This window comes from Adiantum capillus-veneris, chromosome 5 (assembly GCF_014529385.1).
Source record: "Adiantum capillus-veneris isolate H3 chromosome 5, ASM1452938v2, whole genome shotgun sequence".
Taxonomy (NCBI): domain Eukaryota; kingdom Viridiplantae; phylum Streptophyta; class Polypodiopsida; order Polypodiales; family Pteridaceae; genus Adiantum; species Adiantum capillus-veneris.
In genome coordinates this window covers 170,184,520-170,328,698 of record NC_140935.1, presented here as the reverse complement: position 1 = coordinate 170,328,698, position 144,179 = coordinate 170,184,520, and the positions used below count along the sequence as shown (strand labels likewise).

At 42.4% G+C, this 144,179-nt stretch overlaps 1 protein-coding gene across 2 annotated transcripts; it reads right to left on the bottom strand.

Moving 5' to 3' along the window:
- Nucleotides 1–46,570: 46,570 nt before the first annotated feature.
- On the bottom strand, nucleotides 46,571–103,149 carry LOC147458543 (glycerol kinase). 2 transcript variants are annotated; one of them, XM_086513196.1, is made up of 4 exons: nucleotides 102,942–103,144; nucleotides 57,321–58,027; nucleotides 57,017–57,220; nucleotides 46,571–46,917 (listed from the first exon to the last, which is right to left on the bottom strand). In XM_086513196.1, the coding sequence occupies exons 1-4, from the start codon at nucleotides 103,102–103,104 to the stop codon at nucleotides 46,882–46,884; spliced, it is 1,110 nt and encodes a 369-aa protein (XP_086369322.1). In that variant the 5' UTR covers nucleotides 103,105–103,144; the 3' UTR covers nucleotides 46,571–46,881. The 2 variants fall into 2 exon arrangements, with proteins under 2 accessions (XP_086369322.1, XP_086369323.1); XM_086513197.1 differs by lacking the exon at nucleotides 57,017–57,220 and having other exon boundaries at nucleotides 102,942–103,149.
- Nucleotides 103,150–144,179: the final 41,030 nt, after the last annotated feature.

Here is a 144,179-nt window from a genome sequence, read left to right as displayed (position 1 = left end):
ATTCAGGTAAACCAATGAAGATATTGAAGGGCCCAAGAATGAAGAATATTCAGAGAAACATGGGTTTATTTAGGGAGATTAGGAAAGCTTAGAAATGTATTGAGCTGTGTGTCCCTAAACTTCCTTTTCAAAGAGCAGTGAGACAAATCTGTGAGGAAGCATGTGCTAGTACAATGAGGTGGAAGGCAGTTGCCCTGCTGTGTCTTCAAGAAGCAGCAAAAGATTTTCTTTTGGAGTATTTTAATGATATTACTATTGTTGCTGCTCATGCTCACCGTTTGACGATAATGGACAAGGACAGTGAGACTCTTAAGAGAGTGCGCTGGAGATACGATAAGCTCCTTATCCCTAATGAGTTTATTGATCCCAAAATGAAAGATATACTGCTAATACCACCAGGCCGCCGAGGTGAAGGGGTTAAGATTCATGAGGTTACTCATGAGGTGAACACAAGAGCCAGAGCTGAGCAAGAAGAAAGACGACACTCTAAAGCAGAGAAGTTAAAGAGTATACAGTCTGCTGCAGTTGATGATGAGGCCCAGAGGAGAACTTATGGGCAAGTTACCATAGAGCTAAATGAAAGAAACAATGATGTATTACACTCCATGACAGAGGGAGTGTTAGCAAGCATTCCCCTTGCTGATGGTTGTAGGAAATTAGCACTGGACTGTGTTGATATTGGAATATTGAAAGATCCAAATGCACAAATTAGCGACTCTCTTGTTCATGTATGCCTAAAGTAAGTGCTCATCTCTACCTTTAAGATCTTTCTTTGTTGGTACTTGGCCTTCAATTAAATCCTTGTTTGTGATTGTAGCTTAATAAAGAGCCAACTCCCTCAAGAAACGCAAAATGAAATTTATATTTTAGATCCACAAATGTCTGTGCCACTCCGAATAAAGAACACCCCACATGGCACATTGGAGAGATGGTTTATACACTGTCCAATGCTCCAGGTGACAACACTGGCGTTGCCATATGAATCAGCAAATCATTGGAGCCTTGTATGTATAGAATTGGACAAACAAGTGGTATGGACTATCAACTCCATACAAGCAACACATTCAGAGATAAGAGTGTAAGTGTTGATAAAACACTTAGTGTTTATTTGGGGAATGGTTGATGACGTGAATATTGTTAATAATAAATAACCTTCACTGTTTACAGATGTATAAAAAGATTACTCCATGTCTATGGAAAACTCTGGGAAATCATGAACTGTACAAGTCCACCTTTAAATCTGTCAAAGTGCCTAATCAGACAGATCCAAATTCCTACAGTTGGAGACGTCTTCTCCATGCAGATTATATACTCCAGAGTTTTTTTGCTCTTCATCCATTTATGTCAAAGGTATTTCCTTGTAATGGTATGGTCCAACATTAGTGCTATTATTAATTAAAGTATTGACCACAAGTTAACCTTATTTTGCAGAATGCTCTGGAAAATTATACATTAGAATATTTACAAAATCATGATTCAACATCTACTATCTCTTTCAACCCCAAAAATTTTAGATGCAGAGGACAGTTTTGTCGACGAACATATTATAACTTTAACAACAATGACCGTTGAAGAGGTAGTCAGGCCAGTTTCCAACACCTTAAACCAAATTCCTCAAATTGACCCCATATTAGAGGAAAGACACCGGTAAACTTTGCAGTTGGAGCGGCTGAATCCAAAGTTGGGGTTGAGCAATGTGTAGTAGACCAAGCCCCTGAAAATACAGATGTAAAATGCTCTTCGGAGACGAAGAATGCAACAAAGGTTCTAGGCGAAGCAGAGGAGAATAAGGGAGTGCTAGGGAAGGAGGCCAATATTGCAAATCAAGGCTAGGAACAGACCACAAAACAGGTTAACCATTCAGCCATGGAAACACAAGAGTCATGTACTGCACAAGCACAAGAGGTGGATACCCTTGGCAATACACAAGGAAACATCGACACTCAACAACAAAATGTCAACATTAGAAATGACCAGTATGGACTCTTGCTTCAAGTAGATATGGTTGTTCTGGTAATATCCATTGTACTTAAATAATAAATGCTTTTTTGTTTCTAACTACTTATCTGTATGCACACAATGATTGCAGAGAGTGATTATCTTGGATCTCAATGGATTGCTACTCCTATGACAGCCGTACAGTGTACATACAGAGTTCTCCGATTTACGTAGTTTTCGCTTGGGAAATGTCAGAGAATTAATTCGACCAGGCACAAAGGAATTTTTGAATTTTTTGATTCCAAGGTTTAGGATGGCTATCTGGTCTTTAATGCAGGCCCATAACCTGAATCCCCTTGTTTCCATAGTTTGTAATTTGGCGATCGGCTTTTTATTTTGTGTATAGTCAAAGAAATTGTAATACCATTGCGGGACATTTCCACCCAACTAAACCTAATGTACCACTTTTCTACAAGCCCTTTGAGCAGATCAATGTACCTTATGATGCTTTCAACACTTTGTTGATTGATGACATACCACATAAGGGTTTACTTAATCCATCCGGCACTACTATATCCCCACCTTCATTTGAAGGGCATCTTCATGATTTTTACCTAGAGGACATTTTGGTCCCATATTTGCAAGCAATGTACTTAAGCCCATTGAGCACACCGGAATTTGTACTTACAAATGTACTTAGTAATTCATTGATTATACCTTAAATAAATAATGTCTATCTATCTATGTGTTTCGAATACTCAGAGAGAGAGAGAGAGAGAGAGAGAGAGAGAGAGAGAGAGCCTTGAGCAAACACTTGATATTAAGATTAAACTAGTCAAAAATGTTACATTTCATTGAAGCCATTCAGGGATGATTACATGGGAACAATTTGAATACGGCCAGAGAGATCTCCACAAAAAAAATGCTTCTCCCTTCGTTGCATTACTCTTCGTCCATTCAACAAGAAAGAAAAGTTTAAGGAGTCAATGTCGGAAGTCTCCTCCACTATGTCATGTCAAAGTTGCAAAAGATTGCATTGCTGCCTTATTGTTATTACTGTCATAAGATTTAGGTCTTTGTCCACCACTTCCATGTCTATGACAGCATTGTTTGCCAAACTTGCTGCCTCTTGATCCATAGGCACATAGCAACCTTCAACAATGTGAGAACGCTTGTACCAAAAGGAGATTATTAGTGTCTATGTCGCAAGCATATACTTGACAATGAAAGTGTCAAGAGAAATCTTGCAACATATGCCATCTGTTTCTTTCACATACCACTTCGATCAAGAAGCTTATCACACAAGAGGGAATCAAATGATTTGCAGAGCAGCATTGTTTTAGCAACATGTACTTTGCAGGTATGAAATAACTCAACAAAGAGACCAATAGGACAAAAAATTGCAAGTTTCACCAATTTAGTGGGTATAGACTTTCAAAGAAACCTCTGAACATCCCTATAGAGCCTGCTCCCCAATGCCTCACTCATTGTTGTCTCGGGAATGGGCCAATCCACAAAGTTCCAGTTGGTTGGTAGTGAAACCTTCACCAACACTCCTCTCTAATTCCGTTGATTGAGTTGATATAAATGTTCATAGAAGAAAATACCCTTGTCTGCCACGCTTTTGCTAGTTCTGCCAGCATGCAAGACTCCAATATGAGCATGGGTCACATAGATGAGACCTATAATGCACTCCAGTGGCTCCCATTCCTCAAATGCCGAAGGATAAACATCTGTGAATGTAATAGAATAGAAATAAATACAAACATTTGTATAACCTAATTATATACCTATGATAAAAGAAGAAAAAAAAAGATTCTCATTTGAAATTAAGATAGCATCTATAGAGGAGTGGTAAATAATTAATTTACAGTTGCACCGTGGATTATGCACCATGGATTATGCACCATGGAGACATCGCCGCCATTAGCAATCACATCGGAGTGAGTGAAAACATGTTGAACAAAGACTTCTATCTCACAGTCTTCTTACCGACCTCGACTTTGAAATCCAGAACTCTTGCTTTCCATGCAAAACGAAATATGTTTGTTGCTTTCGATCTTTTTCTCCTTCTTGGCTGCATAAGAACCCAAGAACCTTTGCTTATCCTCTGCTCTTGCCACCTATTATCTGTAGTGAGAGACTTTGAGATTGTGATAGTGCTTATGCTACTACATGGTCTTCTTGGCACACTAATGGTGAGGCTGGTTGGGGATAGTGTAGAGCAACCTCTAGAACTTCTTGGGCGGGTAGAAGACAAAGCCATAGGTAAAATGGAGGGAGAATGAGGTTTGAAAGCCTTTCATAAAGGTAGTGGATATCTTTTAATGAAGGGAGAGAGCTAGCTATCAATCAGTAGTCATGTGTCATGAACTTGACGCTACTAGCAGTGGGCCCTACTTTGTGAAAGCAGGAAGTTACCTTACGAAAATGGGACAAAACTCAATATTTTAAAATGTTTTCTTTCATTTTTGTGTTGCTTTCCATGTATTTCTATGTTACGTAAGGTTGTTGCTCATTAGCTGCGCCTTCTTTTCTCTCTTCAATAAGGGCTTCTTTTCTCTCTCTTCAATAAGGCCCTCCAAATGACCTCCAAAATTTCCTAATGTCACAACTGGGCTTGTTACTATTCCGCTAAACTTTGGAACATACTTTGGAGCATGTTTTGAATGCAACAACTTTGGACACTTCGCCAAGGATTGCCCCTTGAAGTCTAATGGTACTGCAGCTCCGCCAGCATAGGCCCCTAGTGAAATGGAAACCCTGATGGAAGGGCTGGAGAAGCAAGGAGGCAGTAACGAAGGGGCAAATGGAGGGAAGGATAAAGAAGGTATGGTATGTGAAAAAATGGATATAAAAATGCAAGAAAAAATTGTGGAGGAATCGATTCCCATACAACGAATTTCTGAAGGTGCATGCAATAATAATATGATCATTACTCCCGCTGCTGCCCCGGAATTTATGACAGTGACAACGGTGACTGCTATTCAAGTCCCTTGTTTGAAAAGAGCCAAAAGAGTGAAGGTAGTGGCAAGAGACTCCAAAGTGCTTCAAGTCGTGAGAACAGTTGAAGTGAAAGGATCTAATCCATCCTCCACCCATTGAAAGGGGGGGTTTCACTGTCCCATTGCACAATCCATTTGCAGCACTGCAAGAAAAGGAAGCCCCTGACTTGGAACCCCCGGATTCTCCTGAGACCACGGAAAGGGGGGGTGGGGGGATGATTCCGATGTTGAAGAATTTGTTCCTCTGTCCCAATGAACCCCTCATTAATGATGGATTCTCTCACTATTCAATCTTGGAACGTAAAGGGGTTGAAAACCCGTAAGAACAGTACCCTATCCTAGGAGGAAATAAAAAAGGAGAAGGCAATCAACTGTTGGGCCATCCAAGAACACTACTTAGATGCCCATAGCAAGAGAAAGTAGGTGCTAGGAAAGAAACTAGTATTCTATGGAGAAGGAAGTAACGATTTCAGTGGCGTCCTCAACATTGCGGACAGAGAATTGGAGCCGAAGTTGGTTCTAAACCACCCATCCGACAGAATCCTGGGGATTATAATCAAATTGGAAGGGCATCCCTTCACCATTGTGAATGCGTACGGCTCTTGCAATGCAAAAGATAGAGCTAAACTATGGATGCATCTTAGAGATACTCCTATTGAAGGTGTGTGGTTGTTGGTTGGTGACTTCAATATGGTAGAAAAGAGCAGGGATAGAACAGGATCCTCCAGTATGATGGCTAGCTCGGAAAGGTCTAAATGGAAAAGTTTGTGAAGAAGTGGGTGATGATTGACTTATGGTAAGTCGGCCCATGGAAAAGCACGCCTAGTTTCACCTACACAAGCCTCGAGTATGCCCGCACTACCTCCAGGCTGGACAGATGCTATTGCTCACACCAAGCTGACTCGATACCGTCGTTGATGGAGATGAAGGTACTCCCAACGAAAAGCCTTTTGGATGACATCCTTTTCACATACATTTTAAGAAGAATAAAGGGGAGAAGCAGACCCCAAGAGGTGGGAAAAAACTGATAGTAACAGGGGCACACCTATTCAAAGACCCTCTTTTCAGGAATCTAACCAAGAAAGTATTGGGTAAGCTCAAAAAAGATGTCAAACTCAACAAACACAATGCGTGGGACCTCTTTTCTTGGAGCATCCAGAAAGCAATCAAAACCTCGGGCCCCCGAATCAAGAAGGTTAGGGAGGTACACCTTCTGCATCTTACAGTGGAGGTACAATTGCTTACCTCCAAAAAATCCAATGGGCTTGCTACTAAGGATGAGCACAAACGATTGCTCGAAGCCAAATCTAACCTTGCTAATGAGTAGTTAGAAGATATTAGAAAGGCAAGGCTTCTCTCCAGGGAGACTTTCCTTCAACCTGAAGCCTCTAATCAAGCTCAATTTTTTAGGGCCTTAAAAATAAAGAAGAGTCGAGTCCACATCCGCTCGCTCTATGATGAGAAAGGGACAACAATTCATAACGAGGATGAGATGGCTGGTCTGATGTTGAACTATCTTAGTCAAATCATTGGATGGCCAAAGATCCAATCCCAAGAAGTGGACGAAGCCAGAGGGACCTTACTTCAGAGTGTCAAGAAGAAGATTCCCCACTCAGAAGCTAATAGCTTGGAAAGGGCATTTTTTGAAGAAGAATGTTCACTAGCATTGCAAGCCCTTGGCAAGGAAAAGTCCCCTGGTTGGGATGGGATGATGGTGGAATTCTATAGAGAATCTTGGGATGATCTCAAGGTCCCAATCACAAGGTTGGCCAATAAGACCGTTGTTGAAGGGTCATTGGAGATAAGTGTAAAGAGAGGGCTTATCAAACCCATCCCAAGAAAGATCTGTTATTATCAGCTAGAACATTGGTGCCCTCTAATGATGATGTTGGTGGCCTATAAAATTATTGCTAAAGTAGTAGCCCTTAGACTAGCCCCCTTACTAACCAAGATCATATTCCCCCATCATCATGTTGAACTTAGGGTTGCAGAGAAACGCACACAGCTTGGAGAAGACGAAGGAAGCTACACAATAGAGAGTGTGTTACTTAGTGTGCAATGGAAAGATAGATAGCCCTAGAGTGATGGGCGTATATACAATGCACGGGGAAAAAACCTCCTAAAGAGGGAAAAAATGCCCCAGCGATCCTAGTGTGTTCACACACATCACTACCACATGTATATGGTAACGAATTCCCCCTGGAGTGATGCGGTGAACAAGAGCTAGCACATGAGTAAAGGGAAGTGCCATGCCTTGAGAAACATGATCAGTCCACAAAGGGGAGTAAGCCCAAAGCTTTGCGGAAAGCTTCAAGCTTCTCATGAGACAATGCCTTTGTGAAAAGATTTGCAAGGTTGTCCTGTGTTGGCACATAAGCCAAGCTGATCTCTCCTGCTGAGAGCCTCTCCCTGACATAGCGGTAATGCACCTCAATGTGCTTTGTGCAAGCATGAAAAACTAGGTTCCTTACAACTACCAATGCGCTCTGACTGTCAGTGTAGATAGTGTTGGTAGTGTCTTGTCCAACACCCAAATCAGCCATAAGGCATATGAGCCATACACACTCAACCGTAGCTTTGAAGACTACCCTATACTCAGCCTCACAACTTGAAGTGGCCATAGTAGGTTGCTTCTTGCTCAACCATGATATACATGAACTACCAAGCATGAAAAAAAAACCACTTGTGGAAACTCGCGTGTCAAAACAACCAGCCCAATCTGAGTCCGAAAAATCATGTAAGTCTGGCGGTAATGATCCCCCCTTGGGATAAAACAAGCCAAGATGTAGAGTGCCACTAAGGTAGCGGAAAATCCTCTTAACAGCCTCCCAATGCTTAGACCCTTGGCTATGCATAAATCTACTGACCTATGAGACTGCAAACTGAATATCTGGCCTCCTCTTGCATACATAAATGAGGCAGCCAACAACATTTTGATAAAGAGTGACATCAGCAAGATCGCCAACATCATGTAGACTCAACTTCAAACCTGTTTCCATGGAGTGGCAATAGGTTTGCAATCCTCAAGTCCAAACTTACATAGCAATATCTCTATGTAACTTTTGTGACACAAGGCAATACCACCATCACACTGCTTAAATTGTATACCCAAGTAATGATGCAACAGCCCCAAATCTTTCATCTTGAAAGTAGAATTCAAATCAGCCTTAATTCAACAGTATGTCTCTCATTTGGTCCAGTGATTAGAAAATCATCGACATAAAGAACCACAATGAGAAGTACATCACCCTCACGCTTTACATACAATGTGCTTTCTGTTGGACTATTACAAAAGCCTCGTTTGACCAAATGAGTGTCAGATTTCTCATACCAAGCACGAGGAGATTGCTTCAACCCATACATAGCCTTCTTACATTTGCACACTTTGTCCTCTTGTCCTTTTATGACAAAACCGTAAGGCTGCGTTACATAAACTTCCTCAAATATGTCACCATTCAAGAAAGAAGTAACAATGTCTGATTGATGTACATCCCAACCAAAATGAGCTGCCAATGCACATAGAAAACGCACAGTAGTCATACAACAAGTGGGAGCAAAAGTCTCTTCATAATCTATGCCTTTTTGTTGTGCATAACCCTTTGCAACAAGTCGAGCCTTATGGAGACCAATCTCACCATCCGGCTTGCGTTTCAATTTGTAAACCCACTTCATACCAATGGCCTTTTTGCCAGGAGGCAAATCACATAAAGCCCATGTGTCATTTTCTATAAGTGCATCCTATTCTGATTGCATGGTAGCCATCCAATTTCTTGAATTCTGTGCTTCATCAAAGGACAGAGGCTCCTCAACATCATGTAAGCTAGACACAGCCAAAGCATAACAATCTGATGCATAAGATGCATGGCGAGAGCCTGAACAAGTACGACTAGACAAAGGTGCATCCAATTTACTGTCACACAAAGTGTGCACCAACAAAAACTGGCATACCTCTAGCCTGCTCATTTTCAGCCCTTTCCTCATCAAGTACATCATGTACATCTCCATCAGTTAGGCTGATTTGTAACATTTTCAGAAACCCCCATAGGCTGTATATTTTCCTCATTGGAACTTACATTTGTTTTTCACCCACTGAAAAGAGGCAACAAAGTGTCATAAATGTCATGTGAGCTTACATTACTGTCTCTAGTACATGACAGCAAGGGCTGAACAGAATCTTCACAAACACTACATCCCGTGAAACCAGAATACGTTTTGTTTGCGGATGATACAACCTGTAACCTTTGCTTTCAGCACTATAACCAACAAAAATACATTTGACAGCCGTATCATCCAATTTTCTACGTTGTGTTTGTGGCACCAAAGCATATGCCAAACAGCCAACAACATGCATGTGCTCAATAGAAGGTTTTCTATCATGCCATGCTTCATATGGAGTAGACTGCAAAGCTTTCATAGGACACCTGTTTAGTACATAAGTGACACACATGATGGCCTCAAGACAAAAAGAATGCGGCAAAGCTTGACTTTTGACCATACATCGTGCCATTTTCGTAAGACCTGTTTTTCCTCTCAGCAACACCATTTTTCTGAGGTGTATAAGGCACTGTACATTGGTGTTTTATCCCACGACTAGCCAGAAATGCATTGAGTTCATGAGACATATACTCCCCCCCTCGATCGGAACGGAGGGTGCCCATAGTACATTTCGAGACATTTTCAACCATAGCCAGAAATTTTTTGAAGCACATAAAAACTTTGGACTTCACTTTAAGCGGAAATACCCATGCATGCCTAGAGTAATTATCAATGAAAGTCATGAAGTTAAGGTAATTGCCCAAGGACGGAGTTTGCATGGGCCCACAAACATCACTATGCACAAGCTGCAACCTGCATGTGGCCCGAGCTGAACCATCCTTTGGAAACTTAGAACGCTGCATCTTACCCAAAATACAGCCTTCACAAACATGTTTGACAGGTGCTTCAAGAGGCGGCAAAGAAGCAACCACATCATATTTCTGCAAACGCAGCAAACTGGTAATATTCAGATACCCAAAACATGCGTGCCAAAGTTTTACATCTGAAATAGCCCTTGAATTTGCAACAACATTTGCAAAATTTTATCCACGCTTGTCATACGAAGTGAACTTATACATCCCACGGCACAAAAGGCCAGATGCAACAATTTCATCACCAAAACTGAGATCATGAACTATACATCTGTCATCCACAAATTTTACTACAAGTCCAAGTCTAGCAAGTGCAGATACAGAAAAAGATTCTTCTTGATCCCATGTACATAAAGTGCATCAACAAGTGTGAAAGAACTGCCATTAGCAGCAATAAGCACAATCTTTCCAACTCCTTGAACCGAATAAGAGGCATTGTTGGCACAAGTGACTAAATTCCCATGAGGGACAGACTCGAGAGAGGTGAACAATTCACGATGTGAGGTAATGTGCTTTGTAGCACCATTGTCAAAATACCATACATGTGAATCTGCAACAACTGACAAGCATGCATCATGGACAGCAGGATTGTAAGTACACTCTGCGCTAAAAGCCCATTCTGCATCAACATCAACATTACAATCTCATTTTACAGAAGACTCAACAATGGCTGCATTTGTAGTGGAACTAGCATTTGCAGTGGAACCACCCTCTTTCTTCTTAGCCTCTTTGGCCTTCAACTTAGGACACTGCTTGATCAAGTGATCATTATCTTTACAATAATGGCAACGCATCTTCTCGCCCTTATCACCAGAATTTCCAGAAGAAGTGTTGCCAGCAAAAGCCTTAGGCAAAAAAAGTTTTGCCACTCGTAGCAGAACCATAAGAAGTGGTTGCATTGTTGTTTCCACTCTTTCTTTGAGAAGCAATAAAAGCATGTTCAACTGCACACTGTCTAATCTTGTTTTTTCTGGAAATCTTGCAATAGCAATGTGCATAATGCATCAAACTTGATAACTTCTTGATTTCCTTGGGTCATAAGTCTCCAAGTACTAGCAAAAGTCTGGTAAGAATGTGGTAAGGCATCAAGAACAGTTTGCATAAAGGAACTGTCTGAAATGACTTCACCTGCAAAAACAAGTTGCTCATTGATATCCTTGACACCAGCAAGAAAAGTGGCCATGTCATCTTCCTCATGCATAATCTTCGACTCTAGCTTTTTACGCGCAAAGCAATTTTAGCCTCATTGCGGCTTGCATAAAAACTTGCTAGAATATCCCAAGCATATTTTGCAGATTTTCCTAAACGGATGTGAGGAACAATGGTGCACTTCACAGACAACGCAATCAGTGCATGAGCCTATGCATTCTTTACATCCCAACGAGCTTGTTCTACCGTAAGCAAAACAACTCTAATAGCAGCAATCCTTGCAGCAAGACCTGCAACATCCTCAACATCGCCTAGATCCTCAGAACCAGGATGTACATCAATGCCCTGCACAATATTCCAGACGCCCTTTGACACAAGAACGTGCTGCATCATACAAGCCCACATAGGTAATTGTCCCCATCCAACCTGTCCTCAGTAGCAAACATCTTGAAGACATCTGTGTTGTTGTCAGCCATGGTAAATGTTGCACCTGATGTGAAAATTGCCCGAAAATAGGAGAAACGGAGCGGGAACAACACGTGCTATATAGCGCAAACCGTAGAAGACTGTAAGGGACCCTGTTATGCAGAAATCGGCACTGATAGAAATTTTGCACAAAATGACGAATTGCCTATGCAGACCTGCCTATAGGCGAAATGGAACCCGAATCATATTTGTCGACCTGCGAACACTCGCCAAACCTCACTGTAATCCAAGAAAGTGAGCAGGTGTGTGTTGGAGCAGCTGGCGACTAAACTCGGGAGGACGTAACCTGCTCTGATACCAATTGTTGGAATTAGGGTTGCAGAGAAACGCACATAACTTGGAGAAGATGAAGGAAGCTCAAGGCACACAATAGAGAGTGTGTTACTTAGTGTGCAATGGAAAGATAGATAGCCCTAGAGTGATGGGCGTATATACAATGCACAAGGGAAAAAACCTCCTAAAGAGAGAAAAAATGCCCCGGCGGTCCTAGTGTGTTCACACACATCACTACCACATGGATATGGTAACACAACATGGGTTCATCAAAGGAAGATCTATTTACGATAACATCTTAGCAACAATGGTGGGCATCAAATATGCAATTGTCACAAAGCAAGAGTGCATTCTACTGTAGTTGGACTTGGATAACGCTTATGACAGAATAACATGGACATATATAGAAGCCGTCATGGAAGCTCTAGGCTTTGGGCCTCACTTATGTCGTCTGGTACGTAAACTGGGGGCTGGAAGCCAGTCAAAGCTCCTATTCAGCGATAGAATTGTGGGCTCTTTTGAGGTCAAAAGGTCTATTAAGCAGGGATGCCCTCTGCCCCCCCTGCTTTTTGCCATAGGATCACATCCTTTAATCACGACACTCGAAGCTAGTGTGGAACGAGGGGAGTTGCAAGGCGTGGCTTTACCAGGAAATAGTCAACTCCTAGCAAAACTATTTTCATACGATTCTCTCCTCTTCTTGAAGGCGTGCCCCCAGGTCATTAGGAAAGCTGTGGAGATTGTACAAATATTCTCAGTAGCTTTGGGGTCCCAGTGTAATATAGAGAAGTCAAGGCTGATCTCCCTATCAAAAAATGACTCATTTGACCCTGACTGGTCGTGGGAGATTGTCACAAAAGGGAATATTTTCAGGCATCCGGGAGCCCCCTTGGGGGTGGACGTAACTCACAAGCAAAGATTTGAGTGGGTGCTTGAAAAAATCAAAACAAAAATGAGTAGGTGGGAGTATGCTCTTCTCCCATTTCCAAGTCGGATAAAAGTGATAAATGCCTTTATGATTCCTTATATTGCCTTCACTAGCCCGCTTCTCAAGATGGCTAAGTGTCACTGGAACGGGTTCTTAAAACCAATAAAAAGGTTTTTATGGAAAAACAACACAAAATCCTCCACCCCATGGCAATGGGCCCGTTGGGAATCAGCTGCTCCGTCGGTGAATCAAGGAGGCCTCGGAATTCTCAACCCTATGGCCCATGCAGAAGCTTGTTGCGCCAAATTTTGTTGTTTCCTTGGCTAAACAGGATCAAGTTTGGGCTATCATGATCAGAGATATGATAGAAGCAGCTAAACTTGGCTCGAAAGGTGGAAAGTGGAGAGGGATGGAGGTTCATGACAAGCTATTAGCCCCGACGTGGTCTACCCTAAGACTGGGGGGGCAGCTTAGGAGAATTGGTAAGAAAATGCAATAGAGCAGTAGGAGTCTTAAAGTGGGGGGAAGAAACCAGATACTTCAAGAACTCTATTTTGCATTGGTCCCCCTGGCTTTTCAAAGTTGTAGATCGCCACAAATTTCCTATTGGATAGAGATAGCCAAGAATAATAAGGGTCTGGATTGACTTGGGCACTTCTGGGACAGTGACAACAAGAGTTGGAAAACCATTGACCTTCTGGTTACCCAGTACCAACTTAATATCTTGGAGGTCTTGCTTGTCCACAAAGTGATGAAAGAGCTTGACAATATAGTGATGCCAATCTGTGATTCGGAGTTTGACTGGAATGCCTTGAAATGGCCCGGAAGCAATCTCTTATGGAAACACCATCCTAAAGGCATTTATCATACAATGATAAATGATGCATAAGAATAAATGGTCTAGCCCCCTTAACACTAGGTTGGTAATGGGACACTTTTATGTCCTGGGACACCTTTATGTCCTGTTAAGTGACCATTTCCTTGAATTATGTCAAGAGTTTCAAAATGAATTTTGAGGTGCTATCTATCTAGAAAGTTATCTCATGAGCTGAAAAAAACTCGACATTTTTTTGGAATATCAATTCCATCTTTAGCCCTGTCCTTGCACAACATTTCACAACCTAATCTGTCTGAAAAAACGGGTCCCGTTTTTGGCTTTTTTTCAACTTTTTGCAACTATACCACTCTAGAATTCATGTTTGTGAGGTCTATAATGCTAGAGAACTATCTTTAGTAGTCCTCAACATGTCCTAATGCTTCTAGGGAGAAATAAATGTTAAAGTTGTAAGTTATGATGAAATTACAAAAATTGTCAAATCCTGTTTTTTAGCCAATTTTAGCTCTTCTATGATTTTTTTGGTGGCTTTCATGATATCCAAATGCAGTTTTGATTTTCTATGTCGCATATTGTAACATAAAGCTAATATTCCTTGAGTTTTGGGGCATCTAATACCCTATTTTGCATAGTATACAACGATGGTTGATTTTTTCAATTATAGAAGAAAACTAAACATTTTAGTATATCAAGTATAGCTTTTTCAATATTGTTAGTTTCTTGTGACAACTACATGCATTTTGTAGGTAGTAACCATATCTAGTCATAAGGATCAAATTTGGCTAGATATTGAATAGTTTCTATGGGATTCTACAACTCATAATGTTGAACCCAGTTTTCTCATGTTTGTTGTATTTAGCACTTCATCTTTGTCCCCAAGATTCCCCTTGGTAAGAGATGTATTATTCTTTTGACATGCTCCATGGCTCCTTATGAACCTAAAGGACAATAGGGAACTAAGAAAACATGCATATATTATTTGTATTGAGAGTGGCTATAGAAACTTTGATGATAGGTTTGCAGAATGGTAAAAATTCAACTTTTTTGTACCTATTTCTTTTGGCAAAACAAAAAATAGTGAGTGAGAGCAATCATATGTTTTGATCACCAACCCATTGAAGTTAACTAGGGAATTTGTCTCAAGTCCTACAAAATCCCTAATCTTATTTTTATGCAATAAAACATAAGAAATGACTGTTTTGATGAAAATGTACTGGTCCATCAACTTTGGAGGCTTGGTGTGACCAAAAGATGAGAAATTTTACAAGTTTCTTATTTTTTACATGTGTAGTAGGCCTTGAAATATAACCTCATGAAAGGATTTTACAAAATGAGTGGATCTACTATGGTTTTGGAGGTTTTTTTCAAAACCCTGAAAGGACACTTTTATGTCCTGGTAGGTTACCAACCTAGTGTTAACAAGATATGGAAAAAACAATGGCCGGAGGAAAGGTGGGAGAAAGTAATGGAGAACATCTGGAAGCCAAAGGTTCCGCAACACATGAAGGTATTTTTATGGAAGGTAATTTGGGGTGCTCTACCAACGGGGGTGAAGATTCAGGAGAAAGGGATTGGGTCAGATCAATGCTTGGGGTGCAGGGTGGCTAGTGAAGATCTGGCCCACGTATTCATGGAATGCCCAATATCAAAGGCCTCACAGGGAAAATATGCAAGTGGGTCCAAAGAACATGGAAAATTGGTTTTTTCAAGACTGATCTATTCCTTGGAGGTAAGAATCCAGGTAGTCTTGCCCTCCTCATCAGCACTCAAATCGTCATGTACTTCTTCTTACATAATGTATGACAAACAAGGAACCGCCGTGTGTTTGAAGAAGGTTTTGAGGTGGCAAGCTTCACAAAAATTATACAAGAAAGCAAAGTGCTAATATGGACGCTCCGACGAAAGCAACACTTGGAGGATTGGTCTAGGACTACTTGTGCCTTGTTGTCAGCAGATGGAATGCCTAGGACGGGGGAAAATCTTGGCCATCCGTAATTAAAAGATCTTAGAAGAACATGATAATGGACCTTGTGTATCAAGGATGAGAGGGCAGGTTGGTAGGGAGGGCTGTCCTGATAGCCAATGTAATTATGGTCCCAGGATGATGTCATGGCTCAACACGAGCATGACAAGACCTTGTAATTTTTTGGGTTGATCAATAAGGACACTGCTATGCTCATGCTAGTATAGAATGAACTTATCTCAATTGTTGGTTTGAGCCAATAGAAAATAAACATCAAATCTTTAAAAAGTCCCATCATGCTTATTCACAAGATAAGGAAATGGTCATGGGATGGCTATCAATTATTACTCAACCTATTTATATTTTATTTAATAGAAATCTTTCAAGATTCCCTCTTCCTCGCCTGATCACTTTCTCCTGCAAGGTGTTCACATGCCCTTCGTCACACTCAGGCACAGAAGAAGACCACCTCAGGGCTCTGCCTTGAGTGCATCTCCTTCACCTATAAGGTGATCCCACCCCCCTTGTCATGCTCAGACACAAAAGAACACCACCTCAACATTGCACCCTCCCTTGCTTTCCATGTGCATCCCCTCCACTTGCAAGGTTCTCCCACCCCCTCATGATCTGCCTAGTTCATCCCCTTCTTCTTCCTTGGTTTGCCCACGCGAGATGTAGAGAACCCTTAGTGCATCCCCTTTACATGCAGGGTGCTCCCATTCCCCTCATCATGCAAAGATCCCCTCTAGGCCTCTGCCCTACCCTCTTCACTAAACTACCACCTACCCCCTGGCGTTGTACGTCCTCTGGCTCCACAAACTTCCCACCTCCCCTGCGAGATAGATTTAGACCCCACTTACATTGGCAGATGTCCCCACTCGCTTGAGAGAGAGAGAGAGAGAGAGAGAGAGAGAGAGAGAGAGAGAGAGAGAGAGAGAGAGAGAGAGAGAGAGAGAGAGAGAGATTGTATGCAGCCTCTATACCCTGACCAAGGCATTGCCCTTTTCCTATGCTTTTTCTTTTGCTTGTGAGACAAAGAGAGTGAAATATCTTTGGCTTTCTTTCTCCGTGCTTGTTCTTCCTTTCTTAGATTCTCACTACATCAATAAATGATATGGGTCCACCTATTCCAGTCTCGGTCTACATTACATAAACCCATTAATTTGTTTCTTAGATTCGCAATGAATCTTCTAATCATAAAGCAAAACTATTGGTTGTCACCCATCATCCTGTCCCTGTAGAGCCCCCCTGTTAGGCCAAGGGTCTAGAGGTTAGGGACCACCTTGAATCGAGCTTCGGGGTTTGCTTGTATAATGGTAAGTGGCTGGAAGGAGAGACAAGTTCAAGACACCCTAGTCTCATATTGGTATCAGAGTCGTGGTCTATTCTTAGCAGGGGTGTGGTCTATTCTTAGACAAGATTGCATGAGCTGAGACGTGTTGGAGAAGGCGAACTTTTTTCTCTCGGTAGAGTAGGTGGGCACCGTCGCTTGTGGGGGGGGGGGAGGGTCAACTTTCGAGCTACACCAAAATGGTTATTCTCTCTCTTGTTACGTGCACAAGGCTCCGGGGAGGAAATCTCATTTTTGCATTGATTGCAGATGAGCACCATAGCTCTCTCTCTCTCTCTCTCTCTCTCTCTCTCTCTCTCTCTCTCTCTCTCTCTCTCTCTCTCTCTCTCTCTCTCTCTCTCACACACACACACACACACACACACACAATCCCTACGGCACCTGTTGTCGAGGCCATCATTCATTTTTTGGGATATTTGCTTCACGTGTGGCCGGACGTTTTGGGATAAAGGCCCATTTTTAACCCTAACATCCAAGGTAGGGTGCATGCCCTACCCCCGAGCATGCCCCCATACATGGGTGGTGAAGAGATTTTTTGAGATTTCCAAAGCCTCAGAGAATTTTAGAGGTGCAAAGATTGTCGTTCTCGGCCAACAGGGTTTTATTGCATAATCGATTAAATATTTGGATTTTTTTGGAACTTTTTAAAGGTCTTCTCAATCTTTGGAAATAGTTCTAGTCACAAGATCCTTTGGGTGGATCTTCTTCAAATGTATGGCAAGGAAGTGGTTTGTGATGACTCTTTGCAGTCGTAATTGACTTCAAAAGCAAAGTGAACAAGTTGTTTGAAGTTTTTGTTGGGCAAAAGGCGAACTTCAAAATTCATAATCAACATCGACAGCCTATTTTTCTTTGACAATTTTGATTTAGCAAGGCTAGTCAATTTCTTTTGGAGTTGCTCATTGGCAGTTACTCTTTGGTTTCGCCAAACGTATTTTGCTACAAGGTACTCATTTTTTCTTGCTAGCACAACATGCTACGCCATGGATTTGGATGTTGACATGCAATATACTTTTGATGTTGAGAACCTTGTCCCAGTTTTGCATGTTGCTGCCTTACAGTCGGCCACTCGCAGGGAGGGTGTTCGCACTGCATCTGGGCCAGATGCTAGCATCAAATTGCTTGAAATCCATATGAAACTGCAAACACATATGACTGTTTCAAAGTCTAATTTTTCACATTTGAATGCAAATGTCACTAAGATGTCTGATATGCTTGTGTCTGGTCTCAAGGAGCAAGGCTCCAATCTGGAGGGATTTCACCTTCTCTCTTAAAAGGAGGTGGATGACTTGTTAAAGAATACCAAGCCATCAATTTTTTGAGAAGAGGAAAAGGAGCACAACAAAGATATTGTGAATATATTTTTGAGTAAATGGGATGGTTTTCATGATCTTAGACACACTCCAGATGCAGTCAAGGCACTGCAAACAAACCGAACACTAGAAGGTAAGGCCTATAAATGGTGCATGTCACTCAAGGAGAAGGGAAACATACCATAGACATGGAAAGCCTTCAAGGATGCGTACAAAAAGGAATTTATGTCCACAAATGAAGTGGACAAAAATTGGTCTGCATCGGACCTCCTTGGGGCAAGTGCTCTATGTGTCATGACACATAAGACATTGTTAGAGTATATCTCACACTATTCTGATGTGATTCTCAAGTTGAAAGGTCTAGAAACCTTTTAACAAGTGTGTGGGTTCATTCGTGGGTTAACACTAGAGGTTAAGAAGCACATGAAAACTCAAGACCCCAAGATGCTTGAGAAAGTTATTGTGCAGGCGCATATACATGAAGATCTAGATGAAAAAGCTTTGCAGAACACACACATGCCTGACGCTACGCATGCAAATGCACGAGCACCTCATGGGCATAATAAGAGAAAATTAATGTAGCTGCATCTGATGCATCCAAGAAGCCCAAGTGGCTTAGGGGTCATTTGTCTAGTAAAGAGTTTAAGAAAGCAAAGAAAGAAAATCTATGTTTTAATTGTTTAGGGAGTGGACACGGCAAAAGAATTGTCCCAAGGGAAAATTTGCTACCCAAGGTAAAGAGAAAGTGGTGCACATGGTGCAGTTGCTACCTCTTGAGTCCTCTTTTCACTTTTCCAATGTGAAAGTAACACACACGGAAGCGGTGCATGAGTGCTATATCATGGCCTCAATGTGGCAGGCGACCTTTGGTCCACACGAGCTGGTGTGCATGCATGGATTTATCCAAGGTCACAAGGTGAGTATCTTGGGACGATTTGTACGATTTCATAAATTATAAGTTAGTGAAACGGCTCAATTTTCCCTATACTCCTAGTTCCCATCGCTATAATGTAGCTATGATTAACGGCCATGATGCCGAGGTGTGGGATACACAAGTAAAGGATGTTCCACTAGAGATTCAAGAATAATCCACTTTCGATGGCCAATTTTTGGTGTTGGTCATTGTTGGCATTGGCGTTTGAGCAAAGGGGGGGCATCTCATGTGGATAGTAGAAAGCCTAGAAATCTTACACTTGCTCCTGTATACCCAAAAAACAAAAACTTCACAATGTGAACCCCAAGTCGCACCAAAAAAAAGGCCTTTGTTGCCCTTGTAAGCCGTTTTGCACTTCCTTAAGACAGTCAAAACAAAAATCCTCTCATGCCTCTCTCTAAGCTCGAACTCCCAAGGCAAGGCCACTCTGCAGCGTTTTGAAATGCTCAAAGTAAGCAAGGGAGGAACCTGCAAAAGGAGGGAAAAAAAGGGAAGGCATTTTAAAATGCTGTTGGCAAGGTGCTACATGAAGCTCCATAGAGATTGCCTATTTGGCGAGGGGAGGAGTACACTATCATCGATAATGGCATTTCAAAACATCGTCACAAGAGACCAACATTATCACTAGCCCTCCAAGGTAGAATTGCACAACACAAAGAGGTGCCGACTACAAGGCTGTAAAAATGCTAGCGTTTTAGAACATGATTTGCAGGGGCCTTTCTCGAAGCAAGCAAGGAGCGACACCTTCTTCTCAGCACGTGCAGGACTCCTCCAAGGCTCTGATACCATGTCAAAGTTGATGATGCAAAACTGATGAGAGAGAGAGAGAGAGAGAGAGAGAGAGAGAGAGAGATGACCCAACCAACTAGGCAATGAATTAGTGATTACACAATGGGGGCTAAGTGTGCTTATATACTCACCTTAGCAAATCTCCCTGCCCAGAGTTTGACAAATAAGTAAAATCAATACCTAAAGCCAAAATAAATCTTGGGATCACTTTAGGCTATCAGGTGGAGATGCCATAACTTTAACAAGTGAGGCATCCATTTCATTTATTGCCAATTCTCTAAATGGTGTTATGATGCATAGCTTTTTTTTTTGAAGATAACAAAAACATGTGCCAATGTGTAATGATCCAATGGAAATCATTATGTGATGCATGTCAAATCGTGTACATACAAAGTGAGGATCTTCAACATAGATTTTAAGGAATGGAATTAAATGATTGGAATTCACATTAGGTTTTCTACTCAAGGAATCTACTACTACATTAGCTTCCCTATCCATATTGAATCACAGGGTGAAATTTCCAAATAGAAGCGGTCCATTTAATATGGCAATCTAAGATGCTAGATTGGGTCAATAAATGTTTAATGGCTTGTTTATTTGTTTTGATTAGCAATTTAGATCCCAAAAGGTTGTGTTTCCAAATGTTAGGGGTGTACTATAGCCAATGATTCTTTGTCATATGCACCATATTTTATTTAAGGGTTTTAATTTTTAACTTTTGAAGGCAATGGGGTGGTCATTTTGCATGAGAATGGCTCCTATGCCTATACTATTAGTGTCAATGGCCCACCAATGGCAACCACAAAGAATGTTGTGAAATTTTTTTAAATTGAAGGACATAGGCGGGGGTCAAAAGATATTTAAGCGTGTCAAAAGACTTCTATTCTTCAATGCCGGATTGGAAGGGTTCTTGCTTGTGAAGCAAGGTGGTCATAGGTGAAGCAATGTGGAAAATTCTTTTCACAACTTTGTCATAGAAGCTTATCAATCCTAGGAAGGACTTAATATCATGCAAAGACTTAGCGATAGGCCAATTCTGAATGGTCTCAACCTTTTTGTGGTCATCACATACATCCGTCTTAAGAACTATATGGCCTAAGTACTCAATTTCCATTTGAGAAAAACTACTCGTCAGGGTTTGCATACAATCAATTTTCACTAAGTAACATAAAGACAACATGCAAATGATCTTTGTGCTCTTGATCATTTTCACTAAAAACTAAAATGTCGTCAACGAATACAAACACAAAGTCTTGGTAATCCAGAAAGATTTTGTTTATAATTTGTGTAAATATTGTGGGTGCAATGGTGATGCCAAAAGGGGTAGGACAATGAATCTGTGGTTGCCAGATTGTGTACAAAAAGTGCCCTTGAAGATGCATTTATGTGCATGTGAATTTGGTGGTAGCCCAAATTTAGGTCAATTTTACTAAACACTTTTGCACTTCTTGATGTATCAAGAAGGTCATCGACATGGGGTGTAGGGTATCGGTTTTGGATGTTCACTTTGTTTAAGGCTCTATAGTCGATATACGTACAAAATGGTTTTTTTTTTTTGCACTGAAAGTATAGTCTGTCTGGAATCTTTTGTGACACCATACTTGATTTTGATTTGCTAGTGGGGTAGAGTTGGGGTGTGTTCCGGTTGCATGTTGTGGGCTAAAATCCTAGAACTATGTTGTGGTGGATTATTGGTGTGGTTTCCACATGGAAAAGGGGGTGGAAGTGATTCTATGTAATTGTTTGTACGAGGGGTAGGAGGATACATGTTAACTTTTTAACATTTTGGTTGCCCCAACAAGGTGCTACTGAAAGGGGAGGCAATTATTGTGCGGTGGTTATGTGCTACATAGCTCTCAAACAATATAATTGGTATCGTTCCTCGTACATTAAAGCAATCTTGAGTGAATTGAGCATGGATTGTATTTCGTTGGGTACTCCTTCTTCATACTTGCGCTAAAGAGAATCTACTAGAACCTCTTCAGCAATGCAAAAGAGTAGTAGGCATTTCCAAAAGCGGTCGTGTAGTGAGAGATGTTGTCTCTCTACATATATGAGAATTTTTTCTAAGCACAAAAAATTATAGGCTAAATTGAGTGGGAAAAAAGGAGTCATTGAGCTATTGTTGAAAGCTTTCTTAGGTTGTAGGTTGTTCTACAATTTTTTGTAGTACACTCCACCTGAGTGAAACCTGGCAAAATAAATGATGAGTAGCACATTTAACTTTATCCTCTTCATTGAATGATTCCTTGACAAAATAACCATTAAATTGTAAGCCATGATAGTGTCAATTTTTAAATTTTGCAACAATCAAACTTAAAAAAAGTTAAGAATTTAATTATCTTGTGCTCTTTAAAATTTTGTTCCACCTTGAAAGTGGCCTTCACATTTTTTATGACACAATCGTCTTTGATGTCATTTTCATGGGCCCTTCTGTTATTGTATTTGACCAAGCATCATTGTGTTCTTGTAAATTTTGTTGCAACAGGAAAACCTGTTGCTCCAAGGTCAGCCTAGGTAGCAAAGCATCATGTCCCGTATCCAAAGGGATGTTGATATTCGGTTCTATGTCAAAAGGAGAAAAATTTGTAACTTTGTTTAGTTCTTGCAAATTGTGTTCTAGACTCGAGGGTTTGTGGCATAGGAATTCAACAAAACACTAGCCGCATCATCAAATTGAGTAGAATAATTGATATGCCCACTTCCACTTATTGTTGATTTCTTGATATTGAATGGTTGAGGCAACACTTTTGGTGTACAACACACAAAGTGACATGGTCATTAAAGGTGAACTAGTCCGCAATTGATAGAGTGTTGATTGTGCACTCCATAGATAGCCGACCTCATATGAGTCTATGAGCACACAGTTAATTGCTATGTCAAAGGAAATAGAAAAAGCATGGGAGAGTATGCTATGAGCCAGTGAATATGAAAGCAAGTGCAAGGGAGATGCAGTTGGTGCAAAGGCAAGAGCCATTTTGCAAGAGCAAAGATGATTTTGCATAGGAGAATTGTGAGTAAACGGGCAATACAAGGATTGCTATCATGTTGTAACTGAAATGAGCAAATATTTTGCATGTAACAATCAAAATCACTCTCTACTAATACAATTTCTTTATCAATGACATTATCATATTTTGCTACAACACAACATATAAAAAATGCCAATAATGAATTAGTAAATGAAAAATCGATGCAAAATAGTTGAGCATTACATGTGAAGAAATGAGCTTATATGAGATTGTTTAAGAAGATGCAATGGATGTTTTACATATGGCTTTCTTCCAAGACGCTTTCTACACACGTCCTTTTTATAAGGGTGAAAGACAAATGTTGGAAACCAAAAAAGAGAAGACCAACTCCTTCACCTCAGCTAACAGAAAACCATGATCATTTGATTGTCAGAGAGAGAGAGAGAGAGAGAGAGAGAGAGAGAGAGAGAGAGAGAGGAACATTTCCATTGGCAATTGCCTTCAACCAATTCTTAGCAGTAAGGAAGAACAAATCTTGTCCACTCTTTGGTATTTTAATTGACTTGAGTGTCTTATATATGGATTCAAGTAGCAATGTCTCTTCCATGGAATGTTGAAGACCTCAAGGGTTGAATGGTTGATAAATTTTCTCAAAATATCCAAGCAGGAAGCAACATCAAGAATATTGCCTTTCACCAATGCTAATTGGTCACACTTGTTCTTTGCACACAATTTTCTCTTTCTCTAAAAATGATATTCCTTGACTGCATCAGTAGCTCGGGGAGGTCACTTTACAAATTACAATTATGTGACTATCACGTACATACATACTGGAAGGATTGATATTAAACTACCTCGATACCTACCAAGATTCCGTGCTGCCATATCCTTAGGAGATTGTTGTCATATCCTCCTAAAAGAAAGACGGGAGACGGTGGATTCAAACTCATCACCATCATGCACAAAGCCCTCTGATGATATGATGTAACCAACAAAGCAGCTATGTCGAGGTGCTCAAACAGGGCAATTCATGCATTAAAAAAATATGGCAAGCGGTCCTCCTTCTGCTTTGTCCACAACACTGAAATGCGCATCCCATGCCATGCTCGTCTCCCTACGGCCCTGCGGGTCTATCCGCCGCCTTGCTCGCACGCCCTCCTATTTGATTGCCACACTGCCATCTGCGTGTTCTTCGCGCATTGCCAGGCTGCTACGCCACTTGCAACCAGTATTTTCTGAGATTCGGCTTATTAAGCCTTTTTCCAAAATGGGTACGACATACTCACATTTTCACATACAAAAGGGTACTGTAAAATGAAATTGGGAAAAAAAATTACAGATTAAATAGGAAAAGGGTGTATTTTATTTATCAAAAAATCATAGTTAAGGAGTTTAAACAATAGTCCTTGAACACACTTGATATACACAATTTATAAGTAGTGATCCCCTCAAGATCAGTAGCAGCCTGCTGATATCTATCCTAATTGATCTCCCATACTCGATGAGGCATTGTATCCAAAGAAAGATAATGTGACATTGGATAGACCTTTACTCCAATGTGTAAAGCACTTTGAGCAAGACCAATTGAAGCTGTGTGTGTGTGTGTGTGTGTGTGTGTGTGTGTGTGTGTGTGTGTGTGTGTGTGTGTGTGTGTGTGTGTGTGTGTGTGTGTGTGTGTGTGTGAGAGAGAGAGAGAGAGAGAGAGAGAGAGAGAGAGATTCCTTGACTGCATCAGTAGCAGTTTGCTGACATCTATTCATATTGCTCTCACATACTTTGTGAGGCATTGTATCCAAAGGAAGATAATGTGACATTGGATAGATCTTTACTCTAATGTGCAAAGCATCTCAAGCAAGACCAACTGAAGCTTAGATAGATAGATAGAGAGAGAGAGAGAGAGAGAGAGAGAGAGAGAGGTATGAGGAGGGAAATGGCTTAACTTAGCCTTGGGCTAGTTAGAAATTCAAAATGGCCAGTAGAGTATAGGCACAAGGTAAATGAATACAAACTTTGAAATGACAAAGTTGGACTATTTTACATTTAACACACCGTAATCGGCTGGCCAAAGGTATTTACATTGTGCACATATTTAATCCAAAGATGAATATCAAAATTTTGAGGGTATAACAAAAAGTTGAAATTTTATAGTGGAATTATAATTGATTTTAAACCCTGTGTCCGGGACATGGTTTTCGAGCCACCTATTCATGCATCCACCTAGGCATCATTCTTCTATTCCCTCTTCATTTTTCTAATGGACCACCCTGATTAAATTCTCTAATGCACCATTCTAGAAAAGTTAATGCAATGAATGTACTAAAGTCTTCATCCACAAAAGAGATCTTGCAATCTCTACATAATCTTGTTTTTTTGTTGAAAAAGTACTCTCCCAAAATAATATCAAGATAAATAAAATCTGCACCCATCCACGTGGTCACTTAATAGGATTTAGAGATGAACATGTTTAAATGAAGTTACAAATTTTTTAACTAGAAACTATGCTCTCTAACAAATGATTTTAGCATAGCTGCCCTAAATTTAGAATCATTTAATAAAGAGGTGTAATGTCTATAAGTTTTGCAGAGAAATGGTTTATAGTTAATGGTGGTATTGCACTCTACCCACATTCCTTCCCTACATTAATTATCTTTGCTCATCTAAATTTGTGCTATCCCTATAGCAGTGTGAGTGAGTGATTTCCCTCTACTCAAACTTCAAACCATGAAGAAGGCATAGTTATCTATGTAGCCCCATGTCATCAGAATGATTGATGCTTGTGCTAGATTTGTTTAGAGGGTGGGTGATAACAATGTAAGTCGGGAGGTGACGGATTAGGGGAGGCAAACTTGTTGTGAGTGCGTATCATTTGCAAAAACCTTGCACCACCGTCTTGCAAGTTTCTTGCAGTCCAAGCAGTTGTTACTAGAGAATGTGCCATAAGAATTCCCATTCCATCAACTATTTATGATTGATAGCTTATTGGAAATGGCATACAAGTTGGTACATTCATAATCTTACGTGTTTGTATCTAAGAGTGAGATGTACAAAAACTCAAAAGATAGCTTCAAGATTCCAAACATGCACAACACAAATTTTTCTTCAATGCAACCAAAAAAAGGTGCAAAGGAAGCTATGAAATTGGATAGTACCAAAGATGACAATGGAACTAGAAAAGGTGCAAAGGAGATCGTAAAACTGGGATGTACCATTGGCAATAATGACACAAGGAAAATAAGGAATACTATACCTTGGATACATGAAAGTCTTGCAAGAAATGTTAAAGAGGCTTCTAGCTTTGTGTGAGGCCCAAAGCAGGTTATATACCTCAAGAATACATTGTTAATGTGTGTTTTGAATTGCCACCACCCTTTGCAAAACTTTAAAAAATGGATAGGATGATTAGATGGTCACTTATTAACAAGAGCAGCTCAAGAAAGCATGACAATAGACTTCAATATGCACCTAAGCTATTGCTTGGGTCATTTGCAATACTATTGTGAAACATGTCCTTATCATTTGATTGATAAAAGATTTAATGACTTTGCCTTTCATGGTCATTTAGATCAATAGGTCAACAAAGGTTATCCGGTAACAAACAACAGCTCAATTATCACTTGGCACTATTGTTAAAAAGTGACAACATGCTTTGCTACATGTGATTTCAAGATCTACTATGTTCTTCCAAAGGAGGTCAATATGACAAGCTTAGTTATTCATGTTTGTGAGCATTCTCACAATGTGTAACCAGGAACATCAGAAGCCACCATTGAGAAAGAAGGTCAAAAAGCTAGTCAATATAGGTTTGAAAATTGACAAAGACGGTCCTAGAAAATTTCAAATGCTAGTGGCTCATCAGATGCTATTTGACTGTCGAGTATTAGAGGATGATAGGGTGACTAGGAAATAGAGCTACATAATTTTTTGGAGAAGATGATGCCGTTGGTACAAAACAAGGGGTATGTAACTCACATGACTTTTTTGTTCTTAAAGATGACAAGTCTCCATAACAATCAAAATTTATTGAGAATATCATTACATTTATGAATGTAGGTTTCAAAACATTGTATCAAGGGAAAAGGCCAAGCAAGGAGCCAATATTGACTGATATTTTGTAATTACAAAAACATTTGCATGTTCCCTATTTTCCACGATATTTTTAGGACAAGGTAGTGTGACAAATAAATGCTACTTATTTAAGATGTCCACAAAGGCTCCTACTTCTAGAGTGGATTTGATAAATTTATGAGAGAGACCAGTCAAGGTGATTTGTGTCAAACTAAACGCACCGAGTGAGGGGTGGTCAAGCATTTCTTGCTCGGTCTATGATCCGAGGTTTGTTTTTTTGTCATAACTTACCCTTAAGAAAACCTACTCTAATATTTTCCTTTCTATGTAGTTTGAGAGCCCTGCAATCATAGATATATGCAAAACAAAGGAAGAAGATGCAGAAACACAAATTCTCCTCTGGAAAAACTTCAATGCTATTGTAATCGCAATTGGATATGATCCTCCCAACTTTGCAAGATTTTTGGTTGATGAGTCTGAGGCAAATTGGATAGCCATTTGGATTGTCGACAATGGTGGTTTGGATAATGTCATAGAAGGTTGTGAGCGCTCATGTTTGTTCCATTGACAAAAAAGTCTCCAAAAGTACACCAAGAATTTTGTGCCATCATGTAAGAAAAGGGAGAATATTCATATATGTCCGGAATGGCAATGCAATGCTACTAATGAGCTTACTTTTGCCCTTGCTACCTCCATCAAAAAGTGGTGGACCCTAAACAATAGAAATCATCAAGGGGTTCAACAGGTGGTTTAGATGGTGGGAGGAACAAATTTCACATTGAAGAAGCGTGTGTAGAAATGTAAGCACATATCTACCTTTAATTTTAACGATTGTATAATGTTTGGCTTGAAATCTGTGTATATGTTTTATCTTCAGAGATCTTTGTGCTATTAGGAAAATACCTCTCCTTGGGAGAAAGCTCAAATACCAACCACAAACCTCTCAGAGAGTAGTCATTCTAGCTAGATGACTGGGAAGGAGAAGGAGGAAGATATCTCCATATGATGCTTCTATCACATATGGGTTCAATTCCTACATCCAATGTGCTAAAAGGTTGGGATTTATGATGGGTCAATTTAGCTTTTTGGCCATTGTACGTTTCATCTGTAATGGAAATGGACTATGAACTTTGAGAGTAGCGGAATTAGGAAAGTAGGTGAAGCATTTTTAAGAGATTGCTTTGTGAGCATAGCGGGTGAACTTAATTGATGGTAGCAACATAAACATGGTACTTAGTTAACTTGCCATGAACAATACTTTTGCAAGAGAGAGAGAGAGAGTTTAGAGAACATGACAATAGTTGAGGACCGGATTCATATGGAGCCGGTCCCCCCTCCAATAGGCATTTGTATTATAGTTTCTCCCATCAAGAGAGACTTGGTACAATACAATCTTTGTGTTCCTTGTGACCTTGGTGATGCAATGAAGGTGGAAAGCTTCATGCATCACAAACATAACATAACATAAACTTGAAGAAAGCATTAACTATCCCAAGCCTCAGTCCCAAGGCCTCAAACACCTTCAAAGGTGGAGAGAGCTAGCGGGGAATGAAGATAGGGAAGAGGAAGAAGAAACATTCCATAGAAGAAAGAAGTAGTTCCTCACATATCATTACTCTTCTTGCTAGCATACATAATAGCATAGTAATGGAGATGGAGAAGATGGCAAGCTTAAGCATTGAAGCATGACTCTTGGTTGGATTTGCATTCCATAGCCAAGAGTGTTGGTGTAGGCTTTCACTCTCACAAGCTTGGAGAAGGAGGTGGTGTTCCTCAACTTTCACCAAGTGAGAATAGTCTTGCCAATGAGTGTGTGTGATGGTGTATACCCCCCTAGCTTGCTTTGGGTGAAATTTGTTCATATTGCAAGCTCATTGGACCCCTCTCCCCTTAGCCAATCACATGCCACATGCAGTCAAGCATATGGGTATTGTTTTGACAAGTGTCCTCCTTACCCCTTAGAGAGAGAGAGCTTGAAAATATCTAGATATTTGTTAGGTGGAAGTGAAATCTCATTGGACCCCTCTTTATCCCAACCAATAGCATTCAAGCTCCCATGTGGTTAAGCTTAGTGAGAGTCTGACATGTGTCCCATGTGCTCTTTTAGAATTTCCCTAACTTTGAGATTTTTATGCATAGGAAGTTTCTCAAGCAACTTCCTCATTAAGTGAGTAGGTTCTCTTTTTGACTCAAGAATCTTACCCCCCATGCATAGGAAGCTTCTGAAGCAACTTCCTCATTAAATGTGACAAGTACCTCAAGTACCTTAGTCATCAAGCATGACAAGCACCTTAGGTGGGGTTCCCACCTCAAGCACAGCCTTAGCTTTCTTAAGATTAGGTCGGGTTCCCACATCAAGCATAGCCCTAGCTTGCTTAAGTTTAGGTCGAGTTCCCACCTCAAGCACAACCCTATCTTGCTTAATGTTCCCACCTCAAGCACAACCCTAGCTTGCTTAAGGTTCCCACCTCAAGCACAGCCCTAGCTTGCTTAAGTTTAGGTCGAGTTTCCACCTCAAGCTCAGCCCTAGCTTACTTAAGGTCAAAGGACTTTTAACACTAACCATTGGAGGTCTTTAATGAAGCTAACCCTAAGGTCTTTTAAGCTTCATTAGTTAACCTTGCTCTTTGACAGACCATCTCTCATTTGGGCCCCTTTACCATTGGCCCCGTGTTGAGATAGATCCGTAAGCACGTCTATATTCTAACCCTTGTTCCCGTTTATTATCCCATATTAAGTGATCAATTTAATATGACAAAATCATTTGGGTTGGTTAGATATTAGATATTTGATGGCATTACCTCTCTCTTGAAATCATAGTCGTCCTCGACTATGAGGTAAAAGAGATAAAGTCATAGTCATTAGTCAATTTTTCTTAGCCGGTAGAGGATCCCTTTTTACCCTACGACATCATTCCAAGATGGATGGCTAATCCATTTGGTGCTTGGGAGACATAGCTGCCGCAAGCATGTCTGCTCTTTAGTCCATTTCCTCCTCCCAAGTAGAGTGACAAATTCTACATGGTGTTTGAGAGACGTCGTCATCCCAAACATGATTCTTAGTATGCATACTACTTAAATTTGTGCACAATAAAGAGAGAACTAGTCTTATAAGACAAAAACATTAATCATTTCAAAGAAACATGTACATTTGGTTACTCTAAGGTAGCATTGTAAGCATTGACAAGGTTCATACTATCCTTAAGCTGGATTCCTTGCATCCATCTAGCATCTTCAAAAGGATAATTTTTGAACTTAATAAGATACCGTCGGATAATCTTACCATGTCGTAGTACCTTGTCTTCATGTCGAAGGATAGCTTCGGGTTGTAGTACCTCTTCTTGATCTTCGATTTCGGGAGTGTCTTCAATAATTGGTTCATTTGGAGGCTCTCCTTTGTAGGGCTTGAGTAGGCTCACATGAAAAGCATTGTGTATGAGCCAATGGCTAGGTAACTTGAGTTGATAAGTTACCTCATTGATTGGCTTCAAAATTTGAAAAGGACCATAGTATCTTTTTGCTAGTTTAGCATAATACTTTTGATGGCCCGTAGGTTTTTTTCCCGTCATTTGCCTCAATAGAGCCTTAGGAAACTTAAGTAAGACCCAATCATTTTCTTTGAACATTAAGGCCCTTCTATGCTTGTCAGCAGCAGCTTTTTGCATTAGTTGGGAGATGGATATAGCCTCCTTAATCTTTTGAAAAGATGTTTGGAGGTCACGGCTATACTCATCGACAGCGAAGATCTTCCCATGTACTTTAAGTAGCAAGGGACTTTTAGGTCTTCCTTCTATGATTTCAAAAGGTGCTTTTCTCGTAGAAGTATGGATAGTATTATTATACGCATACTCTACAAGAGGTAAGTACTTTTCCCATTGTGAGCGTTGATCTACTTCTGTAACATAGGTCTTTAGTAGATCAAGAATTGTAAGATTGGCTATCTCACTTTGGCCATCCGTTTGTGGGTGATAGGCCGAAGAGAAATTCAATCTTGTACCTAGATTTTCGAAGAGACCTTTCCAAAAATTACTTGTCATTCTAGGATCTCTATCTGACACGATGGAGGTTGGCAAGCCATGGTGTTTGAAAATTTGTGATATAAAGAGAGTTGCCATTTGGTGTGCCTTAATAGTCTTCTTGACAGGGATAAAGTGTGCTTGCTTGCTAAACCTGTCGACTATTGTCCATATTCCCGTATTCCCATGGATAGATTTTGGTAATCCAAACATAAAATCCATGGATATACTCTCTCATGGTGAATTAGGAATTGGCAATGGCTGGAGTAATCCAGGTTGCTTCCCTCTATCATACTTGGTCTTTTGGCATACTACACATTTTGAAACATACTCTTGTATGTCCACTTTCATGGTAAGCCAATAAAAGTACGTCTCTACTCCTCGAAGAGTAGGTTGAATGCCTCTATGGCCCGCATAGGGAGGGGCATGGGATTCATACATGACTTTCTCACGAAGGGAGTGGGTAACACATAGCCTATTGCCATGGAGAAGATAACCATCCTGCAAGGTGAATGGTTCCTCTTTCTTCCCCAAAGCAAGGGCTAACATTATATCTTTAAATTCAGGGTCAGTAGCATACTCATCTATCATAGAAGATAGATCATTGTGAGTTGCTATTGACACAGCATTAACTTTTGGTCGTCGCGAAAGTGCTTCAGCCACTTGATTGTGCTTACCAGCAATGTGAGCAATGTGGAAATTAAATTGTGAAAGAAAATTTGCCCACCTCATTTGTTTGTCGGAAAGCTTTGTTTGCGTCATGAAGTACTTGAGACTTTGATGGTCTGTTCGTAAGATGAATGGAGTCCCCAATAGATAGTGCTTCCATGTGTCTAGGGCATGTAGAACAGCTAACAGCTCTTTCTCATAAATGCCTAAGACCCGTTCATCCGTGTTGAGCCTTCGGCTCTCATATGCTATGGCATGCCCTTCTTGAAGCAAGACTGCTCCAAGGCAATCACCACAAGCATCACATTGGACCTCAAATGGCTTTGAGAGATCCGGAAGCATGAGGATTGGTTGGGAGATAAGCTTCTCTTTGAGCTTGTCAAAAGCACTTTGCTCCTTAGAAGTCTATGAATACTTAACATTTTTCTTTGTTAAGTCATGTAATGGTCTTGCTATTTGAGAGAATTTTGCTATGAAGCGTCTATAGTATGCACACATACCAATAAAGCTTCTTAGCTCATGTAGATTCCTTGGATTAGGCCATGCTTTTATTACCTCCAACTTTGATGGATCCATACGGATACCATCTCAAGAAATAATGTGACCTAAGTATTGAATCTCTTGAAGGAAAAATTCGCTTTTCTTTTGATTGAGAAAAATCTTATTCTCCCTTAATGCTTGAAAAATCACTTGGAGATGTTGCTTGTGTTCCTCCAAGGAATTGGAGTAGATGATGATATCATCAAAGAACACTCCAGTGAATTTGCGGTAGGGTCTAAAAATTTTCTCCATTAATCGATTGAATGTAGCTGGTGCATTAGTCAAGCCAAAAGGCATGACTAGATATTCATAAAGGCCAAACATTGTTCGAAACGCAGTCTTTAGGATATCTTCATTCACTATCCTTATTTGATGGTAGCCACTTTTAAGGTCAATCCTACTAAAGTAGGTAGAGCCTTGTAGCTTATCAAACAGATCTTCTACCCGGGGCACGGGAAATCTGTTTTTGATAGTGATATGGTTTAGTGCGCGATAATCCACACACATGCGGTATGTACCATCTTTCTTTTGCACTAAGAGGATTGGAGAGCAAAAGGGAGAGGAGCTAGGCCTCACCATTCCTTTGTCTACCAATTCTTGTACTTGCCTCATGATCTCCTCCTGTTGAGCTTGTGAAACTCGATAGGGAGGTTTGTTAGGCGGTGAGCTTCCTGATAGGAGCTCAATTCGATGGTCATCATCCCCTCGTTTTGGAGGTAAGTCCATAGGGATAGCATCAATGAACACATCTTGGAATCCTTTTAGAAAGTTAGACAAGTCTAACTCTTCTTGATTCCTACCATTCACCTTTGATGAAACATTAGGACCTTTTTGGGATTCTTTGACAAAAATCATGTACACAGAACTTGAGCTTTTCATTGATTTATCAAGGGCGAGAGGATTTACAAGTGGTATAGTACGACCAGACTCATTAGCATCTATATACATATTCTTTCCCCTGTAGGTGAAGTAGATTCTCCTTTCAGGGAACTTCATGTTGGCAGCCATGCGGTTGAACCAAGGTATCCCTAGGATAACATCCTCATGTTGGAGAGGAGAGATGAAGAAGTCTTCTTTGTTGACATAGCTTTGGACATGAAGCCTCAACTTCCCAATCAAGGGAGTAACGGAGGCTTGTTGTCCCTTGAAAGCGGCATCGGCCGTTACAGCATCTCCCATCTCAAAAGCTTGAATGCCCAACTTGGTGGCCAACTCCATTGATATGAAGTTGAGACCAGAACCAGGGTCAAACAGGATGAAAGCATCATGCTCCCTTACCTTTCCCCAAGCATAGGAGAGAGGTGATCCTTTGCAATGAGTATCCTCTTTTGAAGCTTCGATAGTGGAAGCTCTAGGAGTCTCATTGCGAGCATTTCTTTTGGGGCAAGAACGATAGCCATGTCCTTGCTCCCCACACTTAAAAAATTTGTGATCCTTGCGAAAAGTTTCAAGCTCTTCAGGAGAGAGTTTATTTTTACCTTTGTAAACTCCTTTCTCCTTGGACCGATTGTTGTTGTTGTTGTTGGAATGGCCGTGGGAAAAATTTTGGGCATTCACTTTTCCCTTTGCATCACTTTTGTCTTTATTTTCCATGGGTTTGACATTACGTCTAACCCCTTGTTGGAAATTGATGCGTGAAGCAACCATGGTATGGTGGATTACTTCGTTGATAGAGTCAGGCCGTTGAGAGTTGACATACTCGGCCATCTCCTCAGGTAATCCTGCACAGAATTGTTGTTTTTGCTCAGCAAATTCTATCTTTTGAAAGACAGTAGCCTTGAGATGTAAATCCCAAAACTTGTCCACATATTTGTGGATAGACTCATGAGAGAGAAGCCTTAAACTCCGCCATTCGGTGAGCACTTTGTCCTTTGCATCACTTGCAAGGAATTGCTTCATGATGGAAACTCGTAGAGTTTTCCATGTCTTTGGTGCTTCGCCATTGCCTCGAAGATTAGCCCACCATTGACGAGCCGATTTTTGGAAGTGCATAGCTACATGGCGTAGCTTGGAGGACTCCGTGAAGCCCTCGTCTCCAAAGGCCGCATCAAATTGTTGGATGAAGGCTAATACTTTGTCGGTAGCACCAAAGGTTCCATCATAGGTGAGAAAAGAGATACTCTTTCCTCCCTCTTTGAACTTCTTGAGCTTTTGTGACCTTCGCCATGCAGGGTAAGATTTGCGATGTCCTCCCCTCTTATATTCTCTAGGAGAAAAGCCATAGCTTTCATCGGTATAGGAGGAAGGTGAAGAAGAAGGAGAAGAGGGTGACCTCTTTCTTGCCCTTTTCTTCCTTGGTTTCCTCTCTTCCCTTTTGGAGTGACGAGGAGAAGGACTATGGGTTAACCGTTTCCTCTTAGGAGGAGTTGGCGATCGTTTAGTCTTCCTTCTTCGTGGAGCCACATCTTCGGAGGAATTTAGGGATTCATTGCTTTCTTGATCTTTGGATTCCTCCTCTCGTATGGGAGAGAGTCTTCTTTTGAGGGTCTCTTCAAGAGGCCTCGTAAGCTCTCTCTCCTCTTGGAGAGGAAAGGAAATCCCATAAGCACGAAGTTGTTGAGTAACTTCGGCTTGCAAAGTGGGGTTGCCGATAGCTTGTTGCAACCTAGTGACAAGATAATTAACAAACATGGGAGCATCATCATTGGCACCTTCATGTGCAAAATCAAACTTATCAATGTTCATTCTCCTCTCTTGATTATTGTCAGCCATGCTAGTTATACTTACGTGTTTACTTAGTGTATGCTTTGGCAATTCAAAACCTTAGTTGCTACTCCTCTTAGCCTTTGAAAATAGGCACTTAAGTATCTACACCCACGGCTCGAATTGGTTAATTATAGAGAGTAGTGGAGTGAGTTTAACATAGCGAAGTTGTCGAGGGATAGCTCCTTTCGGACTTCTTATGGCTCAATAATGGTAAAGCCATAGGCAAGTCTAAATAGACTCCATTATTAAGTCCAAAGCTCCCGAGGTGTGCACCATATCCGACATAGTGGGCTCAACAAAACCGATAATAGATCCCAGTCCCACTTACCCTAATATAATTAACAAAATCAACCATTAATAGGCTACTTAAGGACCTCTCTTCTTAAGCAAGAAAAGAGAAACCAAATGCTCTGATACCAATGTAATGGAAATGGCCTATGAACTTTGAGAGTAGCGGAATTAGGAAAGTAGGTGAAGCACTTTTAAGAGATTGCTTTGTGAGCATAGCGGGTGAACTTAATTGATGGTAGCAACATAAACATGGTACTTAGTTAACTTGGCATGAACAATACTTTTGCAAGAGAGAGAGAGTTTAGAGAACATGACAACAGTTGAGGACCGGATTCATATGGAGCCGGTCCCACCTCCAATAGGCATTTGTATTATAGTTTCTCCCATCAAGAGAGACTTGGTACAATACAATCTTTGTGTTCCTTGTGACCTTGGTGATGCAATGAAGGTGGAAAGCTTCATGCATCACAAACATAACATAACATAAACTTGAAGAAAGCATTAACTATCCCAAGCCTCAGTCCCAAGGCCTCAAACACCTTCAAAGGTGGAGAGAGCTAGCGGGGAATGAGGATAGGGAAGAGGAAGAAGAAACATTCCATAGAAGAAAGAAGTAGTTCCTCACATATCATTACTCTTCTTGCTAGCATACATAATAGCATAGTAATGGAGATGGAGAAGATGGCAAGCTTAAGCATTGAAGCATGACTCTTGGTTGGATTTGCATTCCATAGCCAAGAGTGTTGGTGTAGGCTTTCACTCTCACAAGCTTGGAGAAGGAGGTGGTGTTCCTCAACTTTCACCAAGTGAGAATAGTCTTGCCAATGAGTGTGTGTGATGGTGTATACCCCCCTAGCACCCCCCTAGCTTGCTTTGGGCGAAATTTGTTCATATTGCAAGCTCATTGGACCCCTCTCCCCTTAGCCAATCACATGCCACATGTAGTCAAGCATATGGGTATTGTTTTGACAAGTGTCCTCCTTACCCCTTAGAGAGAGAGAGCTTGAAAATATCTAGATATTTGTTAGGTGGAAGTGAAATCTCATTGGACCCCTCTTTATCCCAACCAATAGCATTCAAGCTCCCATGTGGTTAGGCTTAGTGAGAGTCTGACATGTGTCCCATGTGCTCTTTTAGAATTTCCCTAACTTTGAGATTTTTATGCATAGGAAGTTTCTCAAGCAACTTCCTCATTAAGTGAGTAGGTTCTCTTTTTGACTCAAGAATCTTACCCCCCATGTATAGAAAGCTTCTGAAGCAACTTCCTCATTAAATGTGACAAGTACCTCAAGTACCTTAGTCATCAAGCATGACAAGCACCTTAGGTGGGGTTCCCACCTCAAGCACAGCCTTAGCTTTCTTAAGATTAGGTCGGGTTCCCACATCAAGCATAGCCCTAGCTTGCTTAAGTTTAGGTCGAGTTCCCACCTCAAGCACAGCCCTATCTTGCTTAAGGTTCCCACCTCAAGCACAACCCTAGCTTGCTTAAGGTTCCCACCTCAAGCACAGCCCTAGCTTGCTTAAGTTTAGGTCGAGTTCCCACCTCAAGCTCAACCCTAGCTTGCTTAAGGTCAAAGGACTTTTAACACTAACCATTGGAGGTCTTTAATGAAGCTAACCCTAAGGTCTTTTAAGCTTCATTAGTTAACCTTGCTCTTTGACAGACCATCTCTCATTTGAGCCCCTTTACCATTGGCCCCGTGTTGAGATAGATCCGTAAGCACGTCTATATTCTAACCCTTGTTCCCGTTTATTATCCCATATTAAGTGATCAATTTAATATGAGAAAATCATTTGGGTTGGTTAGATATTAGATATTTGATGACATCATCCGTGATGGAAATCTTTTTAGGACCATATATAATGTATTTCTAAAATCAATTATATTTAATGTTAATCAGCTTAATTTGACATACTTTTTCCTTAATTTGACATCCTATTGACTGCCCTTTTATGATTCATAGAACTGTTGGGTGATAAGTCCTTCATACACACCATTAAACATCACTCCAAACTCACATAGCCATGCACACAATTGATACATATGCTATATGTCCACTTAGTCTTCTCTCTATATGTAGGTAGGTTTTGGGAATTGCATGCAATACATAGCCAAGAAAAATATGGGGTATGTGAAACTTACCTCTCTCTCTCTCTCTCTCTCTCTACATACATACATACATACACGTATGTGTATATCTCTCTCACATTTTTATAGAAGCATTTGATCTAAATCAAAAGTGAACTCAATTCAGAGAGTACTTTGAAAGAGTAGGCTCCCTGCATGAGATAAACTTCAAAAAAACTCAAATAAGTGAGTGAGATTTAGAAATTCTTGAAACACAGACTCAAGGCCTTCAAAAATCCCTAAAAGGGTGAGAAAGGCTTAAAAAATTTCGGAATAAAAATCTTGCAAAAAATAACCCCAAGCCTGTGTGAGGAAGAAATCTTTTTTTTCTCCAAAAAGTTGTTGTCTACTACTCTAGGAAGTACATAATTTCAAAAAAGTAATTACATTGGTGCATTTGAAGCATACAAAAACCTTAGGTTATACTCCTAAATTTGTGTGAATAGAAGTCGAAACAAGATATAAATAAAAGCAACATTTTTCACACCCCTTATGTACATTGTGATAGGGTACCATGCAAATACTGCATTGCAATGGGTGTAGCAAATTTATGGCAAATCCTCACTCAAGAAGCATTGGTAGGAACTAAAAGATGAGGTGTGATATTTCAACGGTACAAACAAGTTTTGCATATGCTTTCGGAGACAAAGATACATGTGTAGTTAGCTACATATATGCATATTATCAAGGGACTATAGATAATAGAAGGTCTACGCCAAGCTATGTCTTTACAGTCACTATTGGTGCAGTTTTATGGCAATCTTGTTTGCAAGATGGTACAGCTCATTCTAACATAGAAGTTGAGCATGTTTGTGCATGTTATGCCAGCAAGGAAGCTACAAGGATTACCCATCTTGTGAATGATTTGGTCGTTAATGCAAATATTCTATGTGAGGTATCACGTCATTTGTGAGGTGCTAGCTTGCGAGCACATTGAGTATGTCATGATTCATACATATGCTTGCCTTGTAGATCTTCTTACAACCAAGTTTTCACATTGTTAAGTGTTTATGGGCATTTAACGAGACTATGTATACCTTGTATATATGCCCATAGCTTGTTTAAAGACAAATTGGCCTTTAAATAAGAGGTTGTCGAGTATGAAGGCCAAGTGCCTGAGTAGAAGTTGAGCATGTTTGTGCATGTTATGCCAGCAAGGAAGCTACAAGGATTACCCATCTTGTGAATGATTTGGTCGTTAATGCAAATATTCTATGTGAGGTATCACGTCATTTGTGAGGTGCTAGCTTGCGAGCACATTGAGTATGTCATGATTCACACATATGCTTGCCTTGTAGATCTTCTTACAACCAAGTTTTCACATTGTTAAGTGTTTATGGGCATTTAACGAGACTATGTATACCTTGTATATATGCCCATAGCTTGTTTAAAGACAAATTGGCCTTTAAATAAGAGGTTGTCGAGTATGAAGGCCAAGTGCCTGAGTAGACACAGATGCCTATCCAATAATGATTAACCGACTAACTGATTATCTTGTGAAGAATCAACAAAGGAGTGTAACTGATTGGTATCACTCCACCATCCCTTGTGTGCTCTCACTCACTCCATCTCTCATTTTTTATCCTTTTGATCTAGTAACTTGAACTATAGTATTAGGAGGATATGCCCATCAAGTGATGCCAAAGGAAACTCTTGACTACTTTCAATGTATGCAACATGAGAGCATCTCCTTAGATAGAATCTCTTTCATCAATATGCTCAAGCCATATAGTTGGTCACATCTAGTGATCTAGTGGATAGTGGATAAGGGCCAAATGGTTTTTAGTGAAAAAGGACTAAGGCATTGCACTAGACAAAGAACACTATACTTGCAAGGTTGGTCTTTTAGATATACAAGGCTATTGACAAAGTTGTGACTGTTGAAATGATGATTCCATCATTTGGTCATTCTCTTATTGAACATGCACTTGTACTTCCACTCCAAGCCATGATCATTCTATATTAGATGTTGGCGTAAAGGCGTTGCGCCTTTTGCCCAGGGTTGGGCGTCCGATGTTCAACCGTCCGTCCACATGTGTACATACCCTTATTCGTTCTATATGAAAAATAAGAAGCTCCTCACTCACATTTCCAGAGGTTGCTCCACCCACACCGTCTTGTGCTCCTCCCCTTCCCCGCATGCACCGCATCGCGCACATACACATCCGCGCACACGTGCACTCACAAGCGATATCAGAGCTACGATAACAAACCGCGCGTACTACTGCTCTCTGATGACCAACTTGGAAGCGACGGAGCTCGCAGGCTATGGCAGAGCTCGGAGCTTGTACTTGAGCTCGGTGGTTGCATAAGAGGAGATCTCAGATCTCGGCGATCTCAGCTATCCGATGCGCACAGCCCCTCTCGGGCGTTGGGAATCTAGAGAGCTTCAAGGCATCTCTATAGAAAGCAGAGCTTGAAACATGAGCTTAGGGAATCGGGCCAGCAAATCGAGCTTGGAAAGGCTTGAGCAAGTTGGGCCCTTCAACAAAATCGAAGCAAAGCAGTAGCACCTGCAGCAAGGGAATCGGCAGCGATAAAAACTTGCCATAGCAGATCAAGAGGCAGCAGAGGAGTTTGAATTGGGTGTTAACACACACACTCAAATTCTCTCTCTCTGTTGGCGTCGCCTGAGAGATCAGTGGGCAATTCAAGAGCACCAAGGCTTGAAGGCATTGAGCAGTGGCCAATTCGGGAGCACCACTATGGTGGTTGAAGCCTGAGCATCGCGAACAGCAGTGCAGCAGCGCATAGCCAGCTGCAATCGGGCAAGTAAAGAGTCTCTGGCATCAGCAAGGAATCGGCAGATATCGTTAGACAACAGAACTGCCATTTTGATAGTTTGCAGAAGAAAAATATTTTTTTTAAAAGAACCTTGACTTACACACATTGTGTGTGTTCAAGGGACCGATCTCACAGGGTTCCCGACTACTTACTACCGACCCCCCGCCTTTCTCACACGCCGGCTCACGCACATGCCCGAGAACGAGAGAGAGCAAGCCAGTGAGAGAAAATTGTGAGAGACAGAGAGTTGTGAGGGAGAGAGCTTGAGAGAGAGCGAGTGAGTGGAGAGAGAGCGAGAGCAGGGATTTGCGATTTTCGACGGCTGTGACTTCGATGATTAAGCCCGGGCATCACCCGACATCGGCCCAATTTTTCTCGCATTCTCCTTGGCATCGGAGTGCTCACCCTCTGGCCGCGAGAGGCAGTTCGACAACGGCGCATCGGTTTCGACATTGATTTTGACGATTTTCTCGGCATTTTTCTCTACGGCTTCGAGCATCGGCTATTAGCATCAGTTTTTTACACTGATTTAGCGGGTTGGCTTTAGCGTTTTTCTCAACGTTTCGCATCATCTCGGCTCTTGACATTAGCTCGGCATCAATTTCGACACCGATCCGACGACTATCCGGCTCATATGCTTCCGCCCGGTGGTGAAAGGCGACATCGAGCGTTTTCTCGGCTTCAAGCACGGGCGGCCATAACATCGGCGCTTTCGCTCAGCGCGGCAGAAGATAGCATCGACGGACATCCCCAGCTTCGCGACCTCGACACAGCAGGAGACTATAGAGTGAGAGCGGCATTGGCTCTCCTCTAGCCCCATCCAGAGCGGCCCGGCTCTGACATAGTCTCCACAGCGCTTTGGACTTCAACAATTCTCCAGTTTCCGGTTTCGATTGCACATACCAACACATACGGCTCCGGGGGCCCATTCCGGAGCAAGTTTTTCCCACGAGCGCGCTGAGCTTTTGGCAGGTGTTTTCGATCGACGAGTTTACCGATCAATGAGGTAGTGTGTGCCAGTTTCTCAGCGGTTTTGATCACAGGTTGCACATTCTTTCCATTACAGCTTATGCAAAATCTAGTGCTCATGTACGATTGTGTGGAGCATTCTAGAGAGATTTTGGCATGGTCTTGTGCAGCTTCATGCTATGTATGCATTATGCGGATACAGTTTGAGCTAGGTGTAGCTCACAAGTAGCAGATTCGCAGGTTTACAGGTGTTTTTGGACAAGGATACGTCTATAGAGCCACTCGATCAAGAGTGAGCTATTTTGCCAGGGTTTTGGCAGTGCTATGTATTCCATTTGTGGATTTTACTACTGAGACACTAACTATCTATTTTCATGCCTATTTGGTGAGATTTTTTGAGTTTTTTCTCAGTTTACAGAGGAAACTCTACCGCATTATTCCCAGATTCTTGCCATGGTTTATGCGTATTTGCAGTTTACTCTTTGAGGGTTTAGTGGTCGAGTTGACTCCCACTCTGGCAGTTATCTTCATTTTTTTGGCTTGCGGTTTACGTTGAGTTTTGGCTCATTTTGTAAGGAAAACTCTGTTCGTTTTTTCCGTCTTCTCACCATAAAAGTTAGTAGTGCTATGTCATCTTGTACAATGGTCGATATATTCCCACTTTGACAATGACTGAGTGTTTACTGTCACTTCGACAGGTTCTATCAGTTTGGACACAGTTTGTGTTCTTGTACCCACTCTCGCAAGAGTGAGGATTACTGTATGCTTGTGTGGCTACAGATAGACAGTCACACGTTTTCAAAGATTTTTGCAGTTTTTTGTAGGGAGTTTCTCTTGTGGGATGCATTTTGAGCTAGTTTGATCTCTACTTGCGTATATGGTTATGCATTTTACGCTCGGTTGAGCCAATTTATGCTTGTAGGTAGTAGATTGTGGAGTTGTTTTATGCATATGTGAGCATCGGTTTTGATGCGATTGGTCATGGTTTTCATGATTATGTAGTGGTCGAGTGATCTTCCAATTGCCATTTTGGCTTTCACTTATGGCAACAGACATGTCTGACATTGAGAGACGGTAGTCTCATTCTTGCCGATACGTACGATCTTGGCATTGTGGTCACACAGTGCACATTAGGAGTTGTTGTTTCAGGCGTATGAGACAACAGCAAAGATCTATGCATGGTGTACATGAGGTTTTGACACATGCTAGAGCAGTGGCTTCATATGCCAGTGACGATGATGTCACATTTGCCTTTATTGTTCCTCTTGATTACATGTCTTTGAGAAGTGACCCTTCTCCACGTTGGTTATTGGATAAGGATGCAGTTTTTCATATCACATTGCATCGTGACTGGTTTAGCATCTTCTCTAGTGAGAATTTTGGTTGTCTACACTTGGCCGATGGTTCGGTGTTTGACACAGGAGATGTTTGTTTGTCTTTGCCCAGTGGTGCGTCATAAACGCTATAGCATGTGCGCTATTTTCCTCAGCTGAAACATAGCTTAATCTTAGTGAGACAGATAGCAAATTTTGGTTGTCAAATATTGCTTAGAGAGCAGTCTTTCCAGATGCATTGCGATCATTAGTGATTGTCAAAGGAGCTCGCAACGGCCTGGTATATCCTATGCATGTCTGAAGTTCGAGACGACATAGTCTTGGTTTTGTTGCTGGCATGCTTTGAACAAGAGAGGAGACATGTCTCTTTTGCAGGTGAGCTCCACCATACTTAAGAGACAAAGCATTTAGTTGTGCAGGACGTGCTAGTAGACTCTGTAGAGATAGAGGTAGAGTGTCATTGCTCTAGTGAGACACAGTAGGTGTTGTCAGAGCTTGTGCAAGCAGAAGTAGAGCAGGTCTACTTCTTAGAGACACAAACAAAGATGACAAACATGGAGTTCTTTGATGTGCTCATGTTAGAGGCTGTTGAGTTGGTACCACGACACACGGTTTTGCCTATGGGTGAGAGGGACGTAGTTTTTCTAGTGTCGGTGTTGACACATCCATACGCGATGGGTAGCCCTGATGATGCAGTGATTACAGATAGCACAGGGGACACGAGTACAGCCAGGTTTGCGCAAATTTCGTCATTGTTCGAGCGTCTCATGTTCGACTTGTTAGTGTCGAGGCCCGACCTTGCACCTGCACTGGGAGAATTTGTAGCAGGGATAGTCAGTCGTACGGTGACTGACACTAGCATGGCGCTTCATGGAGTTTTGCAGACCATATAGAGTAGTTTGTGGGATTTACATGCAGGCTCTAACGTGCGTACGCACACTCGCCTACCACCATAGCTTATACGACTGTATGTAGATCGACAGAGTGAGCCAGTGGGCATAGGTGGAGAGAGACTCTCATTTAGTTTTTTGTACATACTAATAGTTTAGCTAGTAGGTCTCACTTATCGATGCATCGCCTTTAAGTGGGAGTTTGATGGGGCAAAGGCACTGTGCCTTTTGCCCAGGGCCCGATGTCCAATGTCCGATCGTCCGTCCACGTGCATATCATTATTCGTTCTATATGAAGAATAACGAGCTCCTCACTTACAATTCAAGAGGTTGCTCCACCCACAACGTGTCGTGCTCCTCCCCTTCCCCGTAAGCACTGCATCGTGCACGCACGCATCCGCGCACTCACATTAGAATTAGGGTAAGTGGAAAGGGATACTCCTGTCAAATGTGTAAGGAATAAGTTTATATTTGTTAAATATTCCCTTGATCTGGAACATTCATTGCTTGTCAATGCTCCCTATGTATGTGGTAAAGGTTGTCTTTGCGATAAGCTTTCATTGACCTCTATCTCTATTGCTAATATGTCATTGCACTTATTAGAGAATTGTAAACTACGAAACATGCAAGTGGACCTATATTAAAGATGGTTCTTTGGTTGATGATTAACAAATTTTAATTGTTGTTCGTCTTAAATTTTATCTCAAGAAACACCTTCAAAAATGCTTATGCTGAATAGACTAGGCAAGCATTCATTAGACTAGTTTGACCAACATAACTTCAAATTTTGCATTGAGATGCATCTAGTTTTCCTTCATTCTGAGAGCATATGAGAGCCTAGGGTCAACCACTTCTAAACTTGTACATGCAAAGTTGAGAGAATGGTTAGTTGCAAAGGATATTGTTTTTGGCACTACATCAACAGACATGTATAAGAGCTATGGGATGATAAAAACACATCCCTCTCACTACAAGAAAGGGCATGCTTTGAATCTAAGTTACAACTTCCACCTCTTTTTTTAAGCAAGAGAAACGCACCGCAATTAAAGATCTTATGCCAAAACAATGTGCTCGTAAAAAATTCATGTGAAAATCCAAAATGAGTCTTAGATTTTGAAAAAAGCACCATGTTAGCTATTCTAATGTCACATTTTTCCTAGCTAGTTCTCTCTCTCTCTCTCTCTCACCCAAGTGTTTGGTTATGCCATTTCCCTCTTGAATAACAGGTCTTGAGTTCAACTCCTCGTCGGCTAGATCTTTAAGGTCTCTTGAGATAGTTTCCTACGACGTTAAAACTTCTCTTTTCTTCTTCTTTTGTGTGTGTGTGTGTGTGTGTGTGTGTGTACGTGCCCACACACATGCGTACACATGCACATTCACGCACACATATTGCTTTACTCTTTGTGCATCAATCTTGTACGCACCTTGGAGATTCTTAAGCTAAAACCTCTGATGAAATTGCCTTGTAATCATACCATGTTCCTATTGCTGCATGGCATCGATTCAAGATAGCCTACAACATAGATTATCACATGAGTAAAAAGCACTAGCTACCATCTTGTTTGTGTGATGTGCTAGGCAAATAGTTAACCGCCACCTTAACAATACGGTGACACGTTCATATTTTGTCAAAGTACTTGCTTTCAACATTGGAATCCTAAACCCAGCTCTCAACTCTAGAGAGTGACATTGACCTAGAAGTCTATGTGACTATACTTAAAATTTTGGTTTCTTAGGAGAAAATTCTCATATAGGCACACACAGGCACTCATGACTCGATGTACCTTCAACGCTAAGTAGTTGATTAATAAGCGATGGGAAACTTTGGTAACGCTTACCTAAGGACTAGTTTCAAGAAAAAAGTTTAACAAGGTAGCTTGTAGTTGTGAGGATGTTTTGTTCCAAGTCCACCTACTCGTCCTAACTTGTGTTGATTTAGTAGTCCGTGTGTGTGCGTGTGTGTGTGTGTGTGTGAGTGTGTGTGTGTGAGAATGTGTGTACGAACTATATATAAGACGTACCCACCGTTGTTGATCTCAAGATCCACGATGCACATCTAGCTTAAAGATACGAACATGTCCCTCACGTGGGGATAGGTGCGTGGACTAGTTGTGCATTGTGGCTCCTCTCATTTTCGAGGAAAACGGTTGAGAAGTTGCAACATTTGTAACCTCACGCACGTCCCCCGCGTGAAAAATGACTTGAACATTTCCCACTGTCATTTCTCTCAATGTATGATACATTTGCACATGCTTAATGCAATACGCTCTAGAGACCAAGGCTTGCCTAAAACATTTTCCCTAACCAAAGAGAATAAGGACACGCTTAAAACTTCCCCAATTTTTAGTCAAAATTTTGATGCATTTGCAATTTTCTCAGATTAAAAATACAGTAAACCTAGCTGTAGATACAACAGTTACTTTCAGGTTTGTGCATCAACCTTCCATTGTTAAAGCCAAGAACAAGGTGAAAGTTCCTTTGGCATGAAAGGGAAGTCAAACCCCAAGGGACCCATAAACAAAGTTAAAACAAATAAGAAGATTTCAATCGTTCGAATGAAAAGGTAAGTCTAGTAGGGTCTTGGGTTCAAACCCTCCGAACCCAACCCCCTTGACAGTTCGTGTGACATGTAGCCATTAGGTGTCTATATGGATGGGTTGGCCTACCTTATCCTACTGGGCTGCATCCACCTCACAAAGGCGGGTATGTAATTTCAAGTTTTCCCCACTGAAGTGTGCCCTCTTGCTCCACAAACTTCGCCCCGACGGGGCGAAGCAACAGAAAGCAATGTAAACGAAGCTGTAACCTGATCCACATGACGTGACCCCTTGGCTCCTGTGCCATGATCTGTTTACACTCTATGCTACATAGCCCATCACACTCACTACACCTGTCGGAGCTGCTGACCATACTTACATCTCACTCTCCCTTGACAGCACACCCCCAACTTCCAAGGGCCTAGGTTGTCTTCAAATGAAGGACTGCCCTCCAAACTTAATCACCAATGCTTTCATCTCTAAGGCATGTGGCCTTATGGAAGAAGATAGCATGACCAAATGAATAATTCATGATAGACATTGCTAGACAACGACTACCCCAAAAAAGATGTAGTACTAGTACAAACAAAGATCAGAGTAGCTCATAGGATATGTATCTCCTACTTCTGAACAATGCGCACTTTCATCGATGTTGTGATTGCCCAGGAATACCGTCCCAATCATAGACAAGCCCATACAACTCATCCATTTCCACAATTTCCAAATTGTCTTATACAAGAGAAACAGGAGCCTCCTGACAAAATAGTGAATTGTATACACACACACACACACACACACAGAAATGAAATGAAATGATAAATTAACGTCTACAAAAGGCCAAAATGACCTACGAGACCAAACTGATTACAATGGTGAGTCTAGTACCAAGTCTGGGTACAAACAAAGAAAACTACAAACCAGAGAGAGAGAGAGAGAGAGAGAGAGAGAGAGAGAGAGAGACGATTTTTTTTTAAAGATTCTCGAGTATTCATAACGGTAGACATTGCTGTCTCTCGCTCCTGTGCTTGGATTTTTTTATTTACAAGTGTCTCTAGTTCCTGCATGATTTCTTTACTACAATAATACACTTCTTGCACTTCCTGCCAATCATCAACTAGCCCTTTTTTCAAACTTCATATAGGCTTCCTGCAACCCAAACAAGGCACAATTAGTCTCATACAATGAATGTCAAAACAGTTCTAGAAGAGTATGTTCTACACCTTCAGTCACTCACACAAGCATGCATCAGAAACTGTCTTTTTTAGAAATTTTTGTGCTGTTAGAAAATGCAACCTTTTGTAAGGAACGATTATCCTGACAGCACATGCACACAGATATTACAAACACTGTCCATTGCCTGCATTGAAGGATTTCTTGCAAGGTCTCCAGGCTACCAGCAAAACAGCACTTTATTGAAAGCTTCTGGAAGCCAGTACAAGTGCGCACAATTTTTTATGGTTCCAGTGTACCAACAAGACTTTCCTATGTTAACCCCTATTGTAGAGAACTAAAAGGACCAAAGAGAAATATCCCATGTAGTCACTCTCATTTAATTCTCAATCAAAACTAGATGTGCCTTCTCCTTATCATACACCATAGTTGTTGGTTAATTGTGTACATTTTAAGAAAAAACGTACGTAGTTTGTGTCACAAAGTGCGTGTCTCAGAATGTGAGTGTGAAAGATGTGTGGTTTCACTTTATCTTGGTTGTGTCACTTTTAGATGTCTCTTGCTATGTAAGGTTATTATGGGCTTTGATATTTGTGGTCCAATGCACCTCCAGAAGCTGGTACGCTGGTACGTAGAAGTACGTACAGACTCTAAAGTACAGCTCAAATTCAACAGTACGAGTACCGGACCCAACCTTGAAGTGTACTCTCCTAATCTACTCTACTTAAAGTGCTTGTTCTATTCACACTCCCTCATTCCCTCATACATCCCATCAGAGTCGGTGGTTGATTCAAGTGTGGACAAGGAATTCTAATGGCGACTTTGAGCTTAGGCAGTTGCACTAAAGATCGCTAGTCTACAACAAGAGATTCTAGCTATTCCAAAGCGACTATGATGCTGTACGATGTCCCCCAAAAGGTCTTTGCATCATCTACTTCCTTTCTTGAACTATGGCTCTTAGAGTTAACCTTTCTTGATCTACACTTATCCTTCTATAATGTATCAGCTCATTTAGGACCATCATCGACATGAGTTTATGTTCTTGAATCTCAAGTGTTAGTTGCTTTCACAAACTCGTCTCCCTCTACCATAAGTCTCTTTCTGGAAGGGTACGGTGTACCACATGCCAACAGAATAACAGTTGGAACGGACTCTTAACACAACCGGTACGAATCTACAAATACTCTAAGCTGAGATTAGACACAATCATGGTGAATGCACTGGCCCCTAACTAGGCGCCTCTTGCAGAATTTCTTTATTATTGATCTCCACAGATACAACTGCCAGTGCAAGTCTAGCTCTAACTGGATGCCTAGAACTCGTTTTTTATAGGCACTTAGCCTCTCACTTTTACGAGGCAAAAAAGCCCCCAAAACTGACGTTAAAAAGCTGGCCGCCCAAAAAGCTGGAATAGTCAATTGCTTCCAAAAATGAAGCCAAGAAAGCTGACCTCACCCATCCATACAGCCCTGTCACAATTGGATGACCTTGCATAACCGTTCTGGACTTCGCAGGATTGGACAGAGTCAACCTGAACCGCCATTGGATCAAAGGACCAAAACTTGATTGCATCCACTCGAAAACCACACCGTGATTTGCACCGAAATTTGCACCACAAATCGTGGACTGCTAGCATGGCTTTTTGGGTGCAGAGCTTTTGGCGTCAGGTTTGAAAGTAGTTGATTTATGATAGCTTTTGGGAAGCATTAGAAGCAGTGAGCTTTTAAACCTTGTAAAGCCATGGGGGAGTCTTTTACACACTTTGAGTTGGAGATGAAGCTCTCCCCAGCAATCGTATCTGTTGAGATCAATTAATAAAGAGACACAATAAGAGGCACCTAGGTAGGGGCCAGTGCATCTGGGGCTACTCCGAATCTTGTCTCTAAATTGAAGTCTCTTTCAATTCAAGTGTTTCAAGTGCTAAATTTATTTTCCAGTTGTTATCTTTGTTGGCACGTGGTGCCCTCCATTATTGTGTACTATGAGCTTCACGACATACAACTGGAAACTATGGACTCAAACGAATATTTGCATCTGATGATGCTTACACTTACCTTGGAATGGTTTTTAGTGGACCAGCATTTTCATTGAGGAGAGCAGCAGACACTAGACTTGCACATGGTCTCCATCAAAGAAGGATGGCTGAAATTGCAAGAAAAGTTCCGAAAAACAGGTAATGGACTGTTTTGTTGAAAAACAGCTCTATATTGGTAGAAAAGTGGTGTAGGATGATGAAAAGAGGCTCCCCCAACGTAGATATGGCCATAAATAGCTTCAAAGTGCAGAAAATTATGCAAAAACGGAGTTATCAGCTCCCAAAATAGCTGTAAAAGCTCAAACTCGCAAAATCTCTTATAAGTCTTTTCAGACTTTTCATTTGTGAAAATTTTCAAATTGGTCAAACGGCTTTAATTGAAGTCCTTTATCTATACCTAGATGAGTCCCGGATAAGCCGAGATTCACCCTTAAAGGAAAGTGCAAGGTATAGACCCGTGGTAGTCACTTCATAGGTGGGAATGGCCCATATTCTTCTCTCGAGTCGACAGAAGGTGGGCATCGTCCATTCGAATCTTTCATGCTTTCACCTGAACCTGATTGGTCAGGTGCAACCATTTGCTCCTTGCGGGATTGTTCGATTGAATCCATGTGTGTCGCGGTAGAAGGGATCGGATTCTCCGTAGAAGGAAAATCAACTGTGCTCTGATACCAATGTAACAAACTTGGACACCCCAAGTCGGGAATCTGGCGCGACACACGAGAAAATACTCAAAATCATTTAACAGCACTTATCACAGCTAGAGAGAGACGATACTGCCCAACGTAGTTCCATGCCCAAAGGTATTGGCCCCAAAGTCTGGCGCCCCTTTCGGTATTTATTTTTATATTAATGCCTGAGCCAAGTACAATGTCCGAGGGTCCTCTCTACTCAGTGCTCCCAAGCCAATCGAAAGAGGGAGAGACCCTTGCAACAAATTTATATGCCCATGGCCTTACAAAAGCAGTTGAAAAGCTTCAAGTCTCAAAAGCATCTGGTCCCAAAAGCTTGCGTCCAAGCTACCAACGCAATTTCAGTTGCAAATCGAGGGCGTCCGTACAGCCTGCCACGTCAGCAGTAAGCGCTATTTGCGGATGTCCGTACGGCCTGAAACGTCAGCCGCCTTCACGCAACCATTCGATTTAGAGCTCCTTTGTTCCATGGGCCCCATCAAATGGGACCCCATAAGTTGGAACAACTTATAATTTTAAATTTGTCAGGGTTCGTCCGGGTGGACATGCCACGTCATCACTTTGTGACAAGCAATCCTTAGAAACGGATGCCAGTGTTTGTGTTGCCTCTGATGTTGCATATTGGACAAAATTGAATTGCTAGGTGTACTAATTTTTCGAAATCAGGAAGGAAACGGAGGGTATTTCTTAAATCTGGTTATGTTTGCTCACGGCCACCTGCCCCTGCTTTGGTTTTAGTCTCTAAGATGCAGTTTGCACTCCTCACAAATCCGGCTAGGCTTTGGGGATCTACGAGAAATTGAAATTTGAACTTCACTATGCATTACCTTCAAAAAAATCACGCATTACAGAATTCCAATCAAACATTAAGGCATTAGGCTCTTCTATCTCATCCATTTAGATGTCCTTAATGTTATTGAATGGATGAATGACTCACCTACAATAATGATCGTTGAAGTGTGATAGTAAGTGCATCCGTTTTGCGCATGAAGAAGCAAAGGTTATTCAAGCCATTTTGTTAAACACATGCCAAAAATGAAACGAAAAGCATTAAGCTTCTTTTTCCCATCCCCTGTTGGCCTCATGGATGGGTAGGGGGTGAAGAGTCCACGGAGGATAGCATTGGGGTTTGACAATACAACACATATGATAGAGCAATATTTCTTTTGGCCCAAGTATGCGGCAAGATATTGAAACATGTGTACGAGAATGTATTACTTGCCAAAAGGTCAAGTTTGACATGCATGAAGCACCTGGTTTACTTCAGCCTTTACCTATTCCCTCCAAGCCGTGGGAAAGCATTACAATGGACTTCATAATGGATTTGCCAAGGACCCAACAAAACAATGATCCTATTTCTGTGATTGTCGAGAAATGTAGCAAACAAGCTCACTTTTTGCCAGTTAAGAAAGCCATCAAAGTTGAGCACATGCCTATAAAATTTCTTGCACAGGTCTTCAAATATCATGGAATGCCGAAGTCTATCATGGGATAGAGATGTGAGAACTACAAGTCTCTTTTAGAGAGCATTGTTTAATAATATGGGAACAAAACTTCAATTTTCATCCGCTTATCATCCTCAAAATGATGGGTAAAGTGAGGCTGCAAATTCAACAGACTTGGATCTTTTGAAATTCTATGTTGCGGATCATGAGAGAAATATCTACCCCTTGTGGATTTTGCTTATAACAATATAGTGCCCTCCAGTCATAAATTCATGAACGGGGACCATCCATACCGATGTTGCATTGCATAGCATATTGTGCGTGCCTTATTTTTGCATGCTATCTTCTTGCATGAAAGCCATGAATACTTTTTGGAAATGGGGATGCCTCCCCAAAACTGTGTGTATGCTTTTTGTTGTCACATTTTGTGGCTTGTGAATAGGTGGTAAGTATAACCCTCTTTTCGGGATGAGAAATTCTAGGACTAGAGTCTTGGGCAACCTAAAAGTCACTTAGAATAACTAAACTAAATAAAACCAAAAATAACTAAATAAAACCGAAAATCAGCTCAACAAAAAGCAAAATCATTTCAAATAGAATTTTGAACACTATGCACACCGTACACGTCCCTAGGGGCTCATATATGGCTTTTGTCCCTCTACTTCTCTTGTGACGCTATTATGAGGGCATATACTCTACATTTTGTCAAAAAATTATCACAATCAAACACAAAAATTCAATGCAGCTCACAAAACATGGCCCTCTAATATTCATAGTATTATGTCCGCATTTAGAATGCCTCCCCCCCTCGGAGCTGATGATTATATTGTCTTGTGAATGAATGGAGATGCAGCGTCAACAGCAGGTTGATGCCTGTGCTCAACAAATGCTCCAGTATTCAAAAGATCCCCAATATGCGAAATTTTTTACCAAGCACCCTATCGACGAAGTGCATTCTGAGTGGCGTACAGCCATCAACTTACCTGTGAAGCTAGCTTTGAAAAAAACACCTATCCCGCGGGTGTATACGGAAGATGAACTTGACTTAGTGGTAGAAAGACGAGTCAACCGACTCTTGAAGACCAAGACGAAACCGAAGAGACACAGTCAGGCAGCAAACTACCCTGGCTACTTGGGTCACAAGTCTACTTTTGCAAATGCACGAAAGACAAAGAAGCGCATACGCTTTGAGGGTGTTTCCATTTCATCGTCATCCTCTTCTGATAGTTCCGATAGCTCTTCCTCCTCTGATTCCAATGATGAGGACAGAAAGGGCAGGAAACGAAGAAAGACCCGAAGACACGGAAAGAACAAGAAGAAGGCTAAGAAGAGCAGATCCCATTGAAGATCTCGAAAGTATTCAAACAGTCCTTAGGAGGATTCATTCTCTTTTGATAGTTCGGACTCCAATGAGCATATGTTTTACTCTAAGAGGAAGCACTTTTACAAAGCCAACCAATATGACTTTCTCGAGGACAAGAGCAAGAAGACCAAAGATTTTAAGGAAGGTGGACAAGCTCTCAAGTCTGATACTTTTCGGGCTTTCAAGATACTCATAAGGCCCTCACCTTTATTCAACAGTTCGACATAGCTTATTCTGGAGGGCGCTATTTAGAGCACTCCAAGGTCAGGAGGGTAACATCTCATCTGAAAGGAAATGCACAGACATGGTGGTCCACCCTATTGTTGAGAAAGGAAGCACAAAGGAAGTGGCTACAGCTCAATCGACTTTTTACTTCTTCCTGGCTCACTCAAGAGTACGAACGTGATGTGTTCACTGCTTGAATTCATCTCCGGATGACCAAGGAAGATACTCTAGATATTTGGGATACTTTAATACCGGCCTCTTCTTTTAAAAAGATCACCTTTAAGCAACAGCTCGAGCGATTTTGTTGTGGTCTACCCAAAGAAATACGAGATTATTGTTTACTGAAGAAGTCCGAGTCCATACAACAACTGATGGGATGCTAAGCAAGGATTTGCAATGCATGCGAGTACACTTACGTATCCCATTGATCAACTTTTGACAACAAGGACCAATCAAAAGTTCGAACAACGGTAACAGAGGAAGAGACAAGTTTCAAAAAATTAAAGACACACGTCCTTGATTGACAGAGAAACCGCGGAAGTGTTTTGAATGTGGAGAACATGGGCATGTGTCGACACAGTGCCCACACAAGGCACCCAGAGGACAATCAAAAGACAAGCCAAAGAGTTCCAGAGCAATTGAAGAGCGTGGAAGAAAAAGAAAGACGAAAGCAAGACTGGTACGAGATTGTGTGGGGACCGACCCTGATCAAATGGATGAAAGTACTGAACTTTGCATAGCATGGGGCAAAGTGCGAGACCAAGAAGCCCTAATTTTCTTTGATGGAGGAGCCAAGGCCACTTTATTTCACCCAAATTGGCGGCTCGACTTGGAATTACGCCCGAGGAAATGGGACCACAGGCCGAGGCTGTCCTAGCGGCACCCAAACGGGATGTTGCCATTACACCTGTCATTGGCAAACTTCGGTTGCATTGTCAAGGATATTTCAAGCACAAGGACTTATACATCATGCCTTTGGCAGGGTGTGACCTCAAGGATATTTCGGGCAAGGAAAGTCGTCTTGAAGAATGAGAAGTACAGAGAGATTGTACTTGATGTAAAATTCAAGGGCGAGTCCGTCCCACTTGTTTCGGCTTCGGTAGTTTCCAAATTAATGAAATCCAATCTTTATATTACTCCATTTTCTTGAAAGAACTGAATGATTAACAAAGGTAAAATATGTCTAATCTCGAAAAGGAACGACAAGAATTTTTGCAAGCTCAGGTTGATTGTTTCTCTGAAGGCTTACCAGGCGAGTTACCTCCTTCACATTCCGAAGATCAGATGATTGATTTGATTACCTGTAGTACATCACCGAACCGGCCATCTTACTAAGTTAGCTGAGCCCAAGGTTGGTTATAGAAGCGAAAAAGAGTGAGTTCTTCTTGCCAAGGTTGAGACCATTCATGATTGGCCCAATTTGAAGAATGTTCATGAAGTTCGAAGCTTTTTGGATTTGTGCTCATACTCTCGGCGGTTCATTCGAAAATTAGCAGAGATCGCTTCTCCTTTGCATGTGTTGACTCAGAAAGGGATTCCTTTTACTTGGGGACCGTCACAGATTGCAACCTTTCAGACTCTCAAGGAAAAGTTGACAATAGGACGAGTATTGGCTTTACCAAACTTGCAAAAGCCCTTTGGAGTTTACTATGATGCATGTGGTCACAGTTTGGGAGCAGTCTTGATGCAAGAAAGCCATGTCATAGCTTACGAGAGCAAGATGTTTTCACGTCCTGCACGGGTTGCACAAATTTACGAAAAGAGCTTTTGGCAATTATCCATGCTCTTACACAGTGGCGACATTTTCTACTCAGAGCCGACTTTATTGTCTTTATAGATCATCAGAGTTTACACTACTTCTTGTCTCAGAAGTAGCTTTCGGAAAAGCAAATGAGATGGGCTAACATTCTGTCACAGTTTCATTTTTAGATAGTCCATGTTCAGGGACAGAGAATTTAGTGGCAGATGCGTTGTCTTGCAAGGCCTTGGTTCTGGCTATTTCCGCGATTCATCATAGAAGCTTGAAGGATATGGTAGATCAGTATGCAACTGATCCTAATTTTGCAAACATCTTTCACTGATTGCAGAGTGGGGAGACAATTGCAAGCTATTCCAACAAGACAGCTATTTGATGCCGAAAACGATACTATGTGTTACATCGACTTTGAAGGAAAAGGTTTGGACAAAGTGTCATTGTCCACCTTTTTCGGGTCACCGCACCATAGATACCACCTTGAAGGGTGTTGAGCGTTACTTCTACTAGTCGAGGCTCAAAAATGATGTGGACAAGTTTGTTCACATTTGTTTAGTATGCCAAAAGGTCAAGTTTGACAGACATAAGGAACCCGAACTCCTACAGCTTTTACCCATACCCTCCCGTCCATGGGAAAGCATTGCCATGGATTTTATTTTTTATCTTTCCAAGACTCAAGTGGGCATGATGGCATTTGGACAGTCATCGACAGATGCAGTAAGTAAGCCCACTTCATTCCGGTAAAGAAGACACTTAAGCCGATCATTTGGCGAGACTGTTTGTTTCACTGATTTTTTGAGTACATGGCATGCCTGAGTCCATAGTCTCGGACAGAGATCCCCAATTTACTAGTTTGTTTTGGAGGGCAATCTGGGAGAACATTGGCACGCGGTAGCAGTTCTCATCCTCGTTCCACCTACAGACAGACAGGCAATCTCAGATAGCCAACTCAGTGGTTTTGGATTTGTTGAAGTCTTATATTTCAAATCAAAAGATTCCATGGAAAAAGTATTTACTCTTAGTAGAGTTTGCCTACAACAACACAGTTCATTCATCGGCGGGGAAGGCGCCATTTGAGGTAATCGAGAGTGCTAAGAAAGTACCACCATTTCTAAGCACCAAAGATAAGATTTTTGAGGCGGATCAATACACCTGAGATCTGGACATTGTTTTAGCCAAGGTTCGCGAGGCTCTTGAGAAGTCTTAAGCATAGCATAAGAAGGCAGCCGACAAACATCGACGCAACTTGCAGCTAAAGGAAAATGATTGGGTGCTTTTACGGTTTGAGAAGGCAGGCCTAAGGAAACGAAAAGAAAAGGAGCAACTTTTTCCAAAGCTAAATATGTGGTTTTATGGCCCTTTTTAGATTCAGAAGATTAATGATGTATCCTGCAGACTGAAGTTGCGAGATATTTGGAAGATTCACAATGCGTTTCATGTGAATCTCTTGAAACCTTTCAAGGGTGAGGTGTCAGTCGGCATGGAGCCTAAGGAGAAACCTGAAGTAGAAGAGAGCGAACCGATTCTCATCCCAAAACAGATATTGGCTCACAAGAAAGGGAAAGTGAAAGGTAAAGTGACTCGACAGTTCCTAGTTAAATTCAAGAACTATCCGGCATTGAATGCAAAGTGAATGGAGGAGGAGGACCTGGCAGATACTCCTCAAATACTAGAACTTTACCTTGAGGCTTTCGGTATAGCTTCGGCTACTCTGAGAGATCCCAGAGATCAGATCTGGTGCAAACGGGACTGCACAAGAGAGGAGTCACTCCGTTCCTTTGTCACACGTTACCCAGATGGGATAAAGTCATTGATTTTCCTTTGGATTTCAAGGATACTGATGGACTGATAGTATTCTGTTGTATGACTTTATGAAAGAAGTACTTCAAACTGGGAATACCCGAAATGAATTTGATATACTTGTGCTCTCTCATGTGAGTAGTGTTTGAGTGCATGTTTGAAAGATGAAATGACTTCAACATTTTGGTCTTGTGATTCCAGAGAGATGAGATGGACATGATAGCAATAAGAATTAGTCAATCGACATCTGTGGAGATCTGGTATAGATCTAGATGGGATTGCTAAATAAAAATGCCGATATATCATGATCCAATATCTCAATGGACGTAGCGATGTGAACGTGATTTGAATGTTCAGTGACTGTCGTCTTTGTGCAAGTGTTGGATGTGTTGTTTAGTACGTCACTGCTTAGAGTCAATGTCTACTGAACTGTTTTCTGGCTTACATTTGATTTTGCAGGCGTAATCGAGGGCGATTACAATACCGAAAGGGGCGCCAAACTTTGGGGCCAATACCTCTAGGCACGGAACTACGCCGGGCCGTGTCATCTCTCTCTAACTAAGTTCTGTTAAGTGATTTTAAGTATTTTCTCGTGTCGTGCCAGATTCCCACCGACTTGGGGTGTCCAAGTCTGTTACACCGCCACCACACAACTTCAAATAAAAATGATTAGACTCCAACGAACTTGATTGATGTAGCTAAATGGGTTTCTAATGCGTACATATCACAGTAATGATGAGTTATGCAGTCTAAAACGCAAACCTTGGTTTCTCCAATACTTGAAAATTCAATACTGGAAGTGATGGCAGTATCTGGATTCACAAGCCATCCAGCAGCTAATGTGAATTGGCCGTCTCCTAGCACTCTTAACTCACTCCATAAACCTTTGGGCAGTAACATGATGTTTCTAGGAGGATCTCTCTTTTCATCCTTCAGACCTGCATACAGAAGCGGCTGAATGCCAACCTAACAATAGAAAACCATTTACTATCAGATGAGACGGGCACCACAAAATGAATCTACACTACCTTAGGTAAAATTTCTATAAATTTCTTTTTTAACTCACTCTTTCACAATGAGCAAACGATGTTTCACAGTGCCAGACCCCAGCCAGCTCTGAGCTTTGAAGAGTTTGCGTTGTAGCAAATGCTGAGCCAGTTGTACTGCAGCCTCCTAAAACTTCCCCATTTTGAAACTCAGATTCCCATTTCTCCCGCTGGACAGTGACATTCTTTAGAACTGGAAGATTCTTATCATCTTCTCCTATTGATGGTTTCAAAGAAATCTGCTGTAAGATTCGAACTCGAAACCTTGATTCTCCATCTTGCACAAAACAATGCTCTACCTCAAAAGACTTCTGTTGATCATCTTCCCACACATAACTTTTTGAAGAAGTTCGACTTTTGAAATCTTCTCGTAAAATTCTTCTACCTGGCCATACTGCAATATAGGAACCATTAACATGATAGGCAAGAAATTCCACACCTGACTTGGAATCTCCTCCACTTCTTTCATCGACGCTGTATTGAGTGGCAGCATCAGCCTCACACCCTACAGTTGGCAACAGCCGTGTCAGCCTGTAATAAATGTTCTCCTTCGCAATAGTGGGGCACTGTGTCTGCCAATCATAAAGTTGAACTTCCCATTCCCTGAAGGCTTCTGGAACTACAGCAGAAGGAAGTTCACGAGGTTCTCCACTATCAGTGAATTCAGCCCCATAACCATCCCACTCTCCTGAAACTTGCCTTGCAAAATCCTCCCAATGTCCAGATGCTGTTCAACACCGAGCATGTCAGTCTTTAAAGCTAATAAGGTCACACGAAAATGAGCATGACATGAAGTGAAAATCAATGGCAAGGAGGAAATCAACACAAATAACACACATTCACGGTAGCCATACCCTTCCGTGGAGCACTATGCAGCCTCGTCCTTTCGCGTAATCGATGGTCATAACAGAAATTAAAGACCCACTGCACCTGCATTTCTCGCTGCCTCATCTGAATGCTGGGGTCAGTCTTGTGTGCCGTGGATATGCAGAAATAGTTGCACTTATGTGTGCAGTTTGGGAAGCCATAGATCTGGGGTCACTTGCACGTAGCTTGCACCTATTGCAGCCAGTTTGCAGGCAGTCAGAGCCCTATTTTCAGCCAGGTTTGGGGGGAGAAACCTGCCGAGTCGGCCCTAAAATCAGCTCATAGGCAGCTCAAGAGAAGCACTTCTGGAGGAGTACCCTGATGGCTGTCAAGGAGGAAAACTTAATCCTGAAAAAGACCATTTGATGAATATAACGATAGAGGTGCAGCACTGCCTTGAATTTTCATCATATTATGAATAAAGAAAGCCAATGCAGCTCCAAAAATCGGGTAGGGGGAGCTTTCAAAGGGTTGGAGTGAGACCCATCTGTGTCAAACTCAATCTCTCCCCTCTGTATCTTCTCGCAATCTCTCGGATCTCTATCTCAATCTCTCGCTTATTCTCTCAAGTGAAGTGCTTGTGTGTATTCTGGTAATTAATCTTGGTCATGACTACTATCAACTGCATATGACACTTGATTGCAATAATAATTTCCAAGACAGAATGGCTAGTAAAGGATACGCTACAAAACAGAGATTCTTTGGAAGTGTCAGGTAAGAAAATGTAAATACATAGCATAGCTTGTACAAAAGACAAACAGCATGGAAAAATTTTAGAACAAAGTAGAAAAAGTACAACATAGACAAAGGGAAGTCCAGCATGGCAGCGTTCATCGATCAGTTATCTCATGGCTGAAGAGAAATCCTCCTACTAAATATAACCAAGTAGTACAGCTGCATTCATAAAGTAATCATGTACCATGCATATCTACACTCTCACGGAGCGGGCCTAAGAGACCCGACTTTGCTGCTGATCTCAGTAGACAAATAGAAGGCAAGAATGGCTGAAATATTTTAGAAAAAAGCGTAGCAAGTACAACGGAGACAAATACAAGACTGGCATGGCTGAAACCATCACATCACTCAGTACACTAGACACCAATCGGTTATATAGGAAGTGAAACTTTATTCTAAAAAGTCTTATCCAATGAATCCTCGTCTCATACATCCCATGCCTTGCATAATGCATGGACCTGAAGAATAAGAGGGCTCTTTCCCTGAAATGAGTCTAAGATTGCTATGCACATAAACCAAGTAATCTACTTTGTTGTGGCCTCAATGATTTCACTTAAGGGACTGTATGAAGCCATGAGTGGACTGATTCCTGCACTTCTGAAACCCGCCCATAGACTCATTATAGGGCGGTAGACTTTGGCTTTCACCCGATCTTTACAGTGTTTTAACTTTACAACACAAAGGAACTTCACAACAAACATTTGACTCAAATTCAACACTTCAAAAAAAAACAAGTCACGCCTTGGCAGCTAGCGTGCTCCTGGTAGACATTGATACCGCGTTGGCCTCAAAGGTTGACGCCCCTTTCGGTATTTCTTTATTCCAATTAAACTTTGGAGAAAACCAGTAAACTCGTACATGTTGTCCCACTTTTATTGGGCTGAAAATGGCCTACTCTAGCCCAATTCAGTTGCATAACAACTAGAGAAGGCTTCACAGACAAAATCCCCATGCAATAGGTGACATTCCCGGCGCATTAGACCACTTTTCTAAACCTGACAAGAAATTACAGCACGCTGAATTCTCTGTTTTTGGCCTCTAAAATGCAACATAACAATTGTATGATAATTCCCTAGCTTCCCCAAAGCTGCTGGACTGATGGGCAACAAAAACGCCAAAAACCCTAAACCTACAAAAATACACATCAGACTACAATTCATTGTTTTGGGCTCCGTTTCGCGTGCCGTTTGCATCCGTAGCAAGCCCTCAAGTTCCCGCACCTATAGGGCTACTTGCCCTTTGATTTGGACGAGATTTCTCGCGAGAAATCTCTCTGAATCAACATGTACCTGCGGGAGATTAGCAATTAGCTAATCTGGTACCTGTACATGAGGCTCTTGCCTCGGCAATCACGCATAAATTCATACGATTGTACATACAAACGAGTAACCCTAGAGTTGAGCATCACGTTTCTGTATTCATAAGGGGAGAGAGGTACATGAGAGCGGAATCATTGTGTTGCATAGAACAAAGGAGAAGGCAAGCTTTCCATTTAAGTTGTAGACCTGCACCCACTACTCACACACAAATTGTAAGCTCACAATGGAATTCAAAATCAGCCCCCAGCAGCCCAAATCGATTTTGGGCGCCCTTGAGGTGTCTGGTAGATGCACCTGGAGCCGCCATGTGTCCAATTTGCTCTTTTGAGTTAATTTCCTAGTACCCACCAACTTATAAAGTGTCGTGTGGGGCCTAAATGACTTTGAACTAAGCCTAGCCACCCTTTTACTACTCGGATTTCAATGCCGATTGGCCCAATCAACTCGTGGTGACTTGGCCTTCACTGTTGCGGGTGAAACTCTTGGCCGTCAGTTGTTTCACATTGGCCATACAATGTCCGGCCGTTATGACGTCCATCCTTGGAAAATGTTCTTATTCAACGCACGGTAATCAATATACATGCGCCAAGAGTCATCCTTCTTCTACACTAAGCAAAAGGGTGAAGAACTAGGTTGAATCAGCTCTTTGTCTAATAGCTTCTCTACTTGGCTCATAATCTCTTTCTGTTGGGCCGCACTAACCCTGTAGTAGGGAGGTCTATTTGGTGGGCTACAACCCGGTGCCAAATCTATCGCATGATCCTCGGGCCTCTTCGGCGGCAACCAAGACGGTAATGAATCGGGAAAACAATCACTAAACTCTCGTAAAAATACCGACTTTTTTTTATCTAACACAATAAATTTGACTGACAATTATCTGAAACATCACGTGCAAAAATCAAGTACGCAGAAAGATGATTTTTGATTACAAAAGTCATAGCTGAAGCTGATACAATAGGGACAGACTCTCCTTTGAGCTTTACATCCAAGATGTGAGTTTTGCCCCTATGCTGCAGGGTGACCTTTTTGTTGAAGACATCCAACACTTCATGTACTCAACACATCCATGGGATTCCTGACAACACATTGCATCTTTTTAATGGTATAATGATGGGAGTAACACACTCTAAATAGACAGGACATGCCAAACCTACCTCTGTTGTGTGCCTCATCTCTTCAGTTTTGATGCCCAATTTGATAGCCAACTCTGGTGAGATAAAGTTTGCCTTAGCACCTGGATCAAAGAAAATAAGTATTATCTGATCCCTAACTTTACCCCACGCTCTGCATAACTCACTGGCATCTGAGTTCAGCCTATCGTCCACCATATCTGGCACCAAACCTGCCGTGGGTTTAAGATTGTTCCCTTTCTTGTCCTCTTTGTCCTCAGAGTCAACTGGCCTCTTCCTCCGGGGACAATCTGCTGCAAAATGACTAGGCTGCTCACAAATAAGCATTTATTCTCAGCCATTAAAGCCTCCTCTTTGAACGACTAGCGCACAAAAGGCTTCCTTTTCTGTTTCCTTGCCTCCAAACGTCTTGGCTGAGTCCTTAGCTTTCTCTCTCTTTCTCGGCTTCTTTGCTGAATTTTTGGCTGGCCCCCTTCACGTTGCCTTGGAACCTATTTTCTTCTCCCTTCAACAAGGCATGACCAATGTTGGCAACTTCCATAAGCTGAGTAAGGGTGGCCACGCTTTTCTTTGTACAGTAGTTTCTAAGCCCTTTAGATGGCCCACGACAATACTTCTCAATCTACTTTGTCAATGGCACAAACCTGTAGGAAGTTACTAAAAGCAACGCTTCGCAAAACTTTTGATTGTACTCCTCTAGAATTTTGCAAGTAGCTGCATTGAGTTGGAGCCAATTTGTCATGACATCGACTTCAAATTCATTTGACAACCATGCAAATGCAAACATTTGCTTGAAGTAAACCCACGTGGCAAGTACCTGTCCTTGCATCAACAATGTGATCCACCATGAACGCGCGTTTCCTTCCAAGGTCAAGAAAGTGGCAGCTTACTTGACCTTGGAGGCCTTCGTAAAATTCCGCCCTGCATAAGCCGTATCAAACTGTTGGAGAAAAGTAAGAGCCTTCGTCTTGTCCTCAAATTCGTTAAGGGTATCAAACTTCACAACTGCACCACCTTCTTTGTATGGTTTTGGCTTTTCCAATTGTCCCAAATTATCATAGGAAAGTGTCTGCAACATGGGTACAATGGTGGGGATCATCTGTGCCCCTTGGCCGTTGACATTTTGGTTTCTTGGTGCCATATTCGCCTGCTGGTCGAAAAAAACAGCCATACCAAAAGCAGCTTGTGGTGGTGGTGGAAAAACCAGATAGAGAGCCTGGAAATTAACTCCCTTTCCATTTAATCCGACATTTGGGCTCTGGAAGGCGGTTGGCTGAACTCATAAAGCCTGTGGAATTGGCGTCCTAACCACCTGTTCGTGGACAAAAGGAATTTGTCTTGGAGCCCCAATTGACTTCACAACTTGTGAGTTGCTAGGACACATAAGCAACCTAGGCTTGAGCCATAACGGGCTCTATTGCATGAGAAAGTTGCCTTGTTTGCTCTGACACTAGTGGAGCTTGCAGAAATTCCATAAACCTCGGATTCTGCACCAACCCACAAAACACATTCACAACAACAACCAATTGTGTCTTGAATGCATCCTCGTCTAGTTGCCCAATCATAAACCCTTGAACTTGTGGAGCATTCACATCAACGAAAGAGACAGACAGTGGTGGCCGTGAACTCTTGCCAACCTCGAACACTGGAGAAATAGCCTCTCTGTCCTATGAAGAGGAACCCTCTTCCCTGGTGTCATTCCTTCTGTCAACCATAGTGTAATTCCAAGTTCGTGTGCCTTGTGTCTTCGTCGAAAACCAACCAAGGCTCACTTCTTGAGAAAAAATGATTCTATCCCGGCTACAGAACCATGAAACCGGCCCGTAGACTCACTAAAGGGCGGTAGACTTTGGCTTTCACCCGATCTTTACACTGTTTAACTTAACGACACAAAGGAACTTCACGAACAAACCTGTGACTCGAATTCAACACTTCAAAAACAAATCACGCCTTGGCAACTAGAGTGCTCCCAAGTAGATAGTGACACCGTGTTGGCCCCAAAGGTTGGCACCCCTTTCAGTATTTCTTTATTCCAATTAAACTTTGGAGAAAAACTGTAAACTCCTACGTGCTGTCCCACTTGTATTGGATTGAAAATGGCCTCCTCTGGCGCAATGTCCGCAACATAACGACTATACAAGGCTTCACAGACAAAATCCCTATGCAATAGGTGACTTTCTCGACGCATTAGAGCACTTTGTCCTTAACCTGGCGAGAAATTACAGCACGCTGAATTCTCTATTTTCGGTCTCTAAAATGCACCTAAATACCTGTATGACGATTCCCTAGCTTCCCCAAAGCTCCTGGACTGATAGGCAACAAAAACGGTCAAACCCCTAAACCTGTAAAAATACACAGCAAGCTGTAATTCACTGTTTTGAGCTCCATTTCGCGAGCCGATCGCATCCGTAGCAAGCCCTCGAGTTGGGTACCTGTGCAACAGGCTCTTGCCTCGGTACTCACGCATAAACCCATACAACTATATACATAGATGAGTAGCCCTTGAGTTGGGCATCACGTTTCTATATTCAAAAGGGGAGAGAGTGCACGAGAGCGGAATCATCGTGCTACATAGAACAAAGGAGAAAGCTTTCCATTAAAGTTGTAGACCTGCACCCCCTACTCACACACACACACACACACACACACACTGTAAGCTCACAATGGAGTTCCAAATCAGCCACCAGCAGCCCAAATCAATTTTGGGCGTCCCCCATCAACTGAGGTGTCTGGCAGATTCACCTGGAACCGCCACATGTCCAATTTTCTCTTTTGAGTTAATTTCCTAGTACCCACCAACTTATAAAGTGTCACGTGGGGATCCTAGTCACCCTTTTACTTCTCGGATCTCAGTGCCGATTGGCCCGACCAACTCATGGCGACCAGGCATTCACTGCTACAGGTGAAACTCTCGGCCGTCAGCCGTTTCACACTCGCCATACAATGTCCGGCCATTTGTGACGTCAAAAAGAGGGTCCCAAAAATTAAATAAAAACAAGGAAAAGAAACCAACAACTAAGGTTAGTGGTTGTCACAGCCTCATGATACACTTCGCACTTCAAATGAGATGCGAATAGCCAATCTCTTCAATTCACGACCACCTGAGCCATAGTTCTCCCACCGTGCAATAGGAGAAAGCTTTTGCATGTCTGATGTGTCCGCAAAAACCCCCTGCAATCCGATGTACTCTGATACCTATGGCCTTCAAGCTATCTTCTCTGCTTGATCTTTGGCCACTCTATCCAATGCCTTTGTCCACCATTTCATTACCTCCTTGTCTTTGTGTAGCTACTTGCAAAACCAACTTCCTTGGAAGAATCGAATGAGCATTTTCTAGCACTCCTATGCAAGTTCTCGAATTTCCTCGCACAATGTGATGCCATTGCATACAGGCTTCTCCTTTTGCGTCAAACCCTCAAGGGCTGACCAGCTTTAACATTCGTCGATAATGGGATTTCTTCAACTACGATTTTGGGTGTTTTCTAGGCCACCCATCTCCTCACCTTGAGGTAGCTTGTTTCAGAGTACATGTTCTCTTTCTGGCAGCCAGAGGGTCCAAGGCCTTGGATACAGCGGTTGGCTTCTCCTTTCCGTTGTGTGGTAGGGATCACATAGAGTGGACTCTGCATACTGTACTAGATTGGCTTCATGTTCAGGCTCTTGAGTTCTCGCACCACACGGGGGACCTGGGAGTGACAAACCGGATTCGGGCACTTTGGTTGCTCTCCAAGTTCAGTGACACCGCCTGATGCAACTGGTTGTAGAAAGATTGTGAGATACTTTTTGAAGATGCCTAGAGTGCTCCTTGTTATGTATTTATACAAGAGGATTCTTGGACAGAGGATGTTGCCCTACGACCTACACGCTTGTCTTGGGCATGGGTTGGACAGTCACTTCAGACACGCCTCTCTCGGGGTCACTCAAATGCGAGTTACTCCCCATCCTAGCTGGTTTTCTCTTACTAATCCCATGAGAATTGACTCATGGAATATGCAGGGTCTAGGTGGACCCCACTTTCTACGCCAGAGGGGTCGTTTGAGACAGGAGCTTCAGAGATGCCTTGTGGGAGGCACGATAGATATTCTTATGCTTCAGGAGCATCACCATTGTGAGAGTCGTATTCGGCGTTGTGGACAGATCTTGCATTGCTGCTGTGAGACTTTTTGGTCAACTGCTTTTGGGCGTGGAGGCATTCAGGAAGGTGTATGTATGACTATTGCGGACTCACGGCAACGGGCCATTGTGGATAAAGGTATTTTTGTGCCAGGCAGGGCTCAGTGGATGGTCTAACCCGCAGAGCAGGGAGCGTGAATCTATCCAGGATAGATCGTTTCTACGCTAGTGACCACACCATGGGCGATTCAGTATGCATTTTGGCAGGGATTACTTTTTCCTATCATGCACACGTGATTCTTACTGTGTCAAATACACAGAGGAGTGGAAGAGTCACATCCCAGAGAGGATTTTGCTGGATACAGAACTCAAAGAGCAGATTGTGGCACGTTGGACAGCCAATATGGACACACACGGGGACCCTACTCCTAGAACGGCCACTGGCCTTGTGGAGCTTAGTCGTTCTTCCTCCAGGAGTCTTCAACTTGATTGGCTACGACCGGAGGGGAGGAAAAGCGACTCCGACACGGCATTGCTTCCTTACAACGGATACAAGAGCGACGCCCACGCAATCCTTGGATGGAGGAACAAATGCAACAAGCTCTCGAGAGCTGATCACCATTGAGGAGCGGCGCCACAAGTTTGCCTTCCATCGAGTGGGCGACAGTTACTGGTAAGGTTGTGGGTCTTCACCATGGCACACCAATGTTTGCCAATTGAGGAGACCCGATGGGCCTGTTGTTACACAGCCTGAGGATTTACCATGAGTTGCTTACAGCCGAGCCACAGTCAGAGTGTCGGAATCCATGCAGGGAGCAGGTTTGGGCACAGATGCCTTGTTTTGTCACTAAGGAGATGCGCAAGAGGCTTGAGAGCCCTCTCCAGCTAGAGGAGCTTCAAGAGGCCCTCAGGGAACTTCTCTGAGGTAGCTGCCTAGGGGAGAATGGTTTGACTCCCAGCTTCTTCTTGGAGCACTCGAAGGTTCTTGGTCGAGACCTTTGTAATGCTTACCAACACATTTTGCACCTTGGGGAGATGCCAGATAGCATGAGTGAGGGTTTGATCTATCTTATCCCCAAGGAGGGACACTCCTTGAACGAGATTCAACAGTGGCCACCCATCACCATTCTCAACTCAGCCTACAAAATTTTAGCAAAGGCTCTAAGTTTGAGAATTCAAACGCTATTTGAGAGCATCATGCATGAGAGACAGACGGGCTTAATCAAGGAGCTTAGCATCCTTGACAACATTTTCACCTTTTGGGAGGCGACTGCTCTCGCTCGTCTCCGTAAAGAGGATCTTGCGGTACTCTGTCACAAGATGGGCACCACGTGCCAATAGAAAAGAACAGACTGAACATACTTTTAGCACTTTAATAACAACTGAAACTGAAAGAGAGAGAGCACACCCGACACGGAGTTGCAGAATGCCACCCCAGAGAGTATTGGCCCCAAACCTTGGCGCCTCTTTCGATATTTCTTTATATTTCATCAACACAATACAAACCGGTAGTCCATCCTCTGCACCTTCGTCCAAAGCATGCCAGAGAATGAGTCCTAGCCTCATATTTAAAGGCATTTGGTACAAAAACATGTAGCCCAAAAAGCTGTCAGCGTGATTTGCGGAAATCTGTACACCTGCCACGTCAGCTCAGCCAACGCAATCTACAGAAATCCGTACAGTCTGCCACGTCAAAAGCGCAAAATCTGGAAATCCGTACAGTTCTGCCTCGTCAGTACAGCTAGCGCAAAATCCGAAAATTCATAGAATTTTGCCACGTCATCAGCTCCATGCGCATGTGTGTGTGGGTCCTGCTTTGTTTTATTCTCTTGTGTCACTTGGGCCCCATCGGACGGGGTCCCATAAGTTAGTAGGAACTTCTTCTTCGTTTGCTTATTCTTAGCGTTTAGGCCCCTCAACCAGGATCTGCACACTAGCTCCGTTCTTCAGTAACTTTACACGTCAGCAGTTTGTGACATCCCTCTTCTTGAAAGAAAGTAATCGTCCGCGATTCCAGCATATCTGCAAAACAACTCAAGTTAGCTCTAAAATTTCTGAGGGACGATCAGTTTGCTCTTTTTGTTAAGGAGTTGGCTTCTCCTTTCGGCTCTTTTGTTAAGGAGTTCGCTTCTCCATTCGTCCAGATCGGAACTCTTGAAATTCCAGCGTAGTAAAATTAGCCATCACACCCAGACCGCACTGATCTTCCACAGGGTGTCTTGGTGCACTAAAATTACATACCCAAGCAATCTCATCGAATTAGGAATATTCAATAGTTGGCACATCACAATGCAACAGAAATGCTCACATATGCATGTTACAAGACATAGAAACATGAAGTCGCTGATGAACACTCCCCCCGCAAATAACCATCTAGGTCCGGGCCATGAGCTTGTTCAACGACTCCCTCATCACTCCTCCAGCAAATAACCTAAAAAGGTCCAGGCCATGAGATATAGAGGCCTTTTACAACCAAACGCCCCCCCAGACTACAGCCTGCGTCGCTTGGACTTCTCAAACTTCTTAATACTCCCCCCGTAAATAACCATCAAGGTCCGGGCGATGAGTAACAACAATACTCCCCCCGTAAATAACCACAAGGGTCCGGGCCATGAGTAAAACAACACTTTTAAAACATTCAATACTGCCCCCGCAGATAACCACAAGGGTCCGGGCCATGAGTATGAACAAGCATTCTCAAACATCATTTCTCAGTACTCCACCCGGGAGTAAAATCACCAATATTGAAACTAGTATTAAAACCAGAGTCAAACAGTTCAAAGCGGCACCAAGACAGGTTCAAAACAGATACAATCCATTTCAAACAAATTCCAAACAGGATCACCAAACAAGTTCAAACAAAACTTAAACTTAAAAAGCAATCTCGATATCAGACGAGCTCGAAAGTCCACTGACTTTACATCCTGAAACCTACACCAAAAATTAAGGTTAGGTTCCTTCCGTAAGGTCGTAGCCAACCGCATCATGGTCCATAAGCTCTTGGACAGAAAATGTTCCTGTAGCGGTGATGGTAGCTCCAAGACATAGCAATCACACCGGACCTCCAAGGTTATCAGCTCAAGAAGAGACATCTACTGAGAGATGTCGAGAAATTTCAAGTTATAATCTGCTAGGCTTACCCTGGCAAGCATTTCAAGATACCCTACTCTGCCAAAAGTTGCACTCCGAAGGAAGATGTCAGAAAGTATATAACTTCAGGCAAAAAATTTCTTGAAAGCTTGCCAAGTCCTTGGAGTGTGCGGCTTGGCAGCTATAGACTTCCACCACTGCATGGCACTGCCTCTAAGAAAAACAGCAGCTAGAAACAAATCTTGGATCCTTCTCTTGCAAGTGATCTTTATGGCTTATACCCTGTAAGACATGAGCGGTGAAGACGGGAGCGCGCCTGATGCGCGATGAAGTAAGGGTGGGAGTGGCTATCAAGTCCAGGGTCGCGACCCGAGGATGCAAATAAGATTCCATAACTCTGGTTTGCTCTATTTGCTCTTTTGTAGGACCGGTATGCTCTCAGAAAAGCACACGCCTAATGTTCTGATACCACTGTCACAAGACGGGCACCACGTGCCAATAGAAAAGAACATTAGCACTTCAATAACAATTGAAACTAAAAGAGAGAGAGAGAGAGAGCACATGCGACACGGAGGGCAAAATTCCACCCCAAAGAGTTTTGGTCCCAAACCTTGGCACCCCTTTCGGTATTTCTTTATATTTCATCAACACACTACAAGCAGGTACTCCATCCTCTACACCTTCGTCCAGAGGCATGCCAGAGAATGAGTCCTAGCCTCATATTTAAAGGCCCTAGGCCCAAAAGCAGTTTACATGAAAAGCCTTACACTCAAAAGCATCTGGTACAAAAACATCTGGCCCAAAAAGCTGTCAGCGTGATTTGCAGAAATCCGTACAACTGCCACGTCAGCTCAGCCAATGCAATCTACGGAAATCCCTACAGTCTACCACGTCAACACCGCCAACGCAAAATCCGAAAATTCATACAATTCTGCTACGTCATCAGCTCCACGTGTGTGTGTGTGTGTGTGTGTGTGTGTGTGTGTGTGTGTGTGTGTGTGTGTGTGTGTGTGTGTGTGTGTGTGTGTGTGTGTGTGTGTGTGTGTGTGTGCCCTCCTTTGTTTTATTCTCTTGTGTCACTTGGGCCCCATCGGACGGGGTCCCATAAGTTGGTAGGAACTTCTTCTTCTTCGTTTGCTTATTCTTTAGCGTTTAGGCCCCTCAGCCAGGATCTGCACACTGCCTCCGTTCTTCGGTGACTTGACACGTCAACTTATGGGACGGGGTCCCATAAGTTGGTAGAAACTTCTTCTTCATTTTCTTATTCTTAGGGTTTAGGCCTCTCATCCGGGATCTGCACAATGGCTCCGTTATTTAGTGACTTGACACGTCAACAGTTTGTGACATACTTTGTCTCGATTTTGAGAAGGCATATGACAGAGCTGACTTGGGCTTCCTTGAGGCATTATGTGTCGGATGGGCTTTTCAAATGCATGGATTAGGGGAGTGTCAGCTCTCTACAGGTGTGTGCACAGTTAGGTGTTGTTGGCTAGGGGAAGAGGAGAATGCTTCGCTCACACGATCGGTACGACAGGGTTGCCCTCTTGTCCCCTTCCTGTGTCACGTGCACATCTAACCCTCTGTGCATGTGGACAAGCTACTTCATGACAAGGGTTCAGTTAGCTTAGGAAGTGTTCTGGCACCTTTGTGAGTCTGTTCACAAACCGTGCATGTCCAAACACTTAAGAGTAGTTGCATTTCCGCTGGTTGCACACAGCATGATCATCAGATTACAGTCAATACCCATCAAGAGCAAATTACAGTGCATAGAACCCATTTTCCCTATTTTAGCCATTTTTCACTTATTATTATTAAGTGACTTTGTTGGGAAATTGGGTAGGGCAATTTGGCCAAGGAAATATATAAGAAAGCTAGCGCTAGCACTTTCTGGCAGAAGAGGCAACAGGGAACCAAGTTCTGGCAGTGCACCTTCTCAGCAAGACCGGCAAGAGGACTTAGCGTTTTTCAGCCATCAAGAAAAGCCTAGCGTTTTCAACAATTGCAGATCAACTGGCGTTAGCAATTTGCAGCAGATACCTCATCAACCCTAGCGTTTTTGGGATAGAAGATTGCCTCTAGCGTTTGCAATTTCTTGGTGACAGATCCCCCATTTGCATCAGCGTTTTCAGTTTTCAGCAGTCAGACTTCGTACCGCAGTCCCCCAAACCTCACAGATCTTACCTTCCCGCAGGCAACAGATCCTCGCCGCACAGTCAGATCAGCCAACGTTTGCAGATTCAGCCCGCTATTCGCAGATTTCAGCATCTGCGTTTTCAGCGCATCGTCGTCATCGCCGTCGTCACCAACATAGAGTCAGAATTCAGCAGATACAAGATTTGCAGATTTCAGCCCCTAGCGTTTTCAGTTTTCAGCCCGTCTCGTTGTCGTCGTCGACTCCATTGCATTTAGACCATTGTACGAGCATTGTGCAATCAATAGCATAGACCTCTCTCGCCATAGAGAGTGGGGCCCTTGGAGAAGGATTTGACAACATTTTGGTGTCGTATTCTCTTCTCTCTCTCTCTCAATCTCAGCACCTTCATTCACAATGCCATCCACTTTGTTGTGATCATTTGCACTCTCTCACTAAAGGAACGGAAGGCTCTCCCTTCCATAAGTAAAAGGAACACTTGAGCACAATTTGGAGCACTCATCTTGAGCAAAGTTCAAAATTCACTTCCGCTGCACCTTACATTGGTATCAGAGCTTTGGTAGTGTTCTGTATCACTCAAGAAAAGAACCACAAGACTTTTTTTTTGCTTGTTGCGGAACAAGCGGTCGAACATAACCCAAGTCCACTTGGTGTATCGATTCCTAATCGTGTTTTTGAAGAGTGACAAGAAACCCAAGAAAGAAGGGCTCGTCCGGCCTCCCCTTGTTCCTCTTTTCACTCATTGAGAGCAGACCGTGTACTTAGCGGCCGGCCAACCGACCTGAGGTGGGAAAAAGCAACCTTGGTGTGAGCGCAAGGCCACCAAGGGGTGTGCCCACAGGGAAGAGTAGAGCTCGAGTAAGAGGAGCCTTCTCCAACACAGATTGCAAGCTAAAGAAAGACCTCAAGAACCTCAAGGACTCAAGAACCACAAGAACCCAAGTTCCTCGTGAACTTAAGAACCAAAGATCTCAGTGTATGGTCATCACCCGAAGCGGAATGGATACTTCGCATGGAGGTGATGAGCATGGAAGTGGAGTTTCCCCACCAGGAGGTTTTTCCGACCCCCCCCCCTTCCCCATCTACGCCAAGGATTGCACCAAATCCTATGGAGGCTTTGCTCAAGACGATGATGGACATGATGATACGACAAGAAGCGCAACGCGCCGCCTTGGATCGCGAGCGCGAAGAAAGAACGGCAACCTTGGAGCATGAACATGAGCAATCGCGCTTGGCGGCCGAAGAAAGAACGGCAGCCTTAAAGCGTGAGCGCAAGCAAGCGCGCTTGGCGCTCGAAGAAAGAAAGGCAGAATTGGATCGTGAACGCGACGAAAGACAGTTAGCCTTGGAGCGTGAGCGCGAGCCAAGCACGAGCAAGCGCACTTGGCGGCCGAAGACAAACAAGCGGCCTTGGAGTTAGAGCGTGAGGTGCAGAGAGACCAACACATGCAAGAGTTGGTCCTACAGGTACTCACCTCGTATCCGAGCCAGTCAAAGATGTTGGTAGTTCATCAAGTAGCAGAGACTCGAACTCCAACAACCCCGTCACAGAGAAGATCACGTTCAGTAATTATGACGGTAAGATAGATACTAGTGTTATTTATTCTTGGTTGCATCAATTTAATGCTTATTTTGCGACAACTAAGAAGACAGGGAATAGCAAGGTTTTGACGGTAGCCATGTACCTTGCCGATGATGCCATTAATTGGTACCATGCATGGCAAGAGACACAGTTGGCCGCGCACCTAGAGGAAGCCGACAAAGGCGCGTCCCTTTCTTTCAATTGGACCGACTTCCAAGACAAGCTCAAGGCACGGTTCGTGCCACCTCAGTACCTTGCACAGTTGAAAGACGATTGGCGCAGTCTCAAGCAAAATGGTATGCCAGTTATATCTTTCTCTAATCGTGTTTTGCAACTCGGCACCTAATTACGCAAATCGGATGATAAGCGCAAGAAGGCTTTCATTTTCGGGTTGGACAACAATATCAGGTTTGATGTCGATGTCCTCGACCCCGTAGATCTCAACAAGGCGGTAGCGATTGCTCTCGTGCAAGAGATGAAGCACAATAAGGGAAAGCCGAAGGAGAACAAGACTTCTCAAAGTACTCCTCAAAACCCGAAGAACGGTAAGAATGGTAACTCTTCTAACCGATCTTCCTCTAGTCTCTCGGAAAAGAACTCACACAATGAATCTAAGGGTAAAGCTAACACAATTGCTAAACCTAAGCTCACTCCATATGAAAAAGCAGCACAAGGAATTTTAAAAGGATACATCTCGTCAGAAGAACAAAGCACTTATTCTAAGGAAGGTTGATGTTATCATTGTCACATCAAGGGTCACATAAAAAGAACATGTCCTAAGATTGAATCTAGCGAATCTAAAGAACCCACAAAACCTACATCCTCTGTTAATGCCATAAATGAGAACACGAGTGTGACCCAAGTTTCTTATGATCCTCCCATTGATGAGTCTCTCATTAAGTGTTATGGTCATGTGAAGGATCAACGTTTTGTCATATTGTTTGATCCAAGCAGTATGCATGATGTGATAAGTGACTCTCTTGTCGAAAGAGCCCGCTTGGAGGTTAGCAAGACATCTCCTTTCAAGGTGTCGGGCTTCGCTCCCGGTATGGACTCTCTCACCACGCAAGAGTGCCTTGATGTGTTGTTCACTGTTCAACAAGCGTCCTTCCGTAGAAAATTTGTAGTATCTCCTCTCTCACGATGTGATATGCTTTTAGGCATTCGATGGTTTCGTGAGCATAACCCTCTCATTGATTAGGCAGCCAATACTTTCACTTTCAATGCCAAAAGTGACTCTCCCATTGTCATTCGTGGGAAGGAAGTTTTTCATTCTTCATCTCTCATTTCTAATGTGCAAGCGAAGTTTGAAAAGAAAACTCTCTCAGTCTTTTCTTCTCCAAAGCACAACATACATGACTTGCATGATAAAGATGCGATTATTCACAAGGATGAAGATTTGCAAGATAAAGATATGATTGTTCACAAGGATGATGATTTAAATGATGCTTGTTCTAGTGAAGCTAACCTCATTGTAGATTCGACCAATCACGAAGAACCAATCTTGGCTCTCGAGTCGAGGTCCAAAGAACCCCCACAGGAAGTATTGTGTGTGCACATGATTAGTCAGTACGCATTGTTCGAGTGTTTCATTCGTGATGGTTTCCTGTATTTTCGTCACCGTCTCTTATGTATTCCCTTTTCATAGGCATGCCATATTGTACGATGAACACGATTCACTCATGAATGAGCACGGATGTATGCGGATTCCTCTTGAAAAGAAGAAAATTTTGCATTCAAGGAATTCACATTCCATGTCTCTTCCTTGGCATGACACCGTATCCGAAAGAGCACAAGAAGGATTGAGCATCAAGCATCGGCATTTCCATTATGATTTGCCACAGTTGATAGATTTAGATCAAAAAGACAAGTTTCGATTCCATTTTTTGCATTTGTTTGATGAACAGTTTGGCACTCCGTCTCTTTGTTCATCTACATTGCATGCACAATCTTTAAAGAACAGTTTTTCCAGTCACTCTACATGGAATGGGTATGTTCATGATTTTGTGTTGGAAGTGGTTTCAGGAATTTTTCTCCTCGGAGATTCTTGAAGAAGGTGGACCCACGACTATAGCCAAAGTTGGAGCTTGGACGTAGCCACAGATGACTTTGTGTCGCTCTCGGCGCGGCCCAAAGAAGCAAGCATTGCAGACCTTTATGAAGTTCAAGTATCGCACGACCCACACATCAGAGTGGACCGGCGAAGAGTCCTTCCCAGGATTCATCCAGACGCTGTTGGCGATCTCCCTTGACGCCATACAGTTCGGTACCAATACCTCACTTTATAAAGGAGGGGACGTCACGTGCACATCTAACCCTATGTGCATGTGGACAAGCTACTTCATGACAAGGGTTCAATTAGCTTAGGAAGTGTTCTGGCACCTTTGTGAGTCTGTTCACAGACCATGCATGTCCAGACACGAGTAGTTGCATTTCCTCTGGTTTCACACAGCATGATCATCAAATTACAGTCAGTACCCATCAGGAGCATTTTACAATGCATAGAACCCATTTCCCTATTTTAGCCATTTTTCACTTATCATTATTAAGTGACTTTGTTGGGAAACTGGGTAGGGCAATTTGGCTAAGGAAATATATAAGAAAGCTAGCGCTAGCACTTTCTGGCAGAAGAGGCAGCAGGGAACCACGTTCTGGCAGTGCACTACAAACCAGAATGCTGCAATCAATAGCATAGACTTCTCTCGCCATAGAGAGTGGGGGCCCTCGGAGTAGGGTTTGACAACATTCTGGTGTCGTATTCTCTTCTCTCTCTCTCTCTCTCTCTCTCTCTCTCTCTCTCTCTCTCTCTCTCTCTCTCTCTCTCTCTCTCTCTCTCAGCACCTTCATTCACAGTGTCATTCACTTTATTTGTGATCATTTGCACTCTCTCACTAAAGGAACGGAAGGAACCCTTGAGCACAGTTCGGAGCACTCATCTTGAGCAAAGTTCAACATTCACTTCCGTTGCACCTTACATCCTGTTCCTTTTCTATGTTGGGGTGATGTGCGCATTTTTGACCTCACAGTAGGTTGGTTTGTGAGGACTGCAGCTACCTATTCGGGGCGATGAGCTTTTGGAAGCTGAGTTTGCTAATGACTCAAGCATGTTTCTCAAGGACCGCGAAGCCAACTTGCACAAGTATAAACAGTCGAGGTGTTCTTATGTGCATCGGGAGCACTGATTAACTAACGGAAGACAGTGGCTTTCTGGGTTCGTAGTGCCCCCGTGGCTGATTGGTCACCTGGAGAGGGCTTTAGGTGGATCCCCCCAAGGACAACAGTATGATACTTGGGCTGTCAGATTGGTTTGGATCTGTCACCCAGAGCAACAGATTGCTCCTCTTCTCCTTTTCATTAAGAGGAAATTTCTCCATTGGAGTTTAGCACGACTTTCCCTTAGTGGCACGGTTGTAGTGGCCAACTAAGTGCTTCTGGCTACTATGTGGTACATCATGTCTTGCTGGATTTTCTCAAGTTCTTGCATCAGCCAACTGAAGAGGTAAAAATTAGGAACTTTTTGTGGTCAAGGTGAGACACATAGTCGGCTCAAGCCAAAGTCTCTTGACCGATCATCACTTTACCTTGCTCTAAGGGAGGGTTGGGGATCATCGACCCAGTACAGCACAACAGAGCCCTTTTTGGAAAACTTGTTGTCCGAGGTCTCCTTCCAAGGGAGGAGCCTTGGAAGGAGCTGTTGCTACATCGGCGGATTCGTGACTGGGTCCCACAGACGGGTGGCCCATGGAGCCCCTCCACCCGCTTGATTTTCATAGAGAAGCATAGAGTAGGCCTGAGCAGGCGATGGGGGAACCACTTTGCTCTGAGTCTGCTTCAGTCTCAGTCACCATGTTCCACTGGTTGGTAGACCATCGAGCTACTACAATCGGGAGTTGGTTGGTGCACAGTGGCCTCTCAGTGGTATGTGCTGCTTATGACCATCCACTTGAGACCCAGCGTCAGTGTCTATGCGCATGTCCCATGGCAGAGCAGGTTTGGCTTCGCATTTTTCAACTAATGCTTGCACCTTCTACAGCCAGCCACCATTATACTTGAGGTGTTGCAGCTTGGTCCAGACTCACGGGCCCAGCATTGCGCTTTGAGATGGCTTCCATGCCCGCCATAGAGCTTGTTCCTCGGGAGTGGAGCAATGAAAGTGTTGTTGGGAGCTCATTTGCAGCCTAACACTATGGTTCATCTAGAAAGCTCGCTGCTTCCGCATCTTCGAGGCTCGACCCATCCCACCGGCGGAGATTGTACGTGACATTTGGCTGGAGTTGATTCATACAATTAGGGGCCAGTTTGAGTGACTTTTGTGCAGCTCCGACCGCATGCAGGAGCGCCGCAAGGCCTTCTTGCGACTTTGGCAACCAGGGCCTTTCTTCACCATGGTTCATGGCGCATCTAGATGGCAGTACCACCCACTAGTGTGGTTGTTTCTGAAACCGGCCCATGGTGGGGCGGTAGGCGTTGGCTTTCACCCGAAATTCTTTACTTTAGACACAGACACAGAGCACTTTGCAAAGGGAACCTGCGACGGGAATTAACACTTAAGCGCACACACGGCTCCGAAGCTAGAATGCCCCGAGCAGACGCCGACAACCTGTAGGCCCCAAAATTGGCGCCCCTTTCGGTATTTCTTTATTCTTTAGGAGGGTAAATTACAAGGAAGAGTCCTGGGAATCCTTCATCTGTATCGAGCTAGATACCACCTGTTTTGGCCAAATTTCGGCAACATAATAGCCCCAAAACTTGCGCGAAAACAATTCCCCTGTTGGAACTCTCTTCCACTGGCATAAACCCTCTGATTCCTGCCCAAAAACAGTAAATTCAGGTCGCTATATTTATTGGTTTTTGCCATGTTTCCAGCCTTAAACAGTCCCCGAACTATTCTCTGCCAATGGGGCACGATTCCCAAAGGTTTTGGCGTCCGTATGGCTGAAAAACAATCAATTTTCTGCGCATACGCAGCACTGAATTTGCACCTGTACGGTGAGGTTATGACCCTCACCGGTGCCTGCTTTAAAGTAGCAGCTAGCTACCCCTGTTCCTGCTCAAGGAGGCTCTTGCCTCAGCACAAAAGCATGAACCCACACAGCTATACATCAGTCAAATGAAGAGCCCTCTTGTGGGGCATCACATAACTGCACGCAAGGGGGAGAGAGAAAGCAGTGTGTAGTGTGCAGGGCATCACTTCTAGCACCACACTGTACATGAGAGGGAAATAAAGCACTCCATAGCTCTTAACCTGTGGACAGGCTCTCAATGAAGCATCCTCCAAGCATAAATCGAGTGCCCCCTCTTCTACGCTTGACCTGTAATGCATCTGTAAACAAATAGATACAAAAAGGGGAAGATTTCCATGGCTGCCAAAACCTGCGTATCGCTGAAAACGCAGCAAAACAGCCCTGTAAGCACGTATTTGATGCCTTCCAATGCTGAAAATGAGCTCCTTGGTCCTAGGTAAAGTCATGGGAAGCTCAAAAATGGAGAGAAATGGCTGAAAATCACAGTTATCAGCCTCCAAAACTGCTCCAAAGGGTCAATTACGAGTTCTGTTCTCCCAAACTTGGTAAATTGGCCAAAAAGTGCCACTTGGCACTCATACATGCAATTTCCCTGCATTGGGCTTCCTGCTTAAAAATCTCTCAGCTGGTGCATCAATTGACTTTGCAGCAGAGTAATAAAATGTTCCCTTGGTCATACCGAAGGTAATGACGCGAACGCATTTCATAGCCCAAAATAGCAATTCCCTAAATTTTAGGAGAAGCTTCCGTTGAGCTCCCACTGGTCTTTTGACCATCTATCCTCATTGGGACCGCATCCAAAAGTGCAATGTGGCCCACCTGTCGGATACTTTCTGTTGGTGATCCCACCTTGACTTTATGCCTTTATTGAGTTCACTTCCTAGTATCCACCAACTTGCTAAGTGCGATGGGGGGACCTACATGATCTTGCTCTGAGCCTATACATCCTCTTACTATACGAATTCCAATGCCGACCACTTTCCATCTGCGAGTGAAATTACCGTTCACATTGGCCATACAATGTCCGACCATTTGCAAGTTCAAAAAGAGGGTCTCAAAATTAAACAAAAATCATTGGAAAGAAACCAACAACTAAGGTTAGCAGTTGCCACGTCCTCGTGACAGTTTCCTCCTCCGATATCCTAATTTAGCCATCATTGTACATATCTTACCTTCTCATGGGAGAGTCTCTCCCCTTTTTTATGTCACCCTCTCTAGGAGGAGCAGGTTGTGGATACCCACAACCGCAAGAAGAATTAAAAAAAGGGCAAAATTACATTCCCTCAATTCCCTTGCTACTGGACCACAAACCCTAGTTCCTCTAGGATTTCCTTCCTGGTTGATAGCAGTTTTCTTAACTAATGGAAGGATCTTTTTCTTGCAAAAAGAAAAAGTGATGCCATCGTGTTGTTCTTTCCACTCTCCTTTTCTCTAGGATCAATGGCCTCATAGACAAATGCAGATCACATGGGCAGACGAAAGTCAAACTCGAGGCCAATTGTAACCCACAAGTCACTAACAAGGCAATGAATCCACAAAAAACCCACAATTGAACTGAGCACAACAGATACCTCGACTTGAAAAATAACAAAATAACTGAACACAAGACATGATCAAGCGAAGTTCTCCACTCAGATGCTCTGGCCCCTAGGTCAAGCGTCCCTTGCACTACTTCTCTATTGAATGATACTAACATATACAAATGTTGGGGAGTCGCTCCGCAATCATGTGGTTATGATCTACTGACGCGCTCCTTGACTTTAGACGGGTACTCCGGTCTCCAAGTCTTCAGACAAAAAGACTTTCAAGGGGAAAGAAGGGTAAAAGGCTTGTTTAAAAGAAGAAGTCCACAGTTTCGCAGATGTCTGTAGAGCAAAAGGCAGAATACTTCAAAAGGAAGTGTTACGGGTGTGGAAAAACAGGACACATTTTGGCCAAGTGCCCAAAGGCAAAGGATAAACAAGAAACTTTGAAAGCGAGGAGCATGCAGCTAAGAAGGGAAAGACTACAACAGACCTTGTACCAAATGTCATGGGGGCGCCCAAGGATCATGGAGATGAGAGTATCGGGCTCAACAGTTTTTCACCAATGCTACTTGAGCAAAAGAAAGACGCACCGTGGAGGAGGTCTATAGACTAAGGTCTATAGACTATTGAGCTCTAATATTACCATCAAGAACAGGTTCCCAATACCCCAAGCTCACTAATATACTTGACAAATTCCAGGGTTCTACTTGTTTCGATCGAATCGATCTTAAAATTGGCTATCATTAGATAAGGAACGCTCTTGTAAATGTATACAAGACTACATTCAGAATGTCCTTTAGACTGTACCAGTTTTGCTCTCACAAATGCTCCTGAAACATTTAACAAGATGATGGATAGGGTATTTCGAGATTATAGACCAAATGTGCGTACCATCTTTGACGACATCTTGTTTTTTGTAACAGACTTGGACACCCCAAGTTGGGAATCTGGCACGACACACGAGAAATCACGAACTTTATCACAATTCAATAGAGACGACACGGCCCGGCGTAGTTCCGTGCCCAGAAGTATTGGCCCCAAAGTCTGACGCCCCTTTCGGTAGTTATTTTTATATTAATGCTTGAGCAAAGTACAAAGTCCAAGGGTCCTCTTTGCTCAGTGCTCCCAGGCATCCACGCGATTTCCTTTTTTAATCACTCTGGTGTCCCTAGGTTCCCCATCTAAAGGGTACCCTATAAGTAGTTCCAACTTATAATCTTTGAAATTTGTCAGTTTTCGGGTGGACATGCCACGTCATCATTTCGTGACATTTTCTCCAAGACTAAAGAAAAGCATCGAGAACATCTGACACTAGTGTTTGGAGTGTTGCAAGAACACAATTGGTGATCAACGAAAAGAAGAGCGAGTTCTTTTTGCCAAAGATACACTTCATGGGACACAATATTTCATTCAAGTGTGTTAGAATGGATCCAACAAAATAGGCTATTCTCAATTGGCCTACATTGCGGCATGTACATGAAGTAAGGAGCTTCTTGGGCTTGTGCTCTTGTTACAGGAGGTTCAGACAGTTTGCGGATATTGCTTTGCCTTTGTATATCTTGACTCAAAGAGGGGTACCATTTACTTGGGGACCTCCACAAATTGCGGCATTTAGGACCATGTCGTGGCTTATGAGAGTCAAATGCTCTCAAAGACTGCAAGGGTTGCACAGATATATGAGAAACTCTTCACAGTGACACATCCTCTGCATCAATGGAACCGTTACTTGCTCAGCGCACATTTTACATTGTACATAAATCATAAAAGTTTGAAGTATTTGTTGTCTCAAACCAAGTTGTCAGAGAAACAGATGAGATGGGCGAGCATCGTGTCTTGATTTCACTTCCACATAGTGTACTTTAAGGGAACAATGAACGTTGTTGCAAATGCATTGTCTTCGAGCAGCATGCTACAGACAAGAATTTGGAGAGATCTTCGACAAGGTACAAAGTGGAGAGGCACTTTTAGGATTCTCTCTCTGGAAGGGTATTCAATGCCAAAGACCACGTTGTGTGTAGCAACACCCTATAGAGATTTTGGGATGTGTGTCTGCCAGTTTCTTGCTTCAAAGATTTAACCTTAAGAGGATTAGTGTGAGAGATACTTTATTAGGTTGCCTTCACCGTGACGCATATTGCCTTTCCAAACAAGTGACAACTATGAAACTTATCGACGATGCAGCCGATTGACTTTACGATAATTGTCACAAGTTGGTGACTTGGCGTGCCCAACCTGAGGAACCAGTCGAGAGGACAAGGGGTTAGAGTTTGAAAGCTCTTAATCCAGAAGATTTGAACCAGAAGGAACTTGCTGATATGGCCAAGAGGCCTAAAGGGATTAGGGTTTTAAAAACCTACCCCGACCAACTTATGGAGCACCGGCCTAGGTACCTAAAACCCTATAAAGATAGAGCACGAGGGGTAGGGCAGATTTTTGTAAATTGCGATGACATGCTGAAGTAGCAAACTATACGGATTTCAATGTTTTGCGTTGTCTGTTTTTGGCGCATGATTTTGGGAGGGGATCAAATGCTTTTGGGAGCATATGATTTTGGGATTGAGTGCATTTGGATGAGAGCTTTTGGGGCTCTCTGTTATGTCCCGCTCACAGGAGAGGGGATCTAGCCCAAATGCCGTCGGGATGGGCGTCCAGTGTCCGGGCGGACGTAGTTCGAACCCGGCCAGTGTGGCCAGCCATTATTATAAAAGGGAGGCCAAGGCCTCATTTGCAGTTATCGACCCCACTAGCAGAGTCCCAGTGGTTAGCCCGCGAGGCTAGGAGTGCGCGAGGTCACCTCGAGGAGGTGAGGCCGGGTGGTATGGTTCTTAAGGGGGGAAGTATGTTATGTCCCGCTCACAGGAGAGGGGATCTAGCCCAGATGCCGTCGGGATGGGCGTCCAGTGTCCGAGCGGACGTAGTGCGAACCCGGCCACATAGTGTGGCTGGCCATTATCATAAAAGGGAGGCCAAGGCCTCATTTGCAGTTATCGACCCCACTGGCAGAGTGCCAGTGGTTAGCGCGCGAGGCTAGGAGTGCGCGAGGTCACCTCGAGGAGGTGAGGCCGAGTGGTATGGGACGCTCGGTCTTACAGGTGCACGCCCACGTCCTCGGACGCTTGCCCCAGCACGGGGGAGCTACCGGATGGTGGCTATGGTCGGGTGGTTTGTCCGACGCGTATCTGTAGGCGGTCTGTGTCGCCGGGAGATCCATCCTCCTCGTTCGTTTCACTCTCCTTTTGGGCATCCCTTGTATTGTTTATAAGTGCCCAAAGGCCCAATCTTTAGAGACCATCTAGACGCGAGGTCTCAGTTGTACCTTTGTGAGGCTATAAGAAAGAAATATTGGCAGGGACACCAGTCTTTGAGGCAAGTGCATCTGGGGACAGAACTCTACATTCCATGTCAACTATTTTCTCTCTCTCTCTCTCTCTCTCTCTCTCTCTCTCTCTCTCTCTCTCTCTCTCTCTCTCTCTCTCTCTCTCTCTCATTTGCAGGTTTTCTCCGTGTGTTGATGTTAATTTCTCGCTTGGAGTGTCTAAGCGTGTAACAGTGGTATCAAAGCTCAAAACAATTCATCTCCTACAGAGGATCCGATCCTTTTTGCAACACTCATGGGTTCTTGTGGAGAATCCGACAAAGACGACACCCCTCCAACGGTTATAGTCAACGGGGAGATGATGTAAAGCTAAATCCCACCAAGGGAAGAGTGAAAACCAACGGAGATTCCAATAAGAATAAGCCTTTTTTTTAAGGAGTTGGGAGATTTTGGCAAATTTCCGACGGGAAATCTCGACGAAGCGAAGTACAAACGCCAACTGCATGTTGACACCTGCATCAAAGATTGATCCAGTCCAAGGACCCAATGTATGTTGATCACGTGAAGAATTACCCGCTTGACGAAGTTCACTCCAGATGGTGAGAAGCCATCCATTGTCCTCTCAAGTCGGTAATGACACAAAAAGCAAAGCCGAGTGCAAAAAAGCACAAGCTGTACTCGTAGAAATTGTTTGACGAAGCCCTTGAAAAGAAGACAAATCGGTTGATGAAAAGCCTAAAGCACACTGCGAAGAAAGAAAAAAACAACAGATTTCCCCGGTTATTTGGGCCGAAAATCAACCGAAAATCAACCTTTGAGGTGGCTAGAAGATCCAAGAAGCGTGTTTGTTTCGTGGATGAGCCCAATTTTTCTTCGTCTTCAAAGAGTTTTGACAGTTCATCGTCCTCTAGTTCCAATCAGGATGAGAAAAAGCGGACAAAACGGAGAAAAAAACGGAAGAAGCAAGAAAAGCAAATCTAAGAAAAAGTCTAGAAAGTACTGAAAGCAATCTAGCAGTTTAGAGGAGGAAATCTTGTTCTCTTCTGATAGTTCAAACAGTGAGAAAAAGAGAAAGAAGGCCAAGGAGTTCAAGGATGGGAGTCAAGCAATCAAGTTTGAGATGTTTTCAGGCTATCAAGACCCCCATCGAGCCCTTGACTTCATACAACAATTTGACATCGCCTTCTCGGGAGGTCGTTTCACCAAGCGCTTCAAGGTACGAAGGGCAGCATCCTATTTGAAAGGAAATGCACAGACATGGTGGTCTACTCTATTGTTGCACAGAGAAGCACCTAAAAAGTGGACAAAATTCAAGAGAGTTTTCACTCTCACGTGGTTAATGGAAGAATATGAAGATGTCATCAAGGCTTGGCATCATCTGAGAATGAATAAGGAAGACACTTAAGTGACTATAGCGGGAGGTTTTGGGATACCTTTTTGCGAGTGTCCTCATTTTAGAGGAGATCACTTTGAAGAACCAGATTAAGCGGTTTTTGTTGTGTGGATTTCCAAAAGAGTTTCAACGGTATTGTCTGTACACAAAGTCTGACTCTATTCAGGGACTTATGGGACATGCCAAGCAAGGTTATGGTATGCATGCCGGCTCATTGACCTATCCTATGAACAAGCCAGTGACCACCTCACCGGGGCAAAAGTCTTCCAAGAAAGAGAAAGAACCAAGGGAACCGGCTCATAATTCATCAGAGAGTTCCGAAGAAGCAAGGGAATCAGCCAATAGTTCATCAGAGAATTCCGAAGATTTAGATTGGGGTATCAATGGACAGGGGAGGCCGGCAAGGCTACCAACAAGTCATAGGGCACCAAAAAGGAACAAAAAGGTAAGCTAGGTCCACCAATAATTTGGTCAAGGGCACTTTTTGGCTCTCGATGCAAAGTGGATGGGGAAAGAGAACCTCGCACATTCTCTTTAGTTTTGAGTTGTACCTTGAAGCTTTTGGATTATTAGCAATGTCTATTCCAAAAGTTACCGATGAATCAGAAGGTTAAATCAAGTGCAGTGTGGACTGCACAAGAGGGGAGCCACTCCACTCCTTTGTCATAGATTGCCTAGATTGAATTAAGTCACTAATATCTCCTTGAGATTTTAGGGATGCTAACAAGCTGACAGTATTTTGCGGAATGACTTTATGAAAATGTTTCCATGCATTGGAAATTTTCTAGATTAAACATGCTCTGTTAGGCGTGAATTGTTACGAGTATGTGTTGGAAAGATGAAATGTCTATAGCATTTTGCCTGATGAATGATTTGAACTTAGTGCATCTAGACATCTCTTAGAGATCAGTAACATCTAGATGCGATGGCTAAGTGAATGTGAAATGAATGTGCTTCTAGTGCATCAAGATTTCTATCTGGATGAGATGACTGGATACTGTTGTGAGTAAATCAAGAGTTCCGCAAGGATGAGATGGTTGCACAGGGAACTAGGTGCATCAAGTGTTCTGGACATGGGAGAGATGACTAGATTGAATGATTGAAACACAGTCTCTCTCTCTCTCTCTCTCTCTCTCTCTCTCTCTCTCTCTCTCTCTCTCTCTCTCTCTCTCTCCTTGGTCAGTAGCCATTGGTCAAATGCGCACATCATCGCATCAGCTAGAGATTGAGACTGGCAGATTTAGGAGAGTACCAGCAAAAGCCAGGATATGCCAGTTATGTCATATAGAGCCAGAGACAGAGTTACATCACATTCGTCATTGTCCGGTATACTACGAGATACGAGGCCGCTTTCACTATCTATTCAAAGAGGGCTTTCGACCGTTGGCTAGAGTCATGAGATATTAGGATCAGATGCCTCGGGTTGTTTTTTGCTAGAGTTGCGCAGACATAGGGAAAGTCTCTTGACGAGACCTGGTAGTCGAAGACATTCACAGAGGGAGATCACTGACTTCTTTAGAGCAAGGACTCAGTAGCCGGATGAGCATGCTTCGTAGCAGACTTCACAGCCCACTTCTACCAGAGGTATATTAGTAGATAGAGCCACTGAGCTCGGGAGAGCTAGCCCACATCTACGTGGGCGACCACGACATCGACGAAGGCTCCACCAAAGAATCGGGACTATTCTAGCACGACATGGGAGACGCCCAGTACGATTATTTACATAAGTGGACATTGACGAAGCTCTTTAGTGAATGATGCAATGCTTTCTCGAACAACGCCCGATGTTGGGCATCCTCCGGCATGGATGATCATGATAATGGTTTCAGGCTAACGATTTGAGTGTATTAGTTTTAGTCTTTCACTTTACTTCATTTTATTTTTGTAGCTCTGGTCCCCAAAAGCTAGTGTTGGAGATTCCCAAAAGCAGCCAGCATAATTTGCAGAAATCCATATGGCCTACCAGTGGCACCTACAGTGCAAATCACGGAAATTTCGTACGACCTTGCGGTCTTGCCATGTCAGCATTCGTACAATCTGCCACGTCAGCATGTCAGAGCATTTTACAGAAATCTCTTTTAGGGTTCAAGCTTCTGTCTTTTAAGGTTCTGGGCCCCACTGTCGGTGCTTCATAAGTTTCTCAAATTAGTCCGTTTAGTTTCTATTGTCTACTTGGCCATTTCTATGTCAGATGGTCATGCCACATCATCACTTTGTGATATACCCCCCTCTTGAAAGAATTGTAATCGCCTTCGATTACGCCAGCAAAATCAAACATAAGCCATAAACCAATTCAGTAGACACTGACTCTAAGTACCGATGCACTAGATAGCACAAATCCATTACTTGCACAAAGACGACAATCACTGAACATCAAATCACATAGAATCCATCGAGATCTAGGACCATGATTCTTGACAAAGAATTTAGCAATAGTATCTAGATCCACACCGGATCTCACTGATGTCGGATTAACTAATTCTTATTGGGATCATGTGCATAGAATCTCAAGACCAAAATGCTGCAGTCATTTCGTCTTTCAAACTTGCACTCAAACAAAATCACATGAGAGAGCACACATAAATCAGATTCATTTCCGAGAATTCCCATGTTGAAGTACTTCTTTCATAAAGTCATCCAACAGAATACTCTCAGCCCAGCAGTATCCCTGAAATCCAAAGGAAGATCGATGACTTTATTCCATTTGGGTAACCTGTGACAAAGGAGCGGAGTGACTCTCCTTGTGCAGTCTCGTCTGCACTAGATTCAACCCTGCTGATCTCCGGATCTTATAGTCAAAGCTAGACCGAAAGCCTCAAGGTAAAGTTCGAATATTTGAGGAGTATCTGCTAGGTCCTCCTCCTCCATCCACTTTGCATTCAATTCCGGGTAGTTCTTGACTAAGAACCGCCATTCACTTTACCTTTCTCTTTCCTTTCCTTGTGAGCCAGTATCTGTTCCGGAATGAGAATCTCCTCGCTCTCTTCTACTTCACGTTGCTCATCAGGCTCCCTGTCGACTAGCACCTCACCCTTAAAAGGTTTCAAGAGACTCACATGAAAAGCATCGTGAATCTTCCAAGTATTTGGCAACTTCAGACTAAAGGATACATCATTTATCTTCTCTTGAATCTAAAAAGGGCCATAGTACCGCATTCTTAGCTTTGAAAAAAGCGGCTCCTTTCCCTTTTGTTTCCTTGGGCGTGCCTTCTCGAGCCGTGAGAGCACCCAATCATCTTCCTTCAACTACAAGTCGCGTCGATGTCTATCGGCTGCCTTCTTATGCCGTGCTTGGGACTTCTCAAGCACCTTGCGAACCTTGGCAAAAGCAGTGTTCAAATCTCTCATATACTGATCCGCTTGAAAAATCTTATCCTGGATCTCAGGAATTCTCTGATCTACCAGTTGATTCCCTTTTACTTTCTTTCCTTGTGCCCTGGGACCTGTGGGTAGCTTCGCTAGCTTCCCCTATCCATTGGCACGTCAGTTTCAATCATCGGAACCCTACGAGGCACTATCTTCTAATCCCCTTCCTCCAGAATCCTCTGATGAACTTGCATTTGGTTCCTTTAGTTCGTCAAAACCTTCGGATGTGCTACCATATGATTTTTTCCAGAATCTTGTGATGAGCTCCCCTGATTCATTCTTTTCATCGGCAGACTCTTGCCCTATTGAGGTGGATACTATGTTGTCCATAGGATAAGTCAATGAGCCGGCATGCGTTCCAAATCGTTGCTTATCATGTCCCATGAGTCTCTGAATGGAGTCAGACTTTTGGTTTAGACAATAATCTCCAATCTCTTTTTGGCAAACCACAGCAAAACCACTCAATCTGGTCTCTCTGGCAAATAAGTATCCCAAAAGGGTTTGCGGTCCCCACAAAATCTAGTATCAGTCCTGCTTTCATCTTTCCTTTTCTTCCGCGCTCGACCACTGCTCTGAAACTCTCTGGCTCGTCTTCTGGTGGTCCTCTGGTTCATCTTCTTTTCGAGAGTTTTGTCCATCTCTTTCTGCGAGTACATGTTCCGCTTTTTTTTTCTTTTTTTTTTTGCACTCGTCTATCCTTTCAACTGGCCATCTCGAGTAAATCTCATCAATCGGCTAATTCTTCAGGTATTTCGCAAATCTCCGGTCTTTGGAGTACTTGATTAATCTTTTCACACATGTATTAACCTGCAGTTGACGTTTGTACTCTGCTCTGACAAACTTTTCCGCCAAGAATTTGTCCAAATTTTCATTCGTTTCTTCGATTCCCACGCCAGATTTTCAACTCTTCTTTGCTTGCCCATCAAGAGGTGTTATCTCCGTCAAATTCTCCATGAAAACACGTGTAATCTGGGGTTCTTTATGGCTTATGCCCTGTAAGACAGCGCGATGAAGACAGGAGCACGCTCGATGCACGATGAAGTAAGGGTGGGAGTGGCTAATAAGTCCGGGGTCCGGACACGAAGATTCTCTCACAAAAACTTGCGTGTGCTGCAAAAAGGATCAGATCCTCCATAGAAGAAGAATCTATGGGCTCTGATTGTAACAAACTTGGACACCCAAAGTCTGGAATCAGTCGCGACACGCGAGAGAGATTTACTTTAAACTACTTCACAAAATTATATCACAGTTCAATTGAGTCGACACGATCTGGTGTAATTCCGTGCCCAGAGAGATTGGCCCCAAAGACTGGCGCCCCTTTCGGTATTTCTTTTTGTATTAATAATTGAGCAAATACACGTGCCCTGGGCTCTCCTCTGCTCACCGACTTGTCAGCTCTATATGAGCTAGCGAGAGCCTAGGGTATTATTTAAAGGCCCTTGGCCTTGGAAAAGCAGTTCTCATGAAAAGCTACAAACTCAAAAGCAGCATGTCTAAAAAGCAATCGGTGCTACTCGCGACAATCCGTACGCTATGCCACGTCAGCAGTCAGCACAATTCACGACGTCCGTACGGCTGGGCAGTCCGCATTCTTTTATTTCTTGTGTCCCTTGGCTCCCCCTCGACTGGCGCCCATAAGTTGGGACAACTTGTGTCCGGTTAGCATGCCACGTCATTAGTTTGTGACATACCCCCCTCTTGAAAGAATGGTTATCGCCCTTGATTACGCCTACAAAACAGAAAGAGTCCATAAACAAGTTCAGTAGACACTGACTCTAAGTACCGACGCACTACACTAGCACAAGTCTAGCACTTTCACAAAGACGACATAGTCAGTGCACATTCACATCAGATCAATCACATATAAATTGATTCCAAATCTAAGATGATTCCTAGCAACGTATTTAGCAATCGCATCTAGGTCAATCCTTGACCTCACTGATGTCGGATTAGGTAATTCTTATTGCGATCATGTCTATAGATTTTCAAGACCGAAATGCTGCAATCATTTCGTCTTTCAGTTCATGCACTCAAACAAATCACATGAGAGAGTACACATCATTAAGGTTCAATTTTGGTAATTCCCATTTTCATCATTCATAAAGTCATACAGCAGAATACTATTAGCACAGCAATATGCCTGAAATCCAAAGGGAGATCAGTGACTACTCCATCCAGGTAATCTGTGACAAAGGAGCGGAGTGACTCCCCTCTTGTGTGGTCCCGGGAGTCTACACGAAATTCAACCTTGCTGATCCGTGGGATCTTTCGGAGTAGACGCGGTTAAACCGAAAGCCTCAAGGTAAAGTTCCGAATTCCGAGGAGTAATTGCTAGGATCCTCCTCCAACCACTTAGCATCCAATGCCGGATAGTTCTTAAATTTCACTAAGAACTATCCAATGCCGGATGGTTCTTAAATTTCACTAAGAACCATTGAATCACTTTGCCAGAATCTGTTTTGGAACAAGTATCTCGTCGCTCTCTTGCTCATCAGGCTCCCCATCAATTGGCACCTCACCCTTAAAGGGTTTCAATAGACTCACATGAAATGCATTGTGAATCTTCCAAGTATTTGGCAACTTGAGTCTGAAGGATACATCATTTATCTTTTCTTTAATCTAGAAAGGGCCATAATATCTCATGCTAAGCTTTGAAAAAAGCCGCTCCTTTCCCTTTCGTTTTCTTAGGCATACCTTTTCAAAACGTAAGAGCACCCAATCATCCTCCTTCAACTTCAAGTCGCGTCGACGTAAATCTATTACCTTCTTGTACTGAGCTTGAGACTTCTCTAGAGCCTCGCAAACCTTGGCAAAAGAAGTGTCCAACTCCCTCGTATACTGATCAGCTTCAAAAATCTTGTCTTTAGTGCTTAGAAAGGAAGGAACCTTCTTAGCACCTTCGATTACCTCAAATGGCACCTTCCCCGTCGAGGAGTGAACCGTGTTATTGTAGGCAAATTCCACCAAAGGCATATATTTTTCCCATTGAGTCTTCTGATCCGACATGTAAGACTTCAATAAATCTAAAACCATTGAGTTGGCTATCTCAAATTGTCCATCTGTCTGCGGGTGGAATGATGACGAGAACTGCAACCGTGTGCCAATGTTCTCCCAAATAGCCTTCCAAAACAAACTCGTGAATCGGGGATCTCTGTCAGAGACTATGGTCTCAGGCATGCCATGTAACCAAAATATCTGAGCAATGAATAGTCTCGCTAAATGATCATGCTTGACTGTTTTCTTTACTGGAATGAAGTGAGCTTGCTTGCTAAATCTATCAATGACAGTCCAGATGTCATCGTGCCCACTCTCAGTCTTCGGGAGATCAAAGATGAAATCCATAGCAATGCTTTCGGGGGCAGGTGGGAATGGGTAAAGGCTGTAGTAGACCCTGTGCCTTATGCATGTCAAACTTGACCTTTTGGCATATTAAACAACTACGAACAAAGTCTTCCACATCCTTTTTGAGTCTCCGCTAATAGAAGTAACGCTCCACACCCTTCAAGGTGGTATATCTATGCCGCCATGACCCGTAAAAGGTGGACAATGGCACTCTATCAAGACCTATTCCCTTAAAGGCTGTGTAACACAACATCGTTTTCCTCATCAAGTAGCCATCCCCTATGGTATTAATACCCTGAAACTGTCTCCCCATTTTGTATTCAAGTAAAAAACGTCCGCAAAGTCAGGATCTGTGGCGTGCTGGTCAACCATATCCTTGAAGCTTCTGTGATGAATCGCGAAAATAGCCAGGACTAAGGGCTTTCAAGATAATGCATCTCCCACTAGATTTTTATGTCCCTGAACATGGACAATCTGGAAGTGAAACTGTGACAAGTTGTTAGCCCATTGCATCTGCTTTTCTGAAAGCTGCTTCTGTGACAAGAGTAGCGTAGGCTCTGATGGTCTGCAAAAACTGTGAAATCGGCTCCGAGTAAATAGTGTCGCCACTGTGTAAGAGCATGAATCATTGCCAATAGCTCTTTCTCAAATATCTGTGCTACCAACTTTGGCCGTGAAAACATCCTGCTTTCATAAGCAATCACATGGCCTTCTTGCATCAAGACTGCTCCCACACTACCACCACAAGCATCACAATAAACTTTGAATGGCTTTTGCAAATCTGGCAAAGCCAACATTGGTCCGGTAGTCAATTTTTCTTTAAGTGTCTAAAAAGCGATCACTTCTATCGGTCCCCACGAGAAAGGGACTCCTTTCTGAGTCAATAAATGCAAAGGTGAAGCTATCTCTGCAAACTTCTGAATGAACCGCCGATAATAAGAGCACAAACCCAAAAAGCTTCAAGCTTCATGCACATTCTTTAGGTCATGCCAATCGTGGATAGTCTTGATTTTGGCCAAGTCCATCTATACTCCTTCTGTTGAAAGGATGTGTCCCAAGAAATGTATCTCCATTAAGAAACCTCGCTCTTTTTGGCATTGATAACCAATCTATGCGTGCGCAATGCTTGAAAGACCTGTAGTAGATGGTGTCCGTGCTCTGCTTCATAATGTCATCAAAGAAAGTGCCGACAAAAGACCGATACTCTCGGAAAATCCTATCCATCATTCGATCAAATGTTATTGGAGCATTCGTGAGCCCAAAAGGCATCACCAAAAATTCGTATAAACCAAAACTAGTCCGAAAGGTTGTCTTGTAGACATCTCCCGGAGCGATTCCGAGTTGATGAATCAGCTTTTCAAATCAACTCTGATGAAACAACAAGAGGATCCCTGAAGTCTATCAAGAATATCATCAATCCTTGGAATAGGGAATCTGTTCTTGATGGTGATTTTATTGAGAGCTCTATAATCAATGCACATTCTTCAATATCTGTCTTTCTTTAGTACTAATAAAACAAGAGAACGGTAAGGTGATGTACTAGCTTGAATGAGACACTTTTCAAGAAGTTCTTTCACTTGGTTCATGATTTCTTCATTCTCGACTCAGCTAACTCGATAAGGTGGCCGGTTCGGTGATGTGCTTTCAAGAATCAAGTCAATGGCGTGGTCCTCACGACGAGGTGGAGGTAATTCGCCTAGTAGACCTTCAGAGAAACAGCCAGCATGTATGTGCAGAAATTCATGTCGTTCTTTATCCAATTGCGACATATTTGTTCTTTCTTCATCATTCAATTCTTTCAAATAGATCAAGTAAACAAAAAGACTGGATTTCATTAATTTTGAAATGGCCAAAGCTGATACAATAGGGACGGACTCGCCCTTCAATTTTACATCAAGTACAATTTTCCTCCCTTCTCATTCGTCAAAGTCGCTTTCTTGGCCAGATAGTCAACCACGGCGGTGTTCTTGTGGTACCAAGGGATTCCTAGGAGGACGTCACACCCTTCCAAAGGCATGATGTAAAAGTCGTCATGCCCTAAATACCCCTGACAATGCAAACGGAGTTTGCAAATGACAGGAGTAATGGCAACATTCCGTCCGAGCGCCGCTAGAATTGCCTCCGCCTGTGGCCCCATCCTATCAGGCGTAATTCCCAGCCGAGCCGCCAATTCAGGTGAAATGAAGTTGGCCTTGGCTCCTCCATCAAAGAAGATGAGGGCTTCCTGATCTTTTACTTAACCCCATGCACAGCAAAGTTTTGTTCGTCCATCTGATTCGGGTCGGTCCCCATACAATCCGGTACCAGTCCTCCTTTCATCTTGCCTTTTGCTACCACGTTCTTCTGCTGCTCTGGAGCTCTCTGGCCTATCTTGTGATTGTTGTTGCTGTGCCTTTTTAGGGCACCTCGCAGAGGTGTCCTTGTTCATCGCAAACAAAACACCTTCTCCTCTTTCAGATATTCGGTTCTCTACTCCTCGGTCAATCGGGGTCGTGCATCCTTCTTTTTCTGAAACTTCCTCTTCCTTCTATTTTCATTTGTTGAACTTTGTCCGGTCCTTGGTGTCGAAACTTAATCAGCGGGATAAGTCAGATTACTCAAATGTATAGAGAATCTCCACTTAGCATGTCCCATCAATTGTTGTATGGACTAGGACTTCTGCTCAAGACAGTAATCTCATATCTCTTTGGGAAGTCCACAACAAAATCGCTCGATTTGCTCCTTGAAAAAAAAAGAGGTCGGTAGAAAAGCATCCCAAAATCTTTCACAATAAGCATCCAAAGTGTCAGCCTTGGTCATCCCAAGATGGTTCCAAGCGGTCCTCACATCTCGTTCGTACTCCTGAGTCAACAAGGAAGAAATAAAGAGCCGTTTGAACTTTAACCACTTAGTCGGGGCTTCTCTCCTCAAAAGAAGAGTGGACCACCACGTTCGTGCATTTTCTTTCAAGAATGAGGTTGCCCTCCTGATCTTGGAGTGCTCTGAGTAGCGCCCTTCGGAGAATGCTATATCAAATTGTTGAATAAAAGCTAAAGCCTTGGGAGCATCTCGGAATGCGGAAAAGGATCCACCCTCTTTAAATTCCTTGGCTTTTTGCCCTTGTCCTCGGAAAATCATATTGATTGGCTCTATAAAAGTGTTTCTTCTTAGTATAAAACATGTGATCATCGGAGTCCGAATTGTCAAAGGAGGATGACTCCTCGGTAGAATTGTCAGAAACGGGTAGGGATCAACTCTTCTTTGCCTTCTTCTTATTATTTCCAAAACTTGAATTCTTGCTTCGCTTCTTGTCCTCTTTATCCTCCTCGCTTGAGTCCGAAGAGGAAAAGCTATCCGACGAACTATAAAAAGAAGAAGAAGAATTGGGTAGTCCTTCAAATCGTACATGCTTCTTCTGTTTTAGTGCATTTGCAAAAGAAGATTGACGGCCCAAGTAACTGGGGTAGTCAGTTGCCTTGTTGCGCTTCTTTAATTGTTTCTTCGGTGGCTTCTTCGCTTCTAGAAGTTGATTGATTCGTTTTTCGACGACATCATTTTAAGTTCTTCTTCAGTTAACATCCTTGGGGTAGGAGGTTGCTTGAGGGCCGGTTTTATGGGTGACTCAATGGCTTTCTGCCAATGAGTGTGCACTTCATCCATCGGGTGTCGAGTCAAAAAATTGGCATACTATGGATCCTTTGCAAACCGGAGCATCTGCTTTGCGCACTCATCAACCTATTGTTTACATTGCATCTCCATAAGCTGGTACTCCGTAGGCCGGGGTGGCCCGTACTTGTGCTCTGCTAATCCACTTGAATTCTCCGTACTGCCTCTCGTTCCCAAGGTCGTAGGAGTCGTCGTCCGATTCTTGCCTGCATCCATGTGTGTCGCGAGAAAAGGTATCGGATTTCCCGGTAGAAGAGAAATCGAGTAAGCTCTGATACCACTATAACAAACTTGGACACCCCAAGTCTGGAATCTGTCGCGACACGAGCGAGAGAGAGAGAGAGAGAGAGAGAGAGAGAGAGAGAGAGAGAGAGAGATTTACTTTAAACACTTACAAAATTATATCACAGTTCAATTGAATCAACATGGCCCGGTGTAGTTCCGTGCCTAGAGAGATTGGCCCCAAAGATTGGCGCCCCTTTCGGTATTTCTTTTTGTATTAACAATTGAGCAAGTGCAGGTGCCTTGGGCTCTCCTCTACTCACCGGCTCGTCAGCTCTGTATGAGCCAAAGAGAGCCCAGGGTCTTATATAAAGGCCCTTGGCGTTGGAAAAGCAATTCTCATGAAAAGCTAAAACCTCAAAAGGAGTAGGTCCAAAAAGCAGCCAATACTACTCGCGGAAATCCGTACGTTGTGCCATGTCAGCTCTGTCAGTGCAAATTACGAAAACTGTCGTACGCTGTTCCATGTCAGCAGTCAGCGCAATTCGCAAGGTTCGTACAGCTTTGCAATCCGCAGTCTTTTATTTCTTGTGTCCATTGGCCCCCCCTCGGCTGGTGCCCATAAGTTGGGACAACTTGTGTCCGGTTAGCATGCCACGTCATTAGTTTGTGACATGGATACCACTGTAACAAGCTTGGACACTCCAAACGAGAAATCAATAGCAACACATGAATAGAAACTTCAAAAATCACTGAACTTTAATATATATAGAGAGAGAGAGAGTCGACACAACCCGCGTAGTTCCGTGCACAGAGGTATTGGCCCCAAAGTCTGGTGCTCCTTTCGATATTTCTTTATCATTAATCATTGCCACGTACAACTCCCGAGGGACCTCTGCTCTCAGACTTTGCGGCCAGATGCTCAGCAAAGTGAGGCCCCAAGGGCTCCTATAAACAATACATGGGATGCCCAAAAGCAGAGCCCCAAAAGGTTCAAAAGCACTTTCACCCAAAAGCTAGCGCTGGAGATTCCCAAAAGCAGCCAGCATAATTTGCAAAAATCCATACAGCCTGCCACGGGGCACTTGCAACGCAAATTGCGGAAATTCTGTACGGCCCTGCCACATCAACATCCGTACGATATGTCACGTTAGCATGTCAGCGCATTTTACAAAAATCCTTTTCAGGGTTCAAGCTTCTGTCTTTTAGGGTTTTGGGCCCCACGATCTGTGTGCTTCATAAGTTCTTCAAGTTAGTCCGTTTAGTTTCTCTTGTCTACTTGACCATTTCTCTACCAAATGGTCATGCCACATCATCACTATGTGACAAGATCCCATCCTTTCTACAGCACACATGGGTTCTCACGTAGAATCTGACAGAGATGACTCCCCTCTGACCTTTGGTCTATGGGAAGATGAAGAAAAGCTGAGTCCTAGAGTGGAGACAAAAAACACCAACAGAGATTTTGGCAAACTTCCGACAGGGAATCTCAATAGAGCGGAGTACAAACGTCAACTACAGGTTGACACGTGTGTGAAATGATTGATCGAGTACTCCAAAGACCCAATATATGTGAATCACCTGAAGAATTACCTGATTGATGAGATTCACTCAAGATGGCGAGAGACCATTGGCTCTCCTCTCAAGAGGGTAATGAAAGAGAAAGCAAAGCCAAGTGCATAAGGCGGAAACTGTAATAGCCGAAAGAGTTTGACAAAGCTTGAAAAGAAGATGAACCAGTTAATGAAAGGCTTAAAGCACTCTCGGAAGAAGAGAAAATCAATGGATTTCCTCGGTTATTTGGGTCGGAAGTCGACTTTCAAGGTGGCAAGCAAATCCAAGAAGCAAGTTTGTTTCGAGGATGACACAAGTTTCTCTTCGTCTTCAGAGAGTTCCAACAGTTCGTCATCCTCTAGTTCTAGAGAGGATGAGAAAAGGCAGACGAAGCGGAGAAAAAGCAAGAAAAGCATATTTTTGAAAAATTCTAGAAGGGACACGAAGCCATCTAGCAATTCAGAGTAGGAGACTTCATCCTCCGCTGACACATTAGACAATGAGCAGAAGAACAAGAAGACCAAAGAGTTCAAGGATGGGGGTCAAGCAGTCAAGTTTGACACATTTTCAGGCCACCAGGACACCCATCAAGCCCTTGAATTCATACAGCAGTTTGACACCGCCTTCTCGGCAGGTCGTTTCTCGGAACGCTTCAAGGTATGAAGGGCGGCATCTTACTTGAAAGGAAATGCACACATGGTGGTCTACTCTATCGCTGCGTAGAGAAGCACCTAAGAAGTGGGTAAGATTCGAGACAGTTTTCACTTTTGTCTGGATAACGGAAGAATATGAAGATGTCATCACGGCTTGGCATCATCTAAGAATGACTAAGAAAGACACTTTGGATGACTACTGCCAGAGGTTTTGGGATACCTAATTGCCAATGTCCTCGTTTGGAGGGTCACTTTGAAGGACCAGATTGGGCGGTTTCCCAAAAGAGATTCGACGGTATTGTCTGTAACAGAAGCCTGACTCTATTCAGAGACTTATGAGACATGCCAAGCAAGGTTTTGGTACACATGCGGGCTCATGGACCTATCCTACGGACAAGCTAGCGTCCACCTCAACAGGGCAAGTGTCTTCTAGGCAAGAGAAAGAACCAAGGGAAGTTCATCAAAGGATTCCGAAAGAAGTAACGAAAGCAGTTGAAAGTGCATTCGAGGGTTTCGACGAAGCAAGGGAATTTCATCAAAGGATTCCAAAGAAGTAACGGACGCAGTTGAAAGTGCATTCGAGGGTTTCGACGAAGCAAGGGAATCAGCTCATGGTTCATCAAAGAACTCCGACGATTTTGATTCAGCTGCCAGTGGATAGGGGAGGCCAGTGCGGCTACCAACAGGTCCCAGGCACAAGGAAAGAAGAGAAAGGTAAACTAGTCCACTGGATAATTTGGTCAAGGGCACTTTTTGGCTCTCGATGCAAAGTGGATGGGGGAGGAGAACATCGCAAATTCTCTTCAGATTGAGTTGTACCTTGAAGCTTTTGGATTATTAGCAGTGTCTATGCCAAAAGTTATCGATGAATCAGCAGGTTGAATTTGGTGTGGTGCGAACTGCACAAGGGGAGCCACTCCATGCCTTTGTCACAGATTGCCTAGATTAAATAAAGTCACTAATTTCTCTTTGAGATTTTAGGGATACTAACATGCTGACAGTATTTTGCGGAATGACCGTATCAACATATGTCCATTGAATTAGAAATTTCCTTGATTGAACTGAAGACATGTGCTGTTTCATGTGTGTATTGTTACAGACATGTAGAGAAATATGAAATGTCTACAACATTTTGTCTGATGAATGATTTACTTAGTGCATCTATACATCTGTTAGAAATCAACGAGATCTGGATGTGATGGCTAAGTGAATAAGAACTGAATGTGTTCACGAGATCAGGCACCACGTGCCAACGGAAAAGAACAAACCTGAACAACTTTAAGCACTTCAAAGAACAATTGAACTGAAAGAGATGCACAACACGAGACGGGGAGTGGTAGAGTTCCACCCGAAGAGAGCATTGGCCTCAAACCTTGGCGCCCCCTTTCAGTATTTGTTTATATTGCTTCAACTCGGTACAAGCCAGTACTCCACGCTCTGCACCTTCGCCCGGAAGCATGCCAGAGAATGAGCCCATGGCACAAATCTAAAGGCCAACCGGTCCAAAAGCTACTAGCACACTTTGCAAAAATCCGTACAACTGCCACGTCATCAGCGTAAAACGCGAAAACCCGTACAGGTGCCACATCAGCATGTCAACGTGTTTTGCAGGTTGTCCGTACAGCTCCACGTCATCAGGCTCCACGACTCTTCTGTGTGTGTGTGTGTGTGTGTGTGTGTGTGTGTGTGTGTGTGTGTGTGTGTGGATCTTGCTTTATCTTTAGGTCACTTGGGCCCCATCAAACGGGGTCCCATAAGTTGGTGGGAACTTCTCTTTACTACTCGACAAAGCTCTGTAAGTTGGTAAAACTTCTTCTGCTGCTTCTGGTTCTTCCACTACTTCTCCTTCGGGTTTAGGCTTCTCGACGGGATCTACAAGTCGGCTTCGTTCTTTAATGGACACGTAAGCAGTTTGTGACAATGTGATTGTAGTGCATCAAGATTTCTATCTGGATGAGATGATTGGATATTGTTGTGAGTGCATCAAGAGTCCCGAAAAGATGAGATGGTTGCACAGTGGTCTAGGTGCATCAAGAGTTCTCGACGGGATGAGATGGCTAGATTGAATGGTTGAAACACAATGTTCAGTGTGAACTAAGTGTGTGATTTTGTGAGTTGCATGCTATGTGAACGTATTGTCTTGTGGAGATAGTCATGGGCATGGTTTGCTTGAATTGTCAAAAGAAAGGATATGAATCTGATAATAACAAGATTTAGTAAATCAAGACATTCATGAAAAGATCAAGGCAGTCTGGATGTGATTACTAAATGGTACAATGATCACGATTTGTATCCGAGGCCCTCGACAAAAATGTGATTGATCAATGATTGATGTCTTTGTGAAAGTAAATTGAGCTAACAATGCTGGCATAGCAGCTGTACGGAATTCCGCGTTTTGCATTGGCTGGTTCCAAGCAGTTTTGCGTAAGCTTTTTGTTGCTAAATTGGCTTTATCTGACAAGAAAATAATTCTAAATGAATTATTAGATTTATAAGTGAGAGGGTTTTCTCGTTTGGAACACCAAGAAAAATAATTCTAAATGAATTATTGGAATTTTTAGTGACAGGGTTTTTCTCACTGGAGACATCCGAGTACAAAGTATTCCTAGTGTGTCATTCAAAGTAATGACGGGAGCACTGTGAACGGGAATACCTGTAAGGCGACCAAGAACGGGTACTTCTGATGCGTCGCGTCGGATGGGTGACAGGGAGCTCGGTAAGAAGTATTCGACCATCCGGGAACAGACATCTCTGATGCGTCATAGGATGGGTGACATAGAGCATCGTAAAGGAGATTGTACCATAAGTTTGGTAGGAAAGGACTAGGTGATGGGTATTCCTGATGCATCACAAGGTGGTTGACACGTGCATCGGAAGGGGAATATCCATAGTTTGGAGGAAATTCCGAGCTGTGTTAGAAATGTGCACAAGGAAAAGCAAGCACTTGAATGAAGATGGGTTCAGAGGAAACTTTGAGGAAAAACGGATGCTTTTTGAGAAAGCGGAATTGCTTTTCGGGAAAGCGGATGCTTTCCCGCGAGGAAGTCTATGTCTGCATTGCAACTGTGCATGTGATTGCATCCAGGGACGCCTGGGAAGTGTTGTGAAAGCATTGTTTTTAACTTATAAAGTTTTATTGAGTTTTTGGACAGATTCAGACCATTTTTAAAGGTGACCGGCCGCCCACTTAATAAGTGGGCAGCCCATGATTAAATAAAGCAACGAAAGCCAGCTAGCGATTTCTCTCTCTTTTTCTGGCAGAACAGCGCAAAATAAAAAAAACAAAAAACGGCCGCGATCTCTACGCGAGCAGCCAATGCTTTGCTATCTTTGCCATGGCCAGGGAGCTATAAAAGCATCACATGCCCTCACTCAGAGAGGAGATCAGTTTTCGCAAGGAGGAGATGCTGCTGCAGATTTCAGCCGCAAAAAAGACGTTGCCGGTGATGCGCATGGCTGCCCCAAGTGTACCAGATGTCGCCAAGACCAAGTGCGCAAGTTCCCTCGCGAAGAAGTGCCTAAGGAGCGTGTTTCCATCGCGACAAGCTGCTGTTTTTCTCTGTTTTCAGCCCATAAGCGTCGTAGACGGGACTGATTTACGAGAAGGAACCCAAGAACACACCTCTTTCGTGTTTAGGATTGGAAGAGAGGATTTTCTCTGTAGAGATCTCTTTTGGGGAATTGCTTTTCGAGAACCAAGTTGCATTTCGAGCGTCAAGACTTTGAAGCTGACGATTTTCATGTTATGATCTCTAAGTATTTGTTTGCAGGTGTACTTCCTCTTAGTGAGGGAGTAGGAGCAGAGGAAGGCATGAGCCTCTGCAAGAGAAAGTGCTCTAAGGAACTAGAGCCAGATCAGCCCAAGGGTTTCGTACCCGAGTTTGGGAAGTAGATCCACGGATCGGAGAGCGATAGTCTCTCAAGTTGTCATCCGGAAGTTGGGATTCCCACGTAAGGACTTCGTGTCCGAGAAAGCGGAGTTATTCTGCAAGAAGAGGACTCTAGAAACAAAAAGAGTTGCAGGAATGCCATGCCCGGAGTCTGGAAGGTGAGATCCAAAGGCGAGAACCTTGGTTTCTCAAGGATTTAAAATAAGGAACGAAGTTCCTTGGAATAGGGTTTTGCCCTAGGAATAGGAAGCCGAGGCTTCCAGGAACCATCAAGTCTTATTCTAGAATGAACGTGGTAATACATTCGGTTCAAGTGCTTGTATAGACTTCTCCTCGATAATGAAGATACTATTACGAGGGGGGACCAACCCATCTTCTGATCCCAGTACTATGTCGATTTTCTCACTCTCTATCTCTCTCCCTTTATCTATTTCTCTCTATATATTCTGGCTTCAGTATTAAGTGATAAAATTCTATTTATCCGAGTCTATTCTATATTGCTATGCACTCCCGTTTGTGACACTTTCAGTGACAGAAGCTTTTGGGTGCAAGTGCTTTTAGAACTCGAGCTTTTGGGGCTCTGCTTTTGGGCATCCCTTGTACTGTTTATGAGGACCCTGGGGGCCTCACTTCAAAGAGCATCTGCACGCAGAGTCTCGGAGAAGAGGACCCTCGAGAGTTGTACTTTGTAAAGAAAATTAAAGAAATATCGAAAGGGGTGCCAGTCTTTGGGGCCACTGAGTCTTGGCTCGAAACTCCATTGTGCCGAGTCGATGCTCCTCTTCTCTCTCTCGCTCTTCAAATTCAATGAATTTGCAATTTCTGTTCGTATGTTGCGATTGATTTCTCGCTTGGAGTGTCCAAGCATGTGATACCAAAACAACCTTATGCTAAGAAACTTGAAAGCAAAAACAACCATTGGACTTGTATCCCCTGTTTATGGCATCATGACTCCTCCAAATCCCTTTTGCGAGTTACTTAGAGCACTAGGCAAAATTCAAGGCAGCACAACCACCTTTTCTTTGATCCAAGAGCTTCCAAAAACTTTACACCCTTTGATTTTGTCGGACAAGTCCCATTTCGCATGATGAAGCTTGGGAACTGTGATGCTCTACTAGGAATGTGTTGGTGTCACCAGAATGATACTACCATTGCAGTGCAGCAAAGGCACATCATCATACACCACCTTGTAAAATCTATCAATCTTCAAGTCCGATTGACCAAATAACCTTCCACATGAACTGATTTCTACTAATTTGTTTGTAACTAAATTTTGTTTTCAAATATTGGTTGCAATTGTTTGAACTTTTGCCTATGGTCAATGACTACCTTCCGTATTGTGCTTGGATTAGCACGCTATTGAGGATTTGGAATTGGTCCAAAGGGATGTGAAGACGGCTTTCCACGTGTAATCGAGGATGATTAATTTTAACTAAGAGAGGCATACGTGTCAAGTTGACATGGCTCAACCAAAATGTAGCAGCAGATGAAGTAGGCATATCAAAGGGCAAAAGTCCCAGTTTGGGTGCCCACAAAACGCACGCAAAATGCGGTCAAGTGCATGGACTTTGATGATGTCCCAGTTTTACACTGGGATCTTCTTTTTCTGGTGCCAGTACTCTCAAGCCTTTTGTAAACAAACAAGTGTTTTTTAATTTTCTTTACAGCTAGTGCCTATAAATAAAAGGCAAAACTCAGTTGTAGAATTTGGATGGTTGAGTGGCCTCACAAAGACCAGTTGTAACTTGACAAATTGGAAATTAACAAAGAAATACCGCGAGGGGGCCAGGGGCGCTCGACTTGAGGGCGTCTTTAAGCTGTCAACCAAGTAGCCGATAACCGACGACTTGCAAATTATCCAATAAGTCTCTGAAGTTTCCAAAACGCCTCAAGCACTCACAGCTCAAGGTAAAGTACAAAATATCAATCGCTACAATGGAGGTGTAGTCCCAAATTTAGTGTCAAAGCTATTGTTTGGCTTTGTTGAGTCTAGTAGATCTTTGCAATACACCATTTTTATTATAATCGGCAGGCTACCAGATGAGACTCCAACAGGAGGAAGCTGTGTAGCTGAAGTAGAGGGTTGAACTATAGGAGGAACAGCTCATGTCTATACACCTGTAAAAGTTGACAAACCTCTAATTGTTATGCCTCTGTTTTCGTCCCTCTCCTCCTATCAGGTCTCTTTCTGCCTGGCTTTTCTAGCATGGCCTCATGCTCAACTGCATTCCTGAGATACTATGTGGCCAGTATACTCAACTGCCATATGACCTTTCCTTCCCATGGTAAGACTGATAATGGAAGCCGATGAAGAAATTCTCTTCAAAATGTCACCAGCATGTACATTAGGTAGAAAACTACAGGCGACGAGTATTAGCAAATTTAGAGCAGCTGAATTAGCAAAAGTCTGAGAGACAAAGAGCAACAGGAGGTGGGCTGTATCGAGTCCAGAGAAAAGGAGAAACAAAGATGACTAACTCATTCTGATAAATGTTTGAAAATTGAAGAGGCAACAATCTTCAGCTCATGTGAGATCCGCCTGATGTGGATTCAAATACGGTTGAAGCTGCGAGCTCTGGAACAGTCAGACATTGCGTTCCCCTAGGAGATTAATGTCAAAGTACGCGTTCCACATGGGTTGTCTAGAATGGTTCTTCGCAGACTGTGGAATGCAAGAAACGAGAGAGAGAGAGAGAGAGAGAGAGAGAGAGAAGATGGCGTACCAAGTGAAGGCTCTGGCGGCCGCTGTTGTTGTGAGGGTGGCGAAAATACAGAGGCATAAATGCGCGGCGCAGTAGCAAAGCAGCGGAGAGGAACTCGGGAGGCAGGAGCCGAGCAGAGCGTAGCAGAAGGCCACGAAGGCGCAATCATCATCCGTATGGCCATTGTGCGGATGCACGACAAAAATTAGTGGAGACGACCCTCATCACTATATCACCCAGGCAATGTCAAATGGGATCAATGGTGGAGGAGGAAAAGGCCACGTGCGTCAATTATGGACCGTCATATGAGGTTGTCCCGAATTTACTAATCGGCCCACATTTACAATATGACATACTCGAATCGCCTATATTTCAACGTATGCATGAGGGTGTAGTGGTTAGTGCACATGGTTCGTGGTGGGGAGGTCGGGGGTTTGAGACATGGGGTGCGGATCGACCCGAATTTACAAGCCTTCCCAAATTTACCAAATGCCCCGAATTTACCAAATGCGCATCCGACGGCCCAAACCACCTCAACCGTCGATCCCATTTGAGCATGCCTATGCGAGATAGTGTGGAGGGGAGACGACGAGGATGCTCACACTTTTGGTGAAGGGGTAGGGAATGGAGTGACCATTTCCATAATCAGCGCGACCGGCGGAGACCAGGAGCATTGATTATGGGAATGGTCACTGCACGACCATTCACGGTCGTCAAAGTCTAGGGGAATGGGAGCCAATGCCACGTTGACACATCATACGTAGCAACTCTTTGCAGGAGACCATAGATGTAGTCACGATGTTATGTGTTGCACGTCGCATCCTTCCATGCAATGAACTTCTAAAGTGCTCATTGTTCCATGCAGCGCAACATTCCTTGCGTTGACTTGGATAACAATCATTGGTTGTGTAGTGTGCAATGTCGTTTTTAATTACGTGTGCTGAGTTGTTAGAGATCCAACGGCGCTTCAACACGATTCCTGCAGGAAAGTACACTAAATGTGTGGTCCAGAGTGCACGCTCCCTAACCCTAGACTTTGACGAAAAAGGGTAATCAGAGTGCACGTCCCCTAATCCTGGACTTTGACGAAAAAGGTGGCAAGGAGGGGTGGAGCCATGTACGAGTGTGCTAACCGCCTTCTCTCTCTCTTTCTCTCACAACTTCCAGCAAAGGACATATGGGAGCCATGCGTCTCTCTCTCTCTCTCTCTCTCTCTCTCTCTCTCTCTCTCTCTCTCTCTCTCTCTCTCTCTCTCTCTCAAACTTGTGCTTGCCTTCCTTGGGTCTGCAAAGGCGGGACGACGAGACAGGGGCTCGTGGATGTAGTGGGCGTGCTACTCTCTCTCTCTCTCTCTCTCTCTCATCATGATTCCGATAGAGATCATCCATTTTTTTATTTAGAAAAGGACATTGCTTATTCAAAGGCAAAGGTGATGTTATTGTATTTGGGGATATGAATGCTCGCACAAAAACATTGTAACATGATACTTGACAATTTGATATGCCATACATTTCAAGGGAGTTGGAGGAGGTTCACTTGTATGATCGTACTTCAATGGATGAGAAAGAGCTGGGTCACTATGGAAAACTACTTTTACACATGTGTAATAGCACGGGTATGCTCATTTGCCAATGGTGTATCTTTGTGGAGTGGAACCAATGGATTTACATGCAGAAAACATAATGGGGATAGTGTGATTGACTATATGCTACTCTTCGAAGCCATCATATATCGCATAAAGAGATTTATGTTTGGCCAGTGGACCCCAGAATCAGGCCATCGGACCTTATGTATTGACCTTGCATGTGGAGAAGCAACTAAACATGATACTCTCAGCCAAAGGGAAGAGAAGTTATCACTATGTATGGATTTCAAACGGGCACCAATGTACATTGAAATGGTTGAGCAAAAGTTATGGATGACAAAGCTTCAATATGACGTACCATTGGAAACTAAATGGGAAGCTTTCAAGAAACTTATTTGTTCTTGTTCCGAAGAATGCTTTGCCATAAAGCATCTCCATAATATCAACTAAGATAGATCACGCAAAAGGTGGTTTGATAAAGAATGTCAAGATGCTTGAAAGTCCTTGATAAAGCTTGATGCAACTATGGACAAAGACAACTATCAAAGTCATTTGCATACATACAAGGCATTGATTCAAAAGAAGAGAAGAAGATGGGAAGTAAAGCAACAACTTTTTCAAATCCAAGAAAAGGCACGTGCATGTGGAAGATTTTGGAGAAACTTGAGGGGCAAGCGGGTTGAGAATTTTGGTAACTTGAGTATTGTGGATATGTACACACATTGTAGGCGATTATATGAGAAACCAAAAGCTGAAAAATGCCATTTTATAGTTCACTCCCATGTATGCCCTCTTTTTTTACTATTGATGATGTATGCGGTGGGCGTGAAAAGTTGGCCACTCACAAAGCGGGAGATCTTCAAGGTATCAAGCCAAAGATGATCAAATGATGGGAGATTTTACCCATGAGTGGATGTGTGATACCTTGCACTTCAATATGGTATGCCTTATGATTGGATTACTAATTGGGTCAAGCCTTTGCATAAAGGAGGGGATGTAAAGAATGTAAACAACTACAGGACTATAATGATTGGGTCTCTTATGGCAAAGTTATTTGGGTGCATAATAGAGATGAAATGGAGTTATTGGATTGAAGATAATGACAAGCGTGCAAAAGGTCAAGCGGGTTTTTGTCGATGCCATAGCACCATTGATCATCTTGTAACTCTTCGTGTTCTCATGGAGGAAAGTCGGTTAAAAGAAAAGCGATTGTATTGTTGTTTTGTGGACTTTAAGAAAGCCTTTGATATGATTCCACGTAACAATTTGTGGAGAAGGATGGAAGGACTCCAAGTGCCAAGTGAGTTTATGCCTGCGGTTTCTCGAATCTATGAGCAGGTGATGTGTCAATTGCGCATGGGAAGAGGAATTTCAAAAAAAATTGTAAGCATTATTGGGGTTAAACAAGGATGTCTGTTGTCACCAACTCTCTTGGGTCTATGCATCGATCAATTGGAACAAATGGTACTTGACTTTATGCAAGAAGAAGGCATCGAAGAGGTCACTATTTGCAATGCGGTAATCATGCTTTTGTTGCATGCGGATGATGTAGTGCTTCTAGCAGACACTTTAGAAGATGCACAAAAGCTTATGGTTGTCCTTAAGAATTTTTGCTTGCATAGTGGGCTAATTGTGAATTAATCCAAAACAAAGGTTATGCTTGTGAAAACCAACCATAAGGAGAAGCCATGCATTGTGTACTTCAATGAGACACTTGAAGTTGTTGAGAGCTTTAAGTACCTTGGCTTGAAGTTCCTTCCAATCACAAGTGGCATGAATGTGCTATGCATCATTTGGAAGCGGGAAAGAGAGCATATTATGCATTTGAGAACATGTGTAATGCGGGAAACATCAAGTGTTGGGTTCTTAAAAAGTACCCTTTGATGCATTGGTGACACCGGTTCTTCTTTATGGAGTTGAAGTGTGGGGCGAGAGCATCTTAAAGTCTACTTGGAAAGAGTTTGAGAATGTCCAATTGTGTTTTCTTACAAACTTTCTCCAAGTTAAGACACAGACACCATATATGCTCCTACTTCTTGAGTCGGGATTTCTTCCAATTGAGATTATGGCCATGGAAAGGGTTGTGGAGTACATGATAAAGATGCACCAATACCCCTTCCTACAATTGCATGGGAAGCAAGGAAAAAAGTTCAAAAGACGCATAGAAGAAAGATCTTGAGGACGGGATTGATGCAAGACATAAAGAAGTGGTTTGGGAGATGGGATGCATTATACTTGCTACATGGTGCTTCAATTGACTCCCAAGTGAATGAAGCTTTTCTACAACGCCAATGTATTACGGCTTGGGAGAAATCAAGGGTCACGCTTCATACATTACACCACCCATCTTGCCCCCAACTACAAAAGCATGTTCTTTGTTGAAAGAGGAAACCGTACTCACACTTACATGCTTGAGCTTATCCCCTTGTCGGCGATACGCACTATCGCAGCCATTTGGCTTAGATCCCATTCCCTTTGATGCGAGACAGGGCGTTGGGGCAATGGATAAGAGTCAAATCGACAGTGCATTATGCCCACTGCAAGTTCGAGAGTCTAAGTACCACACACTACTAGAGTGCTCAGCTTTTGGTCACATCCAAGCTTGCTACTCTCACATTTTTTGCCATGCCTTAGACCTACACACTTTCCTGTCTGAGCCACAGTGTGGGCTCTCCATTGCGACTCTCATCACCACAATTTTGGAGCATCGAGAGTCACTCATCAACCATACACATACTACAACACATGTAACTTTGGTCCCATAGGTCATATTTGACCTCTGAGGACGATAATAAAATCTCTGTGTGTGTGTGTGTGTAGAGATTTGTGAGGTTTGTCCGCCTCTGTGCACAGAGAGATGTCGCACGGACTGCAGTCAGGTGTCGCAGACTGTTTGTGCAGTCTCTCTCTCAACTTAGAACTCAGGCACGCAGAGGCAGGAGGGGGCAAAGGCTGAGGTAGAGTTGCGATAGAGGAGCATGATGAGGGAGGGCAAAAGATTTGCACAAACAAAGGGGGCCAAGGAGACACGTGGGAGAGCGAGGGGGCCATTTTTTTTAGGGGGTTGGAAGAGAGAATATTGGGGCAGCATTTGGTAAAGAGATTGATTTTCTTTATTGTACTAGTAATATTTTGATATGTTTATTATCCAACAAGTGAATAAATCACGAGGCCTAGCCACCCGAGGACAAATTACCACGGACCTCCCCAGTGGGGATCAATGGTCCCTATCAAAAGGCACGGGCAATGCTCAGATACGCCATCAGATTGTGGATGTGCACATTTGTGATCATATTGTGATGTGATCACAAGACAATCTCAATGTGATCCTACTATAATCACATTGTGATCCTCATGTGAGCTGTAATACACATGGGATGTGATCCAGATGTGACCCATGTGTAAATCAAATGTGATCCATGTGCAATCCTCAGAAACGTCAAAACTCGCCATTTACTTTATATTTTCTATTCATGCTATGTCCAAGTCGTGAGCAATAGCTTATTGGTAAGGTGATCGCTTAAGAGGCTTGAGGAGGCGATTTTGAACCATAGTGCCCCCCTCTGAAGGCTTGAGGTGGCGAGTTCAAGGTCTGGTGCCCCACTCCAAAGGTCTTTATTCCTCTCCAAGAAAACAAAGATTCCCTTGTGATTCTCAAATTATTCCCCTTGTCCATCTAACAGCCTTAGATGTAGATGATTTCTACATTTTTGATCCCTAATGGAAGTCGGGTGCCAATTAGTCTCGAAGGCCTACCCACACTATGATGCACTTAAGCTCCTCAAAGACAAGGTAACTTAGCTTACATGATTCCTTCAAGAGCTTCATTCAACTAGAGTTCCCAAACCTGGTAAGCAAAATGAGACTTTCTTAGGACTCGTGAGCTAATATCGTGGATGCCAACTACGAAGAACATGCCTCTTACTCAATCCTCAAGTCCTTTCAGCATCCCCTTATCTATTACTTGAGGCTTATGCTTATGCTCTCTTTGTTAGGCTTAGTCTCGCATAACTCCTCCATCACTGTTGCCCTCATTGCAAGAGTCATGAGGCACTAAGGACACTCATACGCATGCCTATCATAATGTCTCTTTAATGGCAAGACAACCAATCCCTTAGTCGTGGTGGCAATATATGATTGGCTTAGAACTTCCTTTGCTATAATTCCCAAAAAGAGTATGATCAAGTAACGCACCACAAAATTAAGCATCTGACATAATCTCCAACAATTTAGCCAAGTAGTCCTATTGTTGTGCCATATATTTTATTTTAGCGCCATATCTATTGGTCTATTTTTATTTTAAATAATTAGCTTACCTCTAGATTATAAACTTAGTACACTTCAAAGCACATGCTTTGAGTTGTTTTTAAACATGCATTTATAAACTTTCTTTTGGGCGCGCAATCAATAAACACATCAAGTACATAAATTTGAATTGTGTACATGACCAAACTTTAAATATGTTCTCTCTCTCTCTCTCTCTCTCTCTCTCTCTCTCTCTCTCTCTCTCTCTCTCTCTGACGCACACGCGCACACACACATGCACACACACAGAGCCAGTGTGTCAAATGTATTTCATGCAAAGTTTGAATCGTGTACATGGCCAAACTTTAAATATGTACTCTCTCTCTCTCTCTCTAAACAATTTTGTGTTCAAAAACAATCATCAAGAAAACTTCGCATGAAATACATTTGACACACTAGCTCTGTGTGTGAGCATTGTTTGTTATGTCCAGGCATTCTAGTAAGTGCGAACACCCGATCCCATTCCGACCTCGATATGTGAAAAGTATTTTTTGCACACACATAGAGCCAATGTGTCAAATGTATTTCATGCGAAGTTTTCTTGATGATTGTGTTTGAACACAAAACTGTTTATATATATATATATATATATATATATATATATATATATAGAGAGAGAGAGAGAGAGAGAGAGAGAGAGAGAGAGAGAGAGAGAGAGAGAGAGAGAGAGAGAGAGAGAGAGAGAGAGAGAGAGAAACCTCCTTGTTAGAGAGCTTGGCCATGGTCTCATTTCTGCCCATAGGCGACCTCTTCAACAAGACCAACTTTGTAAGGGTTACTATGGAAAATGGCAACCATGAAAAGACAATCACCAAAGCATGCCTGATTAGAGGCGACACTCTTGCAAGAAATATTGTTCATTTGTAGTCTCGTGGCTCTATTTTCCCCACTAGAGAACCCATCACTGCCAGTGTTCCCCACCTTCCTCCAACACACATCCATATCCCTTGCTCTACCCTACACACCTTTAGGTCTAATGCAAGAAACCTCATCTACCATCCATCAATACTGTTTCCACTCGGCTATTGGAGCGTGAGAATCTCCGCCTGTTGTCCAATTTCCCCACCACCACTGCTCTATCTGATCTGTCGCCCTAAATTCCACCACTGAATCTCGTGAGCCCACTTGTTGACCATACCCTCATCAACTCTTGTGGATGCTTGCTTTGCTGGGTGGCCAGAAGCAAGGCAAGGGCCATGTCGAATGATCGGGCCTATCCAATATGAGTACATGTTTCTTCCAGCTAGGTCAGGTGCTCTCCGTGTCAAAGGAGAAATTTCCCTATTTCATTGAGGTGAGTACAGAGACGACAAAGTCTTGTTTCAACTTTTAGGGTGAGAAGTGCAAACAGAAACAGTAGTGGGGCCAAAAGGTCGTGCAATGTATTCTTCTTTACACCCCTCCAAGCAAGCGATCGGGGGGGGGGGGGGGGGGGGGGGGGGGAGGGAGAGAGAGAGAGAGAGAGAGAGAGAGAGAGAGAGAGAGAGAGAGAGAGAGAGAGAGAGAGAGAGAGAGAGAGAGAGAGAGATTGATTGATTGATTTATCATCCATAGAGGTCAGATATGACCCATGGGACCATCACAAAAACATTACATCGGCTCGTTGCTTCTAAGTGAATACATAGGATACATATCAATTATTGAATGAGGGTCCAATCATTAGGGTAAAAAAGAAAAGGAAAAAGGAAACAAGATCTAAGGAGGGTTGGGTGCAGCCTTTCTAGGGGCTCAAAACTCTTAGATGATGGCTTTACCAACTACTACTCATTTACCTTGCTTGCAAGCTTCGTGCATCTTCTTGAGCTCGCTCTTTTTTATCTTCAGTTGATTTGTGGTCAGCTCCTTGGTGATCTAAAGCTTTGTCGCTTTGAGGAGTCGTGCTTGCTGTAGTAACTGCATCTTATCCTCTTTGTCTTTGAAAGTGAGAAGACAATGTTCAGGTGGCATTTGCCTATGTGTTTCGTGATCCAAGAAACCATTTCTGTCTGATGTTAATTGGTTGAAGGATGTCATTGAGCTTGGTGATTTCTTCTTCAAGAGCGTCCTCGGTGATGCACCATGGCAAGGGGAGCCACCTAATGCAAACCTTGAGGGTGTTTTCTTCTTGGAGTCTTTGTTCACGAAACTCTATTGTCACGCAACTCTGTACTTTGGCAAAAGCGGTCGATTGGGCTTGGGTGACCTTTGATTCAACTTCTTTTACTTTGTCGATGGTGAGCTGGACCATGGAGTCAAAGCGTGCCTCAAGCTTGCTAATGCGAGGTTTGAGGTTGTGATTCTTCTCCATTACCCGATCAAGGGCTGCTTGGAGTTGTCCAATATGAGTGAGCTTGCTTGGAGTATATTCATTTTTCAAGGTAAATTGGGTTGTTGTGGGATCAAACCCTTGGCAAAGTTGCTTTGAATAAGGGTTCCAAATAGGCTTTGGTTGAGGTGGTTCCAAATAGCCTTCGTTGAGGGGGTCGGTGGAGGCGAGCACGATGGGCAAGTAGGTTTGCAAGGGTGGACTTCTTGTGGGTGGCATGTTGGCACTGATAGAGTTACGGGAGGGCCTATCCTACAGAGGGCGGTAGGGCGACATTGTATCTTCTTTCATTACCAAAAAGGGGAGGCATCACTAAGGCCTCATCCCTTTGGGACGTGCTAATAAACTAGTAGTAGTGCACGATACAATAAAGGAGTATGTGGGCACTATTATAAGAACTATTAAGAGAAGATAAAACAAGTGGGATCTCTCTCTCTCTCTCTCTCTCTCTCTCTCAGTTCTTTGCTGACATAATCCACGACGAGATTGCTCCTCAGGGGTTAATGGAGGAAGGAATAAGGAGCAGAGAAGTTGGAGAGGGTTGTGTGCAAAGGGGAGTTGTGTAAGGTTTATGGACTTTGTCTTAGAGTCACCATGGAGCATGTCCTTAGTCTACTAGGCATCTTACGTGGCATGTGACATGTGTAGCATTGCAAAAAGAGGCCTTGGTCATAGGGAGTCGAGGTTTTGAGAGAGCTTTTGGAGGGAAATTTTTCCAGATTTTTGCTTGTCTTAGTAATATTAAAAAAAAGCTTGCTTCACTTCAAAAGCAATTTTTGGAGGAGCGAGCTTTTTTTCTTAATCTCTCTCTCTCTCTCTCTCTCTCTCTATATATATATATATATATATATATATATATATATAGATATATATATATGTACACACACACACACATATATATATTCCTCTCTCTCTCTCTCTCTCTCTCTCTCTCTCTCCCCCCCCCCATTGTATTACCCTCCCACCCCTCCCCATAGACAAAAGTTACCTATTGAAATGCCACCCTCCTTCACTTGTATTCAAACACGCTTTTTGCCGTTAAAACAAGCGCATTGGAAGGCTTTAAAACCACCATCTGATTGGGCACGTTCTTCATCGAGATTGATCCGATGTATAGCAACAAATATTGAACCTCAAAGAATCCGTCTTGTCCAAGTACCAGCCGAGCATTCACTTCAAATCTAGAAATTCCATTCATTTCCTCATTGGACCTTTGAGTTCAGTTGCTTCTTTCTCTGCTTTCAGGGCTTGCTCAATCGTTTTACAGCTTACTCTCTGCATATGCGGTGACAATTTATCTCTAATTGAGTCCAATTCACCGATAAGCACCACATTCTCTCCGCAAATTATGTAAAGCCCAAGAGAAACATCACATACTGGTCCCCAACAATGATACTCTCTACTGCACCTTCAATGAAAACATTTGCAAATTGGTCAAATGACCTAAGAATGCCCATCAGCTTCTGTCCATCTCGTAAAATAACCAAAATTTCCTTTCAAGGTTATCTGCAAGCGAAGTGCCTCAAAGAATCTAGTCCACCCTTGCAGTTCCTGGGCTCACGTTACCTTTGATCAAAACACTCACGTTATCAGCCTGTAAGCTTTTGATTAGAATTAAGGTCATGTGTTAATTGCGACTCTGCAATATGCACCCTGATGTGCATCTCTTAGTAGGTAGTACATTGTTGCATGGATATTCTAAACATGAAGCTCTCCCGCACTTTGGCACCCGAGCTTGGCAATCTGAACCTCTCTCTCTCTCTCTCTCTCTCTCTCTCTCTCTCTCTCTCTCTCATGTGGGCGCTAGCATCCACTTGTACAAGGTCTAGAAAGATACAATTTCCCTAACCGGTGAAAATAAGGGCAAACTTGGAATTCTCTTGATTTTTAGGCCAAAACATGAAGCTTTTTCCGGTAATTACACTAAAACTTGTGTAAATTTCTCAATTTTCTTAAAGGCAAGCTCAAAATCTAACCACAAATTTATAAATTTAGTCGATTAAAATACACTGTACCCCATTTTTTTCTAACATTGAGCTGCTGTTGCTGCTGTTGCTACTGAGAGAGAGAGAGAGAGAGAGAGAGAGAGAGAGAGAGAGAGAGAGAGAGAGAGAGTGATTAAGAAAAAAATCTCGCTCCGAAAAGCTCACTCCAAAAGTTGATTTTGGAGCAAAGCAACCTTTTTTGTTTGAATTTCTTAGGTGAGCAAAAATCTAAAGAAAGCTCCCTCAAAAGCTTCCTCCAAAAGCTCCCTCCATTCCCATCCCCACCCATAGGTTACCCCATGAGAAGCATTTCTAAACCATAATATCACATGTAGGATTCATGTAAGCATAAATAGAACCCCTTAAATATGAAAATTTGAGCGTGGCACTTGGAATAGGTTGTTATAAGAAGTCATGCATGAGGTAAGAAAATGCTACCTCTTTAGTGCTATATGAGCACCTATTTTGTACTCATTTTCACTAAGTAATCAAGTTCATTTTGTGCTTACACTTTAGTCAATGTTCATTGAGCAATTAGTGTTGTGATTAACATGTCATTGGTATGAATGCAACTCTCTTTAAACCTAACATATGGTATTAGAGCTATGGTGAGATTAGTATTTCCTAATCTTGTTCATTAGATCCTCTTAGTTTTAAGCATAAGCATACTAGCTAGTTAATTTTCTACTAGTCAATGTCTAATTGATTATGTGAGAGCACATTCTTGGTAGCCCCAATGAGCCTCTCTTCTCCATGATTAACGAGCATTGAAATTTAGGAAGATAGAGGGTCCTCTAATTGCATAATTAGGTTCACGTTTAGGGCTTTTTTTCATAATTTCTCCCCAAGTGGATAAGGTGGATGCCAAATGAGGTGCTCACATGGATTGGATAAGTGATCTACGGGTCTGCAAGTAAGCCCTCACATGAACAAAGCCTTTGGGTCGCCAATCGGACACCATGGCTCCTCTTCACATTACCCTATAAGGCATTTTCGAGTCTGTCAAAAGAGGCTCTCGGGCTACTAGTCGTCTAGGAGCCCTCAAAATTCAACCCTTGTGCCCAAGGTTTCCTTCCCACAGTGTGGTCAACCTAGCTAGAGAGTTTCTTTGGGGAGGTATTGTCCCTCTGTTAAGAGGGAGTTCCCACAGTAGGTAGAGGCAAAGAATTGGAGCTTCAAAGAAAGTTCAAAAAAATAGAGTTTTTTACTATGAAGGGTGACTTCATCCTTAGTGTAGAGGTACTTCATATTAAAAGGGAAATTTTCTATATCTCTCTCTCCCCTACTTTGTATTGAAAGGAATTGCATTCCCGCAAATCACTACATTTGCAACCCATATTTTGATCTTCATCTAGAGAAGTAATAGTACATTTGTAATAAGAGGAAAAAGGCACTGTCTTGGAGAATCTCCGAGATAAAAACATCCTCAAGGCACAATGGAGGATAAGGATATTTCCAAATTTAACAGCGAGGTTTTCATACTTGGCAAACCAAGCTCATGGGATATTTGATGAAGAAGACCTTATGGGTAATAGTCAAACCACCACTAGCCAATCAAGAAGGTGCACAAACTAGGGCAATGGTTGTAGTAAATGTAGAAAAAGATGAGTAGGCACTAGGCATCATCATCATTTCACTTCACGATAACTATTTTCATTTCATTGATGAGTGCAAAAGTGCACTTAAAGCTTGGATTGTCCATGAGCAAAATTTTGGGACTAAAGCTAAAAGGAACAAACGTGGCCTAAAACGACAACTTTACATCATATGATCACTTAGTCACCATCCTTGAGGAGTAAGATCCAGCCCCAACACTTAAAGACATCATCAAATCTCTTCAAGCTGAGGAGACGAGACAAAAGGGCCATCAACTTTGTTAGAAGGAGCTTATGTCACATCATCTCCTAGGGGAGGAGAATAATCACCACCATACTTAGATTTTGCTTTGTCATCCAATGTCTAGGAAATGCTACGATTGTGGAAGAGCGAGACGTAGCAAAGGGGCTACATAAAAAAAATTGCAGCAAGTGTGGGAAGAAAATGCCATCCTCCTTCCAAATGATATTGAAGGATCAAGGCAACAATTGTACGCTCCTATCATACTTGTCGGAGTTAGGGAACTTTCCTTTCATCATGTGCAACCTATATCACACAACCAAGGTGTTGAAAAGCTTAATAGAGTACAAGGGGCTTGTCACTCACCTCCCTTCCATACCACCATGGATAAGGGATCCTCACGTCATGGAGAAGAAGAAACTCGTTGTTGCTTCTCGACCACCTCGTCACTACTAGTGCCGCTGCTAATGGTAGATCGCACGGACACACACACACACACACACACACACACACACACACACACACACACACACACACACACACACACACACACACACACACACACACACACTCGCTCTCTTGCACACACACTTGAATGCATGCACGCAGGTGGAGAAGGAGAGTAGGAGCAAGAGATATTGCATTAGACTTTAGAGAATGAGAGAGTGTTAGGTTTACAATGGCTTATATATAGGCCACTCATGTCACACACATCGTCCACACGGGTGGTCAACATTGAACCTTATCTGTTGGATGTTTAGTATGGAGCTCGGTTCGCCCCTTGCAATTTTTATTCTAAAAAACGCACATTTGTAAGGTTTTTGTTATGAGGAGAAGCCATCGTTTGTGAGAAAAATCACTCACCGAAAAACCAAAAATTCATGCCCGATCGAGTCGAAATATTCCTTTTCCTCGGAGTATTGTGGTCGAATGGCAGCCGAAAAGTGATTGAAAAACGCTCGATCGGTGGCCAGAGGTCAATGGTCATAAGTCTAAGGCCGGTAGCCGAATTCAATGACCGATGGCCGATTTCCAAGCAGACTTGTCTACTGCTAATCCCTTTGTATAGTTTAAAGTGCAAATCCATTGAGTGGTTGCTTTCCTGAGGACATAGCCCACATTTGGGTGAACCACGTATATCGCGTGCTCTCTCTCTCTCTCTCTCTCTCTCTCTCTCTGCTATCTCTATTGTGTGAAAATTATCTCTCTCCATTAAGCAAACCACTCTAATCTCTATTTAGCTTCCTTAATTCCTAACAATTGGTATCAGAGCGGGATATACTAGTAGCTAAAATATCTAAAGGAAAGGATTCATTGACTTGAGTGGGAGTGATGGCAAAGGAAGTTAAGAAACATCAACACTAGAAGATGCAGATTGAATACTATCTCTACCAAGAGGATCTCTACTTCCACTAGGCAGTCTTGCAAAGAATCTCAACAATGGCAGATGAATCTTGGAATGTCCTTGATCTAAAGGCATTGGGAACAATCAGCTATGCTTGACTTCAATGGTGGCCTCTAACATTTTGGAGATGAAGACCACGGAGGACTTGATGAAGTCCCTTGATGGCCTCTACGAGAAACCATTTGCGTCAAATAAAGTATTTCTTGTTCAATCAAAAATTGGCAGAGAATGGGTCGGTTGCAAAACACCTAAATGAATTCAAGACCAAAATAAATCAACTTTGATCGGTCAAGGTCAACTTCGAGGATGAAGTGTGAACTCTCCTAATACTATCGTCAGATAATTGGGACAACCTTGTGATGGCTGTAAGTAACTCAATCCTTGGTTCAAATACTCTCAAGTTTGATGATGGTGTGGGTGCTCTCTTAAGCAAGGAAATGCGAAGGAGAAGCATAGGTGAATCATCAAGTGTTGCACTATCATTTGAAATGAGAAGAAGACCAAAGGAGTGGTTTGAGAATCAAAGGGGTCAAGATCACTCACGGTGGAGAAAGTCACGCGTAAAGTCAGTTCTTGAGTGCTAGAATTGTGGTAAGAAGGATTGTTGGTCCAAGAAGAAGAAGGAGTCGGAGTCTGAAGACAACAAGCCAACATCGAAGGCCAATGTGGCAGGTAAAGTGGAGCAAGATGCTCTAATTTTGTTATTAGACAATGTGTCCAATTTTTGAATAGTAGACTTTGGGGCTTCATTCCATGCGACACCCCACAAGCAGTAATTCCAAGATTAAACCAAAGGTAATTTTGGGTATGTGTACAATTTCTGCCAAAACTGCAAACGGGAATAAATGGAAGCTTAAAGATGTTAGGCATATTCACTCTCTTCACGCAAACCTAATTTCTACAGGTCAATTTGACGAGGAAGTTCATAATGTTGCATTCGAAAACAAATGCTAGAAGGTCTCAAAAGGATCTTTGGTGGTTGCAAAAGGAGAAAAGGTAGGTACGCCTTACTTATGCACAGTCAACGTGCAATCTTCAATTTGTGCTACATCTATGGAAGTTGATGATGCGGTGTGGCACTATCGGCTTGGGCATATGAGTGCCAATGGCATGCAAATCCTTCAATCAAAGAATCTTCTACCACGTTTGAAAGAAGTGGACTTGGAACTCTACAAGGAACTTGTTTACGGTAAACAAAAGAAGGTAGAATTCCTAAAAGTAGAAAACGAAAGAAAACATAAAAAAACTTGAATTGATTCATTATGATGTATGGGGTCCTGCGAGTACACCATCCCTTGGTGGTTCGTTGTACTATGTAAAATTTATAGATGGTGCAACTAGGAAAACATGGGTTTATGTTATGAAAAATAATTTTGATGGATTTTACAAATATTTCAAAGGTGGAAAACCTTTGTGAAAAATGATACAGGTACTAAGTTAAATGCCTTAGATTCGACAATGGAGGCAAGTATTGCAGATAAGCTTTTGAAATCTTTTGTGCTAGCAGTGGCATTCGAAGGCAGAAGACAACCCCAAGGACACCTCAACAAAATGGAGTTTTGGAAAGATTGAACAGGAAAATCATGGAGCTAGCACGACTCATGCAGCTACACGTGGGTCTGCCCCTTGATCTTTGGGCAAAAGTAGTGAGTACATCTGTGTGCTTCATAAACTGGTCATTCTCAATGGCACTGGATGGAGGAATTTCAACAGAGGCATGGACAAGTAAACCAATGGATTATGCATTTTTGAAAGTGTTTGAATGTGAGACTTTTATGCACATAGAGAGGAGTCTTAGGTCAAAGCTATATGCAAAGTCCAAGAAGTGTTTCTTCATTGTCTATGGAGAAGTAGACTTTGGGTATCGCCTGTGGAATCCTAAACATGGTAAAATATTTTGAGAGTAGGGATGTAATTTTCAACGAGAAAAATATGTACAAAGATTACTTGGAAAGAAAACAAACAGAAAGTACAAGTGATGAGTACATGGAGCTTGACGAAAATGAAGACTCAACTTAGTGCAAGTGGCAACTTGCAACAATGTCAACCAAATGAGGAACCTCAACCTATGCGCCAAAGATCTACGAGAGTAAGTAGACCTCCAAAGAGGTTTGTTCCTTCCTTTGACCATCTCTTGGTCTCAAATTCTGGAGAGCCAAAGTCATACAAAGAAGCCATGCAACACGAATCCAAAGAAGAATGGACAAAGAGCATGCAAGCAGAGATTGACTCATTGCATTGCAATCAAACATGGGAGCTGGTTGATTTGCCTAAAGGTAAGTGGGCACTACAAAACAAATGGGTCTACAAGCTAAAGGAAGAATAAGGTGGGAAGAAGAGGTACAAGTCCATGCTTGTGGTAAATGGGTTTTCTCAAAAGAAAGATATTGACTTCAATGAAATATTTTCTCATGTGTAAAAATGAATTCCATTAGGCTTGTGTTAATCCTTGTGGCTACTCTCATGACTTGAAACCTGAACAAATGGATGTAAACATGACGTTCCCTCATTGTGACCTGGAGAAGGAGATTTACATGCTTCAACTAAAGGGATATGAAGAAAAGGGTAAGGAGAAAATGGTTTGCAGGTTAAAGAAGAGCTTGTATGGTCTAAAGAAAGCATTAAGACAGTGGTACCTAAAGTTTGATTGATGGATGCTGGATCATGGATTCAGAAGATGCAACTCAGATCATTGTGTCTACACGAAGAATTTGGGAGATGGGAAATTTATCATCCTAATGTTGTATATGACATGCTGATTGCAAGTGCTAACATGCACGCTATCAGAGACCTAAACAAGAGTTGTGTAAATCTTTTTGAATGAAAGACTTTGGTGTTGCAAAGTGGATACTTGGTATAAAGATATCAAGGGATAGAACATTAAAGCTATCTCAAGAGGATTACATCAAGAGGTACTAGAAAGGTTTACAATGCAAAATGCAAACCCACTTTCTACACCTTAGCTAGTCCCTTTAAACTAACCAAGGATATGCATCCAAAGACACAAGAGGGGACAATTTATATGTCTAAAGTTCCATATGCTACAACGGTAGGTTCCCTAATGTATACAATGTTATGGACAAGGCCAGATATTGCACATACAGTGGGATTTGTGAGTATGTTCATGGATAATCCTGGTAAAGGACATTCGCAAGCTTAGAAGTGGATACTTAGGTATTTAAAGGAGACAACCGCAAATGGATCCTTAGGTATTTAAAGGCAACAACCATGAATTCTTTGTGTTTTGGAGGCACTGACATTTTCTTGCAAGCGTATGTTGATGTAGATATGGTAGGTGACAAAGATACCCGAAGGAGCTACTGGCTACGTCTTCACTATTAGAGGCACAATAATAAAGTGGGCTTCAAAGTTGCAGAAAGTGGTCTCACTTTCTACCACGGAAGCAGAATATGTAGCTCTTACGGAGGCCATCAAATATATTTTGTGGCTTCATGGATTCTTGGAGGAGCTTGGATACAAGCAAGACAATTGTGTCTTGTACAGTGATAGTCAAAGTGCCATTCATCTTGCATTGAATTCAATCTTTCACTCAAGGAAAAATCATATAGAGGTGAGATATCACTTCATATGTACTCTTTTCAAAGAGGGACAATTAAATCTTGAAAAGGTGCACAGAAGCGAGAATAGAAGCAAATGAAAATATCATGAAGCACACAACCTATGAGATGCAAAAATTGTCATAGATTTGCCAAAGTGAAATGCATGTATGCATGTACGTGCATTGATTAACTAATCCAAATGTCTACCTAGTAAATGCATTAAATCAAATGTCTAGAATTAATCTTGAATGGAGCACCTAGTCACTAGCAAAGTCAAAGGATTATAATGTAACTAAGGGACTCATTAGCATCCTAAGATTTCTCAATGGTCAGCCTTTCACAACTCGTGCAGATAATAATTCCATACTTGAAGCTCATGAAAGAATATTTTTCTTTTTACTTTTCATTTTTACTTTTTTGCTTATGGGTTTAGTAGAGCACCCTCGGGGCAGTCTCTGGTGCACAAGGAAAACTGTGACTGGCAACCCCCTTTGGTGGGTACTAATACTAAATAGCCAATGAGCATTTTCTAATCTTTGATCCTTTGTTTAGGTCATTACTAATTGGGAGTGCTACTTAGTCTAACTCCTAATAGGCCTAAGACATAGGCAAAGTCTCCATCATTGCAAGACAATTCTAAGACTATGCTATGAAAAGAAGTACCATGCATTTAATAAAATTCAAACACCTAATTTAAATGCAATCTAATAAGAAAAAATGTGAACTAATTAACCTCTGAATGTGCAAAACATACAAACATCTTATCGGCATGTACAATGCACATATGTCAATGCCAACAATGTAAAACCATGCCATCAAATACAAAATACCAAAAACATAGGAAGTAGTACACGTATAATCATTGCACTCATCTCCTGGAGTAGATGTAGTCAAAGAAGGACCTACATGTGGTATGGGGGCTGGCATTGTCCTTGGCACGAGCACACTCCTTGGGCCCCATGCTTGGAACAATACTGCATGAATAAAAAACAGGGTAATGCGATTGTGAAGCATGAGCAATTAGAATGTTGGGAGGTTTAGGGACTACATTAGTGTTAGTCGCGACATGCACATATGGGTGATGCACAATTGCATCAATTGCGGACATTGTTGTAGGCATAATGTAAGCGGATGTGGGTGCAACATTCACCATAGTGTTTAGGGGTGCACTTTCTATCATGGTCATCACTAGAGTAGGCATGGTAGTTGTAGCGTCTTTAAGAAAAATATGAGTTGGATTTGAAAAAGTAAAACCAATGCTTGTGGCCTCAAATTGTACCAAAACACCAAGCAAAACAATGTACGATGGGTTTATTGGATTCGCAAACGTAGTCTCCATTTGTGACTGCATCAATTGTGTTGCCTTGGTAGTATCTAAGAATTTCATAGGACCTATCAAAGGTATATTTATCCTCTATTATGTCTCTCATCTTGGAAAATCTTGTGGATGACATTGCAAATCATATTCGATTGTGCCTCTAGATATCCAACCACATGCAAGCATGCAATTGCCAGTTGACACATTAGTCCAGTGAGGTAGGTGTAATGGGAATGCAGGTCTACAGGGTGCGCTACAAGTCTATGGTTGTTCAATATCTTTAGAAAACGACGATGACAATCAATCAAATAGGCTTCTAATAGTGCCACAGATTAGCTAGTGCTAGCATCTGAGAACAATGTGGAGCAACATTCGTCTTCATTTGATAAAAAGTCCTTAGGCCAACCAAGTAAAGAGAGCACTAGAGATATCGCTAGTGCCCTTTTTATAAAAAAACAATAGCCCCATTCTTCCCTCCTCCTTTCTCTGCCATCAAGACAAATGTGCAACCTAATATGGTGTTGTTGAGGCACGGTTTGGTGAAGGAGACGTGGGTGAAGGAGTATGAGCGGAAGTGCGATGCGAGAGAGAGTGCGAGAAGAAGAGCACGACGATATGGTGAACTCGCTCTACTGTGATGTGTAGAGCATAGTGAGTTCTTATTAGGTTTTTACAAAAGAATATGTGTACATACCTGGCGGCCCGCCCACTTACCTGGGCGAACACATTGGGCTTTATACCCCAACAACCTCCCACTTAAAGTCCAATGTGGTACTTTAAGTGTGAGAGAAGCTACTATACAAGCTAATATACAAGAGATGTAGAGAAGTGATGGACTACCCTACACCTAACTGCTTGCAAAAATGCGCAAAGCTCTCTGAGGGAAGTCCTTTTGTAAGTAGATCAGCAGGATTTTATGTGGTGTGAACTTTGACAAGCTGAAGTTGCTTATCCTCGAGCATTTCCCTGATGAAATGATACTTCACATCCACATGCTTTGTCTTTGAGTGATAAACTGGATTGCGAGCCAATTGTATAGCACTTTGACTATCACAATATAACACAGGCATCTCTTCTTTGATTCCCAAATCTGTTACTAGTCGATTAAGCCAAATTGATTCTTTGCATGCCTCTGATGCTGCAACATATTCAGCCTCTGTAGTAGACTGAGTAACACAATCTTGTAATCTAGAACGCCATGATACTGCTCCACCAGCCAATGTAAAGACATACCCTGACGTAGACCTTCGGTCGTCTAAGTCGCCTGCATAATCTGAGTCTATAAAACCCTTTACACTTAGCTCTTGACTCCCATAGCATATACGCATACTCTTTGTAGCTTTCAGGTATCTCAATATTCCTTTCACTGCCTCCCAATGTTTCTTGCCTGGGTTTGACATGTATCGACTTACTACTCCCACTGCAAATGCAATGTCTGGGCGAGTAGCAATCATTGCATACATCAAACTACCCACTGCAGACGCATATGGAATCTTATCCATTTCAGCCTGTTCTTCCTCAGACACAGGACAATCTTGTTTGCTAAGTTTCACATATGGTGACAATGGAACACTCAGTGCCTTTCCCTTCTCCATATTGAAACGTTGCAAAACCTTGTCAATATACTCTGTTTGAGATAACCAATTCAACTTCTTTGATCTGTCTCTCTCAATGCGCATACCAAGTATATGACTTGCCTCACCCATGTCTTTCATGTCAAACGATTTTGCTATCTTTGACTTCAAAGTTGAAATTTCTTCCAAGTGCTTGCCAGCAATCAACATGTCATCCACATACAAAATAAGGATCAGCCAACTGCCATCCTTAGCCTTCTTTGTATATAGACAGTGATCGAACTCACTACGTTTGTAGCCTTGAGAAAGCATAAACTTGTAGAATTTATGGTACCATGCCCTCAGTGATTGTTTTAAGCCATAAAGACTCTTTAACAACTGGCATACCCAATCTTCCTCGCCTTTCTCAACAAACCCTTCTAGCTGCTGCATGTAAATTTCCACATCTAAATCACCATGCAAGAACGCTGTCTTGACATCCATTTGGTGCAACACCAAATCTAATATGGCAACCAATGCAAGAAAGCATCTCAATGTAGTCATCTTGACCACCGGAGAGAAGACTTCATCAAAGTCAATGCCTTGTTCTTGCTTAAAGCCCTTGGCAACAAGCCTTGCTTTGTACTTTGGCTGACTATCATGAGCGGTGATCTTATACCTGTAAACCCATTTACAGGGTAGAGCCTTTTTGCCCCGTGGTAATTTAACTAGCTTCCATGTCTGGTTTTTATGCAGAGCTGTCATCTCTGAATGCATGGCCAATTGCCAATTCCCGGAGTCCTTCATTTGCACTGCTTCCTTGTAACATGAAGGCTCATTGCAATCAGTCAACATGACATAGTTCATAGATGGAACAAACCTATCAGGAGGTTGCGTGACACGTCCAGATCTACGCACAATAGGTGGCTCAGGCTCAGCCACAACCTGTGGTTCCACTCTATCCTGTCCTTGCTCCTCTTGAGCCCTGACATTTGGTCTTGCGTGTGCAGGTCCATCTTCTTGGAAGACAACTCTTCTAATCTCCTCAACCCTCTCTGGTTTAGAATGATATTTGGATTCATTAAAGTGAACATCATTGCTGCGGACAACCTTTCTGGATTCGGGATCCCAAAGTCTGTACCCCATCTCACCAGAATTACCATATCCTAGAAAGATGCACTTTCTACTCTTTGGCTCAAGTTTGTTCCTAAATTCCTTTGGAACGTGAGTATATGCCTCACAGCCAAAGACTCTGAGATGCTTGTATGAGGGCATTTTGCCTGACCATACCATCTTTGGCACTGAATCCTTCTGCAAAACCTTGCTAGGAGATCTATTTACAAGATGAACAGCTGTTGATACAGCTTCAGCCCAAAACCCATTTGGCAGCTATGCATTAGACAACATACTTCTGACGTTCTCTTGTATGGTCCTATTCATCCTCTCAGCAACACCATTTTGAGGAGGATTGTAAGGAGCAGTAAGTTCACATTTTATACCTTTTGACTCACAAAAGTCCTGAAAGGCCTTTGAAACATACTCTCCACCATTGTCAGTGAGTAAGCATTTAAGCTTCTTGCCACTATGATTCTCCACAAGTGTCACAAACGTTTTGAAAACACTAAACGCTTCATCCTTGTGCTTGAGAAAGTAAACCCATACTTTCCTCGAGTAATCATCTATAAATGTCATAAAGTAAGAAGCTCCCCCTAGAGATAGGTTAGGCATAGGTCCACACAAATCACTATGAACAAGTGCCAACTGTGTATCTCTTCTACTGCTTCTATGCTTATGTGGCTGCTGTGTTTGCTTACCATACAGACAATGTTCACAGAATTCAAAATCATTAAATGAAAAGCCAGGCAAATAACCAGAACGAGACAAGATTTCCATTCCCTTCTTGGACATATGTCCTAACCGGCTATGCCACAAAGAAACGTTCGGCTGCTCGATTACATTGATTACATTTTTAGAGACATTTGATACATAAATCATGTAAAGTCCTCCAAACTTTACTCCATGTACTACTGTCATAGAACCCTTGGATATCTTCCACATGTTCTGTCCAAAAATGGTGACGTAGCCAGCATCATCTAGTAAACCTGTGCTGTTCAAGCTCTTTGTAATTGCGGGAACATGTCTCACATTCTTCAGCGTGAAAGAAGAGCCATTCTGAAACTTCAATTGAACATCTCCAACACCTAAGATCTCACATGTCTGCCCATTGCCTAGCCGAACATGATCTTTAGTGGTCACATAAGAGGTAAACCACTCCTTGTTTGGAGACACATGAAGTGATGCCCCTGAGTCTATAATCCAGTCACTCAGTGCATTTCCATCAGATGCTGTAAGAAGAGCTGAGTCCATTGTATTCTTCAAGAAGTAGATGTCTCCTGACACTAGACTGTCATCCTCTGCAACAGTGTTTGTCACATTTATTTCTTGAATCTTCACTGAGGACTTGTTCTTCTCACCATGGTCTTCAGCTTTCTCTTTGCCTTTTTCTGCTTTCCATTCTCTGCAGTCTCTTTTCATGTGACCCTTCTTGCCACAATGGTAGCATTCTATGTCACTCTTGCCTTTAGCACTGCGGGACTTGCTACGAGACTGATTCCTCTTTCCACCTTTGTACTTTTCTTTGGTCCTTCCCCTGACAACTAAGGCTGTTCCTTTGCCTTTTTCCATTGTCTTTCTATTGGTTTCTTCAGTAAGCAGACTTCCTTCTACACCTGCTATGTTCAAACCATCTGGAGGTGCAGAATTACTCAAAGCTGTGCGAAAAGTGTCCCAACTTTCCGGCAATGTGATCAACAGGAACATAGCTCTAAGAGGTTCATCAAACTTGACACCTTGAGCTGACAATTGACTATAGATTGTGTTGAATTCATTCAGATGATTGGACATAGGTGTCTCTTCTTTCATCTTCAAGTCAACAAGCTTCTTAAGCCAGTATACCTGTGAAGCTGCACTCTGCTTCTCATAAAGATCACTCAGCTTTAACCATGCTTGATAAGTCGACATCTCGTCTGCTACATTGAAGTAAACGCTTTTTGCCAAAGTCAGCATAATGGTAGAAAGTGCCAATTCACCCATTTCGCTCCATTCATCTTCGTCCATATCTTCTGGTTTTATCCCATAGAGCTTTATAGGTTTTATCTGCTTCTTTTGTACCAACACGTGCCAAATCTGCTTCTTCCACAATGGGAAATTGGTTCCATCCAGCTTCTTGATACTGTAAAGAGCAGTGTCCTGTGATCCAGCCATAGCTACGCTTCACAGTAGTTTACTTTTCTGGGAAAAATTCGGCAGAGTTTCCCCTGTAAACTGACCTCTGAACCAATATCAACCTGTCAAATGAACCAAGAAAGCTTCAGATTCTGCAGAAATTTTGGCAGAGTCTCCTTTGTAAAATGGCTCTGGTGTACTAAAAAACAGACCAAAAAACAGCTCAACCAACACTGTCTCTCTGACACTGTAAGCTGCGGGTAAACCTGTTCTGCACCTGTACTGTCTCTCACTGTCCTGTCACTGTCCTATAAGCATAGATTGAGAAAATGCCTCAACGGCAGTAAAGCAAAGATCAAATCCCAACTGTCTAACTCACAGTCAATACATCCTAGCTGCCTATCTAAGGGTGCTCGAGGGATCGCTCCAAGACCTGTATCACCGAAAGGATCTCAATATTCGAGAATCCCCCGGCTCAATAAAACCTCACTCGACCCTCAACAAAGGCTGCAGTAAATCTGACAGTACATAGACTTCCCACAAAGTCATACATCCACAAATTTCCCACTATCTGCTGAAACCACTGCGGCGGTTGTTTGCTGAGTGACTCACAGCCAGCAAACCCTCAACAAACATACATCATCTCTGACAATACATCCCATGTGGAAGTACCTGCAATGTCAGGATGAAATCTGGAATATCAAGCAGCAAACACAAGCTACCTGATGAACTAGTGGATGTCGCCTACAGTCTATGTGTAGATGCGCCCGTGTCGTATGTGACACGCCTCCAAGAACTGTGAGCCGTCCTTCGATGTGTAGACAACCACAAATCAACACTCTGGGAGTGTCGATATCCTCAGCACCTGCAGTCGTAGGCCGAAAATCCCAAATTTGCAGAGTCAGATCTGCACCCGCTGAGACCACGTAGTCGAAAATGGCCTGCGCAGACCTTTGTCGAAGCCGAACGGTGGCCGAGATGACCTCAGAATGAAATTCTGACAACACCGAGTCTAGCCTCCTGCAGTGCTGCCCCGAGCCTCGATCTGAGCTCTGATACCAGTTGAAGGAGTACGAGCGGAAGTGCGACGCGAGAGAGACTGCGAGAAGAAGAGCACGACGATATGGTGAACTCGCTCTACTGTGATGTGTAGAGCATAGTGAGTTCTTATTAGGTTTTTACAAAAGAATATGTGTACATACCTGGCGGCCCGCCCACTTACCTGGGCGACCACATTGGGCTTTATACCCCAACAGTGGGTGCAGTAGTTGGTATGGCGGCCTGTACGAACAACGAGAGCTCTTCTTCGTGTTCAAGGAGCAGCAGCTACACCTGCAATTATACAGAGGCCTCGGAGGAGGACGAGGATGATCGACGGTTGGAGTGTCCTGTGTGCTGGGAAGGCTTCAACAACAGCTCTTGACTACCCTATGTTTTGTGGTGTGGGAAATCCCTCTGCAAAAGCTATTTGTTGAGGCTGGAATGAGCAATGCTAGAGCTGCCTGTGGGGCTGCTGTCCAGCTGCCGCTCCTGATAGCGTGTCCATGGTGGAAATGCTTGTCAGGCAGACTGGTGTGGCGCCCATCCACCGCCAAACTCATTAAGCCCCCCCCCCTTCCTCTCTCTCTCTCTCTCCCTCGTTCCCCTCCCTCTCGCTTGCTTCTATTGTGTGCACATCGTGTTAGAAGGTGGATAGTTATTGGTTACTTTTTGAAATAACTTGCCTCATGCAATTATTGGTCACAAGTGTGCCAATTGTTTCTTCTTCTCTCTCTTTATTAAGAGCCGCTTCTTGCACATTCATTAACTCCTTGCCTCCATGGACTAGCCGGGTTTCGATCCATCGGTTTGACATTATGTCGATGGATTGAGCTATGCTACGACTCGCCAACACATAGATGCACTCTTTGAGATGTGTGACAAAGATGATTGATCACAAAAAATCTCAACCAGTTCAAGGAGAACCTTCAACTACTAAAGAAACTATTCGAAACAGCATGGACTGACACTCAGATTACTCATTTCATGGTATTCTTTAAGCACTCTTGTAATTAGAAAGAACAATGTGAGTGTTTAATTTGTATAACAACTTTGCATCACATTGATTTTCAACCATTTACCATAATATATTCAAAAGTATGGAAAGTAAGGCATATGAAATACCCAAGGGTTAGAAAAGTATCATTACATGGCAAAAAATGCCTACTTCAGACATGCACAAAATGGTGGACCTAGAGACAAGGCAAACAATTTGAAATATCAATTTGAGTGGTTCCATCCCAAAATCCTTCATTGCATGCATGAAAAGCAAGTTTTAGCCTTTTCAACAACATCACAAGCAATTAGGTATTTATAATATAGAACATTAAACGATCACAGGCATTCACAACTCAAGTACCCGTGAAGGTCGATGAAAATGGAGGGAGACAATGGAATATGTGAACCATAGGTGGAGCAAAAGACTCTAGTGTTTAACACAATATATACAAGTCACAATATTACACAAACATTAATTTGTGTTCAAACTTATTGACGGTCTACATATATCTTTAATCACTTCACCCTTTATCGAATCATTAAGTGTTTGCCATACTCTAAGAGTTCATTTGGGTTGTGTTTCCCTAATGAGGGCACCGTTGTCGCGTATGTGTAGTAATAGACTGCACAACCACCTTTATACCTAGGACAATATCCAAAACATTCTCACACAAACCTTTTTTTAATGAGGATAACATTGTTTTCATTCTACAAGTGGTCCACCTACAAAGCATGAGAGTATCTTCAAGACAAAGCTGGTAGTAGTCCCCTCTTGCAACATTCCATTGTGAAAGACTTGGATGGGTGCCTTAGAAACTTTGGCAAGATATTGTGCTCTAGGGATGCATTACTTCCATGATACTCTCTATTACGATGACGGAGAAATTCATTTTTCTCACCAACCCAAGTATGCAGACACATTGGAGAGAGAGAGAGAGAGAGAGAGAGAGAGAGAGAGAGAGAGAGAGAGAGAGAGAGAGAGAGAGAGAGAGAAAGAGAGAGAGGAGAGAAGGGGAAGGGGGGGGGGGGGGGGGGGGGGGGGTTTCCTTGCCATGTACCTCTCATCTTGTATCCAAAGCTCATCCCTCCATAGGTCCGCCGACTTGCTCGACCCAATGTTGGACAATTAAGCCAATCCTCTACTTCTTGACTATTGCTTGAGGGCCTGAGGTTATTGTGGATTTCTTGGAAGGTGGCCTCATTGAGAAGCATCTCTTTATACTTTTGTGCCTTCTCAAAAGCATAGTTTGAGGCACTCTATTGGGTTACCATTGTTTTCTATTGCCACATTGTCACTAATGCATTCGGAAACAAACCCACTCCTCTGCTCTTTTAATTTGGAGATGGTGACCCATGCAAAGTCTTCCTATAGAAAATAGTATGGATGTCATGGAGAAAAATATATGTTCTATTACCAATTTTGAACTCTGGAAAACCAAGCGGCATCAACACAACTTTAGCTTTTTTTGAAGCAAGAAACATCTAAAGGTATCTTGATCTCATATGTTTTGACCGCCGATCGATAACATTTTACTTTGTCCGACCACTTTTTCTTCTTCCTCTAAGTTAATGTTCTCCTCAATCTCGACCACTTCATTGTTGTCCTTGTCCTCATCCTCCTTTTCTTTCTGTGGTAATTCCTCTCCTCCTCCATAATTTTCTCCAGCTTCTTCACAAGATTACCAAATATGGAATTAAGGTATAGAAGAAATCCGAAGGATTCTTCCAGTAGCTTGTAGTCTCTTTGATGCATAAGGCACCAGAGAAGTCTTTAGGAAAGTGGTAGATTATGGTACTTCTTGTATGAATGTCCTCTATGATCACAATCCTTTGTATGGACCACAACCATGTCATCAATGATGACCTGTCCATTTTGTACCTCCAACTCAAACCTCTCTCGTTTAGGCTTCATAAAATCTTGTGCTGAGCTAGAAGATCATTAAGACGACTGGAGGTAGCATTAAACAGACAACATACCTTGTAAAAAATATGAGTAGCTTCTGCAAAAATTGCAAAGTCACTTTTTTTTTGGTCGATGATTGTAGGCTCTTCTACACTAACTGCCTCTCTTTGCCCTACTATTTTACCATACTCTTGGTTGTTGGCCCCTTGCCAATACTAGAGAAAATGCAAAACAAAGTATTTCCAATGTTGAGCTTCCTAACATAGACCAACACCTTATCACATCACCACACCCATATGAGACTCATGCGAACAACTGTGACACAAAGATAAAGCCTCTTTATGCATAATTGCCCATAGGTTTGGATTGACTAACCATATATCCACACATAAGTTTATGGACATCAAAGATTTAAAATCAACTCACCAAAACAACCCATAAAACATATATGAACCACATCAAAATTATAACTCCATATGGTACTCCCCCTAGGTAGCACCCCTACATGTATAAGTGATCTCGTACACGTAGAGGTAATCTCATACAAGGAACGATTAATAACTCACACTCATGGGGAGTAAGGCACTCTTGACCATATAACACTTGAAAAGGGGACATTCCAATTGTACGTTGGAATGAAAAGCTATATGTGAATTCAACCAAGTATATATATCTGATCCATTTACCTTATTCATGCATGCAATAAGCTCATACCATGTTTTCAATAATTTGATTGATTCTCTCCCTTTGACCATCGGTCTAAGCATGATAAGTAGTACTAAAGTCCAATTGGCTTCTTATGGCTGAGAATACAGCTTCCAAAAATTTAAAGTGAAAATTGTATCACGTTCCGAAATTATATGGCAAGGTAATTCATGATACATCAAGACACCTTTCATGAAAGTTGAACTATATTCTTAGGCGTAAATGTTGTCTTGAAGAAGAATAAATGAGTCATTTTTGTAAGCATATCAACAACCACAAAAATAGAATCATATCCTAGAGATGTAGGAAGTTCTTAAAGAAATCCATGGAGATGACATATCAAGCATCTTGTAACATAGCTTAACACATCTTGCTTTAATCCTAACCAAGAGAAACTTTTCCTCACAATAGCATAAGTTTTAATGTAAATTGTATGTCTTGCAATAGGTATGTCATGAGCTTCTTATAGTATTTGAAGTTTGATCCCATTGTCATTTAGGATACAAAGATGACTATTGAAGTAGAGATCATTAGATTCAACATGAACGCCCGATTTGTCTCTCTTGTTCTCTGGTGTCATTATCTAAGCTCAAAAAATACTAAATCCTCTTGAAAAATGAATCTTGGAATATACCCTCACAAAAAAGATCGATCAAAAAGGTAGTAGAGATTGTAATTGTCACTACTATACTCTTCCAATTTAAAGCATTTTCCACTAAGTTTTTCTTTCCTAGTTTTTATTCAATCTCAAAATCATATTTGCATAATAATTCTATCCATCTTCGTTGCTGTATATTAAGATCATGTTAAGTGTAGATTCACTTGAGGCGCTAATGATTTGTGTGTAATTCTAATCTCCTTCCAAGAAGATAATACCACCATACTTTGAGATCATGTACAACAACTAACAATTCCAAATCATGTGTAGGATAATTAGCTCATGAATGTGTAACTTACAAGATCCATAAGCTACTGGTCTTCCTTCTTGAGATAGAATGCCACTAATCGCTTGTCCACTTGCATCAATGAGGACAATGAATGTCTTTGTGAAATCCAAAAGTCATAAAATAGGAGCATTCACCAAACTTTCCTTGGTTCGCTCAAAACTTACTTAAGCACAAATTTGTTTACAAATGCATTGCCTCGTGAGAAGTTTGAAGCTTTTTGCAAATATTTGGGCTTGCTTCCCTTGGTGGATTAATCGTGTCCTTAGGGCATGGCACTTTCGTATACATTATGTGCCAGCTCTCGTTCACCACATCTCTCCCGTGGGGGATTTGTTTCCATATATGTGGTAGTGATGTGTGTGAACACACTTAGGAATGCTAGGGCACTTTTTCCCTCACTAGGAAGTTTCCTCCCTATGCATTGTATGTATGCCATCAGTTTAGGGCTAACTTATCTTTCTATTTGTGCACTAAGCAATACACTCTTTGTTCTGTGCCTTGAGCTTCTTCATCTTCTCTAAGCTATGTGTGCATCCGTGGAACCCTAATTCCAAAAAAATTGACTCTGCAATGGCCTACAAAAGTATCGTCTTTAACTAAACATACACAAGTGAAACACGCATAAACAAGCACCAAAATTGATGCAAGCAATATCTCTATAGGGATACCTACTTTTAAAAGAGCTCGATCGTACTCCATGTGCTTACAAAAAAATAAATCTATCAATGTATAACAGCCCACAATGATAAGTCCATGTACTTGTGCCTAGTAAGAAGCTTGTAACATATGCCTGTAACTAGCCAACTAAGTCATATGCATGCGAATCAAAGACCAAATCTATCAAATCCTTAGAAAAGCACTGCGTAAATGCTCCACCTATAGTGTCAACGCCTAAAAACTACACCTCGATCAAAATGTGATCCTCGATCGGTGATCCATAGCTCACTACCTGTAATGTCGTAGCAAAATCTACACCTCTAGTCCAATGAGTGCACGCAAAACCATGTCTCTCAAGAGAGTGCTACATGTGGTGCATTCACAAAAACATCAAAACTAATTGCCAAGCTTCTTCGTTTGTGATGTGGTCTCTTGTTGTGCATTGATTGTATAAGCAACACGTGCAAGAGCACAAAGCTTTGGGCTACTTTAGAGGATGCAAAGCATGTGCTTCATGCCAAATGCAATCACCAATTTTGTTTCATGTTGAAGGCATGTTGCATAATGCAAGAAGCTAAAATAGGCAAACAAATTCACAATCAAATTGCCAATCAGGGATTGAGGGAGAAAGACAACATGCTCTTTAGTGCTTTGATTGAGAAGTACACCAAATGTGGGGTATTCATAAAAGGACAAGATGTGATTGTTGATGAAATTTCTATCAAAGATATTGTCTCTTGGAATCCACTTGGTACAAATATATGTCGAGCATGAATAGGGAAATAAGGTTGTGTTTAGTGGGAGTACCTCTCTAGGTGCAATCACTTCTACTTTTATCATGCCAACATGTGGTATAATGGAGCCATTGACATGAGCAACATAATTTGAGGATATTGTTAGTAGAGTGCTTTTTGGGAAAACTACCATTCTTTGTAACGTTATTGCACTATTTTATTATTTAGGGTAACTTTTAACATTTTTGTTTATTAAAATTGGAAGACAGCTCCAACACAATGCCATGCTCACTTTTTTTTATTTTTGTGAGATTTGGCGAGCCTTCGTAGGTTGACAAAATTTTTGGATGAGCTCAAGGAGCTTAGTCTGCTCAGATTTTTTATTCGGGCTCATTTCGACCTCCGTTTCCACTACAGCCAGGTCTGCACAGGCAATTTCCTCATTTTGTGCAAAATTTTTGTCAGTACCAATTGATGCATAACAAGTCCCATACAGTACACTGCAGGTTGTGCTATATAGCACGTGCTAGTCTCACTTAGTTTCTCCTCATTTCGGGCAATTTTCACATCAGGTGCATGCATTTTCCATGGCTGACAACAACACAGATGTGTTCAAGATGTTTGATGTTGAGGACAGATTGGATGGGGACAATTAGCCTATGTGGGCTTACATGCTGCAACATGTACTTGTGTCAAAGGGAGTTTGGAACATTGTGCAAGGCATTGATGTACGTCCTGGTACTGTGGATGCAGGCGATGTTGATGATGCTCCAGGTTTTGCTGCCAGAGTTGCTGTTGTCAGAGCTGTTTCGCCTATGGCTGAGCAGGCTCATTGGGAAGTAAGAGATGCACAGGCTCATGCATTGATTGCATTGTCTGTGAAGAGCACTATCACTCCTCACATCCGTTCAACTAAATCTGCAAAACAGGCTTGGGATATTCTAGTAGGTCTTTATGCAAGCCGCAATGAGGCTAAAATTGCTTTGCTGCGTAAAGAAATGGAATCGAAGATTATGCACGAGGAAGATGAAATGGACACTTTCCTTGCTCGTGTCAAGGATCTTAATGAGCAACTAATTTCTACAAGAGAAGTCATTTCTAACAGTTCACTTGTGCAGACTATTCTTGATGCTTTGCCAGATTCTTACTAGACTTTTGCTAGTACTTGGAGACTTATGACCTAAGGAAATCTTGAAGTTGTCAAGTTTGATGCATTATGCACATTGCTGTTGCAAGAGTCACTTTCTAGAATAACCAGGACTAGGCATCGTGCAATTAAAGAGGCTTTTATTGCAGCTCAAAGAAAAGGTGGGAACAACAATGTAACCACTTCTTATGGTTCTGCTATGAGTGGCAAAACTTTTGTTCCTAATGCTTCTACTAGCAACACTTCGTCTGGCAATTCTGGCGATAAGGGCAAAAAGAAGATGCGTTGCCATTATTGTAAAGCTAATGATCACTTGATCAAGCAGTGTCTGAAATTGAAGGCAAAAGAGGCTCGGTGAAGCTTGAAGCTCTCTCCCTACAAATCCATTCACAAATATGTAGACAAGTTTTGGGACTTACATCTCAAAGCCACTGTCTTCAAAAAGATGGATTTTGGAAAGCAAAAACAACAATTTTGTGCGGGCTTAACTGAAGATATGGCGGAGTATGTCAATGGCCACGCACTATATCTGCGGTCATACACCATACCATGGTTGCTTCACGAATCAATTTTCAAACAGGGGCTAAGCAAAATCTTAAGCCCACGGAAAACAAGGGTTCCAATGAGCCTAAGGGGAAGGACAATGTCCAAAAGTCTCCTAAGGGCAATTCCAATAACAACAAAGCTAAGGAGAAGGGAGTTTACAAAGGCAAAAACAAACGCTGTTTCAAATGCGGTGAGCGAGGACATGTGCATCGTGCTTGCCCCCAAAAGAACACCCGCCATGAGCCTCCTAGAGCTACCTTGGTTGAAATCCAAGAAGAGTAATCTCACCACAAGGAATCTCCTCTATGCCATGCTTGGGGAAAGGTAAGAGAACATGATGCTTTTATTCTCTTTGACCCTGGTTCTACTCACAATTTCATATCCACAGAGTTTGGGAAATTGAGGCTCCATGTCCAAAGCTATGTGGACAAAGAGGACTTTTTTATCTCTCCTCTCAAGCACGAGGATGTAATCCTAGGGGCACCATGGTTTGATCGCATGGCTGCCAATGTTAAATTTCCTCAAAGGAGAATCTACTTTAGGTTCAGGAAAAAATATATGTACATAGATGCCATTGAGTTGGGTAACACCATACCCATTGTACATACGCAAGCTTTCAATAATTCAAAAAAGAGCTCTCTTTTTGTGTACATGATTTTTGTTAAAGATTCTCAAAATGAACCTAATGCTTTAGCAAAAGAAAATATAAACAATCACAAAGAATTAGAGTTATCCAATTTTCTCAAGGAATTTCAAGATGTTTTTATTGACGACATCCCTTGTGAACTACCTCCTAAACGAGGCAATGATGACCATGCAATAGAACTTCTTTCAGGAAGTTCACCGCCTAATAAACCTCCTTTTAGAGTTTCTCAAGCTCAACAAGAGGAGGTTATGCAGCAAGTGCATGAGTTAGTTGAGAAGGGCATGGTTAGGCCTAGCTCATCTTCATTTTGTTCACCCGTGCTATTAGTGCAAAAGAAAGACGGCACATATCGTATGTGTGTCGACTATAGAGCACTAAATAGGATTACTATCAAAAATAGGTTTTTCGTTTCATGGGTAGAAGACCTATTTGATAAGCTACAAGGATCAACCATCAAATAGGGACCTATTTGACCTAAAAAGTGGCTACCATCAAATAAGGATAGTTGATCAAGACATTGTAAAGACAACATTTTGCACTACGTTTGGTCTTTACAAATACATTGTCATGCCTTTAGATTTGACCAATACACTAGCCACATTTAATCGCTTGATGGAGAAGCTATTCAGGCCTCACCAAACCTTCACTGGAGTGTTATTTGATGATATCATCATCTACTCTAATTCACTAGACGAACACAAGCAACACCTCCAGGTAATATTTCAAGTCTTACGAGAGAATTAACTTTATGTTAATCGAAAGAAAAGTGAGTTTTTCTTACAAGAGATTCAGTATTTAGGTCACATTATCTCTCAAGATGGCATCCAAATGTATCCATCAAAGCTAGAGGTAATAAAAGGATGACCTTATCCAAGGAATCTTCATGAACTAAGAAGCTTTATCGATATGTGCACATACTATAGACACTTGATAGAAAAATTCTCACAAATCACGAGACCATTACATGACCTTACAAAGAAAAATGCTAGGTATACATGGTCTGCCAAGGAGAACAATGATTTCAAAAATCTTGAAGAAAAGCTTTTCTCTCAACCTGTGCTTACATTGCCGGATCTCTCAAAGCCATTTGAGGTCCAATGTGACGCTTGTGGTGATTGCTTTGGAGCTGTTTTTCTCCAAGAATGGCACACCATAGCCTATGAAAGTTGACAGCTTGACCCTCTCAAGCAATCTCTAGGCATATATGAAAAGGAACTCCTCACAGTTTTACATGCCTTAGACTCGTGGAAGCACTATTTACTGGGGACTCCTTTCATCCTGCGGACGAATCACCAAAGCCTTAAGTACTTCATGATGCGAACCAAGCTCTCCAACAAACAAACGAGGTGGGAAAATTTTCTTTCGCAATTTCATTTTCTTATTGCTCACATTGCTGGCAAGCATAACCAAGTAGCCGATGCACTCTCAAGACGGTCGAGAGTGAATGCGGTTTCCATAGCAACTCACAATGATCTATCTTCTATGATAGATGAATATGCTATTGATCCCGATTTTAGAGATGTGATTTCAGCCCTTGCATTAGGGAAGAAACAGGAACCATTTACTTTACAACATGGTTATCTTCTCTATGGCAATAGACTATGTGTTACTAACTCCTACATGATAAAGTAGTGTATGAATCTCATGCTCCTCCTTATGCGGGGATTAGAAAGAATCAGTCTACCCTAAAAGGGATTGAAACATATTTCTATTGGCCTACCATGAAAGCGAACATACAAGAGTATGTTTCTAAATGTGTGGTATGCCAAAAGACGAAGTTTGATAGAGGGAAGCAACCTGGATTGCTTCAACCTTTGCCAATCCCTAATTCACCATGGGAGAGCATATCCATGGATTTTATCTTTGGATTGCCTAAGTCTATCCATGGGAATACGGGAATATGAACAATAGTAGATAGGTTTAGCAAACAAGCTCATTTTATAACTGTTAAAAAGACTATCAAAGCCCATCAAATGGCAACCCTCTTTATATCACAAATCTTCAAGTAACATGGCTTGCCAATGTCCATAGTGTCAGACAAAGATCCTAGAATGACCAGCAATTTTTGGAAGAGTCTCTTTGAGAATTTAGGAACAAGGCTAAACTTCTCTTCGGCCTATCACCCCCAAACGGATGGCCAAAGTGAAATAGCTAACCTAACAATTCTTGATCTACTAAAAGCCTCTGTAGCGGAAGTAGATCAAAGGTCCCAATGGGAGAAGTACTTACCCTTAGTGGAGTATGCCTACAATAACACTGTACATACTTCCACGGAAAAAGCACCTTTCGAGGTAATTGAGGGAAGATAAAAAAGACCCCTACTACTTAAGGTACACATGAAGATCTTCGCTGCTGCAGATGAGTATAGCTGAGACCTACAAGAATCTTTCCAAAAGATTAAGGATGCTATCTCTATCTCACAGCAAAGGCAAAAGGCTGCTGCTTATAAGCACAGAAGAGCCAAGGCCTTTAAAGAAAATGATTGGGTCTTAGTTAAATTTCCCAAGGCTTGATTAAGGCACACGATGGGCAAGAATCCTACGAGACACTGAAAGTACTAGGCTAAGTTAGAAAAAAGGTACTATGGTCCCTTTCAGATTCTTCGACCAATCAATGAAATGGCCTATCAACTCAAGCTGCCCAGCCATTGGCTCATACACAATGCTTTCCATGTGAGCCTACTAAAGCCTTACAAAGGAGAGCCACCTCAAGAACCAACTATTGAAGACCCACTAGAGATCGAGGAGCAAGAAGAGGTGCTGTAGCCTGAGTCCATTCTCCGACATGAAGACAAGGTATTAAGAGGCGGTAAGACTATCCGATGGTATCTTATTAAGTTTAAGAATTATCCTTTTGAAGATGCTAGATGGATGCGCACAAATATTAAGTAGTATGCATGCTTAGAATCAAGTTTGTGGAGACGACGTCTTACAAACACCAAGTAGAGATTGTCACTCTACTATGGAAGATTGATAGAACTAATGTGCAGACATGCTTGCGGCAGCCTTAGGCTCTCAAGCACCAAATGGATTAGTCATCCATTCGATGTCGTAGGGTAAGATAGGGATCCTCTACCCGCTAGAAAAAGGACTAATGAATAGGCTTTATCTTCTCAACCCCATAGTCGAGGACGCCTATGCTTTCAAGAGAGAGGTAATGTCATAATAACTAATATTTAATTCTCCTAAATGATTTTTTCATGTTAAACTGATAATTTAATATGGGGAAGTACTAGGGGAAAAAAAGCTAGAATATTGGTTAAGCTAGCAGACCAGCCATAGTAGGGATCCAAAGGGGGGGCCATCTGCAAAAGAGCAATGTGCAACAATGGGCTCCAAAGACCTTAGGGTTCAACCCATTAAGCCGTCCAAAATGCTAAGGTTCCAAAATTCAAAGGTAAGTCCAAATGGTCAAGCTTGGTGGAATCGGATACCTATGTCATGACCAAAAAGTCTTCAAGTGGTCCTATATAGGAGGGGGCGAGCCCTAAAGGTAGGGGAAGAGAGAGAAAAGGTGAGAGAACACACACATACACACTCCAAAGCTTCCCTTTACACAAAGGGCATAATGGACACATGTAAGCTCCCTAGCCCAATTGCCCACAAGGTGCACTCAAATCCTATTGGATGGTCATAGAGGTGGACCATTGAGAATTAGGCTAGAGTAAATCTAGTTTAATTCATTAAAACACTTAATAAAAGAACCAATAAGAATTAAGCTCTCTAGAAGACTATTGGCTAGTCTCCTAAGAGGTCCAATGAGCATTCAACAGCCCAATGGCTTGCCTGATTCCTATTGGCCAGAAGACAAAGGGTCCAATGAGAGTTTAATTGCATTATTTAATTACCTAAAGCTCTCATAAAAGGGGAAAGGGGGACACATGTCACAAGGCTATCACTTATGCTTCTCAATTATGATTGGCTAAGCTTTGTAGGGTCCAATGGGGTGCCAACATGAGTAAATTGCAAGAGGGGGTCGACCAAGAGAGAGAGGAGGCTGATTTTGGAAGGCATTATCACACACACACTCACATAATCTCATGTGTGAAGCAAGAAGACTCACTCTCTCCTTCTCAAGCTTTAATGGAAAGCTCATCATCTACTCCTAGCTTGTGAGAAGGGAGGCCTACACCAACAACTCTTGGCTTTGTGATGCAAATCCAACCAAGATCCAAGCTTCAATGCATGCTGATCTCCTCTACCATGCTAATTACTAAGCTATGCTAAGCTATTACAAGTGATTATGTGAGGAGATATACTTCTTTCTCGCAAGACTACTCCTTCTTCCTCTCAATCTACTCTTATACGCCACTAGCTCTCACCATCTTCAAAGGTATGTGAGGTCTTGGGTCTGAGACCGTGAGGGAATTGATGTTGTGTTTTATAAGTGTTTGCTTAGTGCTTGAAGTTTCCATCTTCATTGCGGAAATTCCCACCACTCTGGTACACTATTTTGGAAGGTAAGTATACGGCCTTTTTGCTTGACATTTGGATGGTGAACATCCGAGGTGGGCTCGAAAAAGGATACAAACTCGAATGTATCCTACAAATGTTATTGAAGTTGGTATGACTGGGTTTCTAACTGATAATCGCTTCGGCAATCCATTCAAAACCTCTGTAAAGTGTGGCATATGGAAATTTTTTGAGAGAAGAAACCTTATAATTTTTTTGAACAGGGTAAGTTGGCTACTTGCTCTAAACATTGATAGGAAGTTGGTTCCGGGGCATTCATAGGACCCCATATGTACTATGTTGGTTTTTTTTTTTAAAAGACAAGATAATATGTTATTTTGCATTCACTTATTGCTTTTAGACGAGCTATGCCGCTAACTTTTTAAAGCTAGCCATGAAATTGTGATGGTTTTTTATTGAAAGTAGTGAACTCCATATTTTGTAAGACATAAATACATTATCTACTCCTATCTTAGAACCTACTCGTTAGGCTTAGGCTTAGCTACTGGTAATACCTCATTATTCCAACAGAGTATTACTCAAGTATTTTGCTTCTTAAAGGGATATACCACTTGCGGTGATCAAAGAGGATAATCTATTATTTGGATTAAAAGAGATTTTGGTTCTCTTTGACTAGAAAACACTGTGATAAATTGATCTACTTTGGTCTTAGCTTGTTAAAGGTAATTTTTTTTAAAGGATGGACATGGATAACAACTGGTATAGTCCATTAATACTTGTAAGACACATCCAAGCCTAACTGAATTGTTGTCTTGTTTGGATGGATGCTGGTAAGGACTCTATCTTATCTTGGAGTTTTTTTTTAACTTTGGCAAGCTATCTCACTTTGGATGGAACACTCACTTATGACTTGGGAAGTTCCTTTATTATCTGCATACTGAAAGAGAATCTCTTTCCTACATCCATTGTGAGCAGGGTGGAGGCGCGGGAAAGGATGGTATAAAACCAAAATGTGGCCTTGAATTGACGAGTAGACAAATTAATTCCTGTCGATATTCATTTGCCGGGTTGCCCGCCCAAACCCGAAGCTATCATGGATGCCGTAACGAAACTCCGCAAGAAAATTGCTCGAAACAGATTTGTGAACCGGGCGTCTCGCCCCATCCGAACGAAGTACTTTGTACTTAAATGATTGTAATACTGAGTTGTTTTTGTATTGATCTATTCCTTGTTCCATTGCCAGCTGTATTTTGAATGTAAAAATTCAATTATGTCTTAGTATCTAAGATTTAACAGCTACACACACACATCCTATACATAAGGTTTTTCTTTCCAGAGAAACCAGGATGTTGGCTTTGGAAATTCTCTTCGAAGTTGAGTTCTAAGTTGAACCCACAGTCTGTAATCCCTTAACTGGTTGACTGGTGTTAGGTGGTCCTTCGCAGACTCTTTTTCTGGTCCCCTGCTCATGGCTACTATAGTCTTTGACTTTTCCGTGAAGGTTTTGCAGGCCCAATTTTTTTTTTTACCAGTTTCTTTTCTACTTATCTAGGATTACATTGTTCACTTTTCAGGACTGCTTACCCTATAGAAAGACAGCTCGCATGAGCACTAATCACAACCCTGAGAATCATGCAAAGATTCTCAAACAAATTAAGATATACCTTGAGGACCGAAAACCAAAGAATTCTTTGGCAGTAGAACTAGACCCTTCCTCGCTAGGAAGGTCAAAAATTGTATTACTTACTATGGTAAGTATAAGTAAACCTCACCACACTTTTTTGAAAAATTGCAGACTCTTGCTTTCTCACAAGGATTGGAATTGTCCCCGAAGCCCCTCTCAGTGGGCAATCTCTTGTACTCAGATGTATTAGCAGCTTGGATGCTTCTCAACTAATTTATGATTTGGCTCTTACCTCTGACAAGAAATTATCTGTCTTACATATGCTGTGTTTTAATGATTTGGTCAAGATTTTGGCGACTTTGGATAAAGACTCCATGGAAGGAGCTAATTTGATTACCCAATACATGGCTCGGCTTCCTTTATTATCCTCACAATACCAGCAAGAGCTTGCCTTATATTTCTCCTCTGATGCTGATCTCTCTAACTTTCTTAGGAAGTTATGTGGGCTTAATCCCTCTTTTGTCTGTGCACCTGCAACTCCTTCTATTCCACAAATTGGTGGAATCTTCTATCGGGATAGTGCGGCCCTTGACACAGTTAAGGAATTTCAGAGTAATCTTTGCTCCCTCAATGACTCGAACCTACTGTGGAAGACTGCAGACTCAAGATTCTAAAGGGAGGGCAATTCCTGGACAAAGGGGAGCTTATCAAAGCACCCTTCAATCTTAACCTCCTTGACCACTCCAAGTGCCCCTCCAATACTGGCCTCTACATCCGTACCAAAGGAAACATGGAATTTGCCAAGAGTAACCCTGATTTTTACACTGAATCCATCTGGAATGTCTTTTGTCCTTATGTAAAATGTGCATGCAGATTTTTTGACCCCTAAAGCCTCTTGTGAATCCAGCATGATGTGGTTTGATCATTCCATTTGGTTTATTCTTAACCATCTAGACTTACTTTTCCCAAAAAAACCTGTGGACTTTCATCTCTCCCTCATTTTCTCTTGGTTAGGTGGCCAAGCTAAGCAAATTGTAATTGCACAGATTGTCTTCAACATCTTCCGTGGACTAATGCTTGATATCTTGAAAGAATTGAGATCTGATGAACCCGGGATTTACTTAACTACTTATGCTAACTTTAAAGGTGTTAAGCTCATCACTAGTCTTCTTAAACCTTGTATTGATGAGGATGACTCTCCTGCTCTCAAAAGAGCTAACTCCTCGATTACCCCCAACTCCTTCACTTCCTTCCTTACACTTAGTTCATCCTCTAACCGAGGAAGAGTTTGTAGCTTTACAAGAGGACGAGGCAAGTGTCCCCCCATCAGGAACTTCCCTAAATTTTAAACCTTTGTGTAATTGCAGGTTACTACAAGCCCTTGCGTAAGAGAACTCTCAACAAAGTGGATCCGGACAATGGTTTCATCTACATACATTGTCTCTTTCACAATGTACTACTCAATTGGATTCAACCAAAAATTCTTTTTTGTGAGTGCCTTGATCTACTTTTTGGTAATCACAAATTACTCGACAATATTCTCATAGGATGGAATTATCAACATCCCATAAAGAGGTTAATCTACAGTAATGACTTTCTTCGGTAGGATTCTGTCCCTCATTGTACATGCTTTTAGTTTACCACCTTTTGCAAAAAATTTGAGGCTTTTGGTAACCATGTTTGCACTTGTGATTTTAGCATTATTAAAAATACTAAATACCTAAGATTTTGGCCAAAGGGCTCAATCACATACCTAACTTTCCCAAAAACCCTTACCTTGCTCTATCAGCTTTACTAAGCTGTCTCACTAATCTTGTCAGTGCTCTCCGACTGGAGATGATAGTCCTACCGGACTTAAAGGAAGTTGTGAAGGAATGCTTCCTTCTTAAAGTATTACAACTACCTAGTAAATGGTTATCATCAGATGACTCTTGGCTTACTTCTCAGCTTACTCTTGATTTTCAGAAAATCTCTAAATGGTTTGTTGTCGGGCTGGACAAAAGCTCTAACTGTCCCACTATAGTTTGCAAATACCTTGCCTAGAAGGCAGCTCGTGATAGAGTATCTAGTAAGGAATTCTATCTTATTAAATCTCCACCACAATCAATTACTAATAAAGTTGCTAAACACTTAGGGACTCTAGGATACTCTGTGCTGAACACTAAGTTACCTGTGTTATTTCCCACTTATAAGATTCATAAGCATAAGTTCAGGTGGATATGTGATGCCTCCAATTGTATCTTTACTGATATCACCAAGGATATTACTTTTTGCCTTGACCTTATATTAGCAGAATTTGAGCTTATGTGTGCCATTAAACAGAAAATCTACCAGGACTTCTTACATATTCAATACAATCCTTTTTGGCTTACAAAAAACTCTACAGAGGTCTCGCTTAACCTTCCTCAGCATATCTTCACATTTTTTCTGCTGACATTACACAATGTTACAAAAACATTCCCCTTGAGGGGGAGCTTGGCCTTAAGACAATTCTTGCCAAAGTGATTAGGTTAGCTTTCTCCAATGCTAGAAAGAAAAAAAAAATTTACATCTCTCTTTCCAAAAAACCCAGGTATCTCACTCCTTACACTTTAATGAAGCTAAGCTTTGTTCTTACATCTCCTGGCTACTGAGTAACTGCACTATAGTTTCAGGCGGTCTTTGCTTTAACCAATGCTTAGGCATCCCCATGGGATTCTCATGCTCTCCACTTATGTGTAATATTTACTTTGCTTTTTTTGAATACAAGTGGTATCTCAAGACCATGGAATCTTACAAAAATAAGCTTTCACAGTTTAAACATACCTATAGGTACATGGATGAC

Excerpts from the sequence above, each read along its gene's own strand:
- LOC147458543 (XM_086513196.1), bottom strand. The coding sequence starts at position 103,104 with ATGGCCATACGGATGATGATTGCGCCTTCGTGGCCTTCTGCTACGCTC. Across the intron at positions 58,028-102,941 it reads GCCGCCAGAGCCTTCACTTG|CATCTGGACATTGGGAGGAT; the intron begins GTACGCCATCTT and ends GGTGTTGAACAG. Across the intron at positions 46,918-57,016 it reads CAAGTATTGGAGAAACCAAG|GAAGCCTATATGAAGTTTGA; the intron begins GTTTGCGTTTTA and ends TTTGGGTTGCAG.